This window comes from Prionailurus bengalensis, chromosome B2, assembly GCF_016509475.1.
Source record: "Prionailurus bengalensis isolate Pbe53 chromosome B2, Fcat_Pben_1.1_paternal_pri, whole genome shotgun sequence".
In the NCBI taxonomy this organism is placed as follows: domain Eukaryota; kingdom Metazoa; phylum Chordata; class Mammalia; order Carnivora; family Felidae; genus Prionailurus; species Prionailurus bengalensis.
The window spans coordinates 30,824,700-30,962,654 of record NC_057349.1 but is presented as its reverse complement, the minus strand read 5'-3'; the positions used below and the strand labels follow the sequence as shown (position 1 = coordinate 30,962,654).

The 137,955-nt window shown below is 36.9% G+C and overlaps 1 protein-coding gene and 1 non-coding gene across 2 annotated transcripts; one reads left to right on the top strand and one right to left on the bottom strand.

Annotated features, from left to right (window-relative positions):
- The first annotated feature begins 35,847 nt into the window (after positions 1-35,847).
- TSBP1 (testis expressed basic protein 1) lies at positions 35,848-124,807 on the top strand. Its single transcript, XM_043593146.1, has 28 exons — positions 35,848-36,864; positions 38,550-38,636; positions 39,384-39,416; positions 40,229-40,261; positions 41,425-41,457; positions 41,543-41,572; positions 41,666-41,686; positions 54,477-54,497; positions 58,679-58,699; positions 62,408-62,446; positions 63,006-63,026; positions 65,190-65,210; positions 65,935-65,955; positions 66,560-66,580; positions 67,228-67,248; positions 69,879-69,899; positions 70,416-70,436; positions 73,844-73,864; positions 74,729-74,743; positions 75,380-75,403; positions 75,862-75,885; positions 76,186-76,212; positions 76,668-76,688; positions 77,140-77,322; positions 99,591-99,611; positions 117,714-117,734; positions 118,639-118,653; positions 123,632-124,807. Exons 1-28 carry the CDS (start codon positions 36,852-36,854, stop codon positions 124,555-124,557), a joined length of 1,776 nt encoding a protein of 591 aa, XP_043449081.1. The 5' UTR covers positions 35,848-36,851; the 3' UTR covers positions 124,558-124,807.
- Positions 67,921-68,029, bottom strand: LOC122490652. Its single transcript, XR_006299196.1, has one exon. It is a non-coding gene; the product is annotated as a U6 spliceosomal RNA (small nuclear RNA).
- Positions 124,808-137,955: the final 13,148 nt, after the last annotated feature.

Here is a 137,955-nt window from a genome sequence, read left to right as displayed (position 1 = left end):
TTTTTTAATTTTTTTTTTCAACGTTTATTTATTTTTGGGACGGAGAGAGACAGAGCATGAACGGGGGAGGGGCAGAGAGAGAGGGAGACACAGAATTGGAAACAGGCTCCAGGCTCTGAGCCATCAGCCCAGAGCCTGACGCGGGGCTCGAACTCACGGACCGCGAGATCGTGACCTGGCTGAAGTCGGACGCTTAACCGACTGCGCCACCCAGGCGCCCCCAGGTACTTCTTAATTCTTCAAGAATTTCAGAGTTTTTTGTGTGTCTCACGTCCATGAAATACAGCCAGACCAACACTAAACCATCCTACACACCTAGAAAACTGACTGCAGGATCAACACAACAATCTGCACAACCTGAACCACAGAATTCAGCAGGTATGCGGCGCGGAGAAGTGAACTTGGGGAGCGAGGAGTTGCAGGAAGGGAGGTGCTTTTGTGAGAGGAGACAGGTCAGAGATGGGGGGTAGAATATGGGAAAAGCACCCCTCCCCAAAAGCAGCTGGAGAGAAAGTGGAAAATTGGAAACAGCTGCAGCGACTAAACTAAAAAGGGAGAAAGGAGAAAGGAGAGGGTTTAAATTCCATTAAGACTGTAAACAAGGGGAGCGCAAAGTCTGCAACTCCGCAGCTCCATACCTGGCAGTGCTCTGGTGGGAAGGGCGAATCCCCAGGAGCAGAGTGGGGTCTGGAAAAGCGGTTGCACTGCTGGAAGGACATTTGGTAGAGACTGTTGAAGCCACCTGGTCCCAGCAGACCCCAGAGAAGGGCCACATTCACTGGTGCTGGAGCAAGGTCATTAAGGGTGAAGCCTGGTGCCAGATGTGTGTTGTGATTTTCCATAATCCCTGAAATGCTGCTGCTACACTATCTCGCCAACTTTTTCTGGGGCGGGCTGACATCTGGCCATAGTCTCAGGGCACTGGCAGTAGCAGGGTCCAGCAAACATTCCTGGGTGCAGCCAATATTTGGCCATTGCTCATTCAGCCAATGCTCGGTGAGATCCTCCCGCAGAAGGGCGGAACAGGGCAAAGCCGCAGTCCTTCAAAAGTAAGGGCCCAGGGAAAACAGCTGCAACTGAGAAAAAACTTGGGAGAGAGATACTGCCTGGGGCCTGGTCACGGAGAATGAAAAAGCAGGGAGTGGATGAAAGCTGAAGACAGAAAACAGATGTGCGATTGCTGATTCAGGAGAACAGACTGTGCAGCTGGGGGGAGCCATTTTCATTGCTCCCGCACGTGTGCATACGCACCTACAAGCGCAGCAACAATCCACCCCAGTAGGCTAGCAGCGCCATCTAGTGAAGAACGCAAATGTTACACTGAGCCCTGCCCAACTGGGCCAACTTCGCTCTCAAGAACACGTCTCAAGGCCGGCTTGGTTTATGGACTATAAAGTGCTACATAGACTGACTTCTAGGGGAAAACGAAATAATTTCAGTGCTACTTCAATCTGTTAGCAGGTCCATCTATCCAATTTTCTTTTGCTCTTTTTTTTTCTCTTTGACACTTCTTTTCTTTTTCTTGAATACAGAAAGAGAAAAAAACTCATTTTTATTTTCAACTTTTAGTAAAAATATTTTTCTTTCATTTTTATTACTATACTTTTTACTTTCGTGTAAACTTTTTCAAATTCTATTTTACTTCCATCATTTCATTTTAGTCTACTTCCATCATTTCATTTTAGTCTACTTGAATGCAGAAAGAGAAAAACTTCATTTTTACTTTCAATTTCTATTAAAATATTTTTCTTGAATTTTTTTACTATATTTTTTGCTTTTATGTAAATTTTTTCAAATTCTATTTCCTTCCATCATTTTATTTTAGTCCACTACAGTGTATTCACTCAAATTTTCAAACGATTTCCTTTTTCCTCTCTTTTAAAACTTTTTTCTCTTTTTCATTTCTTTTCTTTTTCTTGAATACAGAAAAAGTAAAGATTCATATTTACTTTTAATTTTTATTAATTTTCCTTAATTTTTTCTACTTTATTCTTTACTTTTGTGTAAACTTTTTCAAATTCTATTTTACTACTCCTATCTTCTCATTTTAGTCTACTTCAGGGTGTTCATTTTTCAAATTCTCAATTTCCTTTTTTTAATTTTTTAAATTTTTTTCTCTCCCCCTTTTTTTCTCTAATCTGTCAAACCACTTTCAACATCCAGACAAAACACACCTAGAATCTAGCATCATTTATTCAATTTGTGTGTGTGTGTTTAATTTTTTAATTTTAATATTTTTTTATTTTCAATTTTTTTACTTTAATTTTTCTACCTCATTAATTCCTTTTCTCCCTTCAAAATGACAAAACGAAAGAATTCACACCAAAAGAAAGAGGACGAAGAAACGACAGCCAGGAATTTAACCAACACAGATACAAGCAAGATGTCTAAACCAGAATTTAGAATCACGATAATAAGAATACTAGCAGGAGTTGAAAATAGATTAGAATCCCTTTCTGCAGAGATAAAAGAAGTAAAAAATAGCCAGAATGAAATTAAAAATGCTATAAGTGAGGTGCAATCATGGATGGATGCTGCGGCGGCAAGGTTGGATGAGACAGAACAGAGAATCAGCGATATAGAGGACAAATGTATAGAGAATAATGAAGCAGAAAAAAAGATGGAGATGAAGGCAAAAGAGAATGATTTAAGAATTAGAGAAATCAGTGACTCATTAAAAAGGAACAACATCAGAATCATAGGGGTCCCAGAAGAGGAAGAGAGAGAAATAGGGGTAGAAGGGTTACATGAGCAAATCATAGTGGAAAACTGGGGAAAGACGCAGACATCAAAATCCAGGGAGCACAGATGACCCCCATTAGATTCAACAAAAATGATCAACAAGGCATATGATAGTCAAATTCACAAAATACTCAGGCAAGGAGAGAATTATGAAAGCAGCAAGGGAAAAAAAGTCCCTAACCTACAAGGGAAGACAGATGAGGTTTGCAGCAGACCTATCCACAGAAACTTGGCAGGCTAGAAAGGAGTGGCAGGATATATTCAGTGTGCTGAATCAGAAAAATATGCAGCCAAGAATTCTTTATCCAGCAAGGCTGTCATTTGAAAGAGATAAAAAGTTTCCCAGACAAACAAAAATTAAAGGAGTTTGTAACCACTAAACCAGCCCTGCAAGAAATTTTAAGGGGGACTCTCTGAGGGGAGAAAAGATGAAAATATATATGTATATATATAAATACCAAAAGCAACAAAGATTAGAAAGGACTAGAGAACACCACCAGAAATCCAACTCTACAAGCATCATAATAGCAATAAATTCATATCTTTCAGTACTCAGTCTAAACGTCAATGGACTCAATGCTCCAATCAAAAGACATAGGGGAACAGAATGGATAAGAAAACAAGATCTGTAGATATGCTGTTTACAAGAGACCCACTTTAGACCTAAAGTCACCTTCAGATTGAAAATAAGAGGATGGAAAACCATCTATCATGCTAGTGGTCAACAAAAGAAAGCCACAGTAGCCATACTTATATCAGACAATCTAGACTTTAAAATAAAGACTATATCAAGAGATGCAGAAGGGCATTATATCATAATCAAGGGGTCTATCCACCATGAAAACCTAACAATTGTAAACATTTATGTACCAAATGTGGAAGCACGCAAATATATAAATCAATTAATCACAAACATAAAGAAACTCATTGATAATAATACCATAATAGTAGGAGACTTCAACACCCCACTCACAGCAATGGACAGATCATCTAATCAAAAAATCAACAAGGAAACAATGGCTTTGAATGACACACTGGACCAGATGGACTTAACAGATATATTCAGAACATTTCATCCTAAAGCAGCAGAATACACATTCTTCTCCAGTGCACATGGAATGTTCTCCAGAATAGACCATATACTGGGACACAAATCAGCCCTAAGTAAGTACAAAAATATCGAGATCATACCATACATATTTTCAGACCACAACGTTATGAAACTCAAAATCAATCACAAGAAAAAATTTGGAAAGGTAACAGATACTTGGAGACTGAAAAACATCCTACTAAAGAATGAATGGGCTAACCAAGAAGTTAAAGAGGAAATTAAAAAGTATATGGAAGTCAATGAAAATGATAGACCACAACCCAAAACCTCTGGGACGCAGCAAAGGTGGTCATAAGAGGAAAGTATATAGCAATCCAGGCTTTGCTAAGGAAAGAAGAAAAATCTCACATACACAACCTAACCTTATGCCTTAAGGAGCTGGAAAAAGAACACCAAATAAACCCAAAACCAGCAGAAGATGGGAAATAACAAAGATTACAGCAGAAATTAATGCTATCGAAACAAACAAAAAAAAAATAGGCCAGATCAATGAAACCAGAAGCTGGTTCTTTGAAAGAATTAACAAAATTGATAAACCACTAGTCAGTCTAATAAAAAAAAAAGGAAAGAACCCAAATAAATAAAATCAAGAATGAAAGGGGAGAGATCACAACCAACACAGAAGAAATAAAAACAATAATAAGAGAATATTATGAGCAATCATATGCCAAAAAATGGGCAATCTGGAAGAAATGGACAAATTCCTAGAAACATATACAATACCAAAACTGAAACAGGAAGAAATAGAAAATTTGAACAAACCCATAACCAGTAAGGAAATCGAATTAGTAATCAAAAGTCTGTCAAAAAACAAGAGTCCAGGGCCAGATAGCTTTCCAGGGGAAGTCTACCAAACATTTAAGGAAGAGTAAACACCTATTCTCTTAAAACTGTTCCAAAAAATAGAAATGGAAGGAAAACTTCCAAACTCTTTCTATGAAGCCAGTATTACCTTGATTCCAAAACCAGACAGAGACCCCACTAAAAAGGAGAGCTATAGACCAGTTTCCCTGATGAACATGGATGCAAAAATCTTCAACAAGATATTAGCCAACCAGATCCAACAATACATTAAAAAAATTATTCACCATGACCAAGTGGGATTTATACCTGGGATGCAGGGCTGGTTCAATATCTTCAAAACAATTAATGTGATTCATCACATCAATAAAAGAAAGGACAAGAACTGTATTAGCCTCTCAATAGATGCAGAGAAAGCATTTGACAAAATACAGCATCCTTTCTTGATAAAAACCCTCAAGAAAGTAGGGATAGAAGAAGCATACCTCAAGATCATAAAACCCATATATGAATGACCCAACGCTCATATTATAATGGGGAAAAACTGAGAGCTTTCCCCCTAAGGTCAGGAACAAGACAGGGATGTCCACTCTCACCACTGTTATTCAACATAGTATTGGAAGTCTTAGCCTCTGCAATCAGACAACACAAAGAAATAAAAGGCATCCAAATCGCCAGGAGGAGGTCAAACTTTCACTGTTCACAGATGACCTGATACTCCATATGGAAAACCCTAAAGATTCCACCAAAAAAAACTGCTAGCACTGATTCATGAATTCAGCAAAGTTGCAGGATATAAAATCAATGCACAGAAAATAGTTGTATTTCTATACACCAACAATGAAGTGACAGAAAGAGAAATCAAGGAATTGATCCCATTTACAATTGCACTGCAAACCATAAAATACCTACGAATAAATCTAACAAAAGAGGTGAAAAATCTATACACTAAAAACTATAGAAAACCTATGAAAGAAATTGAAGAAGACACAAAGAAATGGAAAAAGATTCCATGCCCCTGGATAGGAAGAACAAATATTGTTAAAATGTCGATACTACCCAAAGTAATCTACATATTCAATGCAATCCCTATCAAAATAACACAAGCATTCTTCACAGAGCTAGAACAAATAATCCTAAAATTTGTATGGAACCAGAAAAGACCCCGAATAGCCCAAGCAATCTTGAAAAAGAAAGCCAAAGCAGGAGGCATCACAATCCCAGACTTCAAGCTATACTACAAAGCTGTAATCATCAAGACAGTATGGTACTGGCACGAGAACAGACACTCAGATCAATGGAACAGAATAGAGAACCCAGAAATGGACCCACAAATGTATGGCCAACTCATCTTTGACAAAGCAGGAAAGAACATCCAATGGAATAAAGACAGTCTTTTCAGCAAGTGGTGCTGGGAAACTGGATAGCACCATGCAGAAGAATGAACCTGGACCACTTTCTTACACCATACACAAAAATAAACTCAAAATGGATGAAAGACCTAAAGATAAGACAGGAAACCATCAAAATCCTTGAGGAGAAAGCAGGCAAAAACCTCTTTGATCTTGGCCACAGCAACTTTTTATGCAACACGTCTCTGGAGGCAAGGGAAACAAAAGCAAAAATGAACTACTGGGACCTCATCAAAATAAAAAGCTTCTGCACAACAAAGGAAACCATCAGGAAAACTAAAAGGCAATCGACAGAATGGGAGAAGATATTTGCAAATGACATATCAGGTAAAGGGTTAGTATCCAAAATCTATAAAGAACTTATCAAACTCAATACCCAAAAAACAAATAATCCAGTGAAGAAATGGGCAAAAGACATGAATAGACACTTCTCCAAAGAAGACATCCAGACGGCCAACCAGCACATGAAAAAATGCTCAACATCACTCATCATGAGGGAAATACAAATGAAAACCACAATGAGATACCACCTCATACCTGTCAGAATGGCTCACATTAACAATTCAGGCAACAACAGATGTTGGCGAGGATGCGGAGAAAGATCTCTTCTGCATTGTTGGCAGGAATGCAAGCTGGTGCAGCCACTCTGGAAAACAGTATGAAGTTTCATCAAAAAACTAAAAATAGAACTACGACCCAGCAATTGCACTGCTAGGCATTTATCCAAGGGATACAAGTGTGCTGTTTCAAAGGGACACATGCACCCCCATGTTTATAGCAGCACTATCAACAATAGCCAAAGTATGGAAAAAGCCCAAATGTCCGTCGATGGATGAATGGATAAGGAAGATGTGGTATATATATACAATGGAGTCTTACTTGACAATCAAAAAGAATGAAATCTTGCCATTTGCAACGACGTGAATGGAATTGGAGGGTATCATACTAAGTGAAATCAGTCAGTCAGAGAAAGACAAAAATCATACGACTTCACTCATGTGAGGACTTTAAGAGACAAAACAGATGAACATAAGGGAAGTGTAACAAAAATAATATAAAAACAGGGAGTGGGACAAAACAGAAGAGACTCATAAATATGGAGAACAAACTGAGGGTTACAGGAGGGGTTGTGGGAGGGGGGATGGGATAAATGGGTAAGGGGCACTAAGGAATCTACTCCTGAAATCATTGTGGCACTATATGCTAATTTGGATGTAAATTTAAAAAAAGAAAAAGAAAAAACAATTTCAGAGTGTTAGCCATTAGATGTGCTTAATGCCTTATATTTTGATCATTTCTCAGTTAAGATGAGAGTCTGATCAAGGGGGGGTAGACAGCTGGGGAACGATGGCAGTGGAATAGGAGGACCCTAGGCTTGCCTGATCCCATGAACACATTTAGATAACTATCAAATCATTCTAAATACCCCAGAAATCAACCTGAAGGCTGTCAGAATAAACTCCACAACTAAAGAGAGAAAAGGCCACATTAACGATGGTAGGAAAAGCAGAAATGTGGTTTAGGAGAGAAATGGATCATAGGTGCTTCAGAGAGGAGGGAGTCATGGTTGTGGAGAAGGGTCAGAGAGAGAGAAAGATGAGAGAAACAGAGAGAGAGACAGAAAGAGAGAGAGAGAGAGGAGCACACAGGAGAAGGCAGAAGAAGAACATTTCCCCAAAGCCATTGGCTTGGAAAACAAGCTGAATTTCTTGAGTTCTTGTAGCCAGTGGGGCTTAAAGACTGAAGTTTTGGCTTCAACAGGTTTGGCTGGGATAGAGCCCTGAGCCTGCTTCTGGAGAGAAAACAGGCAAACAACCCATGGGTTCTCAGTGAGTAAGTAATGGGTCTGAAGTCAGGTAACTAGTGAGGTAGTTAAGCCATGATTTGTGACTTCTAATTTTATTCTTCTTCTTCTTCTTCTTGCATAATAAAGTCCATCTTGTGGTAGATGCTGTGTGTGAAACGTGAAATCTGAACACAAAAGAACAAACTGTAAACTCATGAATAATGGTTCTGCTTCTATTTCCATTTTCTTTTTTTTTTTTTTTAAATCTTTTTTTTTTTTTCAACGTTTATTTACTTTTGGGACAGAGAGAGACAGAGCATGAACGGGGGAGGGGCAGAGAGAGAGGGAGACACAGAATCCGAAACAGGCTCCAGGCTCCGAGCCATCAGCCCAGAGCCTGACGCGGGGCTCGAACTCACGGACCGCGAGATCGTGACCTGGCTGAAGTCGGACGCTTAACCGACTGCGCCACCCAGGTGCCCCTCTATTTCCATTTTCAAGGCCAATTGTTTTCAGAGATTATGCCTTGATTATAACAATAATAAATGCTTTATGTTTACATGAGTATTTTTAAATTCTATATCATCTATTTCACAAGGTAGAAATGGGCCTGTCCGGACAATCGTGGGTTGACACCTATTTTGAAGGCATAATGTGGAAAGTTCCTGAGCACACAAATGTAAATAGAGAAGTACTCAGTGAATTTGCTAACTAGCTATTCCTGCTGGAAGGATTTGCCTTAATGGCACCCTGTCCTGGACCTAATGGTTCCCAGGTCCATGCTCCCTTCTCCCCACCAAGAGGAACAGCAGCAGCAGCAATTGTTCTGCTTCTGTTGGGGTCCTGGAGAGGAGCTTATTGTTAGGGCTGGGTCATACTCAGTCTCCACAGCATCATAAGGAAGAATGGAACAAGTGGACATGAACCCATTGACTCAGTCCTTGAGATGACTGAAGTGATTGCAGGAGGACTTCTCACATGTGGACTCCATCCTTGTAGTCCCTACAAGCAGTCTTAAATTCTTACTGAAATCAAGCAATGTTGTGTTGCTCCAGGAAGATTGCCTGCTGGTATACATGACACTGAGGAGCTACTGCTCAGAGAACTTAATGTCATCCCTCCTGGAAAGCATCTGTGCTGATCTCTAGGTGGTCTTGAGACAATTTACCTTTAGGGCCTGGACCCTTGAATCTTCAGCCATGGGAGCTCTTGGGACCTACTCACATCTCTTTCTCGTTTATTAAAAGCCCTTATGAGAGTACTACCTCTGGGAGAGTGTCAGAATGGTATTTTCCTCACCTGAATCAGAGGGAACCACACATCATAAATGATCCACCTAGAAAAGCACCACACTCTGGGAAACTGACAACCATCCCCCCAAAATCTCAGCTTTTGTGGAAGAGACAAAGCCAAACAGGTGAAGGGTCGGAATGAATTCAGGACCAGATGGTAGTAAAGCCAGGAGTTTTAAAGGTCAGCTTGATGTGGAGACCAAAGGCCAAAGTGGGGGTGATGGTGCAGGGAGAAAAAAAACTTCCTTACAACTTGCAGCCCAAGTACAGCCAAGTACTTACAAGTACTTGAGACAGGCAGAGTGATATTCCTCAAGATGCTTATTTGCCTTCACATTAACACTTTGCTAGAGGCAAAAGGCAACCTTAGCTTGATATTAGCCCCACCTCCAAGATCCTATAAAAATCCCTTTGGAAACTTCTTTTATCTCTACCCACCCCCACCCTCCAAGATATATGTTAGCAATCATCCTCCAATCATATGGCCGAATTGATATGCATGTGAAGAGTCTCATGACTAACCTTTTACTAGACAGTAGTAAATGACCTTTTCCTAACAACAGCTAGCCCCTCAAGGTCCTGGAAACCTTGCTTCCTTAGAGACTTACACTATTCCTAATCCCCTTGCAACTTGAAAGTATATAATTAGTCATTCCTCACAACTCCAGTGCAGCTTTTTCTACCCACGGGTTTTGTACCCTTGCTTTAATAAAACCACACTTTTTGCAGCAAAGACATCTCAAGAATTCTTTCTTGACTGTTTGCTCCTGAACCCCAACATTTCACATCAAGCAGGCTTGGCTGAGATAGAGCCTGGAGGGCACTGTGCTGCTCTTAGAGAAGAGAAGGCAGGCAAACAATGTGGGGGGATAGACAGCATGGGAATAGCAAACTGAAAATCACCCGAGGCACACAGGGGAGAGATTATTTAATTTTCTGGAAGCACTACACTGAGAGCAAGTGTTCAGAGACACCTCTCTGTGCATAAAGGATCTGACTGGCACCATCTCCTTCCCCCCTCCCCCAGCACAAACACAAAGCCACTTGCAGGAAGCAGTGCAGCACTAACACTGGCTGCCTAACTTGATTACACAGAGTCCCCATGCCCCTGTGCTCTGGCAGGACCACACTACTCATTCAAGCTATCCTCAGTCCCAGTGCAGCAAGCCATTCCTTCAAAGGACCAACACAAACCCCTGCCCCAATCACATCTGACCAGAGAGTTCTGCAGGGCCTCATTTCCTGTGGAATTAGTATCAGGTGTCATTTGTCAAGCAGACCAGAGCACACTTAATTAAAACTTAACACATTCAGGCCAGGAACCAAGCACTGCCCACAGCAGTTAAGGGGAGTCTCTGCAGACAACCGGCCTGAAGGATAGAGCAGAAAAAACACAAGAGGAGATGTTGGATGCCTGGGTGGCTCAGTCAGTTAAGCTTCTGACTTGTGCTCAGGTCATGATCTCGTGGTTGGCGGGTTGCACGGCATACAACAGAAACATTCCCTGAAGATCCAGACCCTGGACCTCTTCTTCATAAAGCCATTATTTTCAAGAGCAGGAAACATAACAGGCTTTTCTAACACAAAGAAGGCAGAGACATAGATAAAATGTCAAGGTAGAGGAATTTATCCCAAATGAAAGAACTAGGTAAGATCACTAGGTGAGAGGTGTAAGCGAAGCAGATATAAGTAACATGCCTGATGGAGAATTTAAAGCAATAATCATAAGGATACTCACTGGGCTTGAGAAAAGAATAGAAGACATCATGGAGACTCTTACCATTGAGCTAAAAGAGAAGAAAAGAATCAATCTGAGATAAAGAATATAATAAATGAGGTTGAAAACAGGTTTGAGTCAATAAACAGCAGGTTGGAAGAAGCAGAGGAGCAAATTAGTGACATGGAAGACAAAATAATGGAGAGCTATGAAGCTGAACAAAAGAGAGAGAATAATAACCAAACATGAGAATGGACATAGGGAACTCAGTAACTCCATCAAACATAACATATTGTAGGAGTCCCAGAAGAAGAGAGATAAGGGAGCAGACAATTTATTTGAGGAAATAATAAGAGATTATTTCCCTAGCTGGTGAAGGAGCAGAAATCCAGATCTCGGAGGCACAAAGAACTGAAAATCAACAAAAGCAGGCCAACAACAAGATATATTGTAACTAAATTTGCAAAATAGAGTGATAAAGAAAAAAAATCTTAATAGCAATAAGACAAAAGAAGTCCTTAACTTACAAAGAAGACCTTAAGGCTAGCTACAGGTTTCTGAATAGAAACATGGCAAGCCAGAAAGGAATGACATGCTATATTCAAAGTGCTGAATGGGAAAAATGTGCTGCTAAAAATGCTCTATCCAGCAAAGCTATCCTTCAGAATAGAAGAGGTAAAGACTTTGCCACATAAACAGAAACATAAGGACTTCATTACCACCAAACCAGTCCTACAAGAATTAAAGGGGAATCTTTGAGTGGAAAGGAAAGACCAACAGTGACAAATACAAGAAAGGATCAGAGAAAATTTCCAGAAACAATGACAAAACAAGTAATAAAATGGCACCAACTACATACTTGTCAATAATTACTTTGAAAAGAAGTGGACTAAATGCTCCAAAGACATGGGGTGTCAAAATGGATAAAAAAAAAAAAGACCCATCTATAGACTCCCTATAAAAGGCTCATTTTAGACCTAAAGACACCTGAAGATTGAAAGTGAAGGGATGGAGGGGCTCCTGGGTGGTTCAGTGAGCTGAGTGTCTGACTCTTGATTTTGGTTCAGGGCATGATCTCACAGTTTGTGGATTTGAGCCCTATGGTGGGCTCTGCACTGATGGTGCAGAGCCTGCTGGGGATTCTCTCTTCTCCTTCTCTCTCTACCCTGTTCTTTCTCTCTCTCTAAAAAATAAATAAACATGGGGCTCCTGGGTGGCTCAGTTGGTTAAGCGTCTGACTTTGGCTCAGGTCATGATCTCGTACTTCATGGGTTTGAGCCCCAGGTCAGGCTCTGTGCTGACAGCTTGGAGCCTGGAGCATTTTTCAGATTCGGTGTCTCCCCCTGTCTCTGCTCCTTCCCTTTTCTCTCTCACTCTGTCTCTCTCTCAAAAATAAACATTACATTTTTTTTAAATCAATAAACATTGAAAAAAAGAAAGTGAGGGGATGGAGAAACATTTATCATGCAAGGATGTCAAAAGAAAGTGGGAGTAGTGATATGTATATCAGAGAAACTAGACATTATTTTTTTAGACTTTGAACCAAAGATTGTAACAAGAGATAAAGAAGGGTACTATATCATAATCACCCAGCATGGAAGCCCCCAAATATATAAAATAATTAAAAACAAATATAAAGAGGAGTGCCTGGGTGGCTCAGTCAGTTAAGCATCTGACTCCTTAAAGAAATTTTTTTAAAGTTTATCTGTTTTTGAGAGACAGAGAGAGAGAGAAAACGTGAGAGGGGGAGGGGCAGGAAGAGAGAGAGACACAGATTCTAAAGCAGGCTCCAGGTGAAGTAGGCTCCAGGCTGAGCTGAAAGCACAATGCCTGATGCGGGGCTTAAACCCGCCAACCACGAGATCATGACCTGAGCACAAGTCAGAAGCTTAACTGACTGAGCCACCCAGGCATCCCTTCTTCCAACTCTTGACTTCAGCTTAGGTCATGATCTCATGGTTTGTGGGTCTGAGCCCCACATTGAACTCTGTGTTGACAGCATGGAGCCTGCTTGGGATTCCCTCTCTTCCCTCTCTCTCTGCTCCTACCCTGCTTGTGTGCTCTCTCTCTCAAAATAAATAAATAAACAAATTTTAAAAAATAAAGAAACTTACTGATAATACAGTAAAGGTAGGGGACTTTAACACCCCACTTACATCAATGCACAGACAATATAAACCAAAAATAAACAAGGAAATAATGGCTTTGAATAACACACTAGACCAGATGTAATTAACAGATAAATTCAGAGCATTTCATCTCAAAACAGCAGAATACACATTATTTTCAATGGGCCATTCTTCAGAATAGATCACATAATTAGGTCACCAATCAGGCCTCAATAAATACAAGAAGACTGCAACCATACAATGCATTTTTTTCTTACCACAGCATTATGAAACTAGAAGTCAACCACAAGAAAAAATTCGGAAAGACCACAAATACATGGAGGTGAAACAACACACTACTAAATAATTAACCGGTCAACCAGGAAATCAAAGAAGAAATATAAAATTACAAGGAAACAAATGAAAATGAAAACACAACTGTCCAAAACCTTTGGGATTCAGCAAAAGCTGTTCTAAGAGGGAAGTATATAGGAATACAGGCTTATTTTAAGAAGCAAGGAAAGCCTCAAATGAACAACCTAATTTTACACCTAAAAGAGCTAGTAAAAAAACAACAATTGAAGCCTAAAGCCAGTGGAAGGAAGGAAATAATAAATATTAGAGCAGAAAGAAATTATATAAAAACTTTTTAAAAAATGACAAAAATAAAATACATCAATGAAACCAGGAGCTGTTCTTTGAAAAAAATTAGTAAAATTGATAAACCTCTAACCAGACTTATCAAAAAGAAAAAAGAAAGGATCCAGATAATTGAAATCACAAATGAGAGAGGAGAAATAAATACCAACACCACAGAAATACAAAAAAATTATAATACAATGTTACGGAAAACTATATGCCAACACAATGGACAACCTGGAAGAAATGGGCAAATTCCTAGAAACAAAACGTACCAAAACTGAAAAAGGAAAAAAATTAAAAAAAAAACTTGAACAGACTGATAACCAGCAAAGAAATTGAATCAGTAAGCAAAAATCTCCCAACAAACTAAGTCCAGGGCCAGATGGCTTCACAGGCATATTCTATCAAATATTTAAAGAAGAATTAATACCTATTCTTCTCAAACTAGTCCAAAATTATAGAAATGGAAGTAAAACTTTCAAATTCATTCAATGAGGCCAGCATTACCCTGATACCAAAACCAGATAAAGACTCCAGTACAAAAGAGAACTATAGGCCAACATCACCAATGAACACGGATGCAAAAACTCTCAATAAAATGTAAGTACCGAATCCAACAATACATTAAAAAAATAATTTATTATGATCAAGTGGGATTTATTCCTTGGTTGTAAGGGAGGTTCAATGTTTGCAAATCAATCAACATGATGCATCACATTAATAAAAGAAAGGATAAGAACCATGTGATCATTTCAAGACATGCAGAAAAACCACTTGACAAAGTACAACATCCATTCATGAAAAAAAAATCTCAACAAAGTAGTTTTAGAGTGAACATACCTCAACATAATAAAGGCCATATATGAAAAACCCACAAGTAACATCATCCTCAATGGGGAAAAAGTAAGAGCTTTTCCTCTACATTCAGGAGCAGGACAGGGATGTTCACTCTCGCTGCTTTTATTCAATATAGTACTGGAAGTCCTACCCACAGCAGCAGATGACAAAAAGAAATAAAAAGCATCCAATAGATAAGGGAGAAGTAAAACTTTCCCTATTTGCAGATGACATGGTACTCTATATAGAAAACCTGAAAAGCTCCACCAAAAATTTGTTCAACTGATACATGAATTCAGGAAAGTTGTAGGATACAAAATAAATGTAGAGGAATATGTTGCATTTCTATACATCAATAATGAGGCAGCAGAAATAAATTAAGGAATTAATCCCATTTACAATTGCACCAAAAACAATAAGATACCTGAGAATAAACCAAACCTAAGAGGTGAAATACCTGTATTCCAAAAACCTGTATTCCAAAAACCTTCTTTCTAGATATGTCTCTTGAGGCAAGGGAAACAAAAGCAAAAATGAACTTTTGGGACTTTATCAAAATAAAAAGCTTCTGCACTGAAGGGACCATCAACAAAAGTAAAAGGCGACCTATGGAATGGGAGAAGGTATTTGCAATGACATATCTGATAAAGGGTTAGTATCCAAAATATATAGAGAACATATACAACTCAACACTCCAAAACAAATAATCCCATGAAGAAATGGGCAGAAGACATGAATAGATAGATATTTTTCCAAGGAAGACATCCAAAGGGCCATCAGACAAATGAAAAGATGTTCGACATCAGTGACCGTTAGGGACATGTAAATCAAAACTACAATGAGATATCACCTCATACCTGCCAGAATGGCTGAAACCAAAAGCACAAGACAAAACAGATATTGGTGAGGAGGTGGAGAAGAGGAAAACTCTTATACTATTGGGGGGAATGGAAACTGGTGTAGTACTCTGGAAAACAGTATGGAGCTTCCTCAAAAAATTAAAAAGAGAACTACCCTGTGATCCAGCAATCACAGTACTGGGTATTTATCCAAAGAATAACAAGAACACTAATTCAAAGGCATAGATGCACCCCTATGTTTACATAGCCAAATTATGGAAGCAATCCAAGTGTCCATGGATGGATGAATGGGTAAAGAAGGTATGGTATATATGCACAATGGAATATTATTCAGCCATAAAAAAGAATGAGATCTTGCCATTTGTAATGACATGAAATATAATGCTAGGTGAAATAGATCAGTCAGTGAAAGATAAGTATCATATGATTTCACTCATATGTGAAATCTAAGAAACAAACAAAATAAAACAAGCAATGGAAAAAAAATAAGGGAGAGAGGGAGACAAACCAAGAAACAAACTCTTAACTATAGAGAACAAACTGATGGTTACCAGTGGGGAAGTGGGTGGTGGGTGGGTTAACTGGTGATGGGGATTAAGGAGTGCACTTTGTGTCAGAAGCAGTGGGTGATATATGAATTGCTGAATCACTATATTGTATACCTGAAACTAATATAACATTGTATACTGGAATTAAAATCAAATTTAAAAATTAAAAAAAAGTTAAGAGGAAAAGAAAAACCTAAAAGAACATAAGCATGAATATTTACACCCTGCCTGGGAAATAGTGTACCTTCAAAACATTGAAGAAATTATGCTTAAAGACAGAGATAGAGTTGTCCTTTTAAAAACTCAAGGTGACCTGGGCATTGTAAATCAAAACAAAAATCTTTTAAGTGACAAACTGAGTGTTTATAAAAAGGGAGACAGGCTTTAGAAGGAAAACTGTAGGCCCAAAGTGGTGTCACTTAGTTTAAGGCTCTAAGTCAGTAAGCCATGACTTAATAGCTAACTTAACTGAGGGTTCAGTCCCCCAGAAATGTAATCTTTAACCTGTTAGCATGAAATTTCCTGTTCAGCACTACGAAGTTTACTGATAGACCCTTTCATTCCTGCCAGGAGGGTAACCTAGCCTAAAACTGGATTCTTTGCTAATAATTTCCTTGTTTCCATTCCTTCTCTACCTTTAAAAACATTTCTGGGGGCGCCTGGGTGGCGCAGTCGGTTAAGCATCCGACTTCAGCCAGGTCACGATCTCGCGGTCCGTGAGTTCGAGCCCCGCGTCGGGCTCTGGGCTGATGGCTCGGAACCTGGAGCCTGTTTCCCATTCTGTGTCTCCCTCTCTCTCTCTGCCCCTCCCCCGTTCATGCTCTGTCTCTCTCTGTCCCAAAAATAAATAAAAAACGTTGAAAAAAAAAAACATTTCTGGTAGCCCTTTGGACCTCCCCTATTGTTGTTAGATGCGATGCTGCTTGATTCATGAATCAATTAATAAAACCAATTGTATCTTTTAAATTTACTTGTTTGAGGGGCGCCTGGGTGGCGCAGTCGGTTAAGCGTCCGACTTCAGCCAGGTCACGATCTTGCGGCCCGTGAGTTCGAGCCCCGCGTCGGGCTCTGGGCTGATGGCTCAGAGCCTGGAGCCTGTTTCTGATTCTGTGTCTCCCTCTCTCTCTGCCCCTCCCCCGTTCATGCTCTGTCTCTCTCTCTGTCCCAAAAATAAATAAACGTTGAAAAAAAATTTTAAAAAAATAAATTTACTTGTTTGAATTATTGTTATTTAACACTATTTTTCTTTTTTCAAAAACATATATATTTGCCTTCATTTTTTACACAAAAAAAATAGCATACTTTAGATAGACTAGCTTCTTTTCATGTAACCATATATCCTGGAAATCTCTCCATTATCAGTTCTGATACTTTCCTCATTTTTTTTTAAACTGCAGAGGGCTCTATTGTGTGGATGTTCCACAGTTCAGTGAACTATTCCAGTGTGTAGGCATTTAGGTTGGTTGAATATTTTACCATTACAAAAGGCATTGCAGTAAATAACTGTACAAAATCATCTTTGTATTGCTGGAGATATAGTAAATTCATGGAAGGGGGATTGCTTGTTTGAAAGATAAATTTACATGCAATTTTGTTAGATATTGTAAAATTTCCTTCATTAGGGTTGTACCAATTAAATCCCCACTAGCATTGATGTTGTCACATTTTTGTCACATATTTTAATTTTTTCAATGTGGAATGATAAGAAAATATATCTCACTATAGTTTGTTTACATACATGTTATGAGTCAGCTTGTATATGTTGTCAAATGTAGAGAAAATTTTATACATTATCGTGAATAGATCATTGATGTTCTGCTTATTTTTTTCTACTGAGTCTTTTGTCACTTTAGTCTTTTTAAATTTTACTTTTTAAATCAATTTTATAGAGGTTTAATTACAGCTCAAAAGAATGCTCTTTTAAGTGTATAATTCTAAGAATTTTGACAAATATGGTCTGTATGTAAACACTGCCCAATCAACATACATACACCCATCATCTTAAAAGTTTTCCATGACCTTTGTTTGTGTCAATCCTCCATCCATGAACCCAGTCACCTACAAATCTGCTTTCTGTCACTAGAGATTCATTCTGTCAATTCCATAGTTTCATTGTGAATAGAATCACTCTCCTTTAGCCTGCTTCCACCGCCCCCCTTTTAATGCTTTTTTACACTGCTACCAATTATTAGTAAGTTATTCATTTTAATGGTGAGTAGTTTTTATAATGTCCAAAACCCATGCAATTTTACTGGAAGAAATTAATATAAATAATTATTAACCGGTAACAGAGAGTGAGCTACTAAGGGTTAAAGAAAGTTCCAAAGAAGATTCAAATAGTGTATCTGATGGTAGCCACTACCTCCAAGACTGAGCAGAATATCTAAAGAAAAAACAAATTTAGAAGAGTAGAGCTCCACCAAGTTCCCCAAACTTCACTGGAGATGGCATGACTGTGGCCCACTGAATAGAGAGAGGTTCACTGAGTTGCTGAAGGATCTGTCTGACAAGCAAGAAACTGTCGATAGGAGGGCTGAAACTCCCTGGAAAACCACTGCTGGATTGCTTCAAGACTCCCTGTGAAGTCAGGGTGCCTGGGTGGCTCAGTTGGTTATGCGACCAACTTCAGCTCAGGTCACAATCTCATGGTTTGTTAATTTGAGCCCCGCATGAGGCTCTGCATTGACAGCTCGGAGCCTGCTTGGGATTCTCTCTCCCTCTCTGCCCCTCCCCCACTTGTGCGTGCGCTCTCTCTCTCTCAAAAATAAATAAACATTAAAAAAAAAAAGACTCTCTGTGAAGTCAACTGGAGTGATGGTGGAATTCACCAGGGTTCCACCTGTGGGGACGCCACTGAAACTCCCTGGCAAGTAAGCTCAAATAGCACTTCTGCATGCCACAGGAAAGCAAGGGGAAAAGCCTGGTGAGAAATAGGAAAAGACCTTCTTCTGTTATATGCATTGCAGTGTCCCTCCACCACCTTCCACTAATAAAGCTTAACATTGTGTCTGCTGGAAAACAAGAAAGTTTATAAAATTACAAAGCAAGGCAAAGAAGGATGGATTTGGAAGTCAAAGGGAATAAACTGGTAGTGGATAGATGATAGATAGATAGATAGATAGATAGATAGATAGATAGATAGATGATAGATAGATAATAGATAGATAGATTTACTTTGTATGAGACTGGGACTGCCAAACTATTTTCAAAAGTGTTCTATTTCCACTCCATCCAGCAATGTATGAGAGTTCTATTCTTTCCAATATTTGATGTTAACAGTGTCTAGTTTTAGCCAATCTAGTGAATATATGGTATTTCAATGTGTTTTGTTATTATGAACTTTATTTTATAGAAAAGTTTTAGATTTACAGAAAAATTGAGAAGAGAATATAGACTTCCCATACATTCTGCACTGTTTCCCCTTTTATTAACATCTTTCAATAGTATTGTCGCAGACTTTGAGTCTGTAGTTCTCTCTTGTCAGCAAGAGAGCGGATGCAGAATTGATACAAGAGACGCTAATGTCCGGCAAAGGATAAGAGCCCCAAACACGGGTTTTGTCTCCCTATTTATTGAGCTCTCAAGGTTTTACATATGTGGTGAATGTACAGAAGAAAACAATAAGTTCTTGCCTAGAACACCTATTTGGAGTTCTAATTTAGTTTTGTGTGCTGACAGCATTTAACGCATGGGTATATCTTGGAGAAAACAAACTTGATGATTGTAAATATCTGAGGTAGCTTTTTGCATGGACAGGTTATAAACATTTATGGTGCTTGAGATGTAGAAGAAAAATCAACTACTCTCAACATCCAGGGTAGATTTTCCATAAACTGTAGGATTAATTATGTCAGACTGCAAAAAATTGTAGAGGTAGCCGATATACACAATCCTTATTCTAAAGAAGGTAAATATGTAACCCTGTGAAGCTGGTATGAGAATGTTTCATTTAAATCTCTACTATATGCTGTTATTTTGAAAATAACAATAAAAACAATAAAAGGAAGAAGAAAGGTAGTCTTTCTTCAGAGGGCTTTTAGGTGTGTGTGTGTGTGTGTGTGTGTCCTCATGCTCATATAAACATATAAATATCTGGATTAAATACTATCTTTACAGTCATGTGAGGTCTTTATTACTATCATATAAAAAGAGAAAAGCAACGTGCAGTCTAGAGTCCACTCACTACTGTCCCATGTCCTTATGTCACTCTCATATCCCTGTTGGTTGTAGTACAGGGAGGAAGACAACGGAATGGCCTGAATGAAGCTTCTAGGTAATAGGTTTAGGTATTTCAGAGGGGGCTCAAGAGGAGAAGAGAGATGTACAGAGTATCCTGAGAAACATATTTTTGGGTTGGTGATTAAGCCAGGTAAGTGAAAAGAAATTTTCATGGTAGGGAAGAAGGGCAGAGTTGGGGAAGGTCAATAGAGACAGCGAACAAATCCAGGGGAAATGGCCTCAATTTAATGTCTTTCACCCTCATGATTTGTTCATCTATGTTCTAATTAGTTCCTTCCTGTAGTTAGAATAATATTGAAGATTCTTCTACAAAGCTATAATCCTCTCCGATCTTGGATACTAGGTGTTCATTTTACTCTCTCTCGTCCTCAGAAATTATGTAGTTTTATTCTATTGGTTCTAAACCATTCCATGGTCCTTATATTATCCCTACATCCCTTAGTTCTCCTATCACTGCCTTTCGAACAGGAACATTTATTTTCTGTCAGATGAGAACACTCTGAGTCTCTTTTCTTACCTGTACTCCCTCCCCAATCTCGATCACTCACCCAAAACCTACTCAAGAATTCGTTCAGGAAAATTAGAATCTTCCCTATGTCTTCTAGCTTTTCATACTTCCTTCAGGAAGATGAGGGTGACAGAAGGCTTATAACTAGGCAGGGCTTCCTATACTCCCCTAAATTAGTGCTGCCAAATGATACTACCTTTCTCAAAGTGCACATCTGACCCAGAACAGAAGCTCCTTCCCACTCTAACTCTGTCCTCAATTTACCCAGAGAATACAAAAGCACTAATACTAAAGGATATATGCATTCCTATGTTTATAGCAGCATTATCTACAACAGCCAAATTATGGAAACAGCTCAAGTGTCCACTGACTGAAGAATGGACAAAGATGTGGTGTGTGTGTGTGTGTGTGTGTGTGTGTGTAGCCCATTTTTAGTTGGATTATTCATTTTTTGGTTGTTGAGTTTTGTAAGTTCTTTATAGATTTTGGATATGACCTTAGCTGTGTGTGTGTGTGTGTGTGTGTGTGTGTGTTATTATATTGGAGTTATATATATATATATATATATATATATATATATATATGGATTATAATGAATATTATATATTATTATATATGATATATGTATATATAATGGAATATTACTCAATCATAAAAAAGAACAAAATTTTGCCATTTGCAATGACATGGATGAAGCTAGAGTATTATGCTAAGTGAAATAAGTGAGTCCAAAAAAGACAAATACTCATATGTGGAATTTAAGAAACAAATGAGCAAAGGTGGGGGGGGAAGAGAGAGAGAGGCCAAGAAACAGACTATTAACTATCAAGAACAATTGATGATTGTCAGAGGGGAAGTGAGTGGGGGGATGGACTTAATAGGTGACATCGATTAAGGATTGCACTTGTGATGAGCATCAAGTGTTGTATGGAAATGTGGAGTCATTATGTTGTACACTGGAAACTAATATTACACTGTATTGAACTAACTGAAATTTAAATAAAAATTAAAATTAATATTTTATCCCAAACCCTATATTAGCTTTTTATTACCTTAACAATGTAATTTTTTTAAATTTTTTAAATACTTATTTATTTGTGAGAGATAGAGAGAGAGAAGGAGTGCAAGTGGGGGAAGAGGCAGAGAGAGAGAGGAAGATACAGAATCCAAATCAGGCTCTGAGCTGTCAGTAGAGTCTGACGCGGGGCTCACATTTGTGAACCATGGGCTCATGACCTGAGCTGAAGTCCGACGCTTAACCAACTGAGCCACCCAGGCACCCCAACAATGTATTGTTGAGAGCAGGATTTCATTTAAAAAATTAATCCTGGAAAAATCTATTAAAAAACAGTTCTTCCATGTATTATCATTTTAGTTGCTTTTGCTTTGCTTTTATGTTAAGTTTATGTTTTCCTATAAATAAATGTACATGGTATGAAATGAGGACAAGGTTGATACTTAAAATATATATTCAGGGGAGCCCGAGTAGCTTACCAACTCTTGATATCGGCTCAGGTAATGATCTCACTGTTCGTGGGATCAAACCCCTCATTAGGCTCTGTGCTGACAGTGTGGAGCCTGCTTGGGATTCTCTCTCTCCCTTTCTCTCTGCCCCTTCCCCTTCATGCTCTCCTCTCAAAATAAATAAACACTTAAATATATATATATAAATATTTTTAATAAATGACCTAGATAACTGAATATTCAGTTATTCATTTATTAAAAATGTCATCTATTAAAAATGTCAGTGTCATTTATTAAAAATCTTAATTACCTTGACATCTTTGTAAAAATATCAATTGACTTGGCAAAACCTAATGCTGGTGGTAATGTGGAGTAGCAGGAATGAGCATGCATGTCTGGTAAGAATGCAAAATGATACAGTCACTTTGGAAGACAGTTTGGCAGTTTCTTACAAAGCTAAACATCGTCTTACATACACTCCAACAATTGTGCTCTTAGTTATTTACCCAAATGAGTTGATAAGTTATGTCTATACAAAACCTACATATGAATGCTTGTAGCAGTTTTAAACATAATTTCCAAACACTGGAAGCAACCAAGTGCTTCAATGGGTGAATGAATAAACAATAATATATTCATAAAATGAAACATTATAAAGCAATACAAAGAAATTAGCCTTTTGCATCAATGTTCATCAGAGATATAGACCTGCAGTTTTCTCCTCTCATGATGTCATTGTCTGGCTTTGGTATCAGGATAATGCTGACCTCATAAAATTAATTTGGAAGTGTTCCCGCTCCTATTGTTTGGAAGAATTTAAGAGTAATTGGTATTCATTCTTTTTTGAATGTTTGGTAGAATTCACCTTTGAAACCATCTGGTCCTAGACCTTTCTTGGGAGGTTTTTGACTACTGCTTCAATCTCCTTATTTATTGGTTTGTTTAAATATTCCATTTCTTCTTGACTCCATCTTGGGAGATTGATGTTTTAGGAATTTATTAATTTCTGCTGCTGTATTATCCAATTTGTTGGCATGCAATTGTTTATAATAATATCTTAGGAAACTTTTTTGTTTCTGAGGCATCTGTTTTAATGTTTTCACTTTCACTTCAGATTTTATTTATTTGAGTCTTCTCTGTTTTCTTCTTAACTAATCTAGTCTAGCTTTGTGTTTATAAATTTTGTTTATCTTTTCAAAAAGCCACTCATTCTTTTGTTCAGGTTTTCTATTGTTTATGTATTATTAATTTATCTCTGCTCTGATCTTTACTATTTCCTTCCTTCTGCTAAGTTAGGCATAGTTTGTTCTTCTACTTCCTTGAGATGTAACATTAAACTGTTTGAGATCTTTCTTCTTTTTTAGTGTAGGTGTTTATTTCAATAAAATATCCCGCTTAATATTTCCTGAACAGAAATGTAAAAATCCTCAATAAAATATGGCAAACTGAATTCAATAGCACATCAAAAACATTATTCATCAGTATCAAGTGGGATTTATCCCTGGGATACAAGTTTTAAAATACACAAATCAGTCCATGCAACACAACATATTAACCAAGTGGGGTAGGCAGAGCACATGAAGAACATTAAGAGGTATAAACTTTCAACTATAAAATAAATAAGTCTTGGGAATAAAATCTAAAGCACAGGGAATATAGCAAATAATATTGTAATAACTTTGGTGATAGATGGTTAACTACACTTATGGTAGTTATTGTTGTATACATGGAACTAATATTATATGCCAACTGTACTTCCATTAAAAATTTTTTAAAAGCCTCTGCCAAAAAAACTTATAGAACTAACAAATAAATTCATCAAATTTGCAAGATACAAAACCAACACAAAAATCAGTAGCATTTATTTACACCAACAATGAAATATCCAAAAAGGAAATCAAGGGAACAATCTCATTTATAAAATCATCAAAAAGAAGAAAATACTTAGCAATAAATTTAACCAGGGAGGTGAAAGATCTGTACACTGAAAACTATAAAATATTGATGAATGAAATTTAGGAAGACATAAATAGGAAGATATCCCATGTTCATGGATTGGAAGAATTATCAATGCTAAAATGGCCACATCACCCACAGTGATCTGCAATTATAATACAATCCCTATCAAAGTTTCAATGGCATTTTCATGGAAATAGAAAAAAAATGCTAAAATCTAATTAAACCAAAAATGACAACAAATAGCCAAAGCAATCTTAGAATAATAAAGTTGGAAGTATCACATTCTTTTATTTCAAATTATACTAATCTAAACAGTATGACACTGGACTACAAGTAGACATATAGATCAATAGAATGAAGTAGAAAGCCCAGAAATAAACCCAAGCATATAGGGTCAACTAATTTTCAGGAAGGATGCCAAGAATACACAATGAGGAAAGAAAAATCTCTTTGACAGTGTTGGGAAAACTATATATTCACATGAAAAACAATGAAATTGGACCTTTATCTTACACAATGCACAAAGATAAACTCAAATGTGCTAAAGAATTAAATGGAAGTCCTGAAACTATAAAACTCACAGAAAAAAAAGCGTAAGGAAAAAGCTCCTTAATAATGCTCCTGTCAACAACTTTTTTGGATATGACACCAAAAGCACAGACAACAAAAGCAAACATAAACCAAGTAGAGATATATCCAACTAAAAAGCTTTTATACAGTAAAGAAAATAATCAACAGAGTGAAGAGATAACTGACAGAATGAGGAAAAATATTTGCAAACCATGTTAAGGGGTTAATATCCAAAATATATAAAAGACTCAAATAACTCACACATGTTAGAATAGCTACTATCAAAAAGACAAGGGGCACCTTGGTGGCTCAGTTGGTTGAGTGTCCAACCCTTGATTTCAGCTCAGCTCACGAACCCAGGGTCATGAGATTGAGCTCCACATTGGGTTCCATGCCAGGTATGGAGCCTGCTTTAAATTCTCTCTTTCTCTTCCCTGCCCCTCCCCTGCTCTCTCTCTCCCTTTCTAAAATAATTTTTTTTTATTTTATATATTTTTTAATTTTTTTAATGTTTATCTTTGAGAGCAAGAGAGAGCTCACACACGCACATGTGAGTGGGGGGATGGGCAGAGAGAGAGAGAGAGAGAGAGAGAGAGAGAGAACCCAAAGCAGACTCGAGGCTCTGAGCTGTCTGCACAGAGCCTGATGCAGGGCTTGAATGCATGAACTGTGAGATCATGACCTGAGCTGAAGTAGGACGCTTAACTGACTGAGCCACCCAGGTGCCCCTAAAATAGAAAAAAATTTTTTAAACAAAAAAGATAAGTGTTGGAGAGGGTATGCAGGAAAGGGAACTCTTGTAAACTGTTGGTAGGAATGTAATTAGTAGAGTCATTATAGAAAACAAATAGAGATTTTTCTTAAAAAATGAAAAATAGACCCACTCATTCGTTAGTAGGGTGTTCTTTAACCTCCATGCTTTTGGAGGTTTTCCAGACTTTTTCCTGTGGTTGATTTCAAGCTTCATAGCATTGTGGTCTGAAAGTATGCATGGTATAATTTCAATTCTTGTAAACTTATGAAGGGCTGTTTTGTGACCCAGTATACGATCTATCTTGGAGAATGTTCCATGTGCACTTGAGAAGAAAGTATATTCTGTTGCTTTGGGATGCAGAGTTCTAAATATATCTGTCAAGTCCATCTGATCCAATGTCTCATTCAGGGCCCTTGTTTCTTTATTGACCATGTGTCTAGATGATCTATCCATTTCTGTAAGTGGGGTGTTAAAGTCCCCTGCAATTACCACATTCTTATCAATAAGTTTGCTTATGTTTATGAGTAATTGTTTTATATATTTGGGGGCCCCGGTATTCGGCGCATAGACATTTATAATTGTTAGCTCTTCCTGATGGATAGACCCTGTAATTATTATATAATGCCCTTCTTCATCTCTTGTTACAGCCTTTAATTTAAAGCCTAGTTTGTCTGATATAAGTATGGCTACTCCAGCTTTCTTTTGGCTTCCAGTCGCATGATAAATAGTTCTCCATCCCCTCACTCTCAATCTGAAGGTGTCCTCAGGTCTAAAATGAGTCTCTTGTAGACAGCAAATAGATGGGTCTTGTTTTTTTATCCATTCTGATACCCTATGTCTTTTGGTTGGCGCATTTAATCCATTTTCATTCAGTGTTATTATAGAAAGATACAGGTTTAGAGTCATTGTGATGTCTGTATGTTTTATGCTTGTAGTGATGTCTCTGGGACTTTGTCTCACAGGATCCCCCTTAGGATCTCTTGTAGGGCTGGTTTAGTGGTGACAAATTCCTTCAGTTTTTGTTTGTTTGGGAAGACCTTTATCTCTCCTTCTATTCTAAATGACAGACTGGCTGGATAAAGGATTCTCGGCTGCATATTTTTCTGTTTAGCACACTGAAGATATCGTGCCAATTCTTTCTGGCCTGCCAAGTTTCAAAAGAGAGATCAGTCACGAGTCTTATAGGTCTCCCTTTATATGTGAGGGCACGTTTACCCCTTGCTGCTTTCAGAATTTTCTCTTTATCCTTGTATTTTGCCAGTTTCACTATGATATGTCGTGCAGAAGATCGATTCAAGTTACGTCTGAAGGGAGTTCTCTGTGCCTCTTGGATTTCAATGCCTTTTTCCTTCCCCAGTTCAGGGAAGTTCTCAGCTATAATTTCTTCAAGTACCCCTTCAGCACCTTTCCCTCTCTCTTCCTCCTCTGGAATACCAATTATGCGTATATTATTTCTTTTTAGTGTATCACTTAGTTCTCTAATTTTCCCCTCATACTCCTGGATTTTTTTTATCTCTCTTTCTCTCAGCTTCCTCTTTTTCCATAACTTTATCTTCCAGTTCACCTATTCTCTCCTCTGCCTCTTCAATCCGAACTGTCGTCATTTCCATTTTGTTTTGCATTTCATTTAAAGCGCTTTTCACCTCCTCGTGACTGTTCCTTAGTCCCTTGATCTCTGTAGCAAGAGATCCTCTGCTGTCCTCTATACTGTTTTCAAGCCCAGCGATTAATTTTATGACTATTATTCTAAATGCACTTTCTGTTATATTATTTAAATCCTTTTTGATCAGTTCATTAGCTGTTGTTATTTCCTAGAGATTCTTCTGAGGGGAATTCTTCCGCTTGGTCATTTTGGATAGTCCCTGGAGTGGTGAGGACCTGCAGGGCACTTCCCCTGTGCTGTGGTGTATAACTGGAGTTGGTGGGCGGGGCCGCAGTCAGACCTGATGTCTGCCCCCAGCCCACCGCTGGGGCCACAGTCAGACTGGTGTGTGCCTTCTCTTCCCCTCTCTTAGGGGCGGGATTCACTGTGGGGTGGCATGGCCCGTCTGGGCTACTTGCACACTGCCAGGCTTGTGGTGCTGTGGATCTGGCATATTAGCTGGGGTGGGTAGGCAAGGTGCACGGGGGCAGGAGGGACAGGCTTAGCTTGCTTCTCCTTAGGTGATCCACTTCAGGAGGGGCCCTGTGGCAGCGGGAGGGAGTCAGATCTGCTGTGGGAGGTTTGGCTCCGCAGAAGCACAGAGTTGGTGTTTGCGCGGAGCAAGCAAGTTCCCTGGCAGGAACTGGTTCCCTTTGGGATTTTGGCTGGGGGATGGGCAAGGGGGATGGCGCTGGCAAGCGCCTTTGTTCCCGCCCAAACTGAGCTCTGTCCTCCGGGGGCTCAGCAGTTCTCCCTCCCTTTGTCCTCCAGCCTTCCCGCTTTCTGAGCAGAGCTGTTAACTTATGACCTCCCAGACGCTAAGTCGCGCTTGCTGTCGGAACACAGTCCGTCAGGCCCCTCCACTTTTGCAAGGCAGACTTAGGGCTCTGCTTGGCCAGGGGCTGCCCCTTTGCCCCACTCCCTCCCGCCAGTCCGTAGAGCGCGCACCGCCTCGCCGCCCTTCCTACCCTCTTCCGTGGGCCTCTCGTCTGCGCTTGGCTCCGGAGACTCCATTCTGCTAATCCTCTGGCGGTTTTCTGGGTTATTTAGGCAGGTGTAGGTGGAATCTAAGTGATCAGCAGGACGCGCAGTGAGCCCAGCGTCTTCCTACGCCACCATCTTCCCTCTCCCTCTGTTTCTTAAATTTCCCATGTGAGTGAAATCATATATTTCTCTTTCTCTGACTGACTTATTTTACTTAGCATAATATACTCTAGGCCGTCCATGTTGTTGCAAATGGCAAGATTTCATTCTTTTTGATCACTGAGTAATATTCCGTTGTGTGTATAGATATACCACATCTTATTCATTCATCACTTGATGGACATTTGGGCTATTCCCATAATGTGGCTATTGTTGATAGTGCTGCTATAAACATTGGGATACATGTACCACCTTTGAATCAGCATTTTGTATGCTTTGGATAAATACCTAGTAGTGCAATACCTGGGTCATAGGGCAGCTGTATTTTTATTTTTCTGAGGAAACTCCATACTGTCTTCTAGAGTGGCTGCTTTAGTTTTCATTCCCACCAATACTACAAAAGTGTTCCCCTTTCTCCACATCTTTGCCAACATCTGTTGTTCCTAAGTTGTTAATTTCAGCCATTCTGATGACAGGTGTGAGGTGGTATCTCATTGTGGTTTTATTTTTCACTTGTATTTATTTCCCTGATGATGAGTGATGCTGAGCATCTTTTCATGTGTCTGTTAACCACCTGCATGTCTTCTTTGGAAAAGTGTCTATTCATGTCTTCTGCCTATTTCTTCACTGGATTATGTATTTGGAGTGTTGAGTTTGGTAAGTTCCTTATAGATTTTGGATACTAACCCTTTATCCAATATGTCATTTGCAAATATCTTCTCCCATCCCGTCAGTTGCTTTTTAGTTTCATTGATTGTTTCCATTGCTGTGCAGAAGCTTTTTATCTCAATGAAGTCACAATAGTTCATTTTTGCTTTTGTTTCCCTTGCCTCGGGAGATATGTCTAGGAAAAAGTGCTGTGGCCACCAAGGTCAAAGAGGTTGTTGCCTGTTTTCTCCTCTAGGATTTTGATAGTTTCATGTCTCACACTTAAGTCTTCATCCATTTTGAATTTCTTTTTGTGATGGTGTAAAAAAAATGTCCTGTTTCATTCCTCTGCATGTTGCTCTCCAGTTTTCCCCATGCCATTTGCTGAAGAGACTGTCTTTTTTCCATTGGACATTCTTTCCTTCTTTGTCAAAGACTAGTTAGCCATACATTTGTGGGTCCATTTCTGGGTTCTATTATGTTCCATTGATCGGTGTGTCTGTTTTTGTGCCAGTACCATTCTGTCTTGATGATTGCAACTTTGTAGTACAGCTTGAATCCCAGAATTGTGATGCCTCCAGCCTTGGTTTTCTCTTTCAACACTACTTTGGCTATTCAGGGTTTTTTTTCTGGTTCCATACAAATTTTAGGATTGTCTGTTCTAGCTCTGTGAAGAATGCTGGTGTTATTTTAATAGGGATTGCACTGAATGTGTAGATTGTTTTGGGTAGTATTAACATTTTAGCAATGTTTGTTCTTTCAATCCAGGAGCATGGAATGTTTTTCCATTTCTTTGTGTCTTCTTCAATTTCTTTCATAAGCTTTCTATAGTTTTCAGTGTACAGATCTTTTACCTCTTGGTTAGGTTTATTCCCAGGTATCGTAGTTTTTGCCACAGCTGCACACACACCAAAGGGCAGGGATTGCTCCCTGCATGGCCAGCTAAGAGGCTTGGCTGCAGGAAATGTGGGTGTGCTCATGTGCAAGGTTATCTCTTCCCTTCCCCAAGGCAACAGTCATTTTGGAGTGATGCTGGTCCTGGCAAGGGCTGCCTGCTTGATGTGGTAGGGTAGTAGCTGCTTTGGAGAGATGCCTGCCGAAGTCTGTGGTTGGATGGTTGGGTCAGGATGGGAATGCTAGGAGGAGACTTACAGTGCTAGCAAAATACATACAGAGTATTAGCAAGAGCTCCCACAAGTGTCTATCTAGGTTGAGGAAGGGTAGAAAAATAGTACCCACTAGATCTTTGTTCCCTGAGTAATCCTCTGCAGACCCTGCCCCACTAGAACACATTATAAGGATAGTCAATAAATCTCCTTCAGATTTATCCCAGTTATCCCTCAAACTGCTGTGTTTGTGCTATATCCCTTTCTGAGTTATTTAGTATGCTTGCACTCTGAGGGCAGGAACTTGGTTTCTTACTGGCCTCCAGCTCTCCTGAGTTAAGCCTGCTGATTTCTAAAGCTCTAGGAGTTACACTTTGCTGGTTTTCAAAGCCAGATATTGTAGGGACTGATTTTCCCAGTGTGGGTCCCCATGGCCATGGGGGCCCAGTGTGGGGTCCGATCTCAGTTTTCTGTGCTTGTAATGTTTCTTTCATTTGTGATTAGTCAGGCTGGGGTTGTGGTTCCCAACCAGACCTCCACATTTTTTTTTACCCTTCTGGATGTGGCCTTCTCTCCACAATTGGCTGTGAAAGATCTGTTCTGCCAGGTCATTCTCAGAGTCTTATAGATGTAGAGGTCACCTTGGTGTGTCATGGGATGAAGTGAGCTCAGGATTCTCCTACTATGCCATCCTCCTTGGTTCCTATTTTAATCTTTTTAAGGAGCTTCTATACTATTTTTTATATGGCTATACCAATTTATAATATCACCAAAATAAGATAACTGCTGCTGGGAATATGGGGAAGAGAAGTTATCTTTTTAGTCTGTTGATTGTTTTCTTTACTGTGGAAAATCTTTTTAGTTGATGCAGTGCCACTTGCCTATTTTTGCTGTTTTGCTTGTGCTTTCTTTGAAGGTCATACCGAAAAAATCATTGCTAACACCAACACAAGAAGCTTTTCCTCTATGTTCTATTCCAGCAGTTTTATATTTTCAGGTCTTCTATTTAAGTCTTTATTCCACTTCAAGTTGGCTTCTGCATGTGATGTGAGGTACAGGTCAATTTTCATTCTTCTTCACAAGGATATACAGTTTTTGGAACAAAATTTATTGAAGACACTATCCTTCCCCCATTGTATGTTTTGACACCTTAAAGATTAATTTATTATAAATGTGTGGATTTCTTTTTGGGCTTTCTATTCTCTTCCATTGATCTATATGTCTGTTTTATGCCAGTATTATGCTGTTTTCATTATTATAGCTTTGGAATGTATTTTGAAGTCTCGTGGTGTGATTTTCCCCCGTGTTCTTTTTGCTCAACATATCCTTGGCTTCAGTGTTTTTGTGGTTCCAAATGAATTTTAGGATTTTTTTTTCTATTTGTTAAGAAATTCATTGGAATTTTGATAAGGATTGCATTGTATCTGTAGATTGCTTTGAGTAATATGTACCTTTTAGTCCTATTAATTTTTCCAATCCATGACATGTGATATTTACTCATTTGTGTCTACTAAAATCTTTTCATTGATGTCTTTTAAAAAGTTTTCAGTATAATATCTTTCACCTCCTTGGTTAAATGATCTCCTAGGTATTTTTTTAATACTACTGTAAAGGGATAGTTTTCTTAATTTCTTTTTTAGATAGTTCATTGTTAGTGTATAGAAACACAACAGATTTTTGTATGCTATTTTATATCTTGCAACTTTATTGAATTTATTAGTTCTACAGCTTTTAGTTGATCTTTGCGTTATTCTACATGTACTATCAAGCCATCTGCAAACTGAGTATTTTATTTTTTCATTCAGATTCAGATGACTTTTTTTCTTGCCTAATTGCTCTGAGACTTGTAGTACTATATTCAATAAAATGGTGACTATGGGCATCTTGTCTTGTTCTTGATCTCACAAGAAAAGCTTTTAGCTTTTCACTTGTGAGTATGATGTTAGCTGTGGGTTTCTCATATAAGGCCTTTATAATGTTGGGGCACCTTTTTACATACATAACTTGTTGAGAGTTTTATCCTGAAGAGGTGTTGGATCTTGTCATATGCTTTTTTGTGTCTATTGAAGTGTTCATGTGATTTTTAACCTGATGTCTGTTAATGTGGTGTATTATACTTCTTGATTTGCATATGCTAAATCATCCTTTCATCTCAGGGGTAAAACCCACTAAGTTATGATTTCTGATACTTTTAATATTCTGTTGAATTCAGATTAATTGCATTTTGTTGCAGAGTTTTGTATCTATGCTCATCAGTGTATTGACCTATAATTTTCTTGTAGTGCACTGTTATGCCTTTGTATGAAGATAATGCTGGCTTTAAAAAATAAGTTTGCAAATGTTCCCTCCTCTTAAACTTTTCAGAATAGTTGACAAGGATTGGCATTAATTTTTATCTTAATGTTTAATAAAATTCACCTATGAAATTATGTCCTGGGCCTTTCTTTATGAGAGGGTTTTGAATACTGATGCAATCTCTTTAGTCCTTACTGGGCAGTTCAGATTTTCTATTTCTTCATGATTCAGTCTTCATAGGTTGTAAGTTTGTAGGAATTTATCCATTTCTTCTAAATTATCTAACTTTTTGGTGTTATTTGTTCATAGTGGCCTTGACATAGTGATCTTTTGTATTTCTGCTGTATCAGTTGTAAGATCTTTTTCATATATAATTTTTTTACACCTTCTCCCATGTTTCTAAGGTAGTGTAACTAAAGATTTGTCAATTTTGTTAATCTTTCCAAAAAACAAGTCTTAGTTTCACTGAACTTTTCTATTGTTTCTCTAGCTTTTCTTTCATTTATTTCTGCTATGATCTTTAGTATTTCCTTCCTTTACTAATATTGGGTTTAGTTCCTTCTTCTTGTATTTCCGTAGAGTGTCCATTTAGGTTGTTTATTTGAGATTTCTCTTCTTTCTTTATTTTATTATTTTTAATATTTAATTTTTTTGAGGGAGAGAGAGGACATGAGTGGGGAGGGGCAGAGAGAGACCCAGAATCCGAAGCAGTCTCCAGGCTCCAAGCTGTCAGCACACAGCCCAAACCGGGGCTTGAACTCACAAGCTGTGAGATCATGACTGAGCCGAAGTCATACACTTAACCAACTGAGCCACCCAGGCGCCCCTTTCTTCTTTCTTAATGTAGGAATTTATTACTAAGAAATTTCTCTCTTAGAACTGTTTTTGCTATTTCCCTTTGGTTTCTGTATGTTGTGTTTCCATTTTCATATATCATAAGATATTTTTGATTTACCTTTTGTTTTCTTTTTTGACCAACTGGCTTCTCAGAATCATGTTGTTTAATCTCATTTGTCAATTTTTCACCTTGCCTCCAGTTATTGACCTCTAGTTTCATATCATTGGCATTGATGAACATTCTTGAGGATAACAATTTTCTAAATTTGTCAACTTGTCTTGTGATCTAACATATGATTTATCCTGGAAAGTGTTCCTTCTTGAGCTCTGAGAAGAATATGCATTTTAGTGTGTTGAATGGGATGATCTATGTATATCTGTTAGGTCCATTTGATATAAAATGTACTTCAAGTCCAATGTTTCCTTATTGACTCCAGGTCTGGGTGATCTATCCATTGAAGAAAGTTGGGCATTGATGTCCCCTACCATGATTGTATTATTTATTTCTCCCTGGATTTTTGTTTGTAAATCTCCATAATGTGGACAGTTTCTTGGGGATTGAAAACAGCAGAGCTTTTACAAATATTTCCATTCCTTCAATTAACTTATTCCTGTCTTTTTTCTCTCTTCAGTCTCATTCCTGTCCTCTCAATTTACTTTCTTATTTTCTCTTTCTCAGTAGTTTACTTCAGTATGATAATGATTATCATCATGATAGGTGAAAGCAAAACTTGGAGACACAGGAATAATTGAGGATAAGTAATTTGACCAACAGCAGAAAGAGAAAAAAGGAAGGATGCACTGAGGAAAGAAGGAACAAAATTATGACAATATTATTTACTTTTGAAAACTTTTCCAGTTAAGTATTCAAAATTATATAGTGATTGTTTCAATTAAATAAGTTGTGAAGAATTAACTGACAACTCAATTGGATAGTGCTGCAGTATCTACCAATGTAAAAAAGTGAAAGTGACCAAGGCTGAAAAACGATTTGTATGCATTCATTGCAATTATTCACTTCCTAAGTTCTTATGATGAATTCCAGAACCCTCGGGGTGCTTGGGTGGCTCAGTTGGTTGGGAGTCTGATCATGACTTCGTCTCAGGTCATGATCTCACTGCTTGTGGGTTCGAGCCTCCCGTAGACCTCTGTGCTGACAGCTCACAGCCTGTGACTGCTTCGGATTCAGTGTCTCCGTCTCTCTCTGCCCCCAGCCCACTTGTGCTCTGTCTCTCTTTCTCTCAAAAATAAACATTAAAAACATTTAATAAAATCCTATGCCAATAGTTGACAAATGAATAATACTTGTGTGTATATATATTATACATACAGATATAACATGTATGTATAACATATGCTTATATGAATAAACATGTAATTGGTGACTATATATATCATAAATATATATATATATACACACACACACATATATACTCCATATATCTCCATATATCCCACACGCACACACACGCAGATCTGTATGTGTGTGTGTGGGTGGGGGGTATATGGAGATAGAAGGATAGACATAGGAAAAGTTAAAGAACTTTTTAGGGGAAGAAAGAATGAAAATGTTATAAAAAGATGTTAATAAAATGTAACCACAAGAATAACCCACATTTATTCTCTAAATTCGGTAAAATCATCACTCTTCTCCCTTCCCTTTTCATTTCCTGGAGAGCATTACGTAAATCAAAGTGAGGTCACCTGCTTCCGAGTGTGTGTGTGTGTGTGTGTGTGTGCATGTGCGTGCAGCATCCTGGTTACTTTTGACTTTACATTCTTATTTTCAACAAAGTCTTATTTTCTTCTTGTATGTTTACCTTGATATTTACATTAATATCACATTAATCCTTTTGTTTTGTTTTTCAGAAGAACTTCAGAAAAGAAATGTGAGACCTGAAACCATAAAAATCCTTGAAAAGGGCACAAGCAGCAATGTCTCTAACACCAGCCCTAACAATATCTTTCTAGATATCTCTTCTGAGGCAAGGGAAACAAAAGCAAAAATAAACTATTGGGACTACATCAAAGTAAAAACTTTCCATTCCATCCTATGCGATGGAAGAAGGGTAGTATCCAAAATATATAAATAACTGATACAATTAATATCCAAAACATAATCCAATTACAAAGTCGTAGAAGACATGAACAGACATTTCTCCAAAGAAGACATACAAATGGCTAACAGACATGTGAAAAGATGCTCAACCTTACTCATCATCAGGGAAATGCAAATCAGAACTACAATGAATTATCATCTCACACCTGTCAGAGTAGCTAAAATCAACAAGACAAGAACAACATGCGTTGACGAGGATGTGGAGAAAAATGAACTCTCATGAGCTGTTGGTGGGAATGCAAACTGTGGAAAACAGTATGGAGGCCCCTCAAAAAATTAAAAATAGAACTACCCTATGATCCAGCAGTTGTACTATTTGTTATTACCCCCAAGATATACAAAAACACTAATTCAAAGGAATACATGCACCCTTATGTTTATTGCAGCATTATTTACAATAGCCAAACTATGGAAGCAGCCCAAATGTCCATCCATGGATGAGTGGATAAAGATGCGGTATATATATACAATGCAATACTATTCAGCCATAAAAAAAATGAAATCTTGCTATTTGCAACAACATGGATGGACCCAGAGATTCTGGTGCTAAGTGAAATAAGACAGAGAGACAAGTACCATATGATTTCACTCATATGTGGAATTTAAGAAACAAAACAAAGGAGCAAAGGAGAAAAAAGAGAGCAAGAGACAAACCAAGAAACAGCCTCTTAACTGCAGAGAACAAAATGATTGTTGCCAGAGGGGAGGTGGGGGGGTGTAAAAGATAAATCAAAGTAGTCCAGAGCTACCCCAAACCTGGAGGGTGCAGCATCCTCAAAATGGAGGCCATCACTGTGCTCTTCCAGTGGCTGACTGCTTGGCTTATGACATACTACCACAAACAGCAGGCCCCCAAGATTGAAATGAAATGTGGCTTTGTGAATACAATGTGTGCTCTGGAGTCAGAAACTCTGCCATTTGTCGGCTGGGTGATTTCAGATGTCTCAGCCTTGAAGAGTTTCATTGTAAATGTTATTAAGGATTAAATAAATTGTACGTGTAAAGTGTGTGTCTAATATAAAGCCTTAGAGTTCATATAATTTTATTACTCCCCTTGTTGTTTATAGTGGCTTGAAATCCCATTCACTGGCTCTTTTTTCCTAGCACCACAGACCTCTTGACTTTCCCTTACTATCTAATTCCAATGGCTTCCCTTCACCGGTTCACCCTCCATTTGTTTCAAGGCCCTCTTTTTTATAGATATAGGAATTTTTCTCACTTCTAATTATTAAATATTTATTAAGTGCCTATTCTATAGGAAGTTCTCTGCTTCAAAATGTCTGGAAGTTACAAGGATGAAGGAAACAGTCTCTGGCCTCAAAATGTCTGGAAAATAAGAACTTATTCAAGAGCCCAAATAGAGTAAATCCCCTTTCAAAATCATAAAATCCCCCTCCAAAATATTCTGAAGTCTTCCCAGCCTCTTGGTCCTCAACTTCCTTTCTTCTTGTCTCTCTGAAGTTCTAGTTCTTTGTTATGACACAGATTCTGGAACCTTCACAGGCCACATTCCTTTAGTCTGCTTAGGTCTGATTAACCTGAGCCACATACTTCCTCTGTAACCCTCTGCATGCTTGTCTACAAGGACCTCTGCCACATCCAAGTTCATACTGCTCAGAAACAGTGAGCTTGGGGTGTTCCTTTTATCTTGATCTCCCTTTGACAAAGAAATCCAGATGACACAGAACCCTCTGAAGACAACACCTGAAAAATGGCAGTCTTGGGTATGGACCGACTCCTTCTCTAAGGTCACCCAGACCTTACTGGCTCAGAACTCTTCTCTTCAGAGACTTTAACACACTCCTTATCTGTCTGCTTTCTTTCAAATTCAACATCCTTTCTTTCACTCTCATTGATTCCTCTGGGAGCCTGAGGAAAACCACTCAGAGTCAGCTCAGCTCTAGAGTGAGGACGATGATTTCTTCTTTGGTTTCAAGAGTTTGGACAACTAAAACAAAACAACCATCCTCTGGAACAATAGGAAAATTCCTTAGCCTGTTGTCTTACTTCTGGTAGTATTGCTCACTTTATAATGTTTTAACCCTTCCTCTTATTTTCCTCAAAAATGGAATGGATCATCTTTTGTCTAATAGCCAGAACATTTCAGACACCACTCAAAGGGAGTACTGCCTTCCAGAAGCTTGATCCAAGTACACCACCTGGTTATCCCTTCCTCCTCTAAGGATTACTTCACATCAGTTATGAAATTCTGACTTGCCATGAAAGAGGCCAAACTATTTACTATTCATTTTAGTGGTCCATTAGGAGCAAATCTCTGAAGGTTGTTTTGTCGGGAAATTGTTCTCATGTGACCTAACAACTGAAAGATTCTGTAGGCATATGACTGATTTTCCCCAACTTGAGGTGTTTCGTTACATCTTGAGGTGAATTCATCTACTGCTTTCTTGCAGCAGCTTAATCTTGGTGTAATTAATTTTTTTAGCCCTTCATAATTCAGTTGTCTCAGCATTTATCACTGTCACAGGCAGATTTATGATTGGTTTATTCACTCATTTATTCATTTCTTCCTTCCGCCACCTTCCCTTCCTACATCTTTTTCTTTCTCTTTCTCTTTTTCTCTTTCTTCTTTCCCTCCCTCCCTCTTTTCCTTTCTTCTCCCCAGAGCTCCTTAGTCTCAGTTCTTCATAACCGTAGCAAGGTATCTACTTAAGATTTGTTTCTCCAGTTATACATAAACAGATATAGGCTAGCAGTCCCAGCATGGGACTTTGGGAGAAATTCTATTAACCAAAGTAACAACTGTCACAAATATGTCTTATCATGAGAGGCTTTGTGGGTGATGACTGAAAGGTCTTTCCCAATGATAAGAAATTTCTGTCTTCTGTTGTGGTTTTCGTTAATATGATCATGTTCAGTCAGGGGCCTCTAAAATTTTTGATCGCCTACCCATGTAAAAGTATTTGTACACACACTGCATACACTGCATACACACACACACATATGTTGTAAACATACTACTGTACTAATACATGCTTCAAAACAGAAAATCTAGAATTTTAGTTATAATATAAAATTACATAAAAATAGAACTAATATTTTTTCTCACACCCCAGTGAATTACTTTACTTTGTATCAATGATTCCCTCTAACCTTCTGCCTACATAGAGTAAGGGATTCAACTAAGGAGGAAATGTGTCACATTTTCCACTCTCTAAACCAAGGGTACATAGCATCTGAGGTTCTTAGTATCTGACCAATAGGACCAATATAAATAATGAGTAGGGGAAGGAATGTGGAAACAATAAGATAAGGAACATTAAGGAAGAAAGCAGAAAAGGGGTAGAGGGAAGATGCCTATTTGGTGAAAACAGTTAAGAGGTGACCAGAAGCTGTCTCTGATCATGACACAGTCTAAATAAGAAAGAGTACAGTTGAATTTTTGTTGCAGAAATAACTTTGGCTGTCATCCTGACTCTACTGGGACTTGTTATTCTGGCTATTTTATTAACAAGATGGACACGACGCAAACAAAATGGTGAGTAACAAGTCAAAATGGAAATTCCCTGTGAAAGTCACAGTGGAAGAAATGCCAAAGTTCAGTCTCAGTTTCTACTTAGTTGATAGCTAGAAACTTTGCCAATATTCTGGGAGCCCATGTCAATACATGAAGCACAGAATCTTTGACCTACTAGTGATTCCCCCTGCACTTTTAAACTCCCAAAGCTCACATTACCAATAAGGCCAACCCCCCCAAAAAGCAGACTGAATTTAACAACAGTAACAAGAAGAATACTCTAAAATTATCTGAGACCCAAGGGAAATTATCTGAGGAATAAAAATGGAAAAAAGAAGACACTGTGCTAGTATTATATAAAAAGAATTCAAGAATTTTAGTGACTTCATACAGAAGAGATGATAAGAGACAAGTATATAGTATTTGTCAATGAACCCGAGATGGGACTCATGTAGGCAATAACGTATTTCCATGCCACAACATCTCTCTTTCCAGGATTTTCCTTAGTATCCTCCCACCTCCCTTCTAATCAGCTGCATCCCCTCCTTATTTCTCATCCTAGCACCTATGTGGAGAATTAGTGTGGAAGGATAGGTAGAACAGGGCTGGCTGGAGGTGCTTAAAAGAGGTAGGAACCAGTAATGCATCATATCTAGGGGGCCACCTTGGGTGCAAGAACCACAGTTTAGAGTGAGGAGAGTTGAGTTAGGAGGAAAAACACCTCTTGCAAGTAGATAATTGTAATATTTTTGCTTGATTCTTCCACAGAAATTGATGTCTCAAGATACAGTTCAGAACAAAGTAAGTACTTAGATCCATGAGACAAGGAAAAGTTAGAAAGCATAATGGCATTTCTAGAAGTCAGGGACCAAATGTGTCTTGCTTATCATTGTATTCCCAGCACCTTGCATAATGCATCATTCCATGAACTGAACTTCTAATTTACTGGGAGAAACCCACCACCAGAGATTTCCATGCAACACTGAGTGTCAAACTGAAACTGGGCAGAATGAACTAATAGAGGGTAGGTCTGCATGATTCTGAGGCTCTCTTCAGATGCCTCCTGTGGTCCAAGAGCAGCAACAGAAATACCAAGCCATGAAAACAGCAGACTCCTCAGGCAATGGAACAGAAGGTCTCAATCTGGTAGTGAAGAGGGCCTCAGCAAGGTGGGTAGGTAGGCGAATGGAATGTAGCTAGGAATAGCAAGAGTGAATACAACTAAGATAATTATGATTGAAAAGAGAACCAAGTTCAAGATGTGAAGAGGTGAGGCAGATTTTCTACGGCAATGTCTAGTAAGATGCCAAAGTTGCTGAAAGACAGCCCAAGATTAGTAAGAGGAGAAAAACAGGAGTTAAGTGCTGGAGTACCAAGAAGGAAAAGTATTCTGAGGCCCTTCTGATTACTATGTAGCCCGGTGAAACTGATGACCGGCACGGTCACTTACCACCTGCTCCTGCTATGCACAGTCCTAGTTCCTGCAAAAAAAAAATTAATTCCTATTATTATTCACTATCAGGAGTTCATGTCTACATTAGCTCTCAGAGTCTTAAAGCTCCACTCATTTTCAAGAAGCAAAACCATGGAGCACTCTCTCCTTTTTTCTCCAGGTGCTGGTCTTCTGGACTATGAAGATGGTAGAGGTAAATAGATTAGGAACTACTACAGAATTAATGGAAGAATGTGTTCCTTAGAGCATAAAATGAACTCATCTCCCTTTGAGTATGATTTGTTAAGTCAGCACATCTTTTCCTGTCATACTATCTAACTGCCAATCCATCTGTGTGTGCGCATGTATGTGTATATATATATATATATATATATATATATATATATATAAGATTTCAGCACTTTTCTCAGAAAAGACAAATAGGTCTCCTTCCTAAGACCATTAAAAAAATCCCTTCCAACTCCTGTTTATCCCCAAATCATGGAAAGGCTAAGAAACCTCTCTGAAACAATTTCCTGGATGGGTAAAATAGGGATAAAGTACATAAAATTCATGAGTTGTCATAAAGTCTGAATACTCTGCATAAAAAGATGCTTTGTAAAGCTATAAAGTACAATAGGTGAGCACAACTTATATTATCTTCATTTTAGAAGATGAAATTGATACTCAAAAGGTTATGAGACTTACCCAAATTCACCTAGCAAAAGAAGGAGTTGGATAGAAAATCCAGGTTTGTGGCCTTCAGTCCAGCACTCATATTCTCAATTACACTATCCTCACTTGGTTAAGACAAAAAATGCTCATTTTATACTGAATTTCAGTATTTATTATTAATATTACTAATATTAAATTAATCAATTTTAATCAAATCAGGACATGTGGTCTAATGTAACTGAAAAACAACATAAAGCTTATTTGAAATAAAACATCCAGAAACCTAATGGTTCTAAGTAGATTCCAAGGCACTCTACTTTTTTGTAGCGACACACACATGCACGCATGCATACACATGCGCGCGCGCACACACACACACGCACACACACACATGCTACAAGTATACGGATTCGCATTTCCAAAAGGAGAGAGGAAGTAGCTTGATCACGCTGCTTGCTGTCATGCCCCACACTTGGCCTCTTGGTCCATGCCTCCTCCTCTTACTTCTATGATTCATCTGTCATGAACAAGAGAGTGAGGAGCAAAGCATATGGCATCCTTCCTTTCTTTTCTGAAATGGAATCCAAAGAAAATGGGAATATCTGGGAAGGGAGAAAAATCTTCCTGGCTGGATTTAGACATACGATGAAACATTTCTTGATGCGCTGTTAGTAAATTTAATCTGTTTCTTTTCTCCAAAAGATTTTCCCTCTCAGAGATCTAAAAGAGGAAGAGGTAAACAGATTTTTACCTAATAAGAAAACGATGCAGACATAGTTGTCAAGGTAGAATCTCATTATGTTTTCATGTTGTCTTTCAGGATTCCGACATTTATATTCAACAGAAAGTGGTAAATAAATTATATGCTGAATTGCTAAGAAATTAATACAGAAATCCATTTATGAGAAATTAAGAATCTTATGTTTTTCCTTCAACCCTCTAGACACTTCATATGATGATCGAGGTAAGTATATTTATAGATTATGGTAAAATTAAAAAGGAAAATCAATGCTTTTTAAACTGTTATAACAGGAGGTGCTTTAAAACCTAGGTAAAATAACAGGAAACCAAAGTAACAAATAGAGGATTCTGAGAAGTATTCATAAATGTTTCCCTTCACACTGTGCATTATTTTTACCCCTAGTACTATCCAATTCTTCTTTTGTCCACCTACTAATAGGCTAAAAGTAATCTGAGTACTCAAGAAAAATTCAAATGCTAGCCACTCAGTGTGCCGTTCTTCACATAAATGTTAAGAAATGGAGGAATAAACCCCTGAAAATTCGTCACATTACAGTTTGACCTGGGTACTGAAATTCCAAGAGCACAAAGAAGGGCTGCTTTTGTCTACTGTTGTCATTTACATCTCCTGTTTCTTGGGAAACCCCCTCAGAATAGTTTATCATCATGACACCACATTAAATCAGTGCAAGAAGCTAATGTAAGGGTACACAGATAAGTAAAATGCAATATACAGTATAGGAGAGGAAGAGAATTAAGATGCACTCGGTACTTCCTATGTGCTAGCCACTCTTGTGGATGTTTTTCGTTTTATTTTAATATCTACAAGTGACCCTGTGAACCACACAAGGGTGAACTACCCCAAAAGCCCCTGTGTCCGTTCAGGGCCTCTTCAGGTTAGCCTACAGGTTGCTTTAGTACAAATTGAAGAGTGCTCCTTTCTCTAGGCAGATGCAGCCCCACTCAAGAATACTGCTGGGATTTCAGTCCCCAAATCCCTGTGTGCTCTGAACAACCTATACAACCATAATACAGTGGTCCTGAATATATAGGAGAGGTATCTCACTCTTAACATGTCCAAAACCCAAGGCTTGATCCTGCTACTTACAGATATGGACACCTGCATTCTCCCAGGTGCTCAGGCCATCTACCTCTTTATCTTCTTTATTTCACTCTCCTCATCCAATCCACCAGGAAATCACATCCCCACTACTTTCAAATTATATTCCAAATTAGACCACTTTTCACCATGATGGCAATCTTGGCCCAAGCATCAACATCTCTTCCTTGAACTGCTTTAACTGACCCCTAACTGGTTTCTGTCTACTCTTGCCCTCTGATAGTCTATTTTCCTCATAATAAAGATAATCCTTAATAAACAGTTCTTAAATCAATTAACTTGCTATGTATTGTTATCCCAAATTTACAGAAGAGAAATATATGCATGAAAAATCTTAGTGACCTGCCTAAAGCTATAGTGACTTGCAAGCCACTCAACCTGATAGAAATTCGAATTGTCTGACTCTAGATTTCATGTAGTTTATTTTTACACAATTTAATAATATCTTATTAATTTCTTGCTATGGATCTTTAGTGTAGAGTCTGTAATCTTAGCTTCTTTCTATTCCAGGCAAACCTTGTATTCTTAGGGAAAACCTGGATCAGTAAGCATTTTATTGTCCATTTTATTTGTGATCCGAAAAAGCCACAATTTAAAATTCATAAAGCCAAATGGCAACCTATTTCTTCAATTTCCCAATCACCTCTAAGGTGGCCCTATAAATCCCAGTCATCTTGTTTCTAAGTTTCCAAGCTCTACCACTCTTCCCTCTATCATCTCTGGACACAGAAATATAAATGTGGTGGTCAACTAGAGACTACAAAAATCTTCTGACAGGAAAATATTGGACAAGGTCATTGTATCAGTTTAAGTGCATGGAATTTAGTAAATTTTAAATTTTAAATTTTGGTATTTAAATATATCACATGTTATATCTATTTTTCAGTTTTTTAAACAATTTTTTACAGTTTATATATTTATTTTGAGAGAGAGAGAGAGAGCGTGTGAGCAGGGGTGGGGCAGAGAGAGAATCCAAAGCAGGCTGTGCACTGTCAGTACAGAACCCAAAGCGGGGCTTGAACTCACAAACTGCAACATCATGACCTGAGCTGAAACTAAGAGTCGGATGCCCAACTGACTGAGCCACCGAGGTGCCCCACATCTTATATGTTAAAGTTGCCATGATAATTCAAAAGTTTTGAAAGGCACTGAATTTATTTTTAATGTTACTAATTTTTGCAGCAAGTGTAAGTGCAGCACATCAAAGTGTTCAGCACCTTAGTATTTTCTGTTTTTAAAATACCAGCAGAGGCCCCTGAGTGGCTCAGGTGGTTAAGCATCTGACTCTTGATTTTGGCTCAGGCCATGATCTCACAGTTTGTGAGTTTGAGGGCCCACCCCCTAGTTGGGACCTTCGTTACAAGCACAGGGCCTGCTTGGGATTCTCTCTGCCCCTCCCCCACTCACACAGGTATTCTGTCTCTGTAAAAATAAATAGATCAATCAATCAATCAATCAATAAAATACAAAACCAGGAGAAACAAGTAACATTAATGCAAACCAGAAGATTTTGTGTTTCTTGGACTTAATCACACTCAAGTATGTAAGGAAAGCACTCATTTTATTTTTTTAATTTTTTTTCCAATATATGAAATTTATTGTCAAATTGGTTTCCATACAACACCCAGTGCTCATCCCAAAAGGTGCCCTCCTCAATACCCATCACCCACCCTCCCCTCCCTCCCACCCCCCATCAACCCTCAGTTTGTTCTCAGTTTTTAACAGTCTCATGCTTTGGCTCTCTCCCACTCTAACCTCTTTTTTTTTTTCCTTCCCCTCCCCCATGGGTTTCTGTTAAGTTTCTCAGGATCCACAGAAGAGTGAAAACATATGGTATCTGTCTTTCTCTGTATGGCTTATTTCACTTAGCATCACACTCTCCAGTTCCATCCACATTGCTACAAAGGGCCATATTTCATTCTTTCTCATTGCCCTGTAGTACTCCATTGTGTATATAAACCACAATTTCTTTATCCATTCATCAGTTGATGGACATTTAGGCTCTTTCCATAATTTGGCTATTGTTGAGAGTGCTGCTATAAACATTGGGGTACAAGCGCCCTATGCATCAGCACTCCTGTATCCTTTGGGTAAATTCCTAGCAGTGCTATTGCTGGGTCATAGGATAGGTCTATTTTTAATTTTCTGAGGAACCTCCACACTGTTTTCCAGAGTGGCTGCACCAATTTGCATTCCCACCAACAATGCAAGAGGGTTCCCGTTTCTCCACATCCTCTCCAGCATCTATAGTCCCCTGATTTGTTCATTTTGGCCACTCTGACTGGCATGAGGTGATATCTGAGTGTGGTTTGGAAAGTACTCATTTTAAGAAAGGAGATGAGAAAAAAAGTACATGCTGTCTTTACATTTCTGGGTAGATCTTTACTTATACATTAGGAAAATATCAAATTAGACCATCATGCAACATAATTTAAGTCACTTCCAGCTTGTTGGTATTATTTTTTTTTACACTTTTCATTAAAACAATAGCAACAATAGCATGACAACTTTTTGTGTAATTTGCTTTGTCTGTCTCCAGGTCTTTTAGAAAATGTTTCCATGACATCATTAAGAAATAAGTTTTAAGCTATAGGATGCATATTCAATCACAATAGATGTGTGTGTGTGTGTGTGTGTGTGTTCATTATAATTTCCCATCTCTTCATTAAACTTGAATTCTCAGTCAGCTGAGTCAATATTTTGCCATTTTTCTCTTACTTGGCCTCAACTTACTTTATAACTAATATATTCATCTGCTTCAGTGTTTCTTTCCATGTATAGTTTGTTATTTCTTCTCACTACATATTTACCTTCATTAACCTTTGCCTGCTTTGTCTTGTCATTTGACTCATAAGTTAAGCCACGAAAAGATCTTGACTATTTGACTCTTTGACGGTGTTGATTGGATAATCCTCTCTTGATGATATCAAAACTACAGAAATAGAATATCCAAACTTATTTTTCTTGGTTTTACTTGTGTTTTCAGAGGAATCCAAAGGAGATTACAGTTAAGTATTGTCTTGTTTTTCAACAAAATTCAACAAAAATTTGCTTCCCATCAGTAACACTTCTCTAGATTGTAAACACTTTGAGGAAAGAGAGAAACCATCAGTTCATACGAATATTAAGCAACAGATAAAGTCTCCGAACACTGGTTTAGAATAGTCTGACAATAATAAACTGTCAGTTTCCAAACTTGGTCTATTGGTTTCCATACTGACTGAGAGGAAAGGGAAAAAAAAATAGAGGAAATGATGAGTGAGAAAAAAGGAAAGAAATAGAAATAAAATAGAAGAAAAGAAAAGGGGATGGAAAGGAGGGAGGGAGAGAGAAGGACAGAGAAAAATGTAAGCCACAGAGTTTCGTAGAAATAACATCTGTTTACTAAAGTAGAAAATACCCTTATTAGAAATTGAAAGGATGAAGTTGGGAGTGGCCTCCAGTTCTCACCACCAAGTCAGTGGGTCTCCCTGGGCCTGGGCCTGGGCCTGGGCTTCAACTCCTAAGAGGGCATGATGACTGACACTGATATGGAAAGGTCAGGAATCGAAATTCTGATGATTCACCTCACGCTTCTGTATGTTTTAGCACCATCATTCAATTCCCTAGGTAAGTTCCTTGTGGCTTTTCCACTGTCATCTGGTTTGCACACCTTGTAGTTTTTGTATTTGTCTTTTTGTCTCTTGAAGAAATTTTTAAATTAAAGTGCAAAAATAATTGACACTTGTAAATCCACACCCCAGGTTTCACAACTGATATTTTGTCATATTTCTCAAGTGACAGATAATCTAGAAATCCCTTTTGTCCCCATCCCTATACCCATTCCACTCTCCCCACTTCCCAAACTCTATAACGTACCATAAATCTTAAATTTATTTTCATCTGTTTATATAATCTCTATGTATCACTGAACAATATATAGTATTGTCTTGTATGTATTTCTTTAACATTTTTACTAAAATGACATCATTTTGAAAGTATCATTACAGCTTGCTTTTTTCCTCCAAAATATTGTAATACTGAAAATGTATAGAAATCCAAGGTATGCATTTTAAGTGCTAAATAAATATTCCAACTTACAAATACGTTTTTTCTATTCTTTCTCCTACTGAGGCATTCTCAATGTTTGCAATTTCTGCTATCATAAATATTGCTTGCGAAATGTCCTTAAGTAATTTGGAAAACAGTTTATCCAGAGTAGACACGCTGTAATGGGATTAATGAATTGTCACGTATATAACATTTATGTAACTTAAGCACATTTTTACTATACTATCTGTTGTTTAATTGAATTCCATGGTAGTTACATAGCAGGCACACCAAAATGTGTAAAAGTTTCCCACTTCCCTGAATTAATAACCCCAATTCCATCATACTTTCACAATATTGCCACTTTGATAGGTATAAAATTTTTAATTTGCATTTTCCTGCTCATTCCTGAAACTGAGAATTTTCTTGTATGTATATTACCCACTTAGGCTTCACCTTACACAAACTATTCATTCACCGATTTATCCATTAGGTTATTGATTGAGAAATTCTTTATAATTTTGAAAACGAATCTTTTATATTTTGTTAAATATTTAGAAATGCTTCCTCAAATTCTCTTACTTTTAAAATTTTGTGGTGTCTCTTGACATTTAGAAGGTTCCATTCTCCCTCCTCCCCAACCACACACACAATTTGTTGTAATAATATTTGTCAATCTTTTGTTTTCTTTTATATTTTGTGCTTTTTTTGGTCTTTCTTTCCTAGATATCACAAAGATGTTATACTATACTTTCTCTTAATAGTTACAAAGTTTCTCCTTCTACATATAGAACCTTAATCCAAACGGAGGTTTCTGGGGGCGCCTGGGTGGCGCAGTCGGTTAAGCGTCCGACTTCAGCCAGGCCACGATCTCGCGGTCCATGAGTTCGAGCCCCACGTCGGGCTCTGGGCTGATGGCTCAGAGCCTGGAGCCTGTTTCCGATTCTGTGTCTCCCTCTCTCTGCCCCTCCCCTGCTCACCCTCTGTCTCTCTCTCTCCTTCAAAAATAAATATTTAAAAATTTTAAAAAAAACAAAAACAAAAACAAATGGAGGTTTCTGCATTTGGGATTTTTTTGTTTGTTTATAAATATAAAGGTCTAATTTTTCTAAAGAAAAATTTTCTTCTGGAAACCAACTATTCCAACTGAATTTATTAACTCACACATTCTTTCTCCACTGATTTGTAACACCTCTTTTATCTCGTGTTTAGTTTTTCCCTGATTTTCTCTTCTGTTTCAGTGAACTTTTGTCTCTTGCTTAATAGATCCTAAATTTCTTCCATTACTAAAGCTTCAAGACATGTATTATGAGGAACAGCACATTCTCTTTGTTGTTCTTTTCAGAAACGTTTTGGCTATTCTTGGACCTTTATTCTTAAACAAATTTTAGAATCCATTTCTCAGGGCGCCTGGGTGGCTCAGTCGGTTAAGCACTGACTTCAGCTCAGGTCATGATCTCGTGGCTTGTGAGTTCACACTCACAAGCCCTGACTGAGTTGGGCTCTGTGCTGACACCTCAGAGTCTGGAGCCTGCCTCGGATCCTGTGTCTCCCTCTCTTTCTGCCCCTCCCCCACACTTGTTCTCTGTCTCAATCTCTCTCTCTCTCTCTCTCAAAAATAAAATAAACATTAAAAAATTCTATTAAAAAAAAGAATCCATTTCTGAAGTTCATATGAGTCACACTAGGACTTCATTGGAATTTCACTGAGTCTATACATTTATAAAATCAGTTCTTCCCATGCATTAATACGATGATGTATCTATTATTCAAATCTTCTTATATGACCTTCAATAATGTTCTATAATTTTCTCTAAAGGGTCTGGAGCATCTATTGTTATATTAATTCCTATGCACATATTTGTTTTTGTTGTCAATGACATTTTTTTCTACTGGATTTTACAAATAATTATTGCCACTATATAAATAATTGTATGTTGTACTTTTGGAAGAGATTTTGGATCTAGCCAGCCTGCTGAGCTCTAGGAGTTTTAATAATTTAGAGTCTCTTGGATTTTGTATGTAAAATCCTATCTCCAAAACTAACAATTTTGAGTTTTCTTTCCAGTTCTTAAAACTGTTTCCTTATTTTATTGTTTTGCCCAAAATATCCAACACAATGTTAATACCAGCAATGATCATAGACATCCCTCTTGGTATCTGACTTTAGCAGGAATGCCTCTGGTTTCACCATTAAATGTGATGGTTGCTTCCATTTGGCAGCTCCCTTTTATTGGGTTAAGACAATTCCTTTCAATTTCTAGTTTGCTAACAAAAATCTTATTAATAAGTTTGAATGTATTTTAATTAATTTTTTTTGTATTTAATGTCATAAAATTATTTCATTATTCTAAAAATTGTTCACTCTATCTATGGACATGTCCTATTTTTGTTCCTAGCATCACTGGGTTTGTGCCTTCTTTCTTTGATCATTCATGCCAAAGATAGTTGTTCCTACCTATTAATCTATTAAAAGCTCAATGGTGGGGGCCCTGGGGTGGCTCAGTCAGTCAAGCATGCAACTCTTGGTTTCAGCTCAGGTCACAATCTCACGGTTCATGGGTTTGAGCTGCACGTTGGACTCCACACTGACAGCACGGAGCCTGCTTGAGATTTTTTCTCCCTCTCTGCTCCTCTACCTCCTCAAAATAAATAAATAAATAAAAACTTAAAAAAGCAAAAATAAATTTTGGTTTTGTTAAACATCTACTAATTATTTTTCTCTATTTTATTAGTTTCTGTTTTTATTTTTAGTATTTCCTTCTTTCTACTTTTTCTTCCTTTTCCTAGTTTAATATGTGAAACTCTGCATAAATTTTAAGACTTTCTTATTTTCTTATAAGCATTTAAATCCATTCTGATGCTACTAAAAGCTTTTATATATAGCATTGTCTTTGATTTTCAGTTTAAAAATTTCATAATTTCCATAATTTTAACAAATAAGTTACATAAAAAGTGTTTTAGTTTAATCCATTTTAGCTTTATTATTGATTTAAAATTGTATTGTATTATGACACAAAAGTGGGATGTGTATAATTTAGATTCTCTGAAGTGTGTTGAGACTTTTGAGTATCTGTAAGTAAACTTTCAAAGAATATTTTTCATTGGTTTGGGCTCAGGATTTTACCCACAGATGTACTATCAGCCCAAACTTATTAATATTCAAATGTTCTCTATTGTTATTCTTTTTCATGATATACTAGTTTCAAAAAGATATGTTTAAAACAACTACAATTGTCTCCTTTTGATGTCATTTTTCTTTTTAATACTTCCCATTTTTCCTTTACATATTTTGATTTTTGTTAGATGTATACAAGTTCATAATTGTTCTTTTTTATTAAATTTTGCTTTGTTCAATGATACCATGTCCATCCATAGACTCAGGAACACTTCTGGCTAAGTTCCACATTATCTGATACCAGTATTGCTCCAACATCTTTGTTGTAATATGTATCTGCCTGTTATTTATTTTTCTATCCTTTTATTTTCAACTTCACAGTTTGTTTTTGTCTCACTTGTATCTTTTTTAAATAGCATATTGCATGACTATGCATATTAACCATTATAAAATTTTTTCTCAAATAAATTTAGTCCATTTTACATTTATTGTAAATTGCTGATATATTTCATCTAAGTTATGCCAGTTTTATTGCATTTTCTATTTACCAGGTTTTGTTCTTTTATTTTTTAAATCTTCTTTCCTACTTTCTATTAGATTGCTAGATTTTGTTCCTTTTGCTTCATCTGTTTGGTAGCTTTTGTTTTCTTCATCCTTACATTTGTAACATGCATACTTCTTGATTTTTGCAAAAAAAACAAACAAAAAAAACTAATCAGTATCTTTTTCTTCCTCCAAGAGTAGACAACAGCCTCTTCAGACTATCTTCCCTGTCAACGTCTTCCATATAGTATGATTTAAAAAAAAATTTTAATGTTTATTTTTGAAAGAGAGACAGAGTGTGAAAGGGAAGGGGCAGAGAGAGAAGGAGACACAGAATCTGAAGCAGGCTCCAGGCTCTGCTGTCAGCAGAGAACCCAATGCGGGACTTGAACCCACGGGCTGTGAGATCATGACCTGAGCCAAAGTCAGATGCTTAACCAACTGAGCCACACAGGTGCCCCTATAGTATGATTTTTAAAAACAAAATTTTATACAAAATTGACTCTTTTATAAATAGCTTTAAAAAAATGTCAGCATTTTCTCTGTTTATAATTGTTTGTCATAGCCTGTGCCTTCTTCTCCTTAATTCTTGCCCAAGTATAATCCTTTAGTCATTCTTAAGGTCCTATATGTGTGTGAAAATTTCTTTAAGCCCTTTATGAATTAAAATACCTTTACTTCACCCTCAATCGTGAGAGTTTAAGTATATAATTAACATTTCTTTTCTCTCAAGATTTTGAAGATTTGTTCCATTTCCTTCTGGCATTTCTTATTGTTGATAACAATCTGCTACTAGTTTGATGGTTCCTAAGTAAATATGGCTTTAAGATTTTCTCTTTATCCTTGTATTCTTCATTTTAATTATGATGTATCTGGGTTTGAGATTAACTTCGTTTATCTTGCTCACGACTCAAGATTTTCCATTCTGTGGACTCATATCTTTCTTTAATTATAGAAAATTCTTGACTTTAACTGCTATGAATATATCCCATTTTTATAATACTTATCTATACTTATCTATACTTATCTATACTTATCTAACAAACTATAGTCTCTCCTTTTTTTATTTTTTATTTATAAAAAATACTTATATATATATAATATATATAAATATACATATAAATATATATTTATAAAAAGTACTTATAATACTTATCTATACTTATCTATACTTATCTAACAAACTATAGTCTCTCCTTTTTTTATTTTTTATTTAAATTTTAGTTAGTTAACATACAGTGCAATATTGGTTTCAGGAGCAGAATTCAGTAATTCATCACTTAATACAATACCCGGTGCTTCTCACAAGTGCCCTACAGTCTCTCCTAAGATTACTATCAAATATATGTAAAGATTCTCCTCTCATCTTTCTGGCCTGTTAACTTCTCTTTTGTCTATCTCGTCTTTATTAATTAAGTTAGTCTGTGACCTTGTAACAGATGAATCTTAAAATCTCAGTGGTTCTATTCATAAAATTCTTTTATTATGTAAAATCAGGGATGCCTGATTGGTAGTTGGCTCTCTTCTCAGCAATGACTTAAGCAAGCAAGTTCATCTTTTTTTTTTAAGTTTATTTATTTTGAAAGAGAGAGAGAGAGAGAGAGAGAGGAAGAGAACCCATGTAGGGCAGACAGAGAGGGAGAGAGAGAAAATCCCAAACAGGCTCCTCACTGTCAGCACAGAGCCGGACGCAGGGCTCAAACTCAAGAACGATGAGATCATGACCTGAGCTGAAATCAAGAGTCAGACACTTAAGCGACTAAGCCACTCAGGTGCCCCCAAGAAAGTTCATCTTATCCTATGTATTTCCACCATTTTCAACTAACGGCTTCTAGGTTTATCACGTCTGTCTTAAGTGAGCACAGGAGAAGAAGAGTAGACAGCATGAGTGGAAGGGTTTTATGGGGAAGCCTGGATGTTATTGTACATATCACTTTGACAATTACATTGGCTACAACTCAACAGTATAGCCCCACCTAACTGCAAGAGAATCTGGGGGAAATAGTTTAACCATGTTGTATTAGTTTTCTTTCGCTACTGAAACAAATTACCACAAACTTAATGGCCTACAACAACACACATTTATTGTCTTAGTTCTACATGTTAGAAATGTGACACATGTCTCACTGGGCTAGGGTGTCAGCAGGGCTGCATTGCTTCTGAAATTCTAGGAGCAAACCTGTTTCCTTGCTTTTTCAGTTTCTAGATATTCCTTGCTTCATGGTCCCCCATTCCCCATCTTCAGAACTAGCAAAAATTAACCAACCCACACCCACACAATACTCCAGCCTTCTTCCATTGTCATGTCTTTTTCTCTGACACCTTTTAATCCCCTGCTTCCAATTTTAAAGACTCTTATGATTCCATTGAGCCCACACAGATAATCCAGGATAATATATTTCCCTATTTAAGGTCAACTGATTAGCAACCTCAATTCCATCTGTAGCCTTAAATCCCTTTTGCCATGTAGCCTAACATATTCAGGTTCCATGGACAGGGATTAGGACAGGGACAACTCGGCGGGGGGGGGGGGGGCGTGGGGATCCTATCCACCACATATGTGCCTTGGAGAAAAAGGAAATTACTTTGGTGAACAGCAAAGCAATCTCTATCACACTATCTCCTTATTTCTCGATACTCATTCCTGGATGATTTCCCTCATATTTACCATTCATTAATTCTTTCTTCAGTTAAGTCTATTTTCTTTGTTTTCTCACCTAATGATTTTATAATTTAATGACTGTATTTTCTATATCTGCTATTTCCATTTTGCCCTTTATCAAATGTATTTGCTCCTGATTAATGCTTTCTTAAAGCTTTATGGATTCCATTCCTTCTTTCACATCTCCAAATATACTAAACACACTTGGTTAAAAACTCCTTTTGAATTCCCCTTTTTATATGTGTTACCCCAACTGTTGTGGCTATCAGTCATGTCATTAAGTCTCTTCAAATGTATTTTAACTTTAGTCTGTGAGTTCATTAGTTTGAATTCACTTGTTTGAATTCCTCATAAACTTCCCATTGTTGTAATAATCCTATTAATGCATAGATTTCATAGGTTAGTTTTTATAACTGTTTCTGCATTCATAGTTTCTTCCCTACATGAATGTAGGGAAACTACATGAATGGTTCAAATGTAAGCCTTATACCTGAACTTGGCTTACCCTGAGAGTTCTACGATTGCTAGAGACTCAATTTCCAGCCATAGCCTGGTGCAAATAGATCACTTCCTGACAAACCCTGACAAACAGATCTAGATTAATGGTGCCTTTTTCACAGATAGTGCTTATGTGAGCCTTAGATATACACGATGGCTAGTTCCAGCTTCTTCCAAGGCATGAGGTCTGTGGGCTTAATTTTCACTCCTGATTATGTGTTGAAAACCCAACCTCTCAAAAAGATATATGGGCGATGAAACCTCTTACTCGCTATTGAAATTATGGGTTCCCTCTTGATATAGGACTCTTGGAGACTTCTCTTACTAGTTTTCAAGTTAAGCTTCATATTTTAAAACTTTAAAAAATACTGTGCCCAACTTTTCCAAGTGATTAGAGGAGAGGGTGAAATATCCATCTTGATAGCAAGCAATGCCCTTTTCCCTGCCCTGACTCTTTATCTTCTAATATCTAGGGATGTCCTGATTTTGTTTTCTTGGTATTAAACATCCCCACAGGAAACAAATGATTTTTGAAAAAAGTAGAGACCCCTTGTTGAAGCTATTAAGTAGCAATAGTTTGCTGCAAAGATCTTTCAAACAAAGGGGAAAAAAGAGAAAGAAAACTGAGATAGAAGAGGAGGAGAAAGGTAGAGAAGGAAAACAGAACAAAAACAGCAGGATCTGGAAAGAAGAAAAACAAAGAGGCAGAAAAGCTTCCATGGACTAAGAAACTAGCAATCCCCCTAAACATTGTTATTCTCTTACTAGGAGAACTTAAAAGATAGGTTGCGGAGGTCTTGCAATCCTACCCTACCATAAGAGTATTACTGAGGAAATACACAAAAGCCTAAAATTTATACCCCAAAACGAATCCTTAAATGGATATCCATCTGCCCACAACACTGCATTGCACCTGATCATAGAAAATGGGATGTGACCCATGGCAGTCTTCTTTCCCACAACCTCTTCCTTATATAGTAGCTGTGGAATCTGAAGTTCTCCCTGAAACACAAACATCTCATTCTTACTTTGTTTTCTTTTAGCACTGTCTCAATCAAGTATTGGTAAGTTCCTTTACTTTTCTCCAATTCAATTCAAGGTGCCCCCAGGTTTAAATGGCAACAATGAAGATATCTAATCCCCTACCTCCTCGAGCCACCACTGACACTCAGGGGTTGGTGCTCCCAGGGGTCCCTATTTTGATACTCCTCAAATCAAAAACAGCAACAAAAAATGCCAAACATCCAGGAGAACAAAGGGGTATGTTCCTTTTCTGTTTCTCAATTCTATTCTCTTTGGTGTATCACAGACCTGGGGATCATGTCCTAACTGTGGTTAGCCTTGTCCCTCATCTTCTTTTCCTTCTCCATCATTGAACATTTTACTTGAAATTAATGAGAGCTTTAGAAAATAAAAGGTCCATTGATTAAGAATGAAGAGAGAATTCAAATGGTTTTAGCTGGCTACAATGATTTCAGCAAAACAAAATATCTTCTTTCACTCAGAAGCAAGAGGAAGGAAGGAGGTTGTTAAAAGGGCAGAGAATGGGAGAAAAGAGGAGAGTTGTAATTCAAAAAGCCATGTTTGTTGAGTCTATATTTACCGTTATTAGAGATGAGAAAAGTGAAGTTCAAGGACATTATCTAACCAAAAGGCACATAGCTCATAGAAAGTAAAATTGAAGTTCTAAACACTGACTTTTCGACTCTAAATCCCATGCTTGTCCAACTACCTCCAGGACACCATTGAAAATATTTAACTTTTCAGGGGCACTTGGATGACTCAGTTCAGTTGAGCATCCTACTCTTGATTTCGGCTCAGGTCATGATCCCAGGGTCATGGGATCAAGCCCTGCCTCAGACTCCATGCTGAGCATAAAGCTTGCTTAAGATTCTCTCTCTCACCCTCTGCACCCCCTCCCAGTTCATGCTCTCTCTTAAAGAAAATTAATTTTTCAATTTAAAGTTATCTTCCTGAAATAAAAAGTCTCAAGAAATTTAGGATATTATGCATATATGAAAAAATTTTACTTCAATTTTTAAAACATAATTCAAAATGCAAAAAATGTGAATTAATCTGAATCTCAAAATTATTTTGCTAGTCTACTACTGTGGCATAACTGCATCCCATGAATGAGGCTGTTTTATTACATATATATGTAATATGTATAAATATATACATATTACATATATATGTCACATATATATACACACACACATATATATAGTATGGGATCAAAAAATAGACACTGTTCAGAGGGCTGCAAGAGACACAATATTTTATTTTATTTTAATTACTTTTTTAAAAGTTTATTTATTTTGAGAGACAGAGACAGAGCGCTAGTGGGGTAGAGGAAGAAAGAGCAGGAGACACAGAATCCGAAGCAGGCTCCAAGCAGTGTGATGGGATTTTAGACAGTAAGGAAGAAAATCAAATTAGGAGTTATACTAATCATTATGATAATATACTTCTTAAGATGAGAATTATCCTCTGATGGTAAATAAGGTAAATAAATATGTGATACATATTGGGTTTAATCTCAGAGGAAGGGAGTAATTAGTTATTATAAATAGTATTTAGCTGAAAGATGCATGGGGCCATTCATCCCTGAAGTTCAATATGCTGTGTGGTTCTACAGGATGAATGAGGCCCTCCTGAGATGTACCTATACAGGCATACATAGATAAGGACTGCAATTCGAAACAATAATATAAAAATATGTACAGAGTTTATGTGCCAAGCTGTATCCTAAGCATAACAATCCTATGAAGTAGATATTATTATACATTTTGTATTTAAAATGAATAATCTTAGGCACAAAAACGTCAAGTAACTTGTGCAAGGTCACACAGCTATAAGGTAGAGGAACTAGGATTCAAATCCAAGTATTTTAGCATCTGATTTCCCACTGTACTTCATGAAAACTAATCAGGACCCCTTTCTGTTAAATCAATTAATCCAGACTCCTGTGGATTTTTGTTATTATTCTTCAGTGTCGACTCCAGAAATGGTATTTAAGTCTCTTTCTATTTCTCAGTTCAGGAAAGAGAAATGTGAGTAAGCAGGAGGTCAAAATAAAGGAGTATATAAGGCAGCTAATGAAGGTTTAACCAAGACCTATGTCTTCTGAGTTCCCTTAAGAGTTTCAATCTTCACACAGGCTGAAAAGAAAGAATAAATGGCCTCCCTGCTCATCACCAGTCCTACAAGTCTTTCTGGGCCTCCATCACAGCACCAAAACACAGTACCCTTACACTATCCATGACTAAATCACACCGCAGGTGGCATAGAGGATTTGGTAATTTCTGGAGATGGCAGTGTGAGAGCTTCTCTCTGAAGCTTCTCTTCAAAGGGTATTAATTCTGACGCCTTTAAGCAGAAGACATCAGGAATTTATCTGTGTATCCATTTAGCAGTTTACTAGGGAACCGAGCACGTCCTGATTGCTTCTCTGCCATGAAACCTTGGTATCTGGAGGCTTTTTTCCTGTCTTCTCTCTCCCTAGGCAGGCCCTAAATTTAGAATGTGAGCCCCATGGAGCACCTGCGTGGCTCAGTCAGTTAAGCCTCTGACTTTGACTCCGGTCATGATCTCACGGTTTGTGAGTTCCATCCCCGTGTCAGGCTCTGTGCTGACAGCTAGGAGCTTGGAGCCTGCTTCGGATTCTGTGTCTCCCTCTCTCTCTACTCCTCCCCGACTTGTGCTCTGTCTCTCAAAAATATATAAATGTAAAAAAAAATTTAGAATGTCAGCCCTTTTGCTTTCCCATTATCCTAGATTTTATCAGCTGAGGCTGAAAGACCCAGGAATAATAAGACTACAGTTTGTGGATTTAGACTAATTGAATCATTAAAAGTTGAGCTGAACAGAAGAGCATTGTTAAACCCTGTTGTTTTAGAGATTATTAAATAAGGTCCCCAAAAGATGATGGAAATGATCAAAGATCATACTTTAAATTGGAGCAATTTAACCTCCAACGTAAGGCAAATAAGGCAAATGCTTCCTTCTTTCATTCTTTTTTTTCATCCTTCCTTCAATGAATATAGTGGGGTTCATTCAATAGTAGTCTATATTTCTGTACTGTCATAATTTTTATTAAAAGTTACACAAATCTTCCCTATTATTTAGATCACTTTATAAGAGGAACACTCTAGAGATTAATAAAAAGAACAGAAAAAAATTGGGAGAGTTAATATGCAGGAAAGAAGTTAATTTACTTCATAAAGGAATATTCCAAAAGGAACAGAAAGAGAAAACTGTGTGAGGTACAGAGGAGAATGCACTGAACAAAAGTCAGAAAAATTGGAGACTAAAACTGCATATAATTTTTATTTTAAAAAAATTTTCTGATGTTTATTTTTGAGAGAGAGACACACAGAGTGTGAGGGGGGGCGGGGGGGGCGGGCAGAGAGAGAGGGAGACACAGAATCTGAAGCAGGCTCCAGGCTCTGAGCTGTCAGCCCAGAGCCTGACACGGGGCTCAATCCCACAAACCATGAGATCATGACCTGAGCCAAAGTCGGACACTTAACTGAATGAGCCACCCAGGCACCCCATAAATGACTGCATATAATTTTTAGCACACTCGGCCACAGACCTTCTCTTCTCTCAGCCTCAGTTTTCTTTGTTTATAAAATTAGAAATTTTTTTTTAGAGTGAGAGAGCACATGCAAGTGGGGGCAGGAGAGGGCAGGAAGGGTGTGGGGGGTGAGAGAGAGAGAGAGAGAGAGAGAGAGAGAATCACAAGTAGGCTCCATGCTCAGCACAGAGCCTGATGCAATCTCCAGGCTGGATCTCTTGACCCTGAGATCATGACCTGACCTGAAATCATGTGTCAGATGCTTAACTGGCTGAGCCACCCAGAAGCCCCAAATTGGAACCTTTCTAACATTGCCTTTCTTTGGTTCTTGAAGCTATTACATTATGGAGAGGAGATTTTCCAAACTGAGAAAAGAAAGAATGAGGGAGAAATGGAAAATAGGGGAAAGAAAAGATGCTGAATGAAATCAGAATATTGAAAATATAGTAAACCTGGATTCTCTCCTGACCACTTTTACTCCTGGAATAGTGTCCAAGGGGGAAGAAGGTTCAAGACCTGCAAGTGTGGTAATAATCCATGTGCCTATGGGGGAATGAAGGGTCTAAGGTGTCCTGAGGGTACAATTTCCAGAAAGACTCCTGGGAAATGGGTGGATTATTTAAACCATTAACTCTACTGATCTGAATATTTGTTATTATTCTTTAGCTTTGGTGCAAGGATCCATGAGTAAGTTTTTCTTTTCCTTTCAAAATCTGGTATTGTAGGGCTCCCACACTAGGCAGAGGATGTCTCCCTGTCTTATTTGTTCCCTGCTATGTCAGAGTGGCAGGGCTTGAAGCTCATCATTCTCTGCCTTCTCCTTCATTAGGTGTCTTACCTACATCAGGCGTACCTGTCTCCCCTTCTTGTCTTGAAGCAAATTCCTCCACTTATGTCCAGTTATGGGACCTCATCTCCCAGCCCGACCTTCTCTTCAGCAGTCACAGCTTCTCCCTTCTATATCTTTGTATTTTCCTCTTCCAGTAACTCCCTCTCCTTAAAGTATAGAGCAGGTTTGGTTTTCTTCCACCCCAAACAGATCCTCCCTTGACTCTGTGTCCCTCTCTAACTACAAGCCCCCCAGGCCCACAAAGAAGGAAATTATGCTGTTTACTTTGGGTGTGGGCTTGGGAATAAGTTACTGTTTCACCTCTACTATTGAAAAAATGCATTATTTCTCCATGAATTGAGAGTGGTACAATAAGACTTTTAAAAAAACACTTTAAAAATAAGCCTGCTTACTTATTAATGTATTATAAATAAACAGAGAGACCGTTACATAACGCAGGTTCTGGAGCCAGGCCGCCTGGAATTGCATTCCAGCTCCCTATTTACTGGTTCTTTGAACACAGGCAAGTTATTTAATCTTTCATTAAGCTTTTAAATTCAACAACCAATTGAAAAACTAACAGAACAGAACACAGATGTGAGTAAAAATAGAAGACATGATGGGGCGCCTGGGTGGCGCAGTCGGTTAAGCGTCCGACTTCAGCCAGGTCACGATCTCGCGGTCCAGGAGTTCGAGCCCCGCGTCAGGCTCTGGGCTGATGGCTCAGAGCCTGGAGCCTGTTTCCGATTCTGTGTCTCCCTCTCTCTCTGCCCCTCCCCCGTTCATGCTCTGTCTCTCTCTGTCCCAAAAATAAATAAACGTTGAAAAAAAAATTTAAAAAAAAATAGAAGACATGAATACAGAAGGAAGAAAACTCAAGATAATGCTTAAATCAGTCTCCTGGAACTGATTTCCACTTATTGACAAACTGAGATGAACACATTTTCTAAACAAATGAAGAGTGAGAGAGGAATGAGGTACAGAAAAGTAAGGCAATCAGAGAAGATCACACACACACACACACACACACACAAATTCAGAAGCAAGAAACAATCCTGGTTGGACAGATTTTTTTCTTCTAAGTTTATGTGATTCTGATAAAATTTTTCATATTGAATGTTTACTTTTGGTCATACTTACAGCAAGTAAAACTGTTTCTTGTTCAAAGATAATAATTTCATGATTTTCTCCAAAAAGTATCACAACTTCCAGGTGCTTCACAACCTCAACAGGTTTGTCAATCACAGGTTTGAATTAAATGTGACCCGACCGGGGCGCCTGGGTGGCGCAGTCGGTTAAGCGTCCGACTTCAGCCAGGTCACGATCTCGCGGTCCGTGGGTTCGAGCCCCGCGTCAGGTTCTGGGCTGATGGCTCAGAGCCTGGAGCCAGTTTCCGATTCTGTGTCTCCCTCTCTCTCTGCCCCTCCCCCGTTCATGCTCTGTCTCTCTCTGTCCCAAAATTAAATAAACGTTGAAAAAAAAATTAAAAAAAAAAAATGTGACCCGACCAATACCTGTGATTAAATTAATGGAAAAAAAGGGATTCATTTGGTCTATCTCAGCTCAGCCACAGCCTGTGGTGACACTGATCTCACACCACACTGTTGTGGAAGCACGTAGGGTGCGCACTTAAATCCCTTCCTTTTTCAAAGTAAAGCTCCCAAACTGGCAATCCATTGGTCCAATGCCACCTGTATATTGGCTGACCAATAAAACATTATTTTAAATCTTGCATTTGAATGCTTCTAGATAGGGTATGCACTTTTCAAATGACCAACTTCTTTATTACCCTGTATAGCTGACAGATTCACAATTCAGGAGACTTGCTGAGGCAACAGAGCATACGAACCCCCACAAGGACAACCAGTATTTCCATTTAGTATGGAAATTTTGGTACTCTCTAGAACTAATTCTGATATTTTCATTCAGAAGATTATCCACAGAAGTGAGGTCCTTAATCTAAAATTATATAATACTTAGTATTTTGTCAGGATACTCAAATCTTATAATTAAGTTTTTTTTATCTGCTTCTTCACTCTGAAAGTAAGTGAAACCTTTCACTGTTGTGCCTGTTTTCAACCAGGCAAGGCCACAAACTCACAGTTCAAAACTTCTTGAAAATATATGATACACATTCCACCTCTGCTTATGCCTTTGCCTGTGGCAGGTATCAGTAGGTAAGCGTACTTCTCTTTCCTGCTCAGCCTACATACAATCTAAAATTCTCACCTCGAGTGTTGCTACGAATTGATCAGACTTAGTACATTAACTCAAATATATTTGCCATTTCTGATATGGATTAATATCCTTAAATATTAAATATATGGGAGCTGTCTTTTATAAATTATCTCTGTTTAGCAGTGGGAATGGCTGTATGCTACCTTAGTCTACAATACATAGAAAAGGTTGTATCTCTTCCCAAGTGCTGAGATCTTATCATTTCTGTGAAAAGCTATTAGTTTCTTCCAAACATAATAACAAACAAAATTGAGTCATAAATATACAAATAAGAACTATATTTAATTATTTCAAGAGAAATAAATTACATTTTTCAACTCACTAAAAGCTTTCTAAGTGTAATTTTTTAAAAATAATACTTTAGCATTTAAAGAATGCTCAACAAAGAGAAATAAAAGTACATAAAGAAAAGATCTGAATAGGTAAAAGAAGAAAGTGTGGGAAGGAAAGCAATAGGAAGGTAGAATTTCAGTGAAAATCTCCAGAACAGGAAAATGGAAGACCAAAATAGGTTCTTAAAGTCCAAATCATAGTTTCACACATACAGAAAACCTTTGAAATTCCATGGGAAAATTAGCTCATCTCATAAACAAACTTGTTTCAGTAAAGAGGCTTTCAACATCTTCAAATAAGATTGGTTACTCTCAAGGCAGAAGCAATGGTTCTCAACTGATGTCAAATCTCACTGCAATGTCAGCTTGCGTAACTAAGGTACTGAGGTAACTAAGGAATACCAAAGTATATTTTTTTAAGAGTTGAATCACACAGATTAACAAATAAACAAAGAACACAGAGAAATACTCATGAAAATGCCCTGTCACCAGCATTCAAAACTTTCCAAATGACGGTAGGGAAAAATAGAGAAAGTAGAAAGTAAACTAAAGCTTAATGCCTTAAACACAGTGAAACTTTCTACTTTGCAGAAGAGTTTCATTCCTTTGTAGTCTCTGAATATTTCTTTCATAACAATTTTGATAGAACTTTTCAGCTTTACTATCCATTATTACTCTTGATTTTTCACTGCAGCCATTTGATGTAAGAAAGGAGATATAATTTTCATTTTAAAGATTAGAAAAGTAATGTTCCAAAGGTTTAGTGACTTACCTAGTCATAGAGCTACAGAATAGTAAAGCTGAGACTCTAGTCTTGGATCTTTAACCTCAAGACTATTTGTACCTCACATGTGGGGAGGAGGGAATAGGACTGCCTACATTTCATACTCTCTGAAAGTCTAAATCTAGATAAGATTATATTTGTCTTTTTTTTTTTTTTTTTTGCTTAAACAACAAACATTTATGTCTCATAGTTCTTCGCAATTTTCATTACAGGTAATACAAAAGCCTTCAAAGCAACTTCAGAACCTTTATGTAAGTTTCTCCTATTTCTCAACTCAGTTCTTTTTGATCTTCTACAAAGTGCCTACTATTGGGGGAGTTGGGTGGGGGCTAAGGAGGCACCAAAAAAAGGAAGAGGAAAGGAGAACAACCTACTATTTAACTGTTCTCCTTTGCCTTTACCAGTATGAGGAACTTGAGGCTGATTTCAGGACCCCCCTAAGTAACTGATGATTTTCTTATTTAGCAAAGTGGAAACTCTGCTAATAAAATTAATTAATAAGTGAAAGGAAAAATCCTGTGATTAGATGAAGCTGTTTGTCAAAAACAAATAGTTCTAGAAATATCTGACAACAGAAAGATAGCAAAAATTGAAAACAAGAAAAATAACTGCAGGAAATATGATCTTATGGGTCTCCTGGGTGGGGGGGGGGGGAGGGGAGGGGGGGTGGGGAGGGAAAATACTGACTGACCTTCTTACAGCTTTTCATGTAAATGTAATATATAGTAAATGCTTGACCTGAATCTCCCTGAAATGTACATCCTTCATGCATGCACTCTCCAGACTTACCTTTTTGTGTTTGTGTTTTAGCAGGCAGTGCAGGACCCATAAGTAAGTTTCTTTTCTGTGCTTTAATTCCCATGTGCTTTGCTTTACTACACTGTTAGAATATGTAATATGTAAGACACTCTTATTCATGGATGTTTTTATTTCCTCCTGCAAAAATTGCCAATTCTTTTGTCCTTCTTTATTTCCTATTCTGTTTTTAAAGTTTATTAAATAAATAATGTGAGGGTTTATTAAATAAATAAAGTTTATTAAATAAATAATGTGAGAGAGATAGAGAAGGAGAGACAGAATCCTTAGCAGGCTCTGCACTGTCAGCACAGAGCCCAATGAGGGGCTCAAACTCACAAAACATGAGATCATGACCTGAGCCTAAGTCAAACACTTAACTGACTGAGCCACCTAGGCGCCCCAATGCTTCCTATTCTTATTCTAATAAGCTGGGAGCTTCCCTCAGGAAGTATTATCACTTTTAGTTTTCTCAAAATCTTGAGATTCAATAGCAAAGAGAAAAGTGTTAACAACAAAAGTGTTAGAAAGGTAGGAAGGTCCCTTGCTAAAAATCCCAGTCACACCAAAAGGAAGGGAGCAGTGAGTCCCAGCTCACTGAGTGAGGATCCCTAGGCTGCTGTGGATGGTGGTGTGGAATGTATATGCCCTGCTATTAGGCCCTGATGTTAAAGAATCAGTCTGGAAGAAGTGTCCAGATTGCATCTTAAAGGACATTACACCAAACATCTCTGGCAGAAGCACTGGTAGAGGACAAAGAATGAGGGATGGGTGAGAAGCAGTTGATTTAGAAAAGAAAAAAAATGATAAATGGACACAGTGATATATAAATGCTCTGACCTTTTACCCATCTGTTAATGGCCTTGCCGCTTAAAGCGGGTCCAAGGATCTGCATCAGCATCACCTTGAAGTTTGTTAGAAATGCAGAATCTCCACCTAATGCCTACCAAATCAGAATCTGCATTTTAACAAGATCCCCAGATGGTTTAGAACCATTACTTTGCAGAGTTTCAATCCTCTGTATGTAGAAAACAAATGTAAAGTTGAGTGTTCTTGATCTAAGTTTAACCAGCTCCTCCATTCCTTCAGATTCTCCACAGGAAGAGTAGCCTTAATGCCAGTGACAAGAAATATGAAACTCACCAAGGTTTCGTTCATTTCTTAACATATTTCTGTCCATCGCCTCTAAGGACATTAAGACCTTGAGCTCCTGGGTCAGAGCCAACACTAAAGGAAGAGGAAGAATGATTTGAGGGTTAGAGCTCAAGGCAAATCACACTCTGTGTCTACACCTCCTGGAGCATTTATACACATGAAACATGATTTAAAAAATCAAAAGTTGGGGCGCCTGGGTGGCGCAGTCAGTTAAGCGTCCGACTTCAGCCAGGTCACGATCTCGCGGTCCCGGAGTTCGAGTCCCGCTTCAGGCTCTGGGCTGATGGCTCAGAGCCTGGAGCCTGTTTCCGATTCTGTGTCTCCCTCTCTCTGCCCCTCCCCCGTTCATGCTCTGTCTCTCTCTGTCCCAAAAATAAATAAACGTTGAAAAAAAAAATTAAAAAATCAAAAGTCAATCAAGAGTAAACACTGAGCAAGTGTCACTAAAGCACATGTAGCCCAAGAGATACAGAGAGGTGTCTGTGCAAATGTGTTTGTAAAGGAGAAGGCTGTTATTGCTAAGCATGTGGGTCTAGTTAGTGCCTCAATCCCTTTACCCACTAACTTCACCTACAAAAGTCTTGAACCTACCCAAGAGTTTCTATTCCCTCTTATGCTAAGATATTACAGGCCAAGTTACTCTGATGACTAAGGCAGTCAAAGGTCACCCACAGGAGACTGAAATACCCACTGTCTCCTTCAGAAGATGAGGCTATAGATTCTGGCTACCCGAGTTCAAATTAGACCAGTGGAAAGAAAGGCAATTATCTATGGAATCTACTGAGTTACAAACAGTGACCCATCAAGACAGGAACCTTGACCACCGCATCCCTCCAGCTCCACCCATCAGATCCCAGTAGTTATGAGGGTCCTCCAAGGTGGGGAATGAAGAATAAAGCTTATTTGCTCCTCTGGTGAAGTAGAAATATTGTTCCTTGTGTCTGTTTTTTATAATGTTTTCCCCAAAATAATTTCAACTCAAACTAAATTTTCTATGCCAAAGAACCATACTAATTAGTCTGTCTTGCTTTTCCCATATTTTAGCTGGAGCCATTGGACCCATAAGTGAGTTCCTTTTCTGTTTCCTAATTCTGACACTCTTTGGTCTTCTGTGAGGTATGGGACCTCTCCTCACCCAAGCTCTTTCCATTTCTAGGCCTTCCCACCCATGCTTCTTGAGTACATCTGAATTACTGACACCTCTAATGCCCAAACCTTCAGGGGGGGAAAAAAACCCAGCCTGAACTGACACTAAGTTTAAGACAAAGGAAAACTAAATCATTCATATTTAAAATAACGCCCCAGAAAAAACATTCTCTCAACTATGATAAAAATGATTAAAACAATTATTGTGGACTTTTGCTAAACTGAAGGTAATGCTACAAGAAGAGCAAGTGGTTCTAGAAGGCGAAAGAATAAGCACGATAAAGACCAAAGAGGAGGGTGATGAAAAATGGCCAAAAGACATCCTACCTACCCCTGGGAGTGGCAATCCTCTGAGACAGCTGAGTGTTGGGAGGGCAAAGAAGGAAAGAGAGGAGAGATGAAAGTGAAGGAGACTAACAACCTTCAGCCCAGGTTCTATACGTTTCCCTCTGCCATTTAAGATGAACACTGAATGACTTGATCTGGTGGGAGGGGTATGGGGCTCCTTTGCTAAAATTACCTACCTATCTGCAGTAATAATTCTCCCTCTGAGTTGCTTCATGGGTTCTTTAAAAAAGAATATTGGTGGCATGAGCATTCTAATAATGTCAAACCACACTGATTTTCCTCCTTTGTATTTTAGTGCAATTCACAGCACCAATTCGTAAGTATCAAATTTGTTTCTCCACTCTGGTTCCTTTCACTTCTTACCCTCAAGGTCTTAAGTATTGACCTACCCTGTTTTCTTGATACCATGTTTCTCAACTTCCCTAGCATTCCTATTACACAGATTTCAAAGACGCTATGCATGAAATAGACAGACTGCAAAGCCCACGGGCTAACATAAGAAAAGAGAAAAGGACCCTCTTAATAGCAGCCATAATGCCCTGGCAGTAGGGAAGGTTCACTTTTCAAGTAACAGTAAGCCCCTAATGAAATGGGAAAGAGAGAGAGAGAGAGAGAGAGAGAGAGAGAGAGAGAGAGGAAATTTTTTAAAGGAGACATTATAAATTAGTATGGAATGAGTCTATCCCAATCCTCTAAAGGTTTCAAACATCACTGAAAACAAGGCTGGTGGAGGGGGTGGTCTATTCCTATAAGTCCCTTATATTGTACAACAGGGAGCTTATTCAAAGATTGCCAGGCAAACAACCCCAGATGTTCCTAGGGTTTCTACTTATGACACTCCCTCTAGAGTAAGTTTTGGGGAATGGCTATTTCCTTCACAGTGATGAAGCATACTGATTTTCTCCCTCTCTGTTTCTCAGCTGGCGGTACAGGACCTATCAGTAAGTTTACTGTCTGATTCTTCACTGTAAAGAATTTTAATTTCCTGCAGTATCTTAGGGACCTTTCCTTGAATCCCATGTTGGGATTTCAGGGGTTTGTGGGTCCACATTTTCTTGGCCTTTTTTGTTTTCTTCTACCTAGCATTTCCATTAAGTCATTAATAATCATGTGAATGTACACTCCACCACTAACCACAAACTGTGAAGTGGAGGATGAACGCTGAAAGGTTTCCAGTGGCTTATCAACATCAGCAAGGGATTTTTAAAAACAGAGTGAAATGAAAAGAAGTGAAATAATAGGAGAGAGGAAGAAAATTAAGTTTAAACAGAGAAGAATTTTTCCAACCATCTACAGGGGTTTAAATGGGCCAAAGTGGGGTCCCCTACTTAGTACCTTTGCTACTTACCCTCTCAGTGGATGCATTAGGTAAAGAGGCCCTTATATATATTAGATTGTCTTAGCATCTTAGCAAAAAAACAAACAAAAAAAACCACCTCAACTTCCCTACTACCCCACTGCAGCTGAGCCCAAATTTAGTGGTACAGATTCTTACCAGGAAAAGCATATAAATGAGAACTATGGCCTCCAGAGCCCAAGAGCACCTACTAACTTATTCTCTCTTTTCTTTTATTTATTTATTTTTTAGAGCTGTCTCAAAAAACCATTGGTAAGTCACCTAAACCTCAATTACAATGCCTTTTGGTCCTTTACAATGTTTAGAATGTCAGCCAGTTTCTATTTCAATGACTTGTGCTCACAAACCCCAGGATCAAGTGTTTCCACTGTCTCATTATCCCACTCAGAATTCCCAGAGGTCAGATTCAACCAGGTTCTTCAATAGAAAGATATTAACTATGAAGCTGAAATACAATATCAAAAAATAACCCCCTAGGAATGGTCTTTTCTAAGTTATATAATCTAGCTTTACTACCAACCTGTAATAAAGATTTATAACACAGTACCTAAACTTCTTGCTTTTCCTGCAAATAATTTGTTACTAGACTATGTTCAAAATAATGCAAATCTTAAGTTTTTTTTATTTCTAATTGCTCTGAAAAGTTCTCTCCAGGACACATGGGTTTACTGTCACCAACTTTTAGCAACTTTACCCTATTGCATTTTTCCATAGAAACATTATAAATAGCAGGTTCCAAGATATAGTCGTTCATAATTACATATTTTTAAACTAAGAGCAAATAGTTATATCTTCACACACTGGATTACAGTATTCCTAATAAAAATTAGGAATTTTTGAAATTAGAAAAGTAAAGAAATATGATTTGAGGTTCCCCACATTCACCTGACAGAATGAATATAAGTCCTGTATAGGTACCTGGTCATTCTTTGCATGATTCCTTCAGGAATTTGTGAGTCATCCTTGCACAGGGGCCATGCTAATCTTCTCTGTATCACTCCAATTTTTGTATATGTGCTGCTGAAGTGAGCACTCTGTGATTCCTGTAATGGCTTACAGTTTTTCTACCCCTCACATGCATTATTTTGTTGGGCCTACCAACATTTCAATGGTGGTAGGTAAAGCAGATATTATACCCATCTTTAGAGATGGAAAAATTGTTTCCCATAAAAATTTGTTTACTCCCAAATAAGGGGAGGAGGACAATTAATAATGAAGTTAGGACTGAAGTTGTGCTGACTCTTAGTTGAGTTGTTTCCACTACTATTTTGAGTGCTCTAATAGGTTATTAGCAAGAGAAACCATGAACTTCTAATATTAGAAACCAGGGACACAAAGACTTATGGGGAGAGGAAGTGAGAGAAAATGCAACAAAAGTAACACACAGACAATGAGGATGTTAAAAAGACAAAAATCAAAAGAAATTTGAAAAGAACAAAAGTAGGAAGAATACTGGAAGAAGAAAGATTAAGTGAGTTGGAGGCAGGAGAAGAGTAAATATAAATAAAGAAAAGGAAACCTACAAGGACTCACAAACTAAAAAAATAAGCAAGAAAATATAGGAAAACTGAAGAAACAAATAAAATTTGAAATGATTTTCTCTCCAAAGATTTTAGTGGCTTATACCAAAGGCAGGTGTCCTAGGAGTTTTATTCCAGGATCAAGGGCAAATTTTTTATAGATACAGTCAAAGCCAACAAATTATTTTTGCAAAATAACCTAAATTTCTAGCTTGTCTACAACTCATAGCCCAGGACATCCATAACTGGTAAGACACCTTCTAGCTTTTTCACATAGAAAAAAATATATCAAAATTAAAGGTTTAGGGGTTTATGGGTCAGAACTGAGATATTTCCCATCATGAATGCCATGAAGCTATGGAGGAGAAAGACAATGAAACACCCACTGGGAAGACGGGTGGTCTATTTAGAAAAAATATTTAATCCTGCAATAAACCATGCAGACTCACAAGATGATCCCAGTCCTCACCTGGCACCAGGCTACTCAGCAGAACTTAAGGCAGGAAGCACAGCTTGCCACCAAGGCAGCATCAGCCATCTCTCTTTTGTGGCAGTAGTCCTCGAAGCTGTCTATGCAGGGGTCTACAGAGCCACCCAGCAACTATTCTCTTTGGCTGTCCATAGCTATGTATAGGAGCTGCCCTGACTTAGAAGCCCCGGGAGCTAAAATATCCTGTAAAAACTCCACATATATAAACTGCAGGGATCCTACAAGGAACATGCCCAAATACATGGTCACTACACTCAGGGAAGCCCAAAGATATGGCCTTCTAACAGGTATTTATAGTTCTCCCAGTTCACAAGCAGTTTACCAACCAAGGATCATTCTTAAAGAAAAGGAATGTTACAAGTAAGACAGTAGGTGTAATCAGAGCTGGAAAATCAACCGAAGGCCAAATTCTCATTAAAAAGTGAAGGTGTTGTTGACCCTTTCTTTGCCCAGAGACACTCAAGCTAATCGAAGCGATAGTCAATAAGCTGAAAGCTATCCACCTTCACACCACCTACCCTAGAGCATATTAGTTGGTCAGAAATATTTTAGTACAAGTACGGTGCAGTCCACTTAAAAAGTAGTATCTTCTGTTACTGACAAGAAAGAAAAGTGTAAAGTTTCAAACTTTAATGTCTTGAACCTCTCCTAGGTTGACAAGGATTCTAGAGAGACCCTCATCTCAGGCAATATAGGCTAAATATCTCTTTTGTTGTATAGTTATCATAACCGGTTTAGTTCTCCCTAATGTTCTAATTCTGTTATCACTTCCTCTCCCTTACTCTACCTTCCAAAGCCCCATCCCTAGAATAAAATTAAAAATTTATTCTTCAAACACCCATACTAATATGTCAATTTGGATCTCTTTTTAGTGCAAACTCCAGGACCTATTGGTAAGTTGCCTATTTACATATAACAATTCATATATATCACTCAAATTAATAATAGCATAACATTTTTCTAGTAATGATTATAGTAGCTTGTCTATAATCATCAGAAGAATATTCCAAAGCAAAGGTGCAATAGAGAGAATCTGGGGGAGGATATAAGAAATGAGAAAGAAGACAAAAGAAGGATAGCCAAGAGAGTGAAAAAAAGTGACATGAGAGAAAAAAGATGGGGAAAAGCAGAAGGAAAGGAATACAATAAAGATTTTACTTCAAACACCTGTAGTAGTCAAGGGCAAGAATGAAGTGGTTCTCCTTCCAACTAAAACAGGGTTACAAGTCTCCTAGAATAAGATCTGATTTTTATGGAGAGGATATAGTCCAATAAAAATATTTAATCCTGAAGACTGAGATTTAGTAATTCTGGGACATTATTTAACTGTCCCCTTTGGAAAACATCAATAGTATGTGTGGTTATCATGTTCAACAACCACAGTAATTTATGTTTGTTTCTATTTTTAGTGCAATATACTGGGCCCAATGGTAAGTCCCTTATCTATCTTTTTCCTCTGGTGTACTCTGATCTTCTACAGTGTATAGAGGGCCTATCTCCAGTCCCAAATGTAACCATTACCATAAGGATAGTGTGTTTTTAGGCATGTTTCCATGCATCCCAGTTTCCACTTGCTGAGAATTCTCCAGGGTTATTTTTTTAAAGAAAAAAGTAAGAACATTTCCCCAGTAATGGTCAGAATGGCTTCCATAACAATACAGGATTTTCTAAAGTAAGAGAAAGAATAAGGGTAGCTTTCCATTTCTGAAGTGCTTTGTAGTTCATAAAGGGCCTATCAAACACAACAGAGATAATATAAAGAAAATGAAAAAAAGAAAGCAAATTTTAAAAACAAATGTAAAAGGCGGAAAAAACAAATTTTTTTTATATATGAAATTTATTGACAAATTGGTTTCCATACAACACCCAGTGCTCATCCCAAAAGGTGCCCTCCTCAATACCCATCACCCACTCTCCCACCCCCCATCAACCCTCAGTTTGTTCTCAGTTTTTAACAGTCTCTTATGCTTTGGCTCTCTCCCACTCTAACCTCTTTTTTTTTTTTCCTTCTCCTCCCCCATGGGTTCCTGTTAAGTTTCTCAGGATCCACATAAGAGTGAAACCATATGGTATCTGTCTTTCTCTGTATGGCTTATTTCACTTAGCATCACACTCTCCAGTTCCATCCACGTTGCTACAAAAGGCCATATTTCATTTTTTCTCATTGCCACGTAGTATTCCATTGTGTATATAAACCACAATTTCTTTATCCATTCATCAGTTGATGGGCATTTAGGCTCTTTCCATAATTTGGCTATTGTTGAGAGTGCTGCTATGAACATTGGGGTACAAGTGGCCCTATGCATCAGTACTCCTGTATCCCTTGGATAAATTCCTAGCAGTGCTACTGCTGGGTCATAGGGTAGGTCTATTTTTAATTTTCTGAGGAACCTCCACACTGCTTTCCAGAGCGGCTGCACCAATTTGCATTCCCACCAACAGTGCAAGAGGGTTCCCGTTTCTCCACATCCTCTCCAGCATCTATAGTCTCCTGATTTGTTCATTTTGGCCACTCTGACTCGCGTGAGGTGATACCTGAGTGTGGTTTTGATTTGTATTTCCCTGATAAGGAGCGACACTGAACATCTTTTCATGTGCCTGTTGGCCATCCGGATGTCTTCCTTAGAGAAGTGTCTATTCATGTTTTCTGCCCATTTCTTCACTGGGTTATTTGTTTTTCGGGTGTGGAGTTTGGTGAGCTCTTTATAGATTTTCGATACTAGCCCTTTGTCCGATATGTCATTTGCAAATATCTTTTCCCATTCCGTTGGTTGCCTTTTAGTTTTGTTGGTTGTTTCCTTTGCTGTGCAGAAGCTTTTCATCTTCATAAGGTCCCAGTAATTCACTTTTGCTTTTAATTCTCTTGCCTTTGGGGATGTGTCGAGTAAGAGATTGCTACGGCTGAGGTCAGAGAGGTCTTTTCCTGCTTTCTCCTCTAAGGTTTTGATGGTTTCCTGTCTCACATTTAGATCCTTTATCCATTTTGAATTTATTTTTGTGAATGGTGTGAGAAAGTGGTCTAGTTTCAACCTTCTGCATGTTGCTGTCCAGTTCGGACAAAACAAATTTAAATAAACTGAGGTCTGATCAGGTTTCCTCCTCGTTTCCTAGGAAAGGTGTACCAGGGAATACTACTAAGGATCCAACGTACCCTGAGTTCTCCAACTTTCTCTCTCAATGCCATTTTCCTCATGTCCTATCCTGTCCACTTGCCCCAAATACCCAACACACACACACACACACACACACACACACACACACACACAGCTTCAGGAAACAGGATATGACAGGAGGTGGGCTGCCAACTACAGGAACTGGCAGATGCGTCAGGTATTCACAAACCATAAGTGAAAGACAGTGAAAGGTAAACTCATATTGTGACTAGCTAGGGCAAAAACAGTGTCAAATTCTAAAATATCAAAACAAACTTTGGTTCACTGGGAATTCTGAGTCTGGAAATTAAGTGATAACATTCCAGAGTGTAAGCTGAACAAGAACATTATCAGAAGGCAAGTCAGATGTACTCAAACATTCCTTCAACTAGGTGAGCTCTTGTATCAGAAACTGAGCTGAGGCCTGGAGACAAAGTCATGAATAAAAAAGAGAAAGATTTGGCTGATCTCTTGCGACATGGAGTTTACAGTCCTATAAGACACTTTAAGGAAAGGAACTCAAAACATGGAGAGGGCAGGCAGTCTCCCACACAACCACACTATGACCACTAAAACTGGATGCTGCCTGCTCTAAACACTGGTTCTAAATACCTTCCTGTTATAAATGAACATAACCCATCAACTATTATCCTAAATCAGGGTTTCCTTTCTCAGTACTCTTAATTATCACCAAGACTTACAGCCTTAGAAATTCTCAAAGGGGCGCCTGGGTGGCTCAGTCAGTTAAGAGTCTGACTTGGGCTCAGGTCATGATTTCACAGTCTGTGAGTTCAAGCCCCGTGTCAGGCTCTATGCTGTCAGTTCGGAGCCTGGAGCCTGCTTCGGATTCTGTATCTCCCTTTCTCTCTGCCCTTCCCCATTCATGCTCTGTCTCTCTCTGTCTCGCAAAAAATGAATAAATGTTAAAAAAATTTTTTTTAAAGTTCTCATAATTCTTATAAGGGAGAAACCATAAGCCAGCTCACCTCAGAGGACCTCACTGAGGCTAAAGGAAGGGTTTCATCTGGCCCAAAGTCCCCAAATAACTACCATGTGCCTGAGAATCTATATGGGTACATGGATTCCCTTTCCCTTTTCTTTCCTGCATAATTCCCTCTCCCCTATGTATAAACACTTAAAACAAAGAGTAATATATAAATGAAAATTATACTTCTACATTTATTCATTCCTAGCTTTCCCTTAAATTACAGGTCATTTGGAGGAAATGAAAAATGCACTGATTATTTTTTTTAATGAACAAAAATGAGTGCTTCAGATGGGAGTAGTAAAAAAAGAAAGGAGTGGGAAGAAAACTTTTCAGATCAACTAAACAGTTAGGTAGGAAAGAGATAAATGAAAATGAAAATGACAAAAGTGCACAGAAGTACAAATTTAAGACATTATGAACCCCTAGAAAGTTCAAGCATTTACCACCCCAGAAAGGAATGGAATGGAAGGAGCAAAGCCACTCTCCTGCCCCAGACCAGCAGAAGGAAGCCTGAGGATGCAAAGCACAGAGGTGGGAGCTTAGGTCCAGACATCACAATGAGCTAACAGGCAGGTTTTACAGCTCCCTGCATCCTCTCTACAGTTACCCTTTTTAAGCCCATCATAGGAGAACTGAGTTCACTTAGTTCTACACACACTAATTTCTCTCTTTTCTTTCCCTTCCATTTTTCCACCAGTGGAAACTTCAGAAATGACCAGTAAGTTCCATACCTGCTCCTATATAATAGTTTCCTTTGGCTTCCTACAGGGTCTGCAATCCTTTACTTCTGTCTCGTAGGTAAAGACTTTCAGGTTTCTCCATCATTTGCTTATTCCACTACCTAGCTGCACCCCCACCCAAGGAATGAATGAAGGGGAATACTGGGGCGCCTGGGTGGCTCAGTCGGTTAAGCATCCGACTTCGGCTCAGGTCATGATCTCGCGGTTCATGAGTTCAAGCCCCGCGTCAGACTCCGTGCTGATGGCTCAGAGCCTGGATCCTGTTTCAGATTCTGTGTCTTCCTCTCTCTCTGACCCTCCCCCGTTCATGCTCTGTCTCTCTCTGCCTCAAAAATAAATAAACGTTAAAAAAAATTAAAAAAAAAAGAAGGGGAATACAAACCCCACTTAATAATCCAAACTACTGTGAATAATATATGTATGTATAAATAAAAAAATCGGATGAAAATATCTGAAGTTTATTATGACTTGTCAACAAAGGAGGGAGGACATTTGTACGAGTGTGTGGATATGTGAAAGTTTACACAGGATAGCAGAAATAGGGAGAAGAAAAGTAAAAACAGCAGTTTAAATTACCAGTCCCCTGTAGGATTTTAAGCAGTTACCAGTCACTGCAAAGGGGAAGAGAAAAATCATCTCCCTTTCCTGAAGCCTCTCAGACTAAGCAGGAGGCAGAATCCCACAAGGCATGATGGCAGCTGTGTTCCCCAGCACTGTGCACTGCAATACCTATAAGGGTTTGATGCTCCCTCCGTGAGCATTTCTGATATTCCCTCTCAGAAAACTAGCAGAAAACTAATTTCAGCAGCCTTTCCTCACTAACTTCTCTCTTTGTTTTTCAGCTACAGAATCCTCTTGTAAGTCTCCTTTCATGATGGAACTCAATTACCTCCAGCAGTGTCTAACAGACCTACTTGAACAAAAATGTGTCCATCCACATTGGGATCGCAATAGTTTAAAGCTCCTATTTCCTTGACCCCTATTTTTCCATTACTCAGAATTCCACTAGGTTATTAATAAGTTTCTAAAATGTTCACTGAGTCACATAACAATTAAAGAACAGAGAAAAAAGTTTCTCCATGGCTCTAAAGACTGTCAGGGACCCTCTCTATATAGAAGGAGAAAAAAATGAACAGGGAAAACAAAGATACAGATAATATTTCTGTTTACCAGCTGGGTCACCTATTCAAGCAGTTAGTAAGTTGTATATTTGTTTCTTTGCTGTGCACTTATCAAAGTCCAGTGATATATATTAAAACTTGAGTTCAAGTATAGGAACTTTAAACTCATTTTCTTAGCTTTTGCTTCTCCATTAACCAGAATTCCACCAGCTGATTTTAAGTTTTCTGGAAAGTTCAGATACGCCTGATCAGAAAACCTTTTCAAGCAGTTACATCACTAGAAAATTTACCAATTTCTACATCACTAGAAAAAAATGAATAGGACAGTAAATGAGGAGGGTGCAATAAGAAATCTTTCTGCTTATTTTTCAGTGGAATCAACTCCTCACACAAACAGTAAGTCTTGTGTTTTCATTTAATTCTGTCACAGGGTTGAATTGGTTTCTAGTGAGGTCCAAGACCTCTTTATCTGGACATGATGGTATGCGAAGGGCTTGAGGTAACTCTTGGCCCCTTGCTTCTCTCATTGTCAAAGTCCCTCTGGGTTATTAATGATGTACTAGAAAGTTCTAACACTACTGATGTATATAAATATAAAGAGGAAAGAAAAAAAGTTTTGCTTCGTTATAAAGACCATCAACGAGAGGCGACCTACAGAAAAGGAAAAAATGATGTAAGAAGAACAGTTTTTCATTTGGAAATGAAAATTTTATGATTTACATACAAAATAAAGATCAGAGGGGAACATTTCCCAGAAGTTAAAAATGACATGTTATAAGGGACTTGACAAATTGAAAAACTGAATGAGGAAAAAAAGAAAAGGAGATAACAATTTTCTCTGTTCTGTTTTCCAGAGGGAGCAGTTCCACCTGCCCTCAGTAAGTCTTTCCATGTTTCCTCCACTATGGGGTCCTATAACTTCTTTCTCTGACAATGTTGGCATTTCTAGACATGGGTACATACTTCCTAAACTACTTGCCTTCCCGTCGCCAAATCCCATGGTTATTAATGCTTTTTGGAAAGTTCAAATCCTGCGGATTTATATTAAAAGTAAATGAAAACCAAAGGGTACATTGTCCCTATTGTTATCATGACCTAGTGAACAAGAACTCTCTACACAGAGAGGAAAAAAACAGTGAGAGAGAAAAGGCTTGTAAAGATACTTCTCTGTCTTTCAGCTGGTCCACCACCTTCAGTGCACAGTGGTAAGTTCAGTCTGTTCTTTTACTGTTTTCTGTTGTTGTTGTTCTTTATGAGGCCTATGAACCTGTAATTACCCTACTCATTTCTCATCCCTGTGCAGCCACCTGAGACTCATAGTTCTCATCTTCCTTTGCTTTCTGCTTATCCTGTGAAGTAAACTTACATTTACTTAATATCAAGCATATGTTTACTTTGCATCTCCTCAGTGATAAGAACTACATAGGTGCTTTAACTACTACATAATATCCCATTCAATCCTTGGGGTAAATCAATTGATCTCTTTGTAATGGCTAAGAAACTGAAGCCACATACTTGCCTAAGAACATGCTCACTGAACAACAGTTTGAACCAAGAGCTGTGTGACTACCAAACTTCTTCACCACACAAATATGCTTCCCTAGAAAGATACTTGTTCCTTTCAAACAATTATTCACTGATATCTAATTTGTTTTTTAAGGTTTGCCCTTGGCACCAATAAGTAAGTATTATATTTGTTTCTCTACTATAGTTCTCTGTGCGGTCTTCTTCAAAGTCTAAGGAACTTTGTTCTGTTAAAGTGATTTGAGTTTCTCACTGTTCTTGCATTCTGGGTAATAAGCTATTACCCAGCTTCCCCCTATAGTATAGATAATTTAAGAAAATACTGATTAAAAGAAAAGGAGTAAAGTAGCATTGGTTGACAACAACAAAAACCTGAAAAATATTAAAAACCCTGAAAAAAAATAGCAGAGGTAGGCAAAACGTTTGAGACAGGAAGTCCAAAAGGATGTTTAAATGGAGAGAGATTTTTGAGTGTTCCCTCAAAGTTATGCTTTCTCGTATGTCTACCCAAGTCCTCCCCTCAGAGACACCAGTGGAATATATTAGATAATACTATGTTTTCTCTATTTAAGAAAAATTAATCGATTTTTTTTTTTGCTTTTTTTTAGTGATTTCACAAAGAACCTCAAGTAAGTTCTTTACTTCTCAGCCTGTCAAATATGAGACCTTTTCTGAGCACAGATATTATATTTTTAAAGTGCACCAAGGATTGAGATTCATGTTTCCATACTTTTTGCTTTCATATTACCCACAGGCCTCCCAATTAGAACTGCAAGACAATCTTTTTGATTCATAACTGTAGGAGTTCCCATTACTTCAGTTATTAACTCAACTTCCCAGGAAACCGATACCAACAGTGACTCAATATTTAAACCAGATCAAGTACTGACAACAAGGTGGTATTTAACATAGAAGTCGCCTTTAACACTATGTCCTACATTCTATAATTCAAATCTGGTCCTCATATCTATGTTACAAATGATTTTCATATAATACCAATATCCCTTGGGGTTCCTCAGACTGGAATTAAGTCACATTAATATTAAAACCCCAAGATTTAATTCCGACTAATATTCAGATGCCAACAGAGCCCAGGCAGATAATGAAAATGAATAGGTGAAGAACACCACCTGGGAATAGTGGAAAGATCATGTACAGTCTAAAGAGGATGGCTGCCGCTCAGCTCCAGACAGTTTCTCCACACAAGAACACATATCTGGAGCATTTGAAATTTTTCAATAATGTCAGGACACATTTGGAACTGTTAACATAGACATTCTACACATTCTTTCTGAGTCCTGAGCAAGGAAGATGACCAGCTAAACAGTCTCACTGACAGATGAAAATACTGAGCCCATGGAGTCAATGACGCAGACCCAAGGATGAGGTTGGAAACCTCAGATGTCCATGTTTGAGAACAGACCCTACAACTGTGAACATTTGAGTTCAGCAGAAGGGATTATTGGTTTTGCAGCCAGAAATTACAATCCAGAAGCTAAACTGAAATAATTTAGTGTCTTTTTTCAGTGGAGGCACCAGAAAGGGTAGAAGGAAAGAGTTTTAAAATCCAAAACCCAAGGGATCAGGAGAGGGAAAACAGGTAGAACAAAGGCACTAAAGGATAGTGCCTTCTTTCCGGCTGTTTTGGTCTTGGCTGCTGTGTATTTTTATTATTAAAAGTACACAGCAGAGCTTAAGCATAAAAAGAGGTCCTATGGGGTAGAATGATTTCCAAGGGGGCAGAAACTGAATAGGAAAACATTGTAAGGAGAAACTAACATTAAGTTCTTGGCATTTTGTTGAGAAAATTTAAACAGGAAAAAAAGGAAAAACACAAATGTAGGAATAAAAAAGGAACTTACCTACATACACAGTAAAATTTTTTTAATCATAAAAGAATACACTAAAAAACTCTATGGGAATACATTAAAAACAAAATTAACAATTAAAAAAATACATGAATTACCAAAACTGACTCAAAGAAATATAAAACCCCCAAATTATCCATAATTAGAAAATAAAATGAACAGTGAGTCAAAAAAACTTTCACCTAAAAAGCCCCAGACAAGATAGTTTTACAGGGAAGGACTTTCAAGGAACAAATTTTCAAGGAACAAATCATTCCTATATTTGGAACTGTTCCAAAGAATACAAAAGAAATGAAACTCACTTCAACTCATTTTATGATGTTGTTATTCCTTAATTTCAAAGCAAGGCAAAGATTGTAAGAAAAAAAATGCATAGACATATTTTACTTAGAAACACAGATACAAATTTCCTAAATAAACAGTGCAATGTTACACTGATCATAAACACAGTGATACAGAATTTATTTTTAATGCCTCATAACTATGATAGAAATTATAGAAAATTTATCAATAAATTCACTAAATTCATGGATAAAAAAGAAAAGGTATGATCATTTATAAAAATAAAGAAAAATTATTGCATAAAATTCAACACAGAATCCTAACCAGAATTCTTTTTGGAAGAAATAAAAACTTTCTTAAAAGGGAATAGATAAGAACTTCTTTAATCTAATTAAGGAGATCTATTCCTTTATCATTCTTAAGAAGTCTAAAAAACAAGGGATGCCTAGGTGGCTCAGTTGGTTAAGCATCTGACTCTTGATTTTGGCTCAGGTCATGATCTCCCGGTTTGTTGGATCAAGCCCCATGTCAGGCTCTGTGCTGTCAGCTTGTGATTCTCTCTCTCCCTATCTCTCTGCCCCATTCCTGCTCTTTCTCTCTCAAAATAAATAAATATATAACAAAAAGAATTCTAAGAAATAAAATTTTAGAAGCATTGCCACTCAAGTCAAAATCAATAACAAGATGATTACTACCAATTTATACCAGCCTGTGCAATAAAATAAAGGCAAAAGATATAAAGACACAAAGAGAAGGGAGAAATTCATCATTATTTTCAGATTATGATTATCTGCATAAAAACTACAAAAAATGAACAAACTACTAATACTTAATATGAAGTCAGCAAAGTTGCTACATAACAAAACAGCAAACAAAACTTAAAACATTGTTTATGCCAGCAATAGCAATTTAGAAAACAGAATTTAAAAACAAAATTATACCATTCACTAAAGAAGCAAAATATAAATCTCCTAAGAATAAACTTCTAAAAAATGTGTTGTCTTATAGAGAGAGCATGACAAATATTGAGAAAGCAAACTGAACCCCTTGTTTTTTAACCTAGCCAGGTCAGTCATTTTGCCTGAGCACTTGACATTACACAAGATGAAAAAATTTTATATCCTGAGATAAACTGAGAGAGAAATATGGGGAGGTAAGAAAAGTAGGGGAAGGGAAAGAAGAAGGAAGTAAGGAAGAAGGGAAAAAGGGAGGGACAGAAGAGAGGCCATCCATCCAACTGGTCTTGTCTACTCTTAAATAGCTCAGTTTAGCACAAGGACCTAAAATAAAACTTTAAGCCCATTTGCTCTATACTGCTGCCTCCCTAATGGAAATAATTTTAGTGCTGACTTTAACAATGTCAATACATATAGATGGGTAGTGACCATTGTCAATATATAATTATAATGCAGAATTCATTTATTTGCTAATGATAACAATGAGAAAGCTGATTAAAACTTTGTAGATTGTTCCCCTTATATTCCTGCTGTATCTTTTATTATGTGAGCAGTTCTTCTGAATCAAGTCTCCCTCCAAGCATTGCAACTTGAAAGAAAGAAAGAAGAGAAAGATATTTCTAGGCGTTCACTTTGCCTCTAGCTTTTGACAATACCTTTAAAAGACATAATATAAGGGGCGCCTGGGTGGCTCAGTCGGTTGAGCGGCCGACTTCGGCTCAGGTCATGATCTCACGGTCCGTGAGTTCGAGCCCCGCGTCGGGCTCTGTGCTGACTACTCAGAGCCTGGAGCCTGTTTCAGATTCTGTGTCTCCCTCTCTCTCTGACCCTCCCCCGTTCATGCTCTGCCTCTCTCTGTCTCAAAAATAAATAAACGTTAAAAAAAAAATTTTTTTTTAAAAAAAGACATAATATAAGACCTGAAAATAGATAAGCTATTTTCAAAGACAGGGAAATTCAACAACATATAAATGTTAATTCTCCCCCCAACTAATTTGTAATTCAATAAATTCAAATAAAATCACCAACAGGATTTTTTGTGGATCTTGACAAATCCATTCTATAATTCATATAAAAGAGAAAAACAATCCAAGAATAAATAACATATTTATAAACATGAAGTTCCCAAGAGGGAAGGCTCACCCTAGGTATTTCATTTGATTATCAAGTCATTTAAAACACTATAGTGATTGAATGCATCTGGTCTTAGCATAAGAAAAAACTAATCAGTGGAGGTATACTAACCAGTGGGGGTAAAGGAGAGTGACGTCAGCAAAATGGCAGCAATGAAATTTCTAGCACTTGTCTCTCCAGAAACAGCAACGTGAACAATTATCCACACATGAGAATACCTTCAAGAAGCCAAGGATTCCAGATGAGGGACTACAGCACCTGGGTAAAGTACAGAAATAAGACCCACTGAGGAAGGAAGGAGAGACAGATTCACATTATTCACATCACCCCTCTTTCATGCACAGGTGGCCCAGCAGAGAGGGAGACACCTATGGGAGGAGAGTCCTCAGGTCCTCAGCTCACTCTGGCACACACTAACGAACTCCTATGGCATCAAGCTCTTGATAAACTCCCATGAATCAGACTCCCCACACACCCCAGCACTGGTGAGCTCCTGTGGCCTGAGACTCCAGGACAGCCTTATCACTGGGCCATTTCCCTTCGACCCCAGCTGCCACACCCAGTCCCATGAAACCAGGCTCCAAGCCCATTCCTGTACTGGACCAACATCCACGGACTAAGACGCTAGGCATAACTCAATGGTTACCAATGCCTGATTGGTAGCTATGGACACAGGATCTAGATCTGCCCATGCTGACCCAGGTCACAGTCCCTTCATCACATTCAAGGACCAGGCCCAGGCTTGCTCCCACAGACCCAGGTACCAGGCTGGTCTCCATGTACCCAAAAACAGGCTTACCTATCTGCTGACCCATGCACCAGATCTGCTTTCCTGAAAACTCTAGCAGCAAGTCTGCTCATGACATCACACGCAGGCCTACCCAGAATCTCTTAATGGCCTGAATGGTGGAGTTTTGCTGCCAAATCCATTCTGTAAAGACTGGAAGTGGTGCCTACTCCCTCAAATACATAGACACCAAAACAAGGCCATAACAATCATTAATCAAGAAAACATGACTCCATCAAAGGAAACTAATAAAAGTCCAATAACTGACCCTAAAGAAATGACAATCTATGTACTATTTGACAAAACATTCAGAATAACCATCTTAAAGAAATTCAGTGGACTATAGAATAGACAACTACTGAAAATAAGAAAACAATGCATAAACAAAGTGAGAAATTCAACAAAGTAATAGAAACCATTTTTAAAAAAACAACTTGGAGCTGAAGAAAAAATTGAACTGAAGAATTCAATACAGAGGCTCCATAAGAATTCAGCCAAGTAGAAGGTAGAATAGTGAGCTAAAAGACAGGTCATTTGAAATCATCCAGTCAGAAGAGCAAAAAAAAAAAAAAAAAAAGAATGAAAACTAGTGAAGAAAGCCCACCTGAATTACTTACAGGGCACAAAAGAAACAATCTGCACATTCTTGGAGTCTCAGAAAAAGAGGGGGAAAAGAGCAGAAAGCTTATTTAGAGAAATAATGACATAAAACTTCCCAATCTGGGAAGAAATCTGGAAATCCAAATTCATGAAGCTAGTTAGTCACCTCAAAATTTCAACCCAAAACATTCTTGTCCAAGGCACATTATTTACAGATATCTAAAATCAATACTAAGAATTTTATTTAATTTTAAACTATGATGGCTTTATTTTTTTAAGTTTATTTATTTATTTTTGAGAGAGAGAGAGAGAGAGAGAGAGAGAAAGAAAGAGAGAGAAAGAGAAAGAGAGAGCAAGGGAGGGTCAGAGAGAGAGTAGAGGGAGAATCCCAAGCAGGATATGCACCACCAGCACAGAGCCCGCTGTGGGGCTCAAACCCATGAACCATGAGCCTGTACCAGTTGGATGTTCAACTGGCTGAGCCACCTAGGCACCCCAATACTAAGAATTTTAAAAGCAGTGAGAGAAAAAAATGGAATCCTCCTAAGGCTTTCAATTAATTTCTCAGCAGAAATCTCTCAGGCCAGGAAAGTAGATTGATATATTTAAAGTGCTAAAAGGAAAACACTGCAAACCAGAATACACAGCAAAGTTGCCTTTTAGGAATGAAGAAGAGAGAAAGACTCTCAAACAAACAAAAATGAAGGAGTTCATCACTACTATATCTGACTTGCAAGAAATTCTGAAAGGAATCCTTCGGGGTGAAATGAAATGCTACTTATTAGTAATACTAAAATATAAGACACTCTGATAAAGTTAAGCATGTAGCCAAATTCAGAATATTCTATTACTAATACATTGTGGTGTGTTAATCACTTAAATCTAGTATAAAGTTTTAAAGGATAAAAGTATTAAAGTAACTGTAGCTACAATAATTCGTTATGGGTATGCAATATGAAGAAGTTAATTATGATATCAAAAACATAAATGATAGGAGAAAATAAAAAGACAGAGTTTTGTACAGGATTGAAAATATCAGCTTAAAATAGAATGCTATAAAATGTTTTATGTAAGCCTCATGATAACCACAAGGCAAAACCCTACAGTATATTCATAAAAGATAAAGAGAAGGGGGATCAAATCATACCACTTGGGAAAATTTTCCATTCACAAAGAAAGACAGCAAAAGAGGAATACAGAAATAAGGGGCTTAAAAAAAACAGCCAAAAAAACCAGTAAGATGGCATTAGTAAATCCTTACCTATCAATATTTACCCTAAATATAATTAGATGAAATTCCTCAATAAAGAAGCAGAAATGATTAAGAAAATAAGACCCAAGTATATGCTACTTATAAGAAACTCACTTCACCTTTAAGGATACACTTAGGCTTACAGTGAAGGATGACAAAAGACATTACATGCATGAGGAAATCAAAAGAGAACAGAGAGGTAGCTGTACCTCTATCAGGCAAAATAGACTTTAAACAAAGACTATAACAAGAGACAAAGAAGTTCATTATATAATTATAAAGTGATCAATTCTTCAAAAGGATATAACAATTATAAATATATATGCACCAAACTTTGGAGTAGCTAAATATATTCAGCAACTATTAACAGATATTAAGCAAATACTAAGAGGGAGAAATTGACAATAATACTATAATAGTAGGGGGCTTCAACACCTCACTTTCAAAGTGGAAAGATCATACACAGACTGAAAATCAATAAGGAAACACTGGATTTGAAATAATATCTTAGACTAATGAACCCAACAAACATATACAAAACATTCCACCCAACAGCTGAATAAACATTCTTCTCAAGTGCACACATATATTCTCCAGATATATAGGTCACATCTTAGGTCACAATTTAAGGGTTAGCAAACACAGAACACTGAATCATATCAAATACCTTTTCCAGCCAAAATGCTATGAAACTAGAAATCAACACTAAGGGGAAAACAAGAAAATTCACAAATGTGTGGACATTAAACAACAGGCTGCTGAATGATCAATGGGTCACAAAAGAAATTGAAAGGCAAACCAAAAAATATCATAAGACAAAAAGTAGAAAAACAACATATCAAAATTTATGAGATGAAGCAAAAGCAGTTCTCAGGGGGAAGTTTCATAATGAAAAACACCTATGTTAAGAAAACAACCCACAAACAACCTAACTTTCCACCTCAAAGAATTACAGAAAGAACAAACTAAGCCAAATTTAGCAGAAGGGAAGAAATACTAAAGTTTAAGATCAGAAATAAATGAAATAGAGACCAGAAAAACAATAGAGAAGACCAAGGAAACTAAGAGCTATTTTTCTGAGAAAATAAACAAAATTGACAAACTATTAGCTAGAATAAGTGAAAAAGACTCAAAATCAGAGATGAAACAGGAGCCATTACAACTGAAACCACAGAAACACAAAGATCATAAAAGACTACTATGAATATTTATATGTCAACAACTGGATAACCTAGCAGAGGTGGATGTTACTAGAACCATACAACCCACCAAGACTGAAACAGGAAGTAATAACATTTGAACAGACCAATAATGTGTAAGGAAACTGAAGCAGTAATCAAAACCTCCCAACAAAGAAATGCCCAACACCTGATTGTTTCATTGGTCAACTACATCAAACACTTAAAAAGAGGTGACACTAATCTCTCTCAAATTCTTTCCCAAAAGATGAAGTGGAGGAACACTCTCAAATTTTATGAGGCCAGCATTAACCTCACAACAAAGCCAAATGAAGCCACTATAATAAAAGAAAACTACAAACCAATATCCCTGATAAAAAAAAGATGCAACAAATCTAAACAAAATACTAGGAAACTAAATTCACCATCACATTTATAAGATCATACACCATGATAAGGTAGGATTTACCCCTAGGATATAAGGATGGCTCAACACATACAAACCAATAAATGTGATACATCACATTAATAGAATGAAAGATAAAAATCATATGATCATCTCAAGAAATGCAAAATAAAAAAAAGCATTGGATGAAATTCACCATCCTTTCATAATAAAAATTCTCAGCAAATTAGATGTAGAAGAAATATACCTCAACATAATAAAGGCCATATAGGAAAAACCGCAAATAACAACATATTCCATAGTAAAAGGTTGAAAGCTTTTCCTCTAATATCAGGAATAGGGCAAGAGTGCCCACTGTCACCACTCCTATTCAGTGTAGTGCTGGAAGTCCTGGCCAGAGTGATTGGCTAAGGATAAGAAATTGAAGGCATTCAAATTGGAAAGGAAGAAGCAAAACTGTCTTGCATGTATAGGATATGATTTTATATACAGAAAACCTTAAAGACTCCACTGAAAATCTGTTAAAACTAATAAACTCAGTAAAGTTGCTGGATACAAAATAAACACACAAAATCAGTTGCATTTCTATACACTAACAATGAAACATCTGGAAAAAATGAAACAATCCCATTTACAATAGCATCAAAAACAATAAAATACTCAGGGATAAGTTTAAGCAAGAATGTCAAAGATCTGTTCTAAAAATTACAGGATGCTGATGAAAGAACTTGAAGAGGACATAAATATATGGAAAAATATCATGTGTTCACACACTAGAAGAATTAATATTGTTAAAAGTCCATACTACCCAAAGCCATTTATAGAGTCAATGCAATTCCTATCAATTTTCCAATGGCAATTTTCCCAAAAATAGAAAATACAATTCTAAAATTTGTATGGTACCACAAAAGACTGTGAATAACCAAAGCAATCCTGAGTAAGAAGAACAAAGCTGAAAGGCATCACATCTCCTGATTTGAAACACTGTTACAAAGCTATAGTAATCAAAACAGTATGTTGTGGCATAAAACACTGACCAGTGGAATAGAATTGAGAGCCCAGAAATAAACCCAGTCATATATAGCCATCTAATATTTGACAAGAGAGCCAAGAATATTCAAAAGCAAAAGGATAGTCTCTTCAATAAATGGTGCTGGGAAAACAACATATCCACATGCAAACTAGACTCCTATCTTACCCCATTTGCAAAAATAAACTCAAAATTGATAAGACCAAACACTGTAAAATTATTAGGAGAAAATCAAGGGAAAAACTCCTTAACATAGACAAAATAAAAAGGTGGAAATACACCAAACTAAAAGGCTACTGCATAGCAAAAGAAACAATCTGCAAAATGAAAAGGCAACTTATAGAATTAGAAAAAAAATACCTGCAAACCCCCTAGTTGATAACAGATTCATTTCATTCATATCTCATGTATTATATAGAACTCATCAACTCAATAGCAAAAATTCTGATTTAAAAATGAGTAGGAGAATTGAATTGAGATTTTTTCAGAGAAAACATACAATGGCTAGCAGGTACATGAAAAGATGTTCAATATCACTGAGATGCAAATCAAAAGTACAATGAGATATCACCTCACCATCTGTTATAATGGCTATTATGGTAAAGAAAAGAAACAAGTGTTAGTGAGGTTATGGAGAAAAGGGAACCTTGTCCACTGTTGGTAGTACACACTATGAGGTTCCTAGAAAATTAAGAACAGAACTACAATATGATCCAGCAATCCTATATCCAAATATATATCTGAAGGAAATAAAGTCATTATCTCAAAGATATCTGTACCCTTATGTTCACTGCATGTGGTACTGTAAGGGTCATTTACAATAGCTAAGACATGGAAACAATCTCAGTGTCCATCAACAGATGAATGGGTACATATATATACCATTTATGATACCATTATAAATTTTAGAATTGTGGTCTATGCACACACACACACACACACACACACACACACACACTGAAAAATTATTCAGCCATTAAAAAAGGATATCCTGCCTTTTGTGACATGGATGGACCTTGAGGGCATTATGCTAAGTGAGATAAGCAGACAGAAAAAGAAAAATACTATATGTTCTCATTTATATGTGGAATCCAAAAAAAGCTGAATTCAGAAGTAGAGAGTAGAATAATGGTTGCCAGAGGCTGGAGTGTGGTTGGAGAAATAGGGAGATGGTGGTCAAAGGGTACAAACTTCCAGCTGCAAGATGAATAAGTTCTGGAGATCTAATGTACAGCATGGTCACCAAAGTTAACATTACTGTACTGTATACTTGAAAATTGTTGAGATCTTAAATGTTATCACCACACACACACACACACACACACACACACAAAGGGTAATTATGTGAGGGACTAGAAGTGTTAACCTTATTGTGGTAATCTTACCACAATGTGTATGTGTATTAAGCCACCACATTGTACACCTTAAACCTACATGTTTATATGTCAATAATATCTCGGTGAAGCTGGAAAAAAAAATCAGTGAGACAAAATAAAAAACCCAGAGACAGATCCTTATTGTATGAGAAAGTTGAGCTCATAACAGATGAAGAATTCAATAATCAGTCTCAGGTCAAAAGACGTTCTACCTCATACTTTCCTAAAGTAAATCCAGCTGAATTAAATACCTAAATATCTATTACCATGTAAGAAAACACAATAGAATTGATATATGACTCAGGTAGGAAGGAGGCTTCCTTCTAAAATACCCAGAAAAAAAGGTAAAATAAGTGTTGACTAACAAAAACTCAAAACTTCTTATGGACCAAACACAGTACAAACAAAATTAAAAGACAAGAGGGAGTTGGTTGAGAGAAAATTTTTGCAGTGTGCATAGTTATCAATGTTATACAGCATTAAGAATATAAATAAAATCCCACAATCGGTAAGAAAAATAAATTACATGACTTAAGGACAAGAATAAACAGTTCACAAAATAGGGAAATTGAATGCCTAATAAACATAAATTGCCAAATTTCATTAATGATCAAAAATACAACATGAAAATGAGATATTGCTTTTCTCAAAATATACTGGCCAAAATTTTAAAGCTTGACAAGATCAAATATTTATTGAGATATGTGGTTAAGTGTCAACTCTCTCTGAACAGCAATTTGTCAATATCTAAATTAAATCTAAAGCATACTCTGAATTCTACTTCTGGGTATAAACACTAAAGTCATACTTATGTACATAAAATGTCACGTACAAAGATGTTTGTTGTGACTTTTTAATAATCAAAAGTCAAAAATAAATTAACATATGTATGCTGATAGGATAATACACAGCAGCTTAAAATGAACTAACTACGTATCTATGTGTATATAAGCAACATCTCAAATCATAGTGTTGAATGAAACAAACCAGATGCAAAATGACATCTCTTGATACAAAATGATACTAAAAGATGACACGCAAATTAAAGCAAAAATATTCAAACCCACCATATTCCTTAAGTATCCACATATATATGAAAGTACCTTTAAAAATAATTGGATATACATTGAACTCATAATTGAGGGAAGAAAATGAACCTGGGGTTGGTGATTCAAAGGAATTTTATCCATCCCTGTATTATTTTCTTTCTTAGAAGAAAAGTTGGGAACAAATATGACAAATGTTACATGATAGGTAGTATGATTATTGATTCCTGAGGTATTATTATTTTTTACAATATCTCAAAGAGAAGGCAGGCCATCATGAAAAAGCCACTGATTTTCAGAGTGCCTCAGGGTGCTGGGTCCAAGAAAAATAAAATTTTCATACTCTGCACTGATACTTATAACCTGAGCTCCAAAACAGCACAGATTGAGTTCAGTCTCATAACACTACTTCAGTGAAATTGCTGCTTACTCAACTGTAAACAAGAATACACACACACACACACACACACACACACACACACATTCTTACACACTCAAGGAACAGTTTTCACCATTAGCACAATCCAAGTTCATACACAGAAAACAATAATCTAGAAGCGCCTGGGTGGCTCAATCGGTTAAGCGTCCTACTTCAGCTTAGGTAATGATCTCATGGCTTGTGGATTCGAGCCCCGCATCAGGCTCTGTGCTGACAGCTCAGAGCCTGGAGCCTGCTTCAGATTCTGTGTATCCCTCTCTCTCTGTCCCTCTCCTGCTCATGCTCTCTCTCAAAAATAAACAAACATTAAAAAAATTTAAAAAAAGAAAGAAAGAAAACAATAATCTTCTTTGTGGGTTTTCCATTCTTACACGTAGTTTGATTACTTGGAGTCATAGTGTATCAGATATCTCCTTTTCAAATCTCACTTTGTCATGTGATCTCTGCTTTGTTTTTTTTCATACGTGACCCTTTTAATGATTTCCTAGAAAAAAAGAACAAGCTGCCCCAAACGTGTATTATTTCAACTCTTGCTAGATTTAAAACAAAAAACAAAAAAACAAAAACATAACTTTGAACTTATTGTTCCTGGTCTGATTAAGTTTTCAAAATCTTACAGCTAAAAACCTTCCAGGGCTTAGGCACAAAACGTCATATGATCACCCCTCTCCCAGCAGTCTCTTCTGCTCACCCTCATACATCTTATAGCAGAGATCACTGTGTGCCTTCAAATACCCCATACCTGTTTCACCTGCAAGGCACAGAACCTTCTTAATGGGTGCTTGAAGAGAACAGAGGGAAAGGGGGAGCAACATGATGCTGGCTACAGTAGGGAGAATTTCTTCCTTGATTCAGCACAGATTTGTTAAGTGTCTGCTCTCTCAGAGACCATGCTGAGTGTGGGGTTTGAAGAAGAGAAGATAGAACCTGCTCTCATAGAAGGGAGTGACAGTATGGGCAAACCAAGTAAGGAACAATGGCGAGGACTGCAGAGATGGAGAATGTGGGTAGAGATTAGAAAAGAAAAATGACAGAGGAAGAGAAAGAAAGTAACTCAATTAAAATAGTTTGGGATACGACACATTTCCTGATTTCACACAATCAGAGACCTAGAGGGGAAAGGGAAAAGTGAGCTTCGTCACTGGCTCTGTATCCTTCCTTCCAGAACATTCCCAAGGCAAATGCCCCTTGTCACTACTGTTCAGTGTGTGATGCTTCTACTGGAATGACATCAGTGAAAATGTGTTTCTGTTTCATCAGACAACCACACTAATTTGTTTGTTTGTCTTTTTTTTATTAAAGCAAGACCTGAGAAATCTAAGAGTAAGTCCCATGTTTCTCTCAATTATATTATTATCATTGGTGTTTTATGGTATGTAGAGGCCCTTTTGTCTCCTGTTTTTAGTGTGAATCTACCAATATTTAAGATTTATATTCCTGCCTCTGGTTTTATTAATATTTCCAGCATTCTTTGTCTTCTAGCTTGTTTTCTTATTCCTATTTCCAGTAACTTGTTCCATTTTCAACTATCCATGTCCATTTGGAGGCTATAATTAAAATTGGTACTTAATATGGTGATAGTATAATAATAAATAATACTTATTCAGTAATTACAGTGTGTCAGGGACTTTATTCAGGGCCTTATATGTGCGTATACATTATATCAGATAAGTATTGTTATTCCTATTACAAAGAGAAGAAAATAGTGAAACTAAGTAACTTGCCCATGATCCCACAATTAATGAGCAGCAGAGGCTGGGAATCTAATCTGGACTCTAAAAGTCTGGCAGTGCCTCCATCTCAGTGAGAAATATGGTCACCCAGCCCTAAGATACTTATGCTTACGGGGAAAAGAGAAACCTTTCTAAAATGAACATAATGAACAGTAATTAGCCAACAAGAATCACAGTAATGATCATGATAAACCAACACAATCATCCCAAAGAAATGATGGGAAGAGAGGAATAATAATAAGAAAACAAAGTGTAAGTGAGAAAAATCTTACCCGTCAATGGGTTTTTCAAAATACTTATTTAGGGGCGCCTGGGTGGCTCAGTCAGTTAAGAGTCCAACTTCGGCTCAGGTCATGATCTCGCAGTCCGTGGGTTCAAGCCCTGCATCAGGCTCTGTGCTGACCGCTCAGAGCCTGGAGCCTGTTTCAGATTCTGTGTCTCCCTCTCTCTCTCTGACCCTCCCCCGTTCATGCTCTGTCTCTCTCTGTCTCAAAAATAAATAAACGTTAAAAAAAATATTTATTTTTTGAGGAGGGGAGGTTCAGAGAGAGAAAGAGAGAGAGAATCACAAGCAGGTTCCACACTGTCAGTGCAGAGCCTGAGGCGGGGGCTTGAACTCACAAACCATGAGATCAAGACCTGAGCTGAAAATCAGAGTCGGATGCTAAATTGACAGAGCCACATGGGCACCTGCCCCATCAGTCAATGTTTTTTTGAGAGTTTGAATTAGCAGACAGAAACTAAAAGGAAGAAATAGCATCTCCCAATGATTCCATTCTTAACCTTTCTTTCCAAAAAGGCACTCAAATTAAGAAAGACTGGGGCAGAGTGATCTGAAAGATACTTATTCTTGCATCATAGTGAATTGATTCTAAATACAGATTTGGTAGTTTCTCAAAGTCCTATTTCTAAAACTTCCAGCATAAAGTTTAAGAAGTAACTCCATTGTTCATCCAGAAACCTTTCACTCATTTATTTATTTGATTTTTTTTTCCACAGAAAGAGAAGAATACCCAAGTAAGTTCTATATCTATTCATCAATTCTAGGGTTGGTTCCCATACCTGTTATGTCCTTTTCTGGACATGAAAGACCCTGACATTCAAAATTTTGAAGTTTGTCTCTCCTGTTTTTGTATTCAAAAACTTCCTCTAAAGTAAATGATGAATACTTTAGAAAGAAAAAAACCCATAGATGGCAGATCAAATAATGAAATGGCTAACGCTGACCTGGAATTAGAAACAATACTTCTGGACATTTTTTGTAAATTGTCACCTATAGAAAAATATGCTAGTTGTTACTACTTTCACTACTAGAGTCTTTAAATGCTTTTGGTAGAAAATTTAATGACAGAAATAAAACTGAGTTGGCAAAGTTAAATTGAGATCTTACTCATTCAAATATATATATATTTATTGAGGGCCTACCCTGTGCCAGGCACTGGGAATACAGCAGGGAGAAGAGAAGAGAATAACTGCCCTCCTGGAGTTTGCGTATGAATTTAAACATTCCTGACATGCTTCTTATTCAGTGAAGTTGAGGAGAATATAAAGAAAAAGTAGTTCATTTCTCTCCACTTCTAAAAATGGAGCTCTTGCATCTGACAAATAATGCTTTGGTAATAAAAGAGAGTATATTTCTGTCTTCACCCATTGAACAGTATCAATGACAGCCATGTTCTCGGTATCCACTTTAAGACATTGCAATTCTAAGAAACTCTCTTTCTGTTTGATATTTCTGTTATGCACTCACTGTGGGTATTTTTCCTAAACGTAGCTGTTTCCATTTCAAAAGAAAGATTGACATTTCTATTTCTCACACCCTCTCCTCAGAATTCTACTGGAATATTTATCATTTTTCACAAAACACAAACCACAGATTGGTGGAAAAATCAATCATGTTGATTTTTTTTCCTAGTAAGCTAAAATGTCCTACCTAAAGCAAGACTTTACATGCTTAACACTCATGATAAGGACATAACAGAGATCATAAACTATGGCCTGAGGAGGAAGGCAGGAAAAGTAGGATTTATCCTCATTTCTGACTGGCTGGAGCTGCTCCTGTGCACTGATCTTTGCTTACACCTCAACCAACGTTTTGTCTCTTGGATTACCGAATAATATCTGGAAAATGAAACTGATAAAAAGAAATAATTAAGAATGAGATGAAAATCTCTTCGGATTGACTCTACTTTTCAACAAAATACATTTTCAACTAAATATAAGGCATAAATGACAGAGAAAAGTGGGAAAACTCAGAGTAAGCAAATGAAAGAAGGGAGTAGAATGAAAATGAAAGCAAAAATATATAGAAAATAAGGCTTTTCCAGCTCTGTGGTATTCAATTTCCCAAAGAAACTGGATGATAAAAGGAAAACCAGTCAGTTCCTTGCCACTCTTTCAAAATGACTATGCTACTGGAAAAGAGAGACTAAGATAACTCATGTGAAAGGCTAGAGTTTGCTTTCCCTTTTTCATTCTAGAAATTCCCGTCTGGAAACAGTATCAGTAAGATTAACGTCAATGTAAATTTTGTTATCAATATCAACCTATCCTAATAACTTGTGTTTGGATTTTAGCATATGTAGCAGTACCTATCAATAAGTTCTGTTTCTCCTCCTAAATCTGGTACAAGATGGGTTCCCAAAATAAGGAGAAAATTTTTTCTAACTCTGACCATTTCAATTCTTGTGTTTATAAATATTTCCTCTCCCTCTTGGCAACCTACTAGGTTATTACTCAATAGAAAGAATAAACATTTGACTAAGAGACTATAAAAGAAACAAATTTTGTTTCTAAAACCAATTGCAAATAGCTTCTAATAACAAATAAAAGGAAAGATACATAAGGTGGAATATCACAAATGTGGAAATACCAACAAGGGGCAGAGGAAAAATCAGGAAGATATCTTAGGTGTAAAAAGGAAAAAGAGTAATGATAATTAGCATTCAAATTTACAATTTATCAGTTCTCTGTGGGATTTAAATCCTCCATACTAGGTGATAAAGGAAAAGAATGACCTAAAGACATGTATTCTAGCCTACTCTGCCTTTCTACTAAAATGAAATATAAGAAAGCCAGTTACATGAGAATGAAACTATTCCTGTAACACAAAAGAAATACTAATCCCTCTTATTTCATTACGGATGTTTTTACTGGGGGGGTTGGCCGTCTTCCAAACATCTATTTGCTAATATCTTGGGAAAAGAAAAAAAGGAAACTATATTCTTGATCCAAAAACTCTGCTAATATATTTTTGTTTCATATTATTCTGCCAGTTACTCCAATACCTATTGGTAAGTGATCATTCACCTATTTCTTAATTCCAGTGTCCTTTAGAAAAATTTCCTTTAAGTAAAGGATTTCACATTCACATTCTCAACCCCCTTTATATCCCCATTATCTAGTACCTCTTTAAGTTACAGATGAATTTAGAAACTACAGTATGCCCAGTGTTTAGATAGATAGATTGATTGATTGATAGATAGATAGATAGATGAATATTAAAACACTGAGGTAGTATTTTTCAGCTAATAAAAAGAAAATTTTAAAGCAATGACAGAAATGCTTTGGGAAAAATTATACATTCATCATACACCACTGACCCCATTTAAATTTCTGTAACCTTTTAGAAAGCAAACTTTCAGTATGTTGCAAGGTACAATGAAATACAGTTTCCCTTAAACTCATAATTCCATTTCAAGAGAGATGCTCTAAGGAATAATTCTAAATATGGAATAAAACCATTTGCATGATATTATTTGTTTGGGGGGTTTTGCATGATATTAATTAGTAAAAATTATTTTTTTTAATTCTTTGCATGATATTAATCTGTAAAAAAATGCTAAGGTAATATACTGCAATGGTTAATCAGGTAATCAGATGGACCTAGTTTCAAATCCCAGCTAAAACACTTAACCAGATATGTGCTTTGGGTGAATTATTTAATTTCTCTAAAGCTTTAATTTGTGTTATCTCTAGTTATCTTCTCTCAGCCAAAAGAGAAAGGGCATGAAAGTCAAAAGCTAAGTTCAAATGTGACAACACCTGATTCCTTCCTCCTACTAGTGCTTCAAAGTGTCTACTTTAGCATACTTTTCAGTGGATGATTTTCAAGAGAAACACTTTTTCAAAACTCACCCGCGAATGTGGAATTTTTTCCCCAATCTCCCAAGAATTGTGTATATTTCCCTATCCTTATCTATATCACCTAAAATAGACTTAAAGTTTTTATGTTCTAGTTACTGAAGGATGATGACCTCACCAACTCAATTAGGCAGAGAGACTATATTACTTTTTGAAAAAAATTGTTTAATGTTTACCTATTTTGGGGAGAGAAAGCGAGAGACAGAGTGCAGGCATGGGAGGGGCAGAGAGAAAGGGAGACACAGAATCCCAAGCAGGCTCCAGGCTCTGACCTGTTAGCACCAGAGTCCTACAAGGGGCTCAAACTCAGGAGCCATGAGATCATGACCTGAGCTGAAGTCGGACGCTTAACCGACTGAGCCACCCAGGCGCCCCATGTTACTCTTCTAAAATAATCCTTCCAAAGAGGACCTATTTGTCTTTTTTTAATTAAGGTTTTTTTTAAATTATCAACTTTTTATTTATTATTATTTTCTTACTTTATCTATTATTTATTCATATTACTTAAGTATTAGTTATTAAGGTTTTTTTCTTTATTAATCTTTCCAAAGAGGACCTATTTTTTTTTCTCTATTAAGGTACATTGACACACAATGTTACATTAGTTTCAAGTGTACAACACAGTGATTGGAAAACTCTATACATTATGCTACCATCTGTCACAATATCATTGACTATGTTCCCTATGCTGTATATTTTTATGTGTTTGATGGAGGATTGTGAAGTACCTCTAGTAGTTTTAGCCCTTTATTTGGGAGTCATAAAGAGCCTCAAAGTTGAAATAAGCTAGTGCAATCACTTTAAGTATTGTGAAAGAGCTGGGTATTTTTATCAGATTATATAACATTTGCCCATTCTTACTATTTTTAAGAGCACTAGAATTAAGACAAATTCTGTTCAAGACACTAGGTGGAGGTATGACTTTGACTTGGATAAAACTTTGTGTGTAAACTCACCAGCTGCCTATCTCTCAGCAGCTTTCCATATTCCCTCCACCTCAAAAAAAGCCAGCCATTTTTATCTCATGACTGTATTTCAACTCTTTTCTAAATGACCTATAAGCAAAGAATAAATTTTTAATTTATTGTAACAGTCTTTACAGTCACTATTAGCTTAAAACTCATAAGTAATGCTTGTCAATAACTATACAAAATTAATATTTGATACTAACTGGAAACTAATATCTATTAATAACTCCTAATAGCATAACAATAATAGTTATTGCATGCCATCCCCCACCACTCTGCCGCAGTTTATACAAAGTTGGGGATATACTGATGCCTCCAGCTTTGCCCTTTGGCCTAAAGCTACCAAACAAAACAATGGAAGAGTGGATTTACTGTATTTCTTGGCAGCTTCCTTCTTAGGAAGGAGGACAGTTTCAGGAATTCTTTTCCTCATCTGCTATAAAGAATATGATTAGTTACTGAATTTTGGTGAGCTTAAATTTTGTGTTAGGTTGATTAGTTTTTTCCCCAAACCCACCAATACTGCTGCTTGGCAAGTCTAGCATCCTTTGGACTCCCACAGGGTTCAGGTTTCATGCTGCCATGGGCTGAAATCGCTTCTGTTAACGCAAACTTAGGTGGCATACTTTTCCATCTTCTCTTTGCTGTCAGATTTTTCTGCATTTCCTAAAATTACTGATTTTAAGTGAAAAATCTACTGATGCAAAGGATAAGGAGGACAGATATTATATGGACTTATTAAAAAAATAGAACAAATTTCCTAAAATAATAAGACTTTACTTCAGGTATTTTTTTTTTTAATTTTTTTTTTCAACGTTTATTTATTTTTGGGACAGAGAGAGACAGAGCATGAACGGGGGAGGGTCAGAGAGAGAGGGAGACACAGAATCGGAAACTGGCTCCAGGCTCTGAGCCATCAGCCCAGAGCCTGACGCGGGGCTCGAACTCCCGGACCGCGAGATCGTGACCTGGCTGAAGTCGGACGCTTAACCGACTGCGCCACCCAGGCGCCCCTACTTCAGGTATTTTTTTAAGTATGACAAGGAATCAGTAAATAAAGGATGGACCTAGAATAATAATATTATGGAAAGTGAAGAACAGAACAAAGACATTATGAGATAAGAGATCGAAACAGGAAAGAAATAAATGAGTGAAATCTAAATAATCATTGCTAGCTCTTGTAGAGTTTTAAATTCGCATAAAAACTGATAATGAAGAGCAGCTAAACTCCACTCCATTTTGCTGACACTAAAGATAACTATCTTGAAAGATTTAGGACTGTTAAAGAGGATCAGGAAATTGAAGCTTTGGGGATTTCTCACTTATGATAATAGTTATAATCCTTACTGTATCCTATTCTACACTTACTGTCTAACTCATTCTACTTTTTACTGTCTACTTCTTACTGTCTAACTCATTCTACTTCTGTTTTTTCTTAATTTAAATTTTAGTTAAAGTAGAGTGCAATATTGGTTTCAGGAGTAGAATTCAACACCCAGTGCTCATCACAAGTGCCATTCTTAGTACCCATCACCCATCTAAGCCCATGCCCCACCCGCCTCCTTCCACCCTCCAGCCCCCTTCCACCCTCAGTTTTTTCTCTATTGTTAAGTCTCTTGTGGTTTGTTTCCCTCACTTTTCTTCCCCACCCCCTACTTCCCACAACTGTTTTGTTTCTTAAATTCCACATATGAGTGAAATCATATGGCATTTGTCTCTGATTGACTTAGTTTGCTTAGCATAATACATTCAAGTTCCATCCACGTTGTTACAAATGGCAAGAATTCATTCTTTTGGATGGCTGAGTAATACTCCATTGTACATACATGCCACATCTTCTTTATCCGTTCATCAGTTGATGGACATTTGGGCTCTCTCCAGAGTTTGGCTATTATTGATAATGCTGCTATAAATATTGGGGAGCATGTACCCCTTTTAATATGTATTTTTGTATCCTTTGGATAAATACCTAATATTGCAATTGCTGGATTGTATGGTAGCTGTATTTTTAGGTTTTTGAGGAACCTCCATACTATTCTCCAAAGTAGCTGCACTAGTTTGTATTCCCACCAGCAGTGCAAGAGGGTTCCCCTTTCTCTGCATCTTGCAAACACCTGTTGTTTCCTGTATTGTTAATTTTAACCAATCTGACAGGTGTGAGGTGGTATCTCATTGTGGTTTTGATTTGTATTTCCCTGATGATAAGTCATGTTAAGCATCTTTTCATGTGTCTTGATGGCCATCTGTATGTCTTCTTTAGAAGAGTGTCTATTCATTTCTTCTGCCTATTTCTTAACTAGATTGTCTGGTTTTTGGGTGTTGAGTTTGAGAAGGTCTTTAGAGATTTTGGATACTAACCCTTTATCAGATATGTGGTTTGCAAATATCTTCCATTCTGTAGGCTGCTTTTTAGTTTTATTGTTTCCTTTGCTGTGCAGAAGCATTTTAACTTGATAAAGTCCCAATAGTTCCATGTTTGCTTTTGTTTCCCTTGCCTTCAGCAACATGTCCAGTAAAAAGTTGCTCTGCTTGAGTTCAGAGAGGGTGTTGTTTTTGTTCTCCTCTAAGATTTTGATGGTTTCCTGTCTCACATTTAGGTCTTTCATCCATTTTGAATTTATTTTTGTGTATGGTATAAGAGAATGGTCCAGTCTCATTCTTCTGCATGTTGCTGTCCAGTTTTCCCAATGCCATTTGTTGAAGAGCCTGTTTCTTTTTCCATTGGATAAACTTTCCTGCTTTGTCAAAGATGAGTTGGCCATATAATTGTGGGTCCATTTCTGGGTTATCTATTCTGTTCCATTGAACTATATAGGTCTGTTTTTGTGCCAGTATCATACTGTCTTGATGACTACAGCTTTGTAATAAAGTTTGAAATCTGGAATCGTGATGCCTCCAGTTTTGTTTTCCTTTTTCAGGACTGCTTTGGCTATTCAGCATCTTTTGTGGTTCCATAAATTTTTGGATTGTTTGTTCTAGCTCTGCAAAAACTACTGATGGTTTTTGTTAGGGATTGCATTAAATGTGTAGGTTGCTTTGGGTGATATAGACATTTTAACAATGTTTGTTCTTCCAATCCATGAGCATGGAATGTTTTTCCATTTCTTTGTCTTCAATTTCTTTCATAAGCGTTCTATAGTTTTCAGAGTACAGATCTGATTTTACCTCTTTTGTTACGTTTATTTCTAGGTATCTTATTATTTTGGTGCAATTGCAAATGGGATTGATTCCTTGATTTCTTTTTCTGCTGCCTCATTATTGGTGAATAGAAATGCAACAGATTTTTACATATTGATTTTTATATCCTATAACATTGCTGAATTTATGACTCATGCTACCTCTTAAAATGGATTTAGAATCTGGATTTAACCCTAGAGATTATCAGAAAGAAAAAAAAACAGAGATAAATGATCGTGAGAAAAGTTTTTTAATTGATAGTTAAAATAATCTTTCTATACTGCAAAAAGGAATACAATGAAAGCTGACATGGTGATAGAGGTTTGCAAGGGAGATAAAATGTTGCAATACAGTGAAGAAGATGAAGAAGGAACTTTAGTAACCTTTAACTGGTAACCAGTCTCCTTCAAGGCTGTGACCCTTGGCATGGTTAAGAGTGTTTAAAAAAAAAATTTCATTAAAAAAACTAACTTTTACTCATATAATCCACCAAACAGGTCTTCCAAAAAATTCTACCTATTTACATTATTAAAGTGTAGCTAATATTGAATGAATAAGGGATAGCATATTTATATAAGATTTAATGTTTCCCAATAGTCCTTTTCCAATATTCCAAGTAGATTTTCAATAGGAACTGAGTGCATAATTTTAAAAACTAATAATGTATTTTATTTTCTTTTTTAGTAATTGGTCCAGTATCAGCTGGTAAGTTCTAATTGTCTTTCTCCGTTTCCTCTGGTCCTCTGTAACATCTGGGTTGCTTTATTCGCACTGATACTTTTGACACCTGGCCACTCTGAACCTGGAGAGTTAGATTATATTCCATCTCTTCTCCTCCATACTTTCTAATATTCCTTTAATTTACAAATTATTTGGGGGTAATGGGTGGTATAACAAAGTCCCAGAGAAGGGCAAGAACAAAGAAAAAAAGTTGTTCAGCTGGTTACACTATTAAGTTACAGAAGAGGAACAAAGGGAAACAATGTTCATAAAATATGTTGGGGTCAGATCACAGGAAAGACCACGGAAATAGCACAGTAAGAAATTTATATTTCAATCTGAAACTTTATGGTCACAAAACAAAATCCAAAAGATAAAAAGTGTAAAACATATAATGAGAAGATAATGAATGTAAGTGAGAGTTTTAGGAGGGACAGACTGCACATGGAAACAAAGAAAACACTAACTAGAATAGAGTTGAACACAAAAAAGAAAGGCCTTTTCTTTGTCTTCTTCATAAAGTACCTAAATCTGAACCACCACTGCTGTTCAGAGAAAAAGGGTAAAGAGCAGTACTTCGAAAGCCTTTTCTGACTTCTCCTTGAAAGAATCTTTTGGGACTTGCCATTCATACCATTCAGGCAAACTACAAAAATTTGTGTTTCCATAAAAAAAAAAAAAAAACACAAACCTATTAGTCTAAATGTACCAATTAAAAAACAAAGACTAACAAAACTCTTATAAATAGAACCAAAGAAAAACCAAATAAATAGCTATTCCATGTTCATGAATGAATAGGAAGACTCAATATTGTCAAGATATCAATTCTTCACAACTTAATCTATAGATTCAGTGCAATGCCATCAAAATCCCAGCAAGATATTTTTTGGATATTGGCAAACTGATTGTAAAATTTATGTGAAAAATCCAAAGATGCAGAACAGCAATACAATGTTGAAGGAGAACAAAGTTGGAGGACTGATACTACTCTCCCTCAAGATTTACCTGATAAAGCTACAGTAATCCAGATAGTGTGGTACTGTTGAACACATAGACAATAGACAACAGTGGAACAGAACAGGCATCTCAGAAACAGTCCCACATAAATATAGTTAACTTAACTTTGACAAAGAAGCAAAGGCAATACTATGGAGCAAAGATATTCTTTTCAACAAATGATGTTAGGACAACTGGACATCCACTTAAAGAAAACAAATATCTTCTCCCATACCTTACACTCTTCACAAAAATTACCTCAAAATGGATCACAGACCTAAATGTAAAACTTAAAACTATAACACTCCTAGAAAATAACATCAGAGAAAAGCCAGATAACTTTGGGTATGGCAATGGCTTTTTAGATATAATACCAAAAGCATGACTCACGAAAGAAATAATTGATAAGCTATTACTCAATAAAATTAAGAACTTCTGAAGACAGACAATCTAATTTAAAAATGGGCAGAGGATTAACTAAATATTTTTCTAAAGAAGAGATACAGATGGCCAACAGATACATGAAAAGATGTTCAATGCCACTAATTATCAGGGAAACAAATCAAAACCACAATGAGATATCACCTTACACTTGTCAGAATGGCTAAAATCAAAACCACAAGAAATAACAAGTGTTGAGGATGTGGAAAAAAAGAAGTCCTGCTGCACTATTGTAAATTGTTTTGAACCGTGAAAAACAGTATGGAGGTTCCTCAAAAAATTAAAAGAAATATCATGTGATCCAATAATCTACCCAAAGGAAACAAAACATTAACTTAAAAAGGTATATGCACCCCTATGTTTATCACAGAATCATTTACAATAGTCAAGATACAGAAGTAACCTGAGTGATGATCAATAGACAAATGAACAAGAAAAAGGTGATATACAGAGAGAATATTATACAGCCACAAAAAGGATGTAATCATGCCATGTGCAACACCACGGTTAAACCTAGAAGATACTATGTTGAGTACATAATTTTAAAAAATAACAATGTCAAGTAAGTCAAAGAAGACAAATACCATATTATTTCATTTATATGGAGATTCTAAAAAAACAGAACAAATGAATAAACAAACAAAAGCAGAATCAGGCCTATAAATACAGAGAACAAACTAATGGTTGCTAGAGAGAAGTGGGGCTGGGGGATGAAAAAAATGGGTGAAAGGGGTATGGGAGATATAGTCTTCCAGTTATGAAATGAATAAGTCACAGAGATAAAAGGTACAGCATAGGGAATACAATCAATGTTTCTGTAATAGCACTGTATGCTGATACAATTTAAAAAATACAATTTAAAAAAAATACAATTTAAAAAAAAATTACAAACTTCTGTTACCAAACAATCCAGCAACCATGCTTCTTGGTATTTACCCAAAGAAGCTGAAAACCTATAACCACATGAAACCTACACACAGATCTTGACATCAACTTTATTCATAATTGGTAGAAACTTGGAAGCACCAAAAGGTCCTTCAGTAGGTACATGGATAAATAAACTGTGGTACATCTGGAAAATGGAATGTTATTCAGTGCTAAAAAGAAAAGAGCTATCAAGTATAAAAGACACAGCAAAAACTTAAATGCATATTACCAGGTAAAAGAAGCCAATCTGAAAAAGCTACATACTATATGATTCCAATTACATGACATTCTGAAAAGGCAAAACTACTAGGACAATAAAAAGATCAGTGGTTGCCAGGTGGAGTAGAGGAATAAGGATGGATAAAGAGGCAGAGCACAGATTATTTTCAGGGCGGTAACAATACTCTGTATGATATTACAATAATGTATACATGTTACTATATATTTATGCAAACACACAGAATGTACAACACCAAGAGTAAACCATAATGCAAACTATGGAGTTTGAATGATCACTATGTGTCAATATAGGTTGATTAATTGTGACAAATGTACCACTCTAGTGGGAGACAATAATGGGGAGGCTGTGCAATTGCATGTGGGCAGGGGGCATATGGGAAATCTCTATACCACCCTCTTAATATTGCTATTAACCTAAAAGTGTTCTAAAAAAGTAATCGCTTTTAAAAAATTATCAGAGCAGATTTAAAAAACTGACCCAACTCAACCCTCAGAAAAATGAATAATCCAATTAAAAAATGGACAGAAGACATAGACATTTTTCCAAAGACATACAGATGGCCAACAGACACATGAAAAGATGGTCAACATCACTCATCGTCAGGGGAATGCAAATCAAAATCACAATGAGGTATCACCTCACACCTATCAGAATGGCTATAATCAACAACACAAGAAACAATAGATGTTGGCACAGATGTGGAGAAAGGGGAACCCTCTTGCACTGTTGGTGGGAATGCAAACTGGTGCAGCCACTCTGGAAAACTGTATGTTAAAGTTAAAAATTAATTTTAAATTAAAAACAGTTAAAAACAGAACTACCCTACAATCCAGCAATCACACTACTGGGTATTTATTCAAAGGATACAGAGACACTAATTCAAGTGGATATATGCACCTCTATGTTTATAGCAACACTATAATTATGGAAACAGCCCAAGTAACCATCAATTGATGAATGAATGCATAAAGAAGATATGTATGTTTACACACACACACACACACACACACACACACACACACTGGAATATTACTCAACCATAAAAAAAGAATGAAATCTTGCTATTTGCAAGGACATGGATGGAGCTAGTGTATTATGCTAAATGAAATAAGTCACAGAAAGACAAATACCATATGATTTCACTGATATACAGAATTTAAGAAACAAAACAAATGAGCAAAGGGACAAAAAAAAGAGACAGAGGCAAACCAAGAAACAGATTTTTTAAAAAAAATATTTACTTATGTTTGAGAGAGCACAAGCAGGGCAGGGGCAGAGAGAGAGAGGAGGACAGAAGATCCAAAGGAAGCTCTGCACTGACAGGCTAACAGCTAATGAGCCCAACGTGGGGCTGGAACTCACAAACCGTGAGATCATGACCTGAGCTGAAGTCAGATGCTCAACCGACTGAGCTACCCAGGTGCCCCCAAAATAGATTCTTAACTATAGAGAACAAACTGATGGTTACCAGAGGAGAAGTGGGTGGGGGCACTGGTTATATAGGTAATGGAGATTAAGGAGGGCACTTGAGGATTAAGGCACTTACATTACATTAAAACTTCTAAAAATAAGTAAAATAAATAAAATTTTAAAATTTAATAAAATAAATCAAAATTTAAAAATGACCCAGCTATATGCTATAAGAAACTCCAAATTTTACAATAAAGAGAAAATGACAGAAAATGTATACAATGGAAGCATTAATTTTTTTAAAAGCAAGAGTAGCTATATTAATATCACATAAAGTAGACCTCAGAGTAAAAATTTACCAGAAACAAGAAGGGATATTACATAATGATTTTAAAAAATCCAACAAGAAGACCTGGAAATCCCAAATGTGTATGCACAAAACAAGACAGCTTCAAAATATATGGAAGAAAAAACTGATAGAACTGAAAAGAGAAAGAGAAAAAACTCAGTTATAGCTGGGAAATTCAATACCCCATTCTCAGCAATTGATAAAACTACTATATAGAACATGAAAGAAGTGAGAGGATCAGCCATGTGGATATCTGGGTGGAGAATAATTTAGGCAGAGAGGACAAGGAGAAAACCAGTCTGGAGTAGGAATGTTTTTAGACTATTTGAGGGACAGCAAGAAAGCAAGGGTGGCTGGTACAGAATAAAATAATACAATGAAGATAAGCTATTAGTGAGTTATAGGGGACAGATCTTCCAGTATTTTCTTCTGAGAGGTGCTGTAATGGCTTTGACTGTGAATCAAGAAAGATGGAAAGTTATAAGTGAATCATAATCAGAGGGGTGACATGACTCTTAAAAGGATCCCTGTGGCTGCTATATTGGGACTCACTGGAAGGCAAGGGTGAAATCAAAGCAATCAGAGAGATGAAAGTAACTTGGATCACAGTGAGAGTCATAAAGGTAATGAGTAGTAGCAGGTTCTTATATCATACTGAGGGATCTGCTGTCCTACTAAACCACTGTATCCTGCTAGCAGTCTTGAATGGTACTTAGAACAAAGAATTAGGGAAATGGGAATACAGAACTGTGTTTCTAATCCAAAAACACTACCATTAACATACCTTCTTGTTTCGACTTTCAGAAATGCCTTAAGTACCTCGTAGTAAGTTCCTAATCTATTTCTAATACTTTAGTTTCTTTTAGGGCAGAGGTGGGCAAACTTTTCTGTAGAGGGACAGATAATAAATATTTTAAGCCTTACAAGCCATAAAGTTTCTGTCGTAACTACTCAACTCTGCTGCCATAGCACATAAGTAGTCATAGACAACATGTGAAAGAAAAAACATGGATGTGTCACAATAGAACATTATTTGTAGACAATGAAACTTGGATTTCATATAATTTTCTCATGTCACAAAATACCATTCTTATTTTTGCAACCATTTAAAAATGTAGATCCATCCTTAACCCATAAGACATACAAAAACAGGTAGCAAGCTGGATTTGTTCCATGGCAACCCCAGATCCTTGAGTTTAAATACATACTTTTATCCCTGATAAACATAATCTTGGGGTTTCTGTTTCTCACAATGTTATGCTTTTTTTTTAATTACTTTGTGCTAATATTAGATGTAACCAAGTAACATGAACATAAGAGATACACACACATATCAGTACCTGGCAAAAAAGTACCCTAACGATTTCATAAATAGTGTCACCATACATCATCTAAGCAAGACCATTATGCATCCCCTATTTTATAAATTTTAATTGTGCAACTCTAGACAAAATTGCTAATGATTAATTAAAAGTAAAGGCAATTTGGGGCACCTGGGTGGCTCAGTAGGTTAAGTGTCTGACTCTTGATTTTGGCTCAGGGCATGATATCATGGTTTGTGAGTACAAGCCCCGTGTAGGGTTCTGCACCATCAGTGTGAAGCTTGCTTGGGATTCTCTTTCCCTCTCTCTCTGCCCCTCCCCTGCTCATTCTTGCTCTCTCCCTCTCTCAAAAGAAATAAACTTAAAAAAAAAAGTAAAGGCAATTAAAGTATCTAATCACAGTGACATCTGCATCAGGTCAGTTCTTCCTTTTTCCCTTCCCCTTAGATTTACAACTAATTAGACATCCACAATGAACCTGAACTTCCTCTGGACAGTATAATAATATCCAGGAGTTTCTACCCATCTGTACCTCCAAAAGTGGGCAGATAGGACCTCAGTGGGGACAGTGGATCCAAAAGAGTCCATGAGCCTGCCCCACCATCACTCCCCACAATCAAGAATAAGGGAACCAGGAGAATACAAAACTGGGCACATACCCACAGCCAATAGGGAATTTTTTGAGGTCAATTTTACCTCACAAGGGAATCTAGCACACCATCATAGTGGGATAGAGACAAGGCATGGGAAATGGAGGAAATCACCAAACTGGCCCCACTCCCTAGGGTGTCTGCAAGGCACTGGGCTTTCAGTAGTATCAGAAGCAAATTCTGCACAGGAGATGGAAAGCAAAAGTAGTGATTGACCATCTGGCTACTCCAGTTGTGTGGGCTGCACCTAGAGGAAGGACCTCTATGACTGGGGAAATATCACAGAGCACTTGAAAGAATGCATTTCCTGCTCTCTGCTTTTAGATTTAAGCAGGAGGTCTGCCCATGGACTGCTGGTAGTGCCTTGCCTCACTAAGGATCCCCCTACTGGGCTAGCAGCAGGCACCCTCCAAAGTATCTATCCCTGTCCATTCCCACCCACCCACCTTCCCCATGAGGCCCCAGGTGCTAATCACAGCTGCTCCCACTCTGTTGACAGTTCTTTGTATGTGCTGCCAAGTGCAGCCCTGAGGAGAAACACCACCTTCTGGAATACAAAAGAAAGATTTTCTAATTGCCCGACCCCTGAATTGCAAGAAACAAAGTTACCATAAATTCGTAACTAAAGAAGGTGTCTGCTACTTCAAATGTGAACACAAAAACACATATTGTCAAATACTATGAAAAATCAAGGAAATAAGTATCATTTAAAAAAATGATAATTCTCTAGCAAACAAACTATAAGGCATGGAATATTGTGTTTTAGCTGATAAAAGAATTCAAAATAGCTGTTATGATGAAATTCAATGAGTTACAAGAAAACTCAGAAAGGCAATTCACTAAATTCATAAATAAAATTATTGAAGAGAATGAATTCTTTACCTAAGGAATTGAAATTGTTTTTAAAAAACAAATTCTGAAGCTGAAGAATTCATAAGTGAAATGAAGATGCAATAGAGCTTAAGTAACAGGGCAGACCAGATGGAAGAAGGAATAGATGACTTAGAGAACAGGAATAGAGATATATTTTAGTTACAAGAAAATAAAGGAGAAGAGAAGGAGAAGGAAATACAGAGTTTATTTAAAGAAATATTAGCTGAAAACTTCCAAACCTTGAGAAGGAACTGGACATACAAGTCCACAAAGCTAACAGAACACCCTATTACCTCAAAGCAAAAAGACCTCCAAGACACATGACAGTGGAACTGTCAAAATCAATGATAAAAAAAAAGAATCTTAAAGTCAGGCAGAGAGTGGAAAAAACGTAACCCCCATTAGGCTATCAGCAGATTTCTTGGCAGAAACTCTATAGGCCAGGATAGAATGAAATGATCTATTCAAAATATTGAAAGTTAAAAATTGCCAGCCATTTTACCTGGCAAAGTTATTTTTCAGACACGATGGTGAAATAAAGGCTCTTCCAGAAAAACAAAAGCTGAAGGACTTCCCAGCACTAGATCTGCCTTGCAAGAAATACTGAAAGGAGTCCTTCATCTGAAGTGAAAAGACACTAAACAGCAACATAAAAACATATGAAAGTACACAACACCCTGGGAAAGGTGAGAAATAAACAGAATTAAAAGATGGTAATGCTATATTAGAACGGTGTGTTAAGCACTTAACTATAACGTAAAGGTTAAAGGAAAAATGTATTAAAAATAACTAAGCTACTTCAATTTGTTAATGAATTTGTTAGTAGAAAGAGCTAAATTGTGACATCAAAAATATAACAGAACAGAATAAAGCCTTCATAGGCAAATGAAAATAAGTTGTCATTAATATAAAGTGGATTATTGTATCTATGAGATGCTTTATGTAAGCCTCATGGTAACCACAAAGCAAAAGTCTAGAGATTTACAAAAAATAAAAAAGGGGAGATTGAGCATGTCACCATTGTAAATCACCAATTTACAAAAGTAAGCAGAAACAGATGGAAAAAAGCAATGGAGATACAAAAACAAAAAAACAAACAAACAAAAAACAATAAGATGGCAGTAAGTCCTTACATGTCAATAATTGCTCTAAATGTAAATGGATCAAATTCACCAATCAAAAGGCATAAAGTGGCTAAATAGATACAAAAACTAAACCCAACCATATGTTGCCCACAGGAGACTCATTTCTGCTCTAAAGACACACATAGGCTCAAATTGAAGAGTTGGAAAGAGATATTCCATGCAAATGGTAACCAAAAAAAAATAGAAATAGCTATGTTTATATCACACAAAAGAGACTTTAAGCCCAAAACAGTAACAAAGACAAATAAAGTCATTATATAATGACAAAGGGGTCAATACATCAAGAAAATATAACAATCTTAAATATATACACTGCCAACACTTAAGTGCCTAAATATGTTAAGCAAATACTAGCAGATCTGAAGGGAAAAATAGACAACAATACCACAAAAGTAGGGTATTTCAATACCCCACTGTCAGCAATGGATAGATCATGCAAAAAAGAAATCAACAAGAAAACACTGAAATTGAACCCTACTTTAGATTAAACAGATTTAGAAAAAATATACAGAATATTCTATCCAACAAAAGCAGAATACACAGTCTTCACAACTGCTCATGGAACATTCTCACAAAATAAATCTTGGCAAATTTTGGAAGACTGAAATAATAACCAACAATGTTTTCTTTTTTTTTTTATGAAATTTATTGACAAATTGGTTTCCATACAACACCCAGTGCTCATCCCAAAAGGTGCCCTCCTCAATACCCATCACCCATCCTCCCCTCCCTCCCACCCCCCATCAACCCTCAGTTTGTTCTCAGTTTTTAACAGTCTCTTATGCTTTGGCTCTCTCCCACTCTAACCTCTTTTTTTTTTTTTCCTTCCCCTCCCCCATGGGTTCCTGTTAAGTTTCTCAGGATCCACATAAGAGTGAAACCATATGGTATCTGTCTTTGTCTGTATGGCTTATTTCACTTAGCATCACACTCTCCAGTTCCATCCACGTTGCTACAAAAGACCATATTTCATTTTTTCTCATTGCCACGTAGTACTCCATTGTGTATATAAACCACAATTTCTTTATCCATTCATCAGTTGATGGACATTTAGGCTCTTTCCATAATTTGGCTATTGTTGAGAGTGCTGCTATGAACATTGGGGTACAAGTGGCCCTATGCATCAGTACTCCTGTAGCCCTTGGATAAATTCCTAGCAGTGCTACTGCTGGGTCATAGGGTAGGTCTATTTTTAATTTTCTGAGGAATCTCCACACTGCTTTCCAGAGCGGCTGCACCAGTTTGCATTCCCACCAACAGTGCAAGAGGGTTCCCGTTTCTCCACATCCTCTCCGGCATCTATAGTCTCCTGATTTGTTCATTTTGGCCACTCTGACTGGCGTGAGGTGATACCTGAGTGTGGATTTGATTTGTATTTCCCTGATAAGGAGTGACGCTGAACATCTTTTCATGTGCCTGTTGGCCATCCGGATGTCTTCTTTAGAGAAGTGTCTATTCATGTTTTCTGCCCATTTCTTCACTGGGTTATTTGTTTTTTGGGTGTGGAGTTTGGTGAGCTCTTTATAGATTTTGGATACTAGCCCTTTGTCCGATATGTCATTTGCGAATATCTTTTCCCATTCCGTTGGTTGCCTTTTAGTTTTGTTGGTTGTTTCCTTTGCTGTGCAGAAGCTTTTTATCTTCATAAGGTCCCAGTAATTCACTTTTGCTTTTAATTCCCTTGCCTTTGGGGATGTGTCGAGTAAGAGATTGCTACGGCTGAGGTCAGAGAGGTCTTTTCCTGCTTTCTCCTCTAAGGTTTTGATGGTTTCCTGTCTCACATTTAGGTCCTTTATCCATTTTGAGTTTATTTTTGTGAATGGTGTGAGAAAGTGGTCTAGTTTCAACCTTTTGCATGTTGCTGTCCAGTTCTCCCAGCACCATTTGTTAAAGAGGCTGTCTTTTTTCCATTGGATGTTCTTTCCTGCTTTGTCAAAGATGAGTTGGCCATACGTTTGTGGGTCTAGTTCTGGGGTTTCTATTCTATTCCATTGGTCTGTGTGTCTGTTTTTGTGCCACCAACAATGTTTTCTGATATAAATGGTATGAAACCAGAAATCAACAATAAAAGGAAAGCTGTAAAATCTACAACTCTGGAAACTAAATTCACTTCTGAACTACCAACAGGTTGAAGAAGAAGTCAAAGGGGAAATTTAAAAAATTATCTGAAAACATGTCAAAACTTATGGGATATGGCAAAAGCAGTTCTGAGAAAAAAAATTATAGAATAAATGCATATATTAAGAAATTAGAAAGACCTCAAATAAACAAACTAACTTTATACCACAAAAAACTAGAAAAAGAACTAATTAAGCCCAAACTTAGCAGAAGGAAGAAAATAATAAAGATCAGAGTGGAAATAAATGAAATAGAGACCAGAAAAACATAGCACCCAACAAAACTAAGAGATGGTTTTTTGAAAAGGTTAAAAAAATTGACAAACCAGGGGCACCTAGGTGGCTCATTCAGTTAAGCATCTGACTTCAGCTCAGGTCATGATCTCACCACGCAAGAGTTCAAGCCCCACATCAGGCTCTGTGCTGATAGCTCAGAGCCTGGAGCCCACTTCAGATTCTGTGTCTCCCTCCCTCTCTTCCCCTTCCCCACTCACACTGTCTTTCTCTCTGAAAAATAAATAAACATTAAAAAAAATTGACAAACCTTTAGCTAGATTAAGAAAAAAGAAAACTCAAAAAAATAAAACTAAAAATTAAACAGGAGACATTACAATGAATACTATTGAAATATATAGGATCATAAGAGACTACAATGAACAATTATATGCCAACAAATTATATAATCTAAATAAAATGAAAAAAAATCCTAGAAGCGGAAAGAAATACGAAGAAAAAAAAATCTGAACAGACTAATGACAAGTACAGAGACTGAATCAGGCATCAAAAACCTCACAACACAGAAAACCACGACCAAATGATTTCACCAGTAAATTCTACCAAATATTTAAAGAATCACTGCCAATCCCTCACAAACTCTTCCCAAAATTTGAAGAGGAAGGAACACTTTGGACCATTCTATGAGACCAGCATTACCCTCATAACAAAGCCAGGTAACACTACTACAAGAAAAGATCATCAATATCCCTAATAAATATACATGCAAAAATTCTAAACAAAATATTAGCAAATTGAATTTAAGAACACACTAAAATGATTATATACCATGACCAAGTGAGATTTTACGTGGAATGCATGTCAGATTCCAAACACATAAATCAACAAATTTAATACATCACTTTCATAGAAAGATAAAAATCACATGATCATCTCAATACATGCAGAAAAAGCACTTGACAAAACACAACTTCCTTTCATGATAAAAACACTGTACAAATTGGATATACAAAGAATATACCTCAACATAATAAAGGCTACATATGACAAATCCACAGCTAAGATTATACTGAACAGTGAAAAACTTGAAGCTTTTCCTCTAAGATCAGAAACAAGACAATGATGCCTACTCTCACCATTCTCATTCAATAATAGTACTAGAAGCTGTGGCTAGATCAATTAGGCCAAAGAAATAAAGGCATCCAAACTGCAAAGGAACAAGTAATACTGTCACCATTTGCAGATGATATGATTTAATATATAGAAAATCCCAAAGACTAAAGCCAAAAATTGTTGGAACTAATCAACCATTTCAGTAAAGCTGCAGGATATAAAATCAGCATGCATTATTTCTACACACAAATAATGAAATATCTAAAAGTAATAAAAAAAACTATCCCATTCACAACACATCAAAAACAATAAAATACCTAGGAATAAATTTAACCAAGGAAGTGAAAACTACAGGATTTAGCTGAAAGAAATCCAAACAGATACAAATGAAAAAATATCCTATGTCATGGATTGGAAGAATTAATACTGTTAAAATGCTCATACTACCCAAAGCCATACATAGATTCAATGTAAGACCCACTTAAATACAAACAGCACTTAAGAAATAGACAAAACAGTCCTAAAATTTGTATGGAACCACAGAAAAACCTGAATAGCCAAAGCAATCTGGGGGGAAGGTAGAGGGGGAGTGGAGGTATCATACTTCCTTAATTTAAACTATATTATAAGTAGTAATAGTAATAAAAACTGTACATAAATGTAGACACATAACCAACAGAACCAGAGGCCAGAATTAAACCCCCACATATAAAGTCAACTAATACTCAAGGAGCCAAAAACAATAGAAAAAGAATAGTCAATAGTCTCTTTAACAATGGTGCTGGGAAAACAAGATAAATACATGCAGAACAACAATAATAGTAGGAGATTTTAACACCCCACTTACATCCAAGGACAGATTATGTAACCAGATAATCAACAAGGAAACAGTGGCTTTGAATGACACACTGGACCAGATAGATTTAACAAATACATTCATGGCATGCCTGAGTGGCTCAGTTGGTTAAGTGTCCGACTTAGGCTCAGGTCATGATCTCACGGTTCGTGAGTTCGAGCCCCATGTCAGGCTCTGGGCTGACAGCTCAGAGCCTGGAGCCCACTTCAGATTCCGTGTCAACCACAAGAAAAATCTGGAAAGACCACAAATAGCTGGAGGCCAAATAATATGCTACTACACAATGAATGGGTCCACCAGAAAATAAAAGAAAATTTTAGAAGTACATGGAAACAAATGAAAGTGAAAACACAATTGTCCAAAACCTTTGGGATCTGGCAAAAGTGGTTACAAGAAGGAAGTTACTTCAAGAAACAAGAAAAATCTCAAATAAATACATCTAAAGCAGCAAGAAAAAAAAAACATCGAACAAAACTCCAAAGCAGCAGAAGGAAGGAAATTATAAAGATTACAACAGAAATAAATGACATAGAAACTAAAAAAAAAAAAAAAAATAGATCAATGAAACCAGGAGCTGGTTCTTTGAAAATAAAATCAGTAAGATTGATAAACCTCTGGCCATACTTATCAACAAAAAAGAGAAAGGACTCAAATAAATAAAATCACAAAGAAGAGAGGAGAAATAACCAACACCACAGAAATATAATCATAAGAGAATATTAAGAAAAACTATATGCCAAACTATATGCCAACAATTAGACAAACTAGAAGAAATGGATATAAATACCTAGAAACATATAACCTACCTAAACTGAAAGAAGAAATAGAATATCTGAACAGACTAATATCCAGCAACAAAAATGAATCAGTAATTAAAAAATAATAATAACAACAAAAGAAAGCCCAGGGCCAGATGGCTTCTCAGGCAAATGCTACTAAACATTTAAAGAAGATATATATTCTTCTCAAAATATTCCAAAAAAACAGAAAAGGAAGGAAAAATTCCAAATTCATTCAATGAGGCCAGCATTACCAAAACCAGTTAAGGACACCATGAAAAAAAGAGAACTACAGACCAATATCTCTGATAAGCATAAATGCAAAATTCCTCAACAAAATACTAGCAAACCAAATCCAAATCCGTTAATAAAATCCAAATCCATTAATAAAATCACTCACCATGACCAAGTGGGATTTATTCCTGGGCTGCAAGGGTGGTCCAATATTTGCAAATAAATCAGTGTGATACATCACATCAATAAGAGAAAGCGTAAGAACCATATGACCATTTCAATAGACACAGAAAGAGCATTTGACAAAGTACATCCATTCACGATAAAACAAACCTCAACAAGGTAAGTTTAGAGGAAATATACCTCAACATAATAAAGGGCATATATGAAAAACCCACAGCTAACATCATCCTCAATGGGGAAAAACTGAGAGCTTTTCCCCTAAGGTCAGGAACAAAATAAGGATGTCCACTCTCACTACTTTCATTCAACACACTACTGGAAGTCCTAGCCACAGCAATCAGACAATACAAAGAAATAAAAGACATCCAAATTGGTAAGGAAGAAGTAACACTTTCACTATTTTCAGATGACATGATACGATATATAGAAAACCCTAAATATTCCACTAAAAAAAACTACTAACTGAAAAATGAATTAAGTAACATCACAGGATACAAAATCAATGTACAGAAATGTGTTGCATTTCTCTAGACTGGGATAATGAAGAAGCAGAAAGAGAAATTAAGAGGGCAATCCCATTTACAATTGCACCCAAAATAATAAGATACCTAGGAATACATCTAACCAAAGAGGTGAAAGACCTCTATTCTGAAAACAATAAAACACTGATGAAAGAAATTGAAGATAAAACAAATGGAAAGACATTCCATGCTCATGAATTAGAAGAGTAAACATTGTTAAACTATCTATACTTCTCAAAGCAATCTATACATTTAATGCAACCTCCATCAAAATACCAACAGCATTTTTCACAGGGCTAGAATAAACAGTCCTAAAAACTGTACAGAACCACACAAGACACTGAATAGCCAAAGAAATCTTGAAGAACCAAAGCTGGAGGCTTCGTTTCACAATTCTGGACTTCAACTTATATTACAAAGTTGTAGTCATCAAAATAGTATGGTACTGGCACAAAAACAGAAAGATAGATCAATAGAACAGAACAGAAAACCCAGAAATGAACCCACAATTATCATCTTTGACAAAAGCAGAAAAGATCATCCAATGGAAAAAAAGACCGTCTCTTCAACAGAAAGTGTTGGGAAAAACTGGACAGCTACATGCAAAAGAATGAACCTGGATCACATTCTTATACCATACACAAAATAAATTCAAACTGGATCGAATTCCTAAATGTGAGACCCGAAACCATACAAATCCTAGAAGAGAACACAGGCAATAACTTCTTTGACATCAGTTGTAGCAACATTTTTCTAGATACACCTTCTGAGTCAAGGGAACCAAAGTAAATATAAACTATTGTAACGAAATCAAAATAAAAAGCCACTACACAGCAAAGGAAACAAGCAACAAAACTAAAAGGCAACCTACAGAATGGGAGAAGATATTTACAAATGATATATCTGATAAAGGGTTAGTGTCAAAAACATATAAAGAACTTATAAAATTCAAGGATCAAAAAACAAATACTCCAATTAAAAATGGGCAGAAGACATGACTAGACATTTTTTCCAAAGAAGACATCCAGATGGTCAACATATACGTGAAGAGATTTTCATCATCACTCATCATCAGGGAAATGCAAATCAAAACTACAATGAGATATCACCTCTCACCTGTCAGAATGGCTAAAATCAACAACACAAGAAACAAAAGATGTTGATGAGGATGTGGAGAAAAAGGAGCACTCATGCACTGTTAGTGGAAAGGCAAACTGGTACAGCCACTGTGGAAAACAATATGGAGGTTACTCAGAAAGTTAAAAATAGAACTACTCTATGATCCAGCAATCTTGCTACTGGGTATTTATCTAAAGAATACAAAAACACTAATTCAACTGGATATATGCACCCCTATGTGTATAGCAGCATTATTTACAATAGCCCAATTATGGAAGTAACCCAAGTGTCCATCAATTGATGAATGGGTAAAAGAAGAAGTGAGACTAGAAAGACAGATGATAGACAGAGATAGAGATACCTAGATAAAGACAAAGTGATATATATATATTGGAATGTTATTCAACCATAAAAAAGAATGAAATATTGCCATTTGCAACAATAACGGATGGAGCTGGAGAGTACAATCTTAAACAGAATAAGTCAGAGAAAGCTAAATACCATATGATTTCACTTATATGTGGAATTTAAGAAACAAAAGTGCAAAAGGGAAAAAAGAAAAGAGAGACAAACCAAGAAACAGACTTCATTACAGAGAACAAACTGATGCTTACCAGAGGGGAGGTTGGTGGGAAGATAGATTAACAGGTGATGGGAATTAAGGAATGCATTTGTCAGGATGACTTTCTGGTAATGTATGGAATTGCTGAATCACTATATTGTACACCTGGAATTAATATAACACTGTATATTAAGTAACTGGATGAAAAGTAAAAACTAAAAAAAACATAAAGAACAATTAAATTAAGCCCCTGTCTTACACCACTCACAAAAATTAACTTGAAATGGACCACTAATTTTAACACAGACCCTGATACCATAAAACTCCTAGAAAAAACTGTAGGGAAGAAGCTCCTCAGTGTTGGTCTTGGCATTGATTTTTCTAGACATGACACCAGAAGCACAAACAACAAAAACAAAAACCAACAAGTTGCACTACCATCAAACCTAAAGGTTTCCACACATCAACCGAAAAAATTTTAAAAAGGAAAAGACCACCCATGGATGGGAAAAACTTTTTGCAAACCATATATTAGATAATGCGTTAATATCTAAAATATATAAAGAACTCTTACAACTCCATAACAAAGAAGAACCTGATTGCAAAATTGGCAGAGGAACTGAATAGAAATTTTTCCAAAGACATCCAAGTGGCCAACAGACACATGAAAGAATGGTCAGCAACACTAATCATCAAGAGAAATGCAATCAAAACCACAATGAGATATCAAGTCACACCTGCCAGAATGGCTCTCATCAAGAACACAAGAGGTAAGTTTTGGCAAGGATACAGAGAAAAGGGAACCGTTGTATACTGTTAGCAGAAATGTAAATTGGCTCAACCACTATGGAAAACAACATGAAGGTTCATCAAAAAGTTGGCACATATTCTAGGCATATATCCAAAAGAAATGATAACAAGATATCAATAAATACATATACTGTCATATTTACTGCATCATTATTCACAGTAGCCAAGATATGGAAACAATCTAACTGCCCACACCAATGGATGAATGGATAAAGAACATGTGAGATACACACACACACACACACACACACACACACAGCGACAGTATTTGACCATGAGAAAGGACATCTTTCCATTTGCAACATCATAGATGGACCTTGAGCATATTATGCTGAATAAATAAGTCTGACAGAAGACAAGCACTGTATGGCATCATTTATATGTGGAATCTAACATAGCCAAACTTATAACAGAAAGTAAAATGGCAGTTACCAGGGAATTGCCGGGGAGAGGGGGAAGGACGGGGTTGGACAGGTGTTGTTCAAAGGTACAAACTTGCAACACATAGTAAATAAGCCCTAGAAATCTAATGTATATTATAGTGAACATAGACAATAATATTGTATGATAATCATCAAGCTTGCTAAGAGACCACATCTTAATGATTCTAACCACAAGAAAGGATCATTATGTAATGTGACAGAGGTTCTAATTATTGCTATAATGGCAGTTATATTACTATATACAAATCCATCAAATTTACATGTTATACACTTTAAATTTGTACAATGTTATATGCCAAACATATTTTAATAAAAAATTTTTAAATAAAATAGCTAATCACAAGATCTTTCTAAAACTACAATAGGCTAAAAGAAGGGGGAGGAGGGGCGCCTGGGTGGCGCAGTCGGTTAAGCGTCCGACTTCAGCCAGGTCACGATCTCGCGGTCCGTGAGTTCGAGCCCCGCATCGGGCTCTGGGCTGATGGCTCAGAGCCTGGAGCCTGTTTCCGATTCTGTGTCTCCCTCTCTCTCTGCCCCTCCCCCATTCATGCTCTGTCTCTCTCTGTCCCAAAAATAAATAAAAAACATTGAAAAAAAAATTAAAAAAAAAAAAAAGAAGGGGGAGGGAAGATGGAGTTTCCCTATTAATTAAAAGGAACTTCATTGTTTACGACACAGATTCCATCCAGTGCAGAAGCTTGGGGGTTGGTGAAGAAGGAAAAGCCCAATATCTACTGATATTTTTTTCTTTGTCTCTTTCAGTGGACAGTTCTGGAAAAATCAGTAAGTTTGGGTCATTTCTTTGCTTTACCTATTTCTGTGTACAGAACCTTTGAGTTTTTGTTACTCAATTGTTTTGTATTTCAAGTTCTTTTACCTTAGAAGAGTCAATATTTTAAATAAGTGATTTTCTCATACTTTGATTTCCCCTTTTCTATCTCCCTTTTGGAACAAAATACAATGGTCTTGTATTGTATCTTGGTTATTTACTACCAAAGATTATTAGGAGCATATATTCCCAGCTAGTTTACCACAAGGCATCTGTTTTCTTTGTGGTATCATCTGGCAATGGATAATTTTTACTAAAAAAAGAAATTCACCTAAAATTGACATATAAAGAATAAATGTCAGGACAAGATGGTGATTTTGATAAATAACCAACAATACACATTTATTTTCAAACTGATCTAAAAGAGAGTGGGTTAAAAAATGATTTGTGGGGGCGCCTGGGTGGCTCAGTCGGTTAAGCGTCCGACTTCAGCCAGGTCAAGATCTCGCGGTCCGTGGGTTCGAGCCCCGCGTCAGGCTCTGGGCTGATGGCTCAGAGCCCGGAGCCTGCTTCCGATTCTGTGTCTCCCTCTCTCTCTGCCCCTCCCCCGTTCATGCTCTGTCTCTCTCTGTCTCAAAAATAAATAAAAAAAAATGATTTGTGACAGAACAATGAAAGTAGGAAATGCAATCATCTGAATTTTGATAAAATAGATATTCCCTACCTAAGTATTCAATGAATACTCTGTGAAGTAGGATATGGAGCCTTTGCACTCCTGAGGGTGACACAGAGGGTATTTTACAATGCCTGGAGGTCCTGCTTCTGCATGCACCTATATAGGGTATTCTTGGAAGTAGGGTTTTCCTTGAGTTAGAAAATTCACACTGATTGATTAATCTTTTGTGTTTTATTTTTTAGCACTAACTCCTATGGGTAAGTTCTTTATTCTCAACTGTGAAATTTTACATTGTTTATAGGTATTTTTTGGACTTGCTGTTTCTACTCCCAAAATAGAGACTTGTGTTTCTAAGGTTATTTTAAATGTTCCCATCCTCGAGAATCTTCCAATATTTTAAATTACTACTTTTAGAGATACTGCTGCAGAGGAGATGAAGTTCATAGAAAAGGATGCCATAATCTCTGGCCATCTTCTAGGCTCTGAAAAACAATCTCCTTTCTGACTCCCAGCAAAATATAATGAAAGAAAGATTGGTTCCTAAATTCTGTTGAGTTCTTTGCTGGTAATTGAGAACTCTTTTTTAGTTATAAGTGAAGGCTCACTGAATCATACTAATAGAAAAAGTAGTTAAGAACAAAACTTTATTTTTTCTTGGCTTCTAAGTAACTTTACTTTTGAGGAATAGTAGGCATTGAGCACCTACTATATACTGTATACTCTGCTAGGCATTTTCAAAAACAGTATCTCATTTTTACCATAGCCTGCCTGGTAGCTATTGTTATTCCCCACTTTACAGATCAGTAAATTGGCTCAGACACTTGACCAGGATTAAGGAGTTGGTAAGAAGCAGTGTCAGGATCTAAATCTAGGACTTCCCATCTCCAAAGTACATACTCTTCCCACACCAACACATTGCCTTCTTTCTTTACTGAACCACAAATGCCTTTTTGGTGATTAGTCCTGAAACCATATCTATAAATAAAATGTTTGTTAATATAAAGGTACTTCCACTAGTGAAGCTATATAATTAAATGTACACAGAAGAATAATTTAAAAATAAAAGACACCCCATTTAAGTCAATGTTGGGCTTTTAACTGTCTTCTAAATTCAGATTTCTTATTAGGATTGTGTAATGCCTCAGCTCTTCAAGACAATCATATGAAACAGAATAATGATTCTTAAAACTCTGTAAATATACAATCATAAGAAGCAAGTAAAACTTAAATTTAATAAGATACAGTCCAAGAATCTCAAACACTGTAAATACCGACAAACACAAAATATGCCTTTATATTTAGTCTTTCTTCTTTTTCAGTTCACACTAGAAGGAGAGTGGGTTTGTGAGTGGCAGTGGGGAGTTGGAGGAGGTGAAGTTAAAAGGGACAATTGTTTTCTTTGGATTTATAGTACAAGAAACAATATGCATTCAAGCAATCATGACATATCTACATCCTTCATATGCCCTCCCCACATGGGGAAGGTGATAAGTGTATGTTTTCCTTACAAAAGGAAAGAGGGCTTTGAGAAGGGATCATAGGCCAAGTCCCTCCCTGGAGGTGAATTCATTTTTAATGAATATGCTTTTTTTTTAATTGCCAGAACAAAAATCAGTTCAATCTTTTAAAATGCTTTCTTGTAAAAGATATATTCTTGTTGACAATATTTCAAACATATTCTTCTCAATTGATATTTTTAGCAAAAAGTGATTAAGCCTTAATTCATTGTTCAAAAAAGATTTAAGACAGAACAGTGCATCAAACTTCACCACCCTCTCAAGTTAAGTCTCTTTATTTCTCACCTCCACAATCAGCTAATTAAGTATATGATTTTTTTTTAATGCTAATTCATGGCCTGAGATCTATAATGAGTCATCTCCTTAATGCTGAACAGATCTTTATGGTCTAGACAGCTCCCTGACAGCCAGTGGATTAAGAACCTAATAGGATTAGTTTTGTTGTTTCCTTTGTTGTACAGAAGCTTTTGATCTTGAGTTTAAATAAAAATAATAATAAATAAACATTAAGAAAATAAAAATAAAAAAATTTAATGTTGGGGCGCCTGGGTGGCGCAGTCGGTTAAGCGTCCGACTTCGGCCAGGTCACGATCTCGCAGTCCGTGAGTTCCGGCCCCGCGTCAGGCTCTGGGCTGATGACTCGGAGCCTGGAGCCTGTTTCCGATTCTGTGTCTCCCTCTCTCTCTGCCCCTCCCCCGTTCATGCTCTGTCTCTCTCTGTCCCAAAAATAAATAAAAACGTTGAAAAAAAAATTAAAAAAAAAAAATTTAATGTTTGTTTATTTTTGAGAGAGAAAGACAGAGTGTGAGTGGGGGAGGGGCAGAGACAGAGGGAGACACACAATCTGATGCAGGCTCCAGGCCCTGAGCTGTCAGCATGGAACCCGACACGGGGCTTGAACCCACAAACTGTGAGATCATGACCTGAGCTGAAGTTGGATGCTTAACCGACTGAGCCACCCAGGCGCCCCTAAAATAAAAGTTTTTTAAAAGAACCCAATAGGATTAGTTTCCTAATAAAGCCCATAGTCTAGTTGCTGCATTATTTTAAGTATTGCATAATTAGAATTATTACTATGATCGCTAATTCATCTTTCAGCTTTAACAAAAATTAATCCAGTTTAAAATCTTTAAGCAGCCTGAATACAATACAATGACCTCCAAGGTCTTGATTAAATCTTTCCCTTAAAATTAGAATTTTGCTGTACAGGTTACTATCTGCAGTAAATGGACTTTGAGCCAGGACTTACAAATATTTATACTATGGAGATTATGAGATCCAAAAGGAAAAAAAGATGTATGCACTATCTAAAAATTTAAAAGAAGGGAGAGAAGAACTTAGAATTTGGTGGACTAATGATTTGTGGCTTACTTCTGCAATGCTATTAAGTTCAAGATGGAAAATATACAGCAAAAACACTAAACCAAGGATATGAAGATACTATTAGAAATGACTAGAAGTACTTTTCAGTTTAGTGGGAAAAAGAATAAAATTCTTTAAAATTCTGTAAAATTAGGAAAAGTGTAGCTAGAATAGACATTGATTGTTTCATCAAGCCCTAGAATATTTACCTTTGATTAACAAAATCCAAACAATTTAGGAGATAAAGTTTGCTTAAAATGAGTCCTGCAGTAATATACACAGTACGAAACGTGAAACAAATACTCCCAAGAGATGGTATAAAACTAAAAATATTCCCATATTTGAAAAAACCCAGCTTGTTTAGGAGTACATTCCACAGAATTTGTCAGGTTGGAAGCATCAGTGGAAACACATACTCTTCTCCACACCACACACCACACCCCCCCCCTCAAAAATAAGTAGCCACTGGTGGTACTGTCAGGTATCAGAATATTTTGAACTCTTTCTCAGTACAAAAATGCTTAGCATATATTACCACTGATTTTCATTAGTAAATTGGAAATGAGTTTGTCTAGAATAAAATGTCGGTACCCATAGCTTATTAAATAAGCACTAGGGAGGAAAAAATACACAAAAGTTTCAGAAAGCATTATTGCAAGATTCTTACTGTTTTTATTTTGGTGCCAGAAGTTGAAAATATCAAACAGAAAGCACTAAACTGCAGCATCCCGTCTGATTTCTAGTTACCTTATTACCTAATGTAGGAATGTCTCACTTTTTACAACTTGTTATTCAGTTGTGTGTGGATCAGTATTTCAGACGTCAAACCCTAAACATACCAAAAGGCTTTCTCTGTTAAAAAAAAAAAAAGACAATTTTTAAGTAAGAAATCTTCCGGTAATGCAATTTACCATTCCACTAAAGTATTTGGTTGGAACTAAGAATGCCTTATCTTGATAGATCAGAGAGAGTTTTTGCCTGTATTATCTCATTTGGTAGTAGTAATAGCCAATACTTACTGCACTACTCACCATGTTCCATGCACTGTACTGAGTGCTTTACTTAGATAATATTATTTAATCCTCATAACACTTCGGTGAAGTAGCTACTTCTATTGCTCCCTTTTGCAGATAAGAAAGTAAAGTTTGCCCAAGTTAGTTAGGTATGAAGCCAGGATTTGAAGCAGTCTGTCTGTAAAAGCCATGCTCCTTAAACATTTGTCTAGAATCTTTAAATTACTCTACAAAGTGGGCAGAGCAGTAAGTCTTTAGGGAGTAACTGATTACGTTAGGGAGTAGCCCAAATAAACCTAGCTGGCAAGAATACTAAACCCAAGTGTTCTGATTCAGCTTTTAAATTCAGTATCCTTTCTACTACATTAAATATTTAAATAGGTTTTCTTAAGGCAAGGCATCCCATTGCTTCACAGCAAGAACCCACAGAATTCTTCTTAGTAGCATAGATAATTTTTTTTTCTTAATCCGGGGAACCAAATCACTAAAAAAAAGAAGAAAAAAAAAAAGCAGAAGCTAACAAATTCAAGTTTATTAGATCTCACAGAAATTGAGAAACAGCAGAGCTAACTTACCTCTATACTTGGAAAAAGGAACCAGAAACTCGTGAGTTTGCAGGTATCATAAGAAGCAGTCTAAAGTATCGGTTAAGACTGAACTCTGGAGTCTGACTCTTCAGGCTCAAATCCCAGCTCCACCACTTACTAACTCTATGACCATATTCACATTCATTTAAGCTTTTTGTACCTCAAGTTTCTTCATCTGTAAAATGGGGATAATAAAATGCCCTATATGGTTGTTGTGAGGATTAAATGAGTTAATAGTTCATATAAAATGCTCAGAACACTGAGTGCCTGATGTACGGTGAGCACCCAATAATTATAAGCTAGTACTATTATTACTTTTGAATAATGAGATATCCTTATACTCAATATGCAACGCATATTTAGAGGGTTTTTTCTATTTTAAGAAGCAATTATTGCTTATTTCCAAACTTTTTTCTACAAATAAATTCCATTTCTTTTCAGAATACATTCTCCTCTAGCTATTAAGCATTAATCATTAGCCATAATATACTGAACAAATGCCAGCCAGTTCATTTATAGTACATTTTAGCTCTTCTTTGATTAATATTCCAGTTTATTGAAGAGAGTCTGGCATATTACCAATACTTACACAATTTTAAGTGCAGAGTTCCACCATTTTCTACTTTCAGGAAATCTCAAGTTATCTGCGGTTTGTCATCTTTAAGACAAAAAATAAAGAAACGAATATCAGGGGGAAAGTAGGAATAAAGAGAAAGTACCTGATATCTGAAATGTGCAATTTTGTTGTGTGCTCAGTTATATTTCCAGGTTACACGGATGCACAAGTTGCAAAAAAATCAGATTTCAAGGCCCAGATTCTAAAAAATGAAGGCACTACAAAGACTGAGAACAGCCAAGAAGAAAACAAGAAAACATTAAAGAAGAAAATCTTATTTACAGATTCTGATGAATCCTTGACCTTAACGCACAAAACAGAGTCAAAAAGCAAAGCAAAAGGCATTGAGTTGGAGGACGGTGAGATAGGTATGGAGGTTGAGAAAAAGGAAAGTGACACCAGGATGCTGGGAGAAGAAGACCAAATAAAGGGGCGTGACATAGGAATACCAATAGGAGAGGAAGCCCAAGTAAAGAGAAGTGAATCCAGAATACCACAAGAACAGGAAGCCCAAGTAAAGATGAATGACACTGGGATACCACAGGGACAGGGGTTTCAAATAAAGCAGAGTGAGTTAAGAACACAAGAAGGACAGGGGTCTCAAGTAGAGAAGAGTGAGTCTGAAATACCACAAACACAGGGCTCCCAAATAGAGAAGAGTGACACCAGAATACCACAAAGACAGGAGTCCCAAGTAAAGAAGAGTGAGTCCAAAATACCACAAGAGCAGGAGTCTCAAGTAGAGAAGAGTGAGTCTGAAATACCACAAACACAGGGCTCCCAAATAGAGAAGAGTGACACCAGAATACCACAAAGACAGGAGTCCCAAGTAAAGAAGAGTGAGTCTAGAAAGCCACAAGCACAAGTGTCCCAAGTAAAAAAAGAGAGTTCTGAGAATAAAGGAAAGCAGGACAAAGACAAAGGAGATGCAAGGAAGAAGAAAGATACAGGAGAAAATGATACTATGAAGAAAAGTGATGAAGGAAAGCACAAAGTTAAAGGAAAGAAAGAATTAGAAGTCAAGGGTAAAAAAACAGAAGGTTCAGCAAGGGGCAAAGTCAACTGACTATTATGATTCCCATCCACCAAATACAAGTCATAACCCAGTTATTGCCTAAATGGATCATAATTACAGAATCCCTTTAATTTATACATCCACAGAGTGTCTACTGTAGTTCTTTCACCATTTTTAGTCCTCTCAGCCACAAATCTCAGCTTCCAATTGTTTGTTTTCTAAGTTGATAATTATGACTTAATCAAGAAAGACTGGATACTTTCTGAAATAAACATTTTGACTAAAGAAATGTATAATTTTCCTTGACAACTATTACATTAATTCAGCCTAACCAATCAACCAACCAGGGCTTCTCATAAAACATTTTTTTTATTTTTTTTTAATTTTTTTTTTATTAACATTTATTTATTTTTGAGACAGAGAGAGTCAGAGCATGAACAGGGGAGGGGCAGAGAGAGAGGGAGACACAGAATGTGAAACGGGCTCCAGGCTCTGAGCTGTCAGCACAAAGCCCGACGCGGGGCTCGAACTCACGGACTGTGAGATCATGACCTGAGCCGAAGTCGGACGCCCAACCGACTGAGCCACCCAGGCACCCCAAAACATTTTGATTAAAGAAATGTATAATCTCCTTTGACAACTACTACATTAACTTAGTGATAGACTAACCAATCAATGCTCCTGATGGTAGGCTGAATGTTCATGAGCACTCTTCCAGCAGTAATGGGCACATAAAAATATAAGCCAAGCTCCTTTGCAATCAAGTAGGGTTTAACACATACAGTGATACAATATATGTATACATGGCAATTTTTTAAAAGTAAAATCTGAGTGTCGAAATGTAGTTTAGATGGATAGTATAATACAAGTTAGCAACCTGTTGGAATGAGAAGATTAAGGGGATAAAAGCTTCATGGAGAAAGGAACGGTGGTATATATGTCTCAAAAGATGGATAAGATGTTGCTACACTGAGTGAGGTAGGAAGAGTCCAAAAAAAGGCAAAGGGATTCAAAACTGCCACACCACACTCTAGGAGAAGTAGGCAATTATGAGACGTAGGCTCATGAGAAGCATTCTAGAGTACTATTTTGAAAAGGAGGGTTAGAGAAGATACTGAAGAATATGAAAAACAAACCAGGAATTTATATTTTACTCATCAGGCAACTGGAAGCCTTCTAGGGTATTTGGGAAGTACAGTTAGGTGAATAAGGTTGCATTACCAATGTGTTAATCTTGTGATTGCACAAAATACACTGAAGAGGAGCAATGCCACAGGTAGCAAATCTAGTAAAGAGGTGTTTGGAGTAATAAGTGATGGAAACAGAATAAATAGAAGGGGTAGATATGAACTGTTTTTCAAAGAATAAATCATTACCTCATGATGACTAACCAAATATGAGCAAGGAAAAGAAATAAAAACAACTGATGGCTCCCTAACTCTTGAAACTGGACGAGAGAAAATCAATAACTAGGCCCAATAACTAGGGAGGGAAAAACAAATTGCTGAGTTTAAGGGAACAAACTAACACTTGTCATTTGATAGGGGGTCTGAAGTCAATCCAGTAGAGATAATTTGAAGCCACAGAGTAAATGAGTTCCCCAAAAAAGAAAGTACAAAGCTAGCAAAAGCACAGGTCCAAGAACTGGGCCTGTTAGATATAATAGGTTGAAGAAAAAAATTAAGGTATGGGAAGATGTAAGGAATACCTGTAGAACAAATGTTCTGATAATTAAAGAAGATGAGAATTTAGAGAAAGGGTGTTTAAAGGATAGCCAAGATTTCAAGGACAGAAAGGACAGAAAAAGACCATCTGCTATCTGGAGGTGACTGATGTGGCTGCTATCTGGAGGTGACTGATGAACTTCCAAAGAGAGGCAACCAGGGGAAGGAATGGAAGAAGGCAGAAAATAGAAACACAAGCAAGTAGCTGCAGGATATGCCTTTCAATAAAACCAATTTTAGTCTGCTTTTTAAGTATTGTTTTTAGGAATTTCATCTTTATAGTACTCTATTCTGTGCTAGTTGGCCCATAGTCTGAATATTACATTGAGTTCTGTCAGAGGATGTGGATCAAGTACAGGGCCTTCAGGAGAGAAGGGCTATGATGCAAAGGGATTCAAATCCTTTCAATTGAGCAGTTTTACCTAGTGCAGAAAACACAGAAGAACACAATGAGAATTATCTTCATATACTAGATTATGATTATAGATTAGATTAGAATTTTTGTATGGCTCCCAAGAAAATAAGGAAATAAGAATAGAAGGATCCAAGTAACAGATCTGTATCTCAGTATAAGGGCAAGTGGGATGCCTAAAAGTGCTGGAGGGAGAGCTTAAGATTGCAATAATCACTGGGTGGAAATGCTGCAGAGGAGATTTTTAGGAATCAGCTGGGTAGTTGGAGCAGGTAATCTTTATGGTTCCTTTAAAATATAAGCCCATAATTCAAAGTACAAAATTCTTTTGGACTAACTAGATGTCTTCCAATGAACCTTTCACACTAATCTAATATGCTAGGATTCTTTAAAGAGGTTTCCTCCTCTCTCTCTCTCTCTCTCTCTTTCTCTCTCTCTCTCTCTCTCTCTCTCTCTCTCTCTCACACACACACACACACACACAAAGAGAAATCAGACTTTAGTCCCTGCTGCCCAAAGTATAAAACATTTCATAAATATACCTAACCACAAACTAAAGAAAGCAGTTCCATAACTTCTAGCACAATCCAAACCACTACATGGATCTCTACTGTGTGCCCAGAGTCCTGCCACAGGTCTAGAAGCCTAAGTCAATTTTAGAAGTCACAAAACCCTTAGGCCTTTGATGGACCACATAGATTTAGCAAAACTGAACTGAAAAAAAAGGAGGGGAGAGACGGGAGGACAAATACGAACATGAGATTTTTATATTGTAAATTACTTCTATGTCTCTGGAATATACACATTACAGATTTTATCAGTATTAGTTGACATATCTCTTACATATATTATGCTGTTACCAGGGGAAAATGTGACCAGAAGGCTTTTCATATAGTTAAAAATATTTAGGTTTTCATGATCCTATATAATTTTCTACAGCTCTCTCTGGTCCATCTGGCAGCAAGCTATTAGGTTTTAGAGCTATAACAAAAGCAGCTTTTCTCAGATTTCTGCTAAAAAGCACAGATCCTATCAAGGCAACTACTGAAAAGCAGTAAGACTTTAGCGAACATGCTTAGCTGACTGCATATCTGAATGTATACCCCACTGAACAAAGGATTCAGAAGAGATGGATCCATTGAATCCTCCCTGTATCTTCTCCATAACATCTAACTTGCAGTCAAAACATTTTCATTCCCACCAAGTCTTGCAGGCAAATAAGTCACATAATAGGAAACACCAACTATGATAATCATATATGCTATTCTCTAAAGGCCACCAAAAAGCAGGCCAGTTAAAAACAATTGCTAAATTTCCCTTAAAGAAACAGGCATGGAAATCTTAAAGGATCCCAGAAAAAGGAAGGGGAGCTATCAAAACAATACCATGTTTACCAAAATAATGCAAATACTAGGAAAATGAATAGATATATGCAATTTTCAGAAATTTGAATATAAAGATAGTCAAGTGGGACTTAAAAAAATCAACAGTAAATTTTGTTTCACACATAAGCTAATATAAACATCACCTCCCCTGTTCACAGATGCCCTGTTTAGATCTTTAAAGCTCTCGGGGCGCCTGGGTGGCGCAGTCGGTTAAGCGTCCGACTTCAGCCAGGTCACGATCTCGCGGTCCGTGAGTTCGATCCCCGCGTCAGGCTCTGGGCTGATGGCTCGGAGCCTGGAGCCTGTTTCCGATTCTGTGTCTCCCTCTCTCTCAGCCCCTCCCCCGTTCATGCTCTGTCTCTCTCTGTCCCAAAAATAAATAAACGTTGGAAAAAAATAAAAATAAAAAAAAAAGTTCTCATCACAAGGAAAAAATCTTTAACTATCTGAGATGACAGATGTTAACTAAACTTATTCTTGTGATCATTTCACAATATGTACATATATCATTAGGTTGTACACCTTAAACGTACATAATGTTGTATGACAGTTACCTCTCCACAAAACTGGGGGGGGGGCAAAGGAATCAAGTCTTACACCTCAAATATGTTCAGTTTTTATTGTCAGTTTTACCTGAATAAAGACAGAAAGAAAAAAGAATGAATGGAAGTCTTACCATAAGTCATTTTATGTGTGGGAAAAAGCATATGAAAAGCAGGAAAATGACCTTAGAGATAACAAAGCTGAATAAGAAATGCCAAGATAGGGGTGCCTGGGTGGCTGAGTCCATTGGGTGTCCAACTGTTGATTTCGGCTCATGTTCATGGGAGCAAGCCCTTGGTTAGGCTCTGCACTAACAACATGGAGCCTGCCTAGGATTCTCTCTCCCTCTCTCTCTCCCCCACTCCCCTGCTCACACATGTTCTCTCTCAAAATAAAACAAACATTTAAAAACACCATAAAATTAGTCATAATTATATTTAATTACACTTAAATACATTTAATTATATTTATTTTGACTTATTCATATATTTACTAATCTATTTGCTCACTATTTCTCCTTGTATCTTAATCCTTGCTTTGTGGATTGATTTCCTTCTTCTAGACATGCATCCTTTATGTTTTTTATCCAGGTCTATGAATAATAAACTCCTTGGACTTTTTATGAAAAATTTTTCAACTTCACTTTCATTATCAAATAATAATCTTTGCTGACTAAGGAATTCTGGGTTGGCAATTTATTTTCTCCAAGCTAACTGAAGTTACTATCCATTGCCTTTGGCCTTTGTGTTTGCTCTTTACAAGTCTTCTAAATACCCAGTTTGGAAGTTACTTTGGCATTTTCTGACTGCTGACATTTAGAATTTTCTCTTTGTTTCGGTGTTCCAGTTTCACTACTATGTATCTAGTACATTCTCATTATTCCTGCTTTGAAATTACTCATCTGAAACCTTCAGAGTCATGTCTTTTGTCAATTTTGAAAAATTCTTGGACATCGTCTCTTTGAACTTTTGTTTTCCTCCATGCTTTCTACATTCTCCTTCTGGAACCCATATTAAATGGATTTTGGACCTTCTCATTCAAATCTCTTTCTGTTAACCTTGCTCTCATATTTTAAAACTCTCTCCGTAATGAAATATAGGTCCTTTCCTCAGGTCTGCCTTCCAGTTCATTATTTTTCTCTTCAGTATCTATGTTCTGAACAGCTCACTGAGTTTTTAGTCACTTAGTAACATTTATCATTTCTAGAAGTCCCATTTAATCCTCCTAATGGTTTATCCGTGTGTGTGTCTTGGACTTTTTTATGGTTTTTATTCTCTTAATTCTCTTCATGATTGTGCTATAGTAAATATTGGTAAACTTTTTCTGTAAATGGTTAGATTAAATAATTTTCAGCCTTGCAAGCCATACACTCTCTATCTCAACTACTAAACTCTATAGTTATAATGCAAACGTAGCTATAGGCAACATATAAACCACTGGGCATGGCTGGATTTTGCCTGCGGTGGGCTGCATTTGACCCATGGGCCAGAGTTTGCCAACTCTTACTCTATTATCTCAAATTCATAAAGTACTGATCATCCTTTCCAATCCTAGTTTGCTGTCAGCAACTTTGTCAAATGCTATTTCTACATCCTATTGAGTACCATAAAAATTTCCTTTTATTTTGTTGATATTAAGAATTACGTTGATTGATATGATTTTTTTTTAATTTTTTTTTCAACGTTTATTTATTTTTGGGACAGAGAGAGACAGAGCATGAACGGGCGAGGGGCAGAGAGAGAGGGAGACACAGAATTGGAAACAGGCTCCAGGCTCCGAGCCATCAGCCCAGAGCCCGACACGGGGCTCGAACTCACGGACCGTGAGATTGTGACCTGGCTGAAGTCGGACGCTCAACCGACTGCGCCACCCAGGCGCCCCAATTGATATGATTTTTAAATGTCACACCAACTTTGTATGACTGGCTCATAGTGTAGTAAACTCTTCATGTATTGCTGGATTCAAAAATATTTTATTAAGGAATTTTCCATCTACGTTCATAAAGGGATATTGGTCTAGTTTACTTCTCTTATAATTAGTCTTTCTTTGGTGTTGGTAATGTTGACCTAGTAAAATTAGTAGGAAGATGTTCAGTCTTCTATTTTCTGATAAAGTTTTTATAGAATTGGTATTATTTCTTCTTCAAATATTTAACAGAATTCATAGTGAATCTATGTGGATCCAAAGTTTTCTTTGTTGGAAGGGAATGTTTTCAGTTGGGAATGCAATTTGAATCAGGACTACAGAAATACTCAAATTTGTGTCTTTCAAGGGACACGTCCATTTCATTTTAGTTGTCAGGTTTATTGGCCTAAAGTTATTCGTAATACCTCCCTATCTAAAGGATCTGTAGTGACTGCCCTTTTTCATTCCTGATATTGGTAACTGTGTCGTGTCTTTTCTCAATAATCTAACTCTAGAGGTTTATCAATTGAATTAATATTTTTAAATAGCTTTTGATTACATTAGTTTTGTTTCATTAATTTCTGCTCTTTTGTTAGTCCTTCTTTCTGCCTATTTTGGGTTTATTTACTAGTTTCATAAATTTGCTAGTTTCATAAATTTAAATCATTGGTTTTGACTTTATTCTTTGCTAAAGTAAAAAGTTAAGGTTATAAATGTCCCTCAGCACTGCTTTAACTGCATACCAAATATTTTGATATGTTGTATTTTCATTTCTATTTAAAATATTTTTTAAATTTTCTTTATTAATTTATTTTTAATTTCTTCTTTAACTTATGGGTTCCCAGTATTTGGGTTTTTTTTTCCCAGATATATTTCTGTTATTGATTACTAACTTAAAACTGTTGTTACATTTACAACATACACACAATTTCAGTCTTCTTAAATTTACTGAGACTTGTTTTATGGCCAAACTTATATAGTCGATCTTAGTGAATGCACTTAGTGAATCTTAGTGTTAAGTGGATTTTCTATAAATGTCAATTAGGACTCAGTTGACTGATAACATTGTTCTTCTATATCCTTACTAATTTTCTGCCTATTTATCAATTAATGTTAGAGTGATGAAATACCCCATCTAAAATTTTAATTTGTTTATTTCTCCCTTTGATTTGCTAGTTTTGGGTATACACACATCTGGTATTGGTGTCTCTTCTTGATTTTTACCACTTTATCACTAGAAATTGTCCCTGTTTAACTCTGGTAATATTCCTTGTTGTGATTTCTACTTTGTTTGATATTAATGTAGCTACTCCAACTTTCTTATGATTAGTTTTTTCATGGTGTATCTTTTTCTGTCATTTTAATCTGTCTGTATCTTTATAATAAAGGATTACTTTCCTTAATGAGCATATAGTTGGTCTTACTTTTTTTTTAACCTACAGTCTCTGTCTTTCAAATGGAGTGTTTATGCCATTCGTATATAATGTGATTATTGATATGCTGGGATCATGTCTACCATTTCAGTATTTGCTTTCTATTTACCCATCTGCTCTTTGGGCCTTTGTCCTCTTTTCCTGCTTCACTCCAGATTAATTGGGTACTACTTAATGTTTCCAGTGTGTCTCAACTATTTACCTACTATTAATCTTTTTCTTGGTGTATGCTACAGGATTTAATATATGTGTGTGTGTATGTTTGTGTATTCATGTGTGTGTGTGTCTTTAATTTACTATGGTCTACCCTCTATGATATATCACTTTATATATAATGTAAGAACCTTAAATATATTTCCATTTCCCATTCCTATCTTTTGTGACATTTTTATTATATATTTCACTTCCACATGTATTTTATTTTATTTTTTAGTTTATTTTTGGGACAGAGAGAGACAGAGCATGAACGGGGGAGGGGCAGAGAGAGAGGGAGACACAGAATCGGAAACAGGCTCCAGGCTCTGAGCCATCAGCCCAGAGCCTGATGCGGGGCTCAAACTCCCGGACCGCGAGATCGTGACCTGGCTGAAGTCGGATGCTTAACCGACTGTGCCACCCAGGCGCCCCTCCATATGTATTTTAAACCGCATGATACATTATTACTATTTTGTTAGTCAATTATTTTATTTAAAAAATTTTAAGAGAAAACAAGATATAGATATAGAGAGAGATATGTATACACACACACACATATTAACCAATTCTGGAACTCCTTTTTCTGCTGTGTGGTTCTTTTTTCTTAGTTTTTTTAAAATATTTATTCGTTTTTGGGAGGGAGAAAGACACAGCACGAGGAGGGGAAAGGTAGAGAGAGAGGGAGACACAGAATCCGAAGCAGACGCCAGGCTCTGAGCTGTCAGCACAGAGCCCGACACAGGGCTCAAACTCATATAAGCCATGAGATCATGACCTAAGCTGAAGTCAGACACAGCTGACTGAGCCACCCAGGTGCCCCATCTGCTGTGTGAATCTTAATTTAAATCTAGTATAAATTTTTGTTTTCACTTTGGAACTTCTTTATTACGTTCTACATGAAAGTTTGCTGTACACAAATTCACCTTTTACCAATTACAAAAAAATCCATTTCACCTTCAGGTTTTGTTTTTTTGTTTTTTTTTAATTTTTAATGTTTATTTTTGAGAGAGAGAGAGACACAGCATGAGCAGGGGAGGGGAAATAGAGAGGGAGACACAGAATCTGAAGCGGGCTCCAGGCTCTGTGCTGACAGCTCAGACATGGGGCTTGAACTCACAAACTGTGAGATCATCACCTGAGTTGAAGTCGGACACTTAACCGACTGAGCCACCCAGGTGCCCCACACCTTCCGTTTTGAAAGATATTGTTTCTGAGTGTAGAATTCTAAGTTGACTTCTTTCCCAGTACTTTAAAGATGCTATTCCACTGACTTTGGCTTTAGAAGATTCTGACAAGATATCTATGACAGTATTTATGTTTGTTCTTCTGTGTGCAATGTGACTTTTTTCCTCAGACTGCTTTAAAGATTTCGTCTTTATTGCTGAATTTATTACGTACCTTGGTGTAGCTTTCTTCATATCCTTCTCCTTGAGATTTATTGAGCATCATGGACCTATGAGTTTAGTTTTCTACAAATCTGAAAAATCTCTTGACCATTATTTCTTTAAGTATTTTTTTTCTGTCTCCACCTCCATTCCCTATCATTTCTGGAATTGTTGAATTACAAATCTAGAATAACACATAAATTAGACTGTTGAATACTGTCCCAAAGATCACTAAGACTGTTCAATTTTTTTCCTCTTTGTGCTTGTATTGCATATTATCTATTGTAATGTCTTCAAGTTCACTCACCTTTCCTGTTGTTCTGCCTAATTGCTATTAATCCTACCCATTACTTTTTACCTTATATATATACTTTTTTATCACTAAAAGTTGCATCGGGTTTTTTTTAACTTTTAATTTCTCTCCTCACAATGTTTGCATTTTTCTTTAAATAATATATAATAGATGTTTTAATGTCTTTTTTGCTTACTTTCTTTGTTTCATTAAACTCCATGTTGCCTGTTGTCCAATGACTGATAACACTGATTTATTTTGTTCAGTTGGCTAGTTGTTTACTGTGGAAAAGAAAATCCAATCTGTTACTCCATCATGGCTCAAAGCAGAAATCTTTCATTATCATTTTTATATGCATTTCTGTGACTGCTACATTTTCGTGTTTATTAGCTGTTTGGATAGGCTCTTTTAAAAATGGTTCAAGCATCTTGGCCATTATTAGTGGGCTGTCTCTTTTACTTACTGACGGTGAATATTGTTCATATAGCTAATTAAGTATCTTATTTCATTTATATGTGATGTATGTGTTTTCTCCAACTCTCTGGCTTACTTTTTCAATCATTTAATGATTTCCTTTGATAAGTACAAATTCTTCATTATAACATGATCCCTATCTTTTCTTATTATTAATGTTTTTTGTGTACTATTCAAGAAAGATTTTCCTACCCTTAGTCCATGAAGATCTGCTCATACACTATTTTCAAGAAGCTGTATTGTCTTATCTTCAATACATTTAGATCTATAATCCAATTAGAATTTTTTTTCTCCCAGATATCCAGTTAACCCAACATCATTTGAAAAGACTTTTCTAACCCATAGTTCTGTATTGCACCATTTGTTATAAATCAATTGTGGGTCTACTGCAGGGCTTTTCTGTTCCACTGATAAATAAATTTTTATCTTTTCACCAGCATCACACTTTTTTTACAGTTCTATACATTACTCAGTGCTCAAAATGTACTCTTAATCCCCTTCACTTATTTCACCCATCCCCCCCACCCACCTTCCTTTGGGTAACCATCAGACTGTTCTCTAAAGTTAAGAATCCATTCTTCGATTGGTCTGTTTTTCTTCCTTTGTTCGTTTGTTCCGTTTTTTGAATTCCACATACAAGTGAGATCATATAATATTTTTCTTTCTCTGACTGGCTTATTTCACTTACCATTATACCCTCTAAATCCATCCATGTTGTTGCAAATGGCAAGAGCTCATTATTTTATATAGCTGAATAATATTCCATTATGTGTGTGTGTCTATACATATATACGTGTATATATGTATCACATATACACATGTATACATATACATATATGATACATACACATAATTATATAATTAATATATAATTATATATATATACACAATCACATCTTCTTTGTCCATTCATTTATTGAAAGACACTTGGGCTCCTTCTATAATTTGACTATTGTAAATAATCCTGCTATAAACATAGGGGTGCATGTATCCCTCTGAATAGTGTTTTTGTACTTTTCAGTAAATACCCAGTAATGCAATTACTGTTCTATTTTAATTTTTTGAGGAACGTTCATACTGTCTTCCACAGTGGTTGTACTGGTTAGCATTCCCACTAACAGTGCAAAAAGTTTCTTTTTCTCCATATCATCTCCAGCACTTGTTTCTGGTATTTTTTTATTTTAGCCATTCTGACAGGTGTGAGGTGATAATCCATTGTGGTTTTGATTTGTATTTCCCTGGTGATGAGTGATATTGAGCATCTGTTCATGTGTCTGTTTGCCATCTATGCTTCTTCTGCCCATTTTTTGATTGGATTATTTGTTTTTTAAGAATTTAGTATAAGTTCTTTATATATTTTGGACAGTAACACTTTATCAAATATGTCATTTGCAAACATCTCCCATTCTGTGGGTTGCCTTTTAGTTTTGTTGATTGTTTCCTTTGTTGTGCAGAAGCTTTTTAACTTGAGGAGGTCCCAATGGTTTATTTTTGCTTTTGTTTCCCTTGCCTCAGGAGACATTTCTAGAAAGACGTTGTGGCCGATGTCAGAGAAGTTACTGCCTGTGCCTTCTTAAGGGATTTTTATGGTTTCAGGTCTCACATTTAGGTCTTTAATCCATTTTTAGTTTATTTTTGTGTATGGTATGTGAAAGTAGTCTAGTTTCATTCTTTTGCAACACCACTTGTTGAAAACTGTCTTTTCCCCATTGTATATTCTTGTATCCTTTGTCAAAGGTTAACTGACCATATAATTGTGGGTTTATTTCTAGATTTTCTATTCTGTTCCATTGATCTATTTGTCAATTTTTGTGTCAGTACCTTACTGTTTTTTTTTTTTAATTTTTTTTTTTTAATGTTTTTATTTATTTTTGGGACAGAGAGAGACAGAGCATGAACGGGGGAGGGGCAGAGAGAGAGGGAGACACAGAATCGGAAACAGGCTCCAGGCTCTGAGCCATGGGCCCAGAGCCCGACGCGGGGCTCGAACTCACGGACCGCGAGATCGTGACCTGGCTGAAGTCGGACGCTTAACCGACTGCGCCACCCAGGCGCCCCAGTACCTTACTGTTTTGATTACTACAACTTTACAATAGAACTTGAAGTCCAGAATTGTGATATCTCCAGTTTTGTTTTTCTTTTTTCAAGGTTGCTTTGGCTATTTGTGGTCTTTTGTGCTTCCATACAAATTTTAGGATTGTATATTCTAGTTCTGTGGAAAATGCTGTTGATATTTTGACAGTGATTGCATTAAATATGTAGATTGTTTTGGGTAGTATAGACATTTTAACAAGATTTGTTCTTCCAATCCATGAGCATGCAATGTCTTTCCATTTCTTTGTATCACCTTCCATTTTTTCATCAGTGTTTTATAGTTTTCAGAGTACAAGTCTTTCACCTCTTTGGTTCACTTTATTCGTAACATACACTGTCTTAATTACTGCAATATAGTATCTTAATAACTGGTAGAATAGGTTCTTTTATATTTTTGTTTCTCTTGAATATTGTCTTAGACTTGACATTTCCGTATTTCTTTTAAAATTCTTTTTTTAATTCCAGTTAACATACAGTGTAATATTAGTTTCAAGTGTACAATATACTAATTCAACACTTCCATATGATGCCTGGTGCTCATCACAGCAAGTGCACTCCTTAATCACCATCATTTATTTTACCTATCCCTCAACCTACCTCCCCTCTGGTAACCATCAGTTTATTCTCTATAGTTAAGAGTCTGTTTTTTGGTTTGCCTTTTAGAATCTTTTAGAAACTTTCTAAATCTCTCTCACATACATACACCCCAAAAAAGAAAAAGAAAGAAAAAACCCGCATGAATTTGTTTGGAATTGCATTGAATCTATAGTTAATTTGGGGATAACTTACAACTTTATGAGTCTTCCAATCCAATAATAAGATTTTTCTTTCCATGTATCAGTCTTCTTGATTTTTTCTGAATACAGTTTTATAGTTTCCTGTGTCAAGGTCTTGCATATCTTTCATATGATATAAAGATAATGATATATTTTTAAAATTCCATTTATTTTTTTGTTTTTTAATGTATAAAATAAAACTGAATTTTTTATAATGACTTTATATCCGGCAATTCTGGTAACTTAATCTATTATTCTTGTAATTAGTCCATATTATTATGGATGTTCTATGCTCACATCCAGGTCATCTGCAAATACTGAATTTCATTTCTTCTTTTGGAGTTGCAACGTTTAGCATTTTATTTCTTTTTATTGTTTTCTTGCAATGGCTAAGAACTCTATGTTGAATAGAAGTTGCAATGGCAAGCTTCATCTTCCTGTTACTAATCTCAGAGGTAAAGCTGTCAAAACTTCAGTCAGAACTATTGTATTTGCTATAGGTGTTCTAGCCTTGCTTCTCTTCTATTTCAAGTTTTCTAAGAGTTTGAATTATGAATAAATTTGATGTTTATCAAATGTTTTTTCTACATCTACTGAGTTGATCACATGATTATTCTTTATTCCAGTATTGTCATGAACTACAGCAACTGAGCCTCTAGAATGTTAAGCTAAATCTCGCATATCTGAAATAAACCAAACTTGGTCATGATGGCGTATACGTGAAAAGGAGGACTGGATTTACTTTACTAATAATTTGTTTAGGATTTTTACATTTTCATAAGAAATATTCACTGGTATCTTTGCTTTTTAAAAACGTCCCTATTAGGTTTT

What these genes read in the sequence shown, in the direction of transcription:
- TSBP1 (XM_043593146.1), top strand. An exon ending in ACTGTCTCAATCAAGTATTG is followed by an intron (nt 54,498 to 58,678) that starts GTAAGTTCCTTT and finishes ATTATTCTTTAG; the next exon opens with CTTTGGTGCAAGGATCCATG. An exon ending in ACCACCTTCAGTGCACAGTG is followed by an intron (nt 76,213 to 76,667) that starts GTAAGTTCAGTC and finishes TTGTTTTTTAAG; the next exon opens with GTTTGCCCTTGGCACCAATA.